At 36.7% G+C, this 136,145-nt stretch overlaps 1 protein-coding gene, 1 long non-coding RNA gene and 2 pseudogenes across 8 annotated transcripts; all 4 read right to left on the bottom strand.

Moving 5' to 3' along the window:
• Positions 1 to 3,800: 3,800 nt before the first annotated feature.
• Positions 3,801 to 34,748, bottom strand: LOC122051140. 7 transcript variants are annotated; one of them, XM_042612097.1, is made up of 16 exons: positions 32,951 to 33,543; positions 29,089 to 29,165; positions 28,808 to 29,004; positions 28,618 to 28,721; positions 28,303 to 28,424; positions 16,467 to 16,578; positions 16,287 to 16,384; positions 15,387 to 15,476; positions 15,182 to 15,244; positions 14,979 to 15,052; positions 14,560 to 14,625; positions 14,462 to 14,476; positions 8,625 to 8,744; positions 6,735 to 6,778; positions 6,623 to 6,659; positions 3,801 to 4,202 (listed from the first exon to the last, which is right to left on the bottom strand). In XM_042612097.1, the coding sequence occupies exons 10-16, from the start codon at positions 15,000 to 15,002 to the stop codon at positions 4,194 to 4,196; spliced, it is 315 nt and encodes a 104-aa protein (XP_042468031.1). In that variant the 5' UTR covers positions 15,003 to 15,052; positions 15,182 to 15,244; positions 15,387 to 15,476; positions 16,287 to 16,384; positions 16,467 to 16,578; positions 28,303 to 28,424; positions 28,618 to 28,721; positions 28,808 to 29,004; positions 29,089 to 29,165; positions 32,951 to 33,543; the 3' UTR covers positions 3,801 to 4,193. The 7 variants fall into 7 exon arrangements, 6 of the variants coding, with proteins under 6 accessions (XP_042468031.1, XP_042468030.1, XP_042468032.1 ...); XR_006131333.1 differs by lacking the exons at positions 15,182 to 15,244; positions 15,387 to 15,476 and having other exon boundaries at positions 3,801 to 3,985; positions 4,102 to 4,202; XM_042612096.1 differs by lacking the exons at positions 15,182 to 15,244; positions 15,387 to 15,476.
• A 9,122-nt stretch (positions 34,749 to 43,870) lies between these two features.
• On the bottom strand, positions 43,871 to 45,348 carry LOC122051139. The gene is made up of 2 exons (XR_006131332.1): positions 44,994 to 45,348; positions 43,871 to 44,240 (listed from the first exon to the last, which is right to left on the bottom strand). It is a non-coding gene; the product is annotated as an uncharacterized LOC122051139 (long non-coding RNA).
• A 10,285-nt stretch (positions 45,349 to 55,633) lies between these two features.
• On the bottom strand, positions 55,634 to 76,051 carry LOC122051138 (annotated as a pseudogene).
• Positions 76,052 to 89,671: 13,620 nt separating this feature from the next.
• LOC122050184 lies at positions 89,672 to 106,468 on the bottom strand (annotated as a pseudogene).
• Between the last annotated feature and the right edge of the window lie 29,677 nt (positions 106,469 to 136,145).

Here is a 136,145-nt window from a genome sequence, read left to right as displayed (position 1 = left end):
ATTTTGATGTAATCAAATGGGGAGAATGAGAGATGAAAACTTTAGTGTAGGGGAGGTTATATTTGAAATTATATGGTTTGTAAAATTCCATTATTAATTGTCATTTTATTAATTCTATGTTTTGTTTCCCTAACTCTAACTCAAGTTGATGCACATCAAATAAGGGAGAGATTGTAAGTATCCCGAGATAGTTTTGATATGGTCAATCGAGTTAAGGTAGGTCATGTATATGTTTGATGTCTTGTGTCTAAGTGTGCAGGAATTTAGGAGCACAAGAAGTCGAGCGAAAGATGCAACTAACGAGAAGGATGACACGAGAGAGAGTAGAGGAGCTCAGTGCATCCTAGGGACCAGGTGCTGCGAAGGAGTACGTTGTCGAACGAGAAGGAAGCGTGCGACGTTTCCGAGAGATAAGAAGCCGAAATGGAAGATTGCTCGAGGAAAAGACCGGAAAATAAGTTCGGGTGAGCCCTATTTCGGATGTCTGAAATCGCCTTATACTGTAAATTATATTTGTGAACCATATTTATTAATAAAATTATTATGAACATGTTAAATAAATAAATTTTAAAATGAATAAATAAATTTATATGATCAAGTTTAAAATGTACAAATTTTAAATAATCAAACAACATTGAATTGAGAGCTTGATAACATCTAACTAAATCAAGTTTACACTAAATTTGAACCAAGCTCATAAAAAAAAAATCAACTTAGTTTATTTTAATTTCAGTTTAACTTAGCTCGATTATTTTATCAAATAAACTTAAATATCATAAAGTTTGACTTACCTTGGTTCATTTATAACCCTAGAAGTAAAGATTGAAAAGATATTTGATATATTAATATTATCAAAATCTGATTAAAAATTAAATAAAATTTTACAATAAGATTATGTAAAGAAGAGAAACCTTGATGCAATAATAAAATTACTACTGTATGAGTTTATGATGGAATTCGAATTATGAAAATAACTTTTTAAAATATAAAATAAAACTATCTACAACAGATCCAATATTATCATATAGATAATGGTTGCTTAATTTTTCTATTCTTCTTTGAAACAAATACTAGTTGGTACACCTTCATACTACTTCCACATGTTATCAAAATATATATCAAATCAAAATTTTAACTTTCTCGTTCATATTGCATCGTGATATACTATTCAAGATTCATTGCAAAAGTAGGATCAAGGTGGAAAACAAAGAAAATGACTGCAGCAACACAGACAATGATTTTGTAGTGTAAGAAAAGAAGAAATATAGTAGACTTGTTAACAAAAGGAGAGCAATTAAATGTGAACAAGAGAAGTGAGCTAATTGAAGTATACGTGTATGAGATCAAACACAAAAGTTCTATGCAAATTGATGCTAAAGAAATTTATGTATCTACCAGAATAAATGTCTACCAAGAATCTATAAAAAAAAATTAAAAAAAAAGACTAGTTGTTCAGTGCAAGGAAATCAAAATCAATTTCTAAGTTTCCACTATTTTCCAAGATACAATAAAATTGTTCACAAGGCTACATGTCAAACAACTTAGAAGCTAAACTATAAAGATATAATTCCTGGAAAGGGAAAATTCATCAGGGATTCACGTTAACCTTGAAGCATGTGAGTACAAAAATTAATTCACATTATCAACTAGTGAATGCCACCAATGAATGGAATTCTAATTACCTATGATTTCCCTATGAGAAAATGGAGCTCTAAATTCAACTCTATCTATATAGAAACTATATCAGCTGTTTTTTGAAACTTAGCAATAAACAACGAGGATGGCATAAATAATATAGTGTCCTTACCAAAAAGAGATCCAAATTGCTGAGTGTAGTATTTTTATTGCTGTCTAATGTATTTTGATTTGAAGATTCTTTTCTTCCACCATTTCTGTGTTGGTTGGCTTTTGCCAAGTGCATTCACAAAGTAAAATAACAATCAAAATATTCTTTTAAAAAAAAAGTAGTAGCATAAATGTTCATCTAAAATGTTTTACTAATTTACAATTACATAGAATTACTTTTAAGAAAAGGTTAAAGCACAAATAACCACCGAAATATTAATTCTCAGAATATAACCTCATTGCAAGCTCTTACCCGAGAAATTGTCTTCTAAGGTTTCTCCTCATTCTCCCTCTGTCAGTGTGCTAATTTCGACTGAATAAATCAATGTCTGCATCTTTCAAAAGATTGATTAAACCAAATAAATTGATATACTAAGTCGGAGCTGCATCACAGTTCAGTTAATTTGGTTTTTTTTTTTTATGTTTTATCGATTTGATTTGATGATAATCTTTATGAATATTAGTATTAGACTCTTGTTTCTTACCTTTTGTTTGGCCCATGCGATTTCAGAGTTGTTTCACGTGATATTGGTTTTTTTTATGTAAGTTTATATATATATATATATATATATATATATATATATATATATATATATATATATATATATATATATATATATTAATTTCATACTTTTTATTGACTATATGAATAATTCTTAAATAAGTTAATCTAAAAAAAGGGGTAAGTTAACAATTTTTATAACTATTAATTTAATATTTTTGTTGACTATAATTATCAATTATTGAACAGTAAAACTGATTGTGATACACGAAATCTCTCTAGTGCTTCATGACTTATAAATATATTTATATTGTAATTAATTTTGTTCCGATGGTGAGGTGCCAATTATCGAAATTGGAAGAAGATTCATATTTTTATGTTGTCTTAATGAGATATGAGTACAGTTAATCAAATTAATTATCAGACTGACTGAATTTAAAAGTTTAATTTAATTATTTCAAAAATTCATTTTCTAAAATATTTAATTATTTCAGATAATTAGTTCGATTATGATTTTGAAACTCTTAATCTGGTTATTTATTTCAATTCAATTTTGAGTTTTTTAAAATTAAAATTTTGAATTAACAAGATTAAGTTTCTGAATTTGATTTAACACATTGTCCTTGATCCAGAGGCACAACACATTGTTAGGAAGAGTGCTCTGGAGAAGCACATTGTCCTTCATCCAGAATCCAGAGGTACAACACATTGCTAGGAAGAGTGGCACTGGAGAAACCGTCCCACCTACAGACGAAAAATGCGGATAGCAACAGCCTTACCTAATTATTTATATTTGCTGGAAAAAAATTGAACAAGTTGATAAATTTAGTTTGTATAAATTTTTTTATAAATATATTATAGTTAGTTTTGTTCTTATCATCTAGTGCCAACCATTGAGGGGGTTGAATCAGTCGGATGAGTCAGGTGTACCGAGCAAACTGGGCTGATAGGTTCAGGTTGGGTTAGTTCATCTAGGCATGCTAACAATCCAATCAAGCTGATTGATCTATTTTGGCACAAAAGAGATATTCAGTTATTCCTGTTATTATTCAAACTAACTCTGTTGTGCAACTTAGGTAGACTGAAATGAATGGTTGTGGCAACAAAAATCTAATTACAAGCACACAACAGAATGTAATAACAAATCCAGGACAAATCTTCTGAGCTTTCCACAAATTAATAATCAAAATTTTCTTTTTTAAAGAAAATAGAACATAACCAGATAGTATATGTAATGTATGAGCCATTAGATATCATATCGAGATCTAAAATAAAATATCAAAAATTTACAACAAAACATATTAATGAGCATGTAAGAAGTAACAAGCATATAAAATTAACATCTAGAATATTTATCATTTGGAATTTGTCATGTGTTATCATCATACAATTCCCTTTAGCTCCCACATATTAGTGTAGTTGGTACCTGCATGGGTATTTATTGCAATAGGGCTTGGGGTCAATACAAAAATATCTCATTAGGATGTCTAACCTCCCAATACAAAGAGCCGCTGCACTAGAACAAAATTTCCCCCGTAATTTATCCCCTTCCACAATGTATAGAGCCACTTTAGAAGGACCGTTAAAATGACAACTTCACCTTTTGCTGCAATCATACAGTTCCCTTTCTCAAACTAACTGTCCTAGGTTAAGGTGCAATATACCAAGTACAATGGTGGAGTCAGTAGGCTATCCTGAATTCATGCTACTTGTTAATTTTAACTACGTTAAACATCATTTCTCAGAAGTTATACCATCTCTGATGCTTGAAGATGACTTGGCAATCTAGGCAAAACAAATAAAAAGGCTCCTTAACTCCATCAGCATATCATGGTAATATGAGCGTTTACACTTCCTAGAATTAAGAAAGATGAGGATTAGTACTTGTATGATGATGAGGATTGCAAAATAGAAAATAATTAGATTTGAAATGATAACAATTTCTAAAGGAAATGACTAGCAATTAATACTTAGTTCATGTTATGGTGTTCTGGAATGTATATGGCTATGTGCAATTATGTTTCATGAGAATTTGCAAAAAAAGTCTTGCTGAGGTACCAGCTCATGCCAAAATCATAATGATTTGTTCCCAAAAGATAATATCTAAGTAATTGATTGCTAGAAAGTTTCAAGAATGCACAGGCAAAGATTAATCATTCTACAGCAATCGATGCAGGAGTTTAACCCTCACAAAGCCTAGGCATCTGCAACGACAACAATACTGTCGCAACACTGTCCCGAAAGGTTAGTCTAACTCTAAGAACAATTGATATATCTGTCTCCAATGGTCCAATTGTAATGCTAATTTCACTGTCACAACCATCATAAAAAAAAAAAAAAGAATAATTGGGACGATTTACCTCACCGTCACTATCTGTTGCTGCTCATGATGGTTTTGGAAATCATCGCAAAAACCCTCTTTTGTAGTGTGGAAAGAGAAAGAGAAAATTCATAACACACATAATCAGAAAAAGCTGGTGCATATGATGAGTAATGAAAGAAGCAGTAGCGTACAGTAGGAGAAGAGGCAAAAACTGCAGTAGCCTAATATTTGACCGGGAGATGAAGGAACCTTTAATAACTCAGGGGTGTTTGGTTATTTCCTAGGAATGAATAGGAATCGGAATAGGAATCATTGTATTGTGGAATGGGAATGGGTATGAATATCACTCTTAAAAACAATGTTTGGTTAGTTGCATATTTTCTATCGGAATAAATCAAAATTTCCTTTTTTTACCCTTAAAGGAAAATAAGAGAAAAAATTAGATGTGAGAGAAAGATGAATGTAAAAGAAAAATATGATGAAAGAGAATGATGAGAGAGAAAGTATGATGAGGGAGAGTGTGATGAGAAAGAATGAAGAGATAGAAAGTGTGATGAGAGAAAAATGAGAAAAAAGAGTATGATAGGAGAGAGCATGATGAGAGAAGATGAGAGAGAAAATACGATGTGAGAGAAAGTATGATGGAAAAGGATGAAGAGAGAGAAAATGAAATGAGAAAAAAAAGAGAGAGTGTGATGAGAGAGATTGAAGAGAGAGAAAATATGGTGAGAGAAAAAGCATGATGAGAGAGAAAATGTGATGAGAAAAAAATAGGACAGTGATGGGAGAGATTGAGGAGAGAGAAAGTGTGTTGAGGAAAAAAAAGTAGGGAGTGTGACAAGAGAGATTGAGGAGAGAGAAAGTGTGATGAGAGCGAAAATGTGATGAGAAAAAAAGAGAAAAGAGAATGCGATGGGAGAGATTGAGGAGAGAAAAAGTGTGATGAGAGCGAAAATGTGATGAGAAAAAAAAGAGAAAAGAAAGTGCGATGGGAGAGATTGAGGAGAGAGAAAGTGTGATGAGAGCGAAAATGTGATGAGAAAAAAAGAGAAAAAAAGGCGATGGGAGAGATTGAGGAGAGAGAAAGTGTAATGAGAAAAAAGGAGGAAAGAGAGTGTGATAGGAGAGATTAAGGAAAAAGAAAGTGTGTGATAAAATGATGAGAGAGAAACTATGATAAGAGAGAAACTATGATGAGAGAGAACAAGGAGAGAGAAGTGATATGAAAGAAAAATAAATAAATATATTTTGATATTTGATATTACAGGAAAAAATTTTAATTTTAGGTCAAGGGTATTTTTGGAATAAGGGAACATTTTGATTGATGAAAATAGGGTAATGACTCATTGAAGGGGAGGTACATGGGAATGAGTTATTACCCAATCTCAAGGATTCATTCCCTTATTTGTATTTCTATTCCTATAATCCAAACATTAACAATGGCAATCAATGATTTTCATTCTCATTCTCATTCCCATTCCCCACTCCTATTCCCCTAAACCAAACACCCCCTCAAATTTCTAGTTCATATAGTAATTTCAGGCAACAAAAAAAAAAGGATGGTTTAGTTCACCCTGTGGCCAGGTTTTTTCCTCTACTGTAGGTAGTCACACAATCTCAAATGGCAAGTCTCACATATTTGTCAGCTAAGTTAAATAAATATTAAATTATTTATGTACACTATCAATAGTAGGCATATGGATAAATGTGATAGAAATTTTGGTACCACTTTGTAAGCAGAAAAAGACCGGTTAAATTCTGGTAAAGATGACTTGCTGAAGACAGTATTTTCAGATATATATATATATATATATATATATATCAGGAGATGGCATTTAAAAGGATCAAAAACATCTTAATATGGATCGTCAATAATCCCAGACATGTTAGTCCCACGACCACAAGGAGGCACAAGAAACAAAAAAATGGTCCCAAGATGATAACCTACGTACCTCTGCTAACGCAGCATCAAAATGGCTGCTCAATCTCCTGAAGAAAAAGAATCATATCATAAAAGCAACTCAGACAAACATAATCAAGATAAACTCTGAGAGATGGACTCACCTTGGTTTATCAGTCTTTGCAAAATGTTTTGACATTATTGAAGCCTGTAATAGAATAATAAGAATTAAGCATTTGAAGAGCAAAGAGAGAGAGAAAAGTCAAATAGTTTAAGAAAAGTTTAATGAGAACGCTAAGTAATTTAAAAGAACATCATGTTCTTTTTGGTATCCAACAGATAAGGTTCGTCAATGCACCCCTTCACAGCCATTTTATCGATCCAGATGAGGCGATACATTTGAAAGCTGCTTTTCAGGGGAAAAAATTTGAATCATCAAGAAAACTAATATAACTTCTCAACAAAGTAATTTTCAGCATTAAATTACTGATCTTGTGGTAAGATAACAATCACAATATATTAGAACATATTATGATTGGCTTGATGATAAAACAAGAAGTTAACAAAATATTTAAAAGTGAAACTCATTAAGTTATCAGTAAAATAAAAAGATTACATTAAAATATTTTATATTACAGAAAACAAACAAGTGATATCCTGGCCTACAACTCAATAAAGAAATAAGATTCATATAACATACTCCTAATAATTGGGACAAATAGTCTTTGATGATAATTGGCTTGATGAAGACGATTATGATAATTGGTTATATCAAAATTGTTACTTTTAAATTTTATAATAATTTACTGAGATAATATATTTGCTAATGAAATGACAGTTAATACTGAAGTTATAGTATCTTGTAGATACATTGCAAAATATTAATAGAATAATACTATTTATATGTTAATTAAATTATTAAAATAGTATTTGAATGATAATGATTTTCTAAATAAACTAATATAAAAATGAAGGTTTCAAAAAAAATGTATAAAAGCAACATGCAGTCATTTTAACACATAACATGTTTGGTATGAGACTATGCTAACATACATCAAGCACACACCATATTCTATTAAATGTAAATTATATTGGCAATGACACACAAGATCATTTGTTGTAAGTTAACATCTCCCATATATCTGATTATCTTAGAAATTCAAGTAGGGAAAATTACATTTATTAAAGAACATGTCAAATTAGGTATTCTAAGAAACACAGCTCCATATAAATTATTTTGTGTATGAACCTCAGCAATTAATAACTTGAACTCAAGAAACTAGAATTTGTTTGGGTGGGTTATACCATATGCAGCCTCAAACAGAAGCAAGTATTGTCTCAAAGCATATGCCTATGTAACTACAAGCAATGTATGCAATCCGTTTCCAAAATAGCAATAAAACATTATAATATATAAAATAAATACTATATTTCATTAGTAAGATAATACTTGCATAAGCCTATATAACAATATATGCAATCACTTTCTGGAATAGTGATAAAATTTTACAATTTATAAAATAAACACTACTTTTGACTCATAAGGTAATATTTCCTCTAAATTGTGGTCCATTTTTTACAAACAAATGACAAATTAATGACATATAAGTTTCAGAATAATAATATAAAAACTTAAGGTGTGGATATATAAAGATAGCAACAAATGTTTTCTAAGTATAATTTTACCAAATACTACACCATACATCATACACATGATAAAGTTGTTTCATAAAGCAATTTCAAGATACAATTTACCAAATTTTGCAATGTATCTTAGCTTTAAGTTTTTTTTAAAAAAAAAATGTTGATGATTTGATGCAGTACCAGACCTATCATCTTATATGATGATGTATTCATAACCATGACATTAAAAGATAATATACTTTCTCAACATGTTAAAAAAATATAACTTATAAGTCCACAAGAAAAACTTTCTCCCATTACTTCGAGAATTATATCCATAGAGTCAAACTGCACCACAAAGTTTTAAAATTGCATATTCATCAATGCACTGGAACACCAAAAAAACAATATGATTGGAAGAAAATCTTGACCTGTTCTTGAATGATGCCTCTAGCTTCAACAAGCTGAGCTTCAAGTTCAAGTTCCTTTTCAGTTGCCTCACAAGTAACTTCTGCTTCCTTTTGTTCATCTTGCAGCTGTGTCATCCTTGCCTGTCTCAAGAACCACAAAGATAAAACAAAAAAGAACAACCAAGTTTTATCCCACTAAGTGGAGTCAACTATATGAATCCTAAACCAAAAAGATAAAAATAAATAAATAAATACATAAATGATGGGGAAAAAACTATGCAATGTGAAGCAACAAAGTAAAAGGGAAATACTTTAATGTGAAGCAACAAAGTAAAAGGGAAATACTTAACGAGTGCTTATGGAAGGACCAAGTAATCAGACTTTTATTGAAGACATCTTAGTCCACAAACTCTCTTCTATCTGATCTCTGGCCATATGGGAAGGTAGATCAAAGACATCCTGCTAAAAAATTCATTAGGGAAGTTATCTAATAGAAGAAAATTTCCCTAAACCCATCTTTCAACCTAATGGGGAATGAGGAGGTTTTGCATCCTGTTTTTCATTCATAGCACTAATTTGTTGTGATGGGTCATTTGGAGCATTTAGAAAGTCGCGCATATCCACTTGGAACTGGGTTTCTATCATTACCACCTGCTACAATCCTAGCCTTGTCCTCAAGGCTAAAATGAGGAAACTGAGTTCTAAGAGTGAAATCATCCTCCCACATTGTGTCAATCATGTCCTTGCCCTTCCATTTGACTAACCATTGACGAATCACTTCACCATTATGAACAATGTGTCTACTAGCAATCACATATTCGGGTTCCACTTCATCTTCAAGTGTCACCTCCAGTCCATTGGGTAGATCTACATGTACATTATATTCTCCAATAGCTTTCTTAAGTAATGATACATGAAAGGCAAAATGAACTCGAGAATGAGGGGGAAGTTTGAGCTTATATGCAACCTCCATATTTTGCCATAACTAGGAAAAATCCATAATATCTTGCTATCAATTTTTGATTAATCCTCCTAGAAACCGTGTGCTGCCTGTGGTACCTTAATTTAAGGAACACCATTCTCCTACTGCAAATTGTAGTGGCTCTCTTTTTATCAGCATATCTTTTCATATATTCTTGTGCCCTAGAAAGATTATATTTAAGTTGAAGGATAGCTTCATCCCTATCAAATAACTCCCTTGCCACTACCTCAACTTTAGTTTCATTTGTTACGAAACGAGTTAATGTAGGAGGTTTTCGACCATAAACTACTTCAAAAGGAGTTTTACCAATAGATATATGAAAAGAAGTATTATACCATAATTCTACCCATGGTATCCAATAAGCCAAATTTTCAGGCGGTTCAAAAGCAAAACAACATAAATATCCCTTCAAACATCTATTCAAGACTTCAGTTTGCCCATCTATTTTAGGATGGTAGGAAGAGCTCATCTTAAGCATTGTGCCCTGCAGCTGAAAAATTTCTTTCCAAAAGTGACTAACGAATAATGGAGCTTGGTCACTAATAATGGATTTAGGAACTCCATAGAGTCATACAATTTCTTGAGCAAACAATTCAGCTACAGTCTTGGTTGTACAAGGATGTTTCAACAAAATAAAATGTGCATATTTAGATAACCAATCCACCACATCAAAAATAACTTCATACCTGCTTGATTGAGGAAGCCTGGTGATAAAATCCATAGAGATGTCATCCCATATTAAATCTGGAATCCGCAAAGGTTGGAGCAACCCTCCAAGAACAGTTGCAGCATATTTGTGTCTTTGACACACATCACAAGATTACACAAACTCTTGTACACAACGCTTCATACCTCTCCAATAAAGATTACCTACTAACCTTCTATAAGTTCTCAAGAAACCGGAATGTCCTCCTAAAGGGGAAGAATGAAATTCCTTTAGAAGTAATTGTATCAAAGGAGATGAAGCAGATATAACAAGTCTATTGTTATAGTATAGAACTCCTTGTTGCATCTCAAAACTTGGATGAGAACCTGGATTATTGGTTAAATCAAGCCATAATTTTGTGCAATTGATGGTCTTGTTTAGCTTCTTCAATAAGATTTTCATCTTCCTCTCATGTAGAGTAAGACACTAAAGTGAGATATTCACCTTCTTCATATATTCTAGATAATGAATCAGCAGCAACCCTGATTTGTAAATAACTTCAAATTGGTAACCTAATAATTTGGCCATCCAACATTGTTGATCTATGGTTGTGATTCGCTGTTGTAGTAAATGTTTAAGGCTCTTCTAATCAGTATATACTATAAATGGTCTCCCAAGAAGATAGGAACGCCAATGTTGAACAGACAAAACCAAAGCCATCAATTCTTTTATATATGCAGATTTTGACAAATTCCCTTTTGATAAAGCTTTACTAAAATAAGCAATTTGTTTTCTATTTTGCATTAATAAAGTGCCAATTCCTCTTCCAGAGGCATTACACTCAATCTCAAAAGGCTTGGAAAAATCTAGAAATGCAAGAATTGGGAAACTAGTCAAGAGTCTTTTGAGTTCCAAGAAAGACTCTAAAGAAGTTGATCCCCGGTGAAAATTATCCTTCTTTGTCAATTCTGTCAAAGGCTTAGCTACCTTATCATAATTTTCTACAAATTAACCCGTTAGACCCAAAAAAAACCGCTTACTCCTTTGCCATTCTTTGGAATCGACCAATCCAAAATATATTGAATTTAGAAGGATCAACTGAAACACCTTGTCCGGAAATGATATAACCCAAATATTCCACTGTTGTGGTGCCAAAACTACACTTCTTAGAGTTAGCCACAAACTGATTCTAAAGAAGAACTTCCAACACCATAGAAAGATGAGACAAATGTGTGTGCCAATTGGAACTGTACACTAAAATATTATCAAAGAAAACCAATACAAACTTACGAAGGAACAGTTTAAATAAATCATTCATTGTTGCTTGAAAGGTTAAAGGGGCATTGGTGAGCCCAAAAGGCATAACTAAGAACTCTTAATGTCCATTGTGAGTGCGAAATGCGGTCTTATGAATGTCTTCCTCCTTTACCCTAATCTGATTATACTCCAATTTCAAGTCAATTTTTGGAAAAATCATTGCTCCAAATAACTTATCAAGTAGTTCATCTACCACAAGGATAGGGTATTTATCTAGAATTGTGACCTTATTCAATGCTCTATAATCAACACAGATTCTCCATGATGAATCCCTTTTTTTACCAATAAAACATGACTAGAGAAAGAACTTACACTAGGCCAAATAATGTCGATTGCAACATTTCTTGAACCTGTCTTTCGATTTCCTCTTATTGATGGTGCGGGTAACGGTATGGACGCACAGTAATAGGACTATGCCCTTCTTGCAACACTATAGCATGTTGTTGACTTCGCTTAGGTGGCAACCTATTTCCTTCTTTGAAAACTGTAGAAAATCTTTCCAATAACTGCGATAATTCCAGTTGTTGTGATGCATTCAATTCTAATTCTGATAGTAATATTGTGTGAGAAGGAACTCCTTCTGCTGCCCGTAAAAACCTATCAATAGTAAGAGAATGTCCTTGCAAAAGGCAATATAGGGAGTAGGCCCCCCTTTTTCCTGTTTGTTTACTCTTCTTCGCTGCCTCCAACTTACCTTGTAGAGTGACAAAAAGATCTTCATGATGGAACTACATAGTCATGTCCTTCCAATCCATTACAACTTTCCCCAATGTTTTCAATTAAGAAACTCCCAATTATAATACATATGCCTCCGTTTTCAACTCAAAAGTTCCCAAGTGAATGTATAACTCGGGGCACTTACCTTTAGTAAACACTTTATGCCCATCACCAAGTTTAATTCCCAATTTCCTTGTCTCTTGCACCTTCAATCTGAGAGTTAATTGAGGAGAAATAAAATTATGGTTGGCTCCACTATCTATAAGCACCACAATATCAATCCCCATTATTTTGCTTTCTAACTTCATGGTTCTACCTGAATTCATACCCAATAATCCCATAAATTTACACTCATAGCTCCTCATCTTCTGAAGTCTTTGCCTCAAGACTCACTATCTCTCCATCTAAATTTAATCTTTCATTTTCTTTTAACACTAATAACTTCAATCGTTTCTCTGCACATTGGTGAAGTGGGTGGAATTTTTCACCACATTTGAAGCATAATCTCTTGGCCCTTTGTTCCAATAATTCTAGATAAGAAATGGAATGAATTCCTCTGAATTTTTCCGTGAACCCACGCTTATCTCCTCCTTTTCGTGCTGTAGAGGCTTGGGAGAAAGCAGGATTTCTATTTGATGCAGAACCTGCATTACTAGCTTCCTTAGAGTCACGAATCTTTTTGGAACCCCATCTTGATGTTGTACTAGTTCTTCTCATTTGAAAAGACTGGCCCAATTTCTTTTGAATTGATTTTATTCCCAACAAATGGTCGAAAACTGCCTGGACCAGCACTGCCCTGGCCAAAATTGCTCCATAACTTCTCCTTCCCAACTGTCTTTTGTGAAATCCCCCCTTCCTCTAACAATTCCTCTTCAACATCCTTTATCACGCGCATTAATTGCCCTCTAGACAATGGATTTAGCGTTCGAACTCTTCTTCGAATATGAGGTTGTAATTCACTAATGAAATAGCCAATATACTACTATTTTGGTAGGCGTAGAACTTGTGAAGAAATCAACTCAAAGGCTTTAATAAATTCTTCCACATTTCTAATTTGTTTTATGTTGCCAATTCTTCAAAAGGATTTTAATGTCTACGCCTTCCATAACGAGCAATGAGAGTGTGTTTATTCAATCTCCTTAAGAAGATTAAACCAATGAATGATGGGCCTTCCATACTTACATGTGCCAACTTGACCTTAACTTCATCAAAAGTATTTTGGACTTTGAAATAAATTTCAGCCCTAGTAATACATGCCACTGGATCTCAACCATCAAACATTGGTAATTCTACTTTCTTAATAGACATCCTGTACTCCTCCAATTGATCACTTTGATGTTCTTGAGGCTCAGATTGAGATGGCTCATCAGCAGAAATTGATGCCCCCTTCAATGGTGTTGCTTCAACCCTTATTCCTAATTGCTTGCTGATCTCTCGTAAAAGAGAACCATGTTGTACTTCATACATTAATCGTTGCATAATACCTCTAATTTCCTCCATACTTCCTTCTTGTGTTGCCACCCTCTCTTCCAAAACATTAACCCACATCTTTGGCATTCCTTCTAAGCATACAACCCCTCTTACATCCGGCAGGTCGGACCAATGTTAGGGTTCCAAAACTCAGAATAAAGGTACACACAGAATTGTATTAGAGTTAACAAAAACAGTACAACAAGAACACTCAAATCTGATAGAGAAACTTTCTCCACCAGCCAAAGACCATACTCTCTTTTGATAATAATCCTTAGATCCCTTCCCCACTAACTTCCCACTAACTTATAATCATAGACAAACTCTAAACATGAAAACATAACTACCACAGAGATATAACTGACTCTACAATATAAACTGTCTACTGCCCTTTTTTGTGTTTTAGCCATCTTGGAATATACAATCCATGTTTTAGGCTTGTTTGCCTCATGATCCAGATAATCCAGCATATTTCCTCCATAAGACAGATTCACATATGGAATTGGGTTTCTATCACAAACACAATGGAAAAAATTAAAAGAAAGGGCATCCTACGGCCCCATTCTGCCATGATATTTGACATGTAATCATCATAGAGATATGGATAGACATTATCCTAAATTTTAACTACACAAGGAGTCTCAATAATCAAATAAGAATTAAATTTAAAATAATAAATTATTAATGCATAGAACGTAACAAAGCCATCAGATCTTGCTTCTTCACCTCATATGCATCAACCTGAAGATGGATTTAGAGAATTGAAATACCAGTAGCTAAAATCCCCAACAATTTTTGCTTAGGGATGTTGATATTTCTCTTACTATCATCTTATAAAAGTCACTGTCAGCCTTCTTTCCATTCCATGTCCCATGCTGACGTCCTTCTTTCTGGTAAAAGTGATAGTAAGTTTATTCAGATGGAGTAAATTCCAGATGGAGACATCTCTAATCATTGGAAACGGCAATGAAGTGCATTGAAATAAAAGGGATAAAAAAAAGAAGATAGAAAAGGCATTGCTGAAAAGATCAGCTGACCAGGGCCATACAAGTATGTCTAACAGGTAATGGGAATTTACAAAATGCAGGAATTATGAAATCGATATGCATGGATCACATGTATAAGCATAATGAGTGCTTGCACTAGGTTCATTATCTCCATGCCTGACCAAGATTGGAATTGACAAAATGCAGGAATTATGAAATCGATATGCATGGATCACATGTATAAGCACAATGAGTACCTGTAATAGGTTCATTATCTCCATGCCTGACCGAGATTCTTTTTTTCCTCAACTAACACTTCGTTTAGTCTCTTCTACAGGAAGCAAGTCAGCCTTCAGTTTGATAAAGCATTTTTTTATGTATTCAACATGAGCCATAACATTCATATGCAATAAAAAGAAAAGGTTGTGGAAATGAATGAATACAATGGAAATCATACGACCTACAGATTTATGCATTCCTTTTCCTTCTTCTTCATTTCATGTGTCTGTTCTGTACGCACTTGCTTATAAATGAAAAGGAGATACAAGATATGGTTGTGAAGAAAAAGAGAAAATAAACACAAATATTATACAACATCAAGGAGCACATTTAACTAAAATATGTGGTCAGAACTAAAGAAAAATATCCTAGAAACACAATTCCACCTGATTTCCAAGGATCATCTTTTGGAATTCATCTCACTCCTGCCACAACTTCTCAATTTGAGTTTTCAGATTTGCTTTATTTTTAGCCTCCTGTTTGAACATATTTTTAGTTATTTAAAACAAAAATGCAAATAAATAAATAAATCCAATTTGACAACCGTTCGGGTTAGAGTGGCTAGCTCCCTATCTTTTGTAGCTAATTGTGCCTCAAGTCTTTCAGCTTTTGCCTCTAATCTATAAATATCAAATTGCAATATGTAGAAAACATCTCAACAAAAAGATTGAATGGCTATTTAAGACTTCTGAGTTCTGACCAATTAATCATTATTTGGTTAACAAAGTTTTCTACGGTAAAAATTGAAAATTTGGCCTATGTAAGAACAAGAAGAATGTCAATTTATTTTACAAGTAGATGTGCAGGAGAAAATGAAAGGAAAAGGAAGGGAAGAAAATGACATCACTGGTGGAATTGAGGATTTTGAGCACACTGAATAGATGAACAGAAGTTGAGGCAATTGGCAAGGGTTCTTTCAATTCCTTACCGTGCTCAACTAAGAGGAAAGGTATATAGGTAAAAATCATCAGGCATTTCTGTGATTGTCGACTATAAGTTCAGACAATTAGTCATGGATCTTTTAATTGCTAACACTCAACTAAGAAAAAAGGAATGGACATGAAAATCATCAGACACTGATTCCTAGTTTGTCAAGTTTAAATCCATGGTTCCTTATAAATCTCATGAATATTGAGTCAAGAAATAAAAACCATAACTTGGAACGAGAACGACCAGAAAAATCCACTTCCAGTTACATGCCAACTCAGTAGTACTTTGCCAACGTTAACCGAAAACAATAGCATAACTAATTTAGTAATAAAAATTGCCAGAAATACCAGTTTCACCTTTGTTTATGGTCATTAGAGCCCTCTCTAAATTCAATGTCCCGCAGCTTTTGTTGAAGCAAAGAATGAATGCAGTTGCAAGTCCTCGCAATCGAGACCTGTATCCAACATTTCATTAAGAACCGAAAGCAAAAAAACTACAGGAAAAAAAAAACCCATGGCCACATGAGTTGAACGCACAGGATCCGTGGCAAAGAGATCAAGGGAGGTGGAGAATCCAAAGATCACTAGTGTCTGGTTTAGGTACTTGACGCAATGCTCCAGGTTGCAACCGTCCGCAAAGGCATGCTCCCTGCAAAACGGAATGAAAAGCACAAGGGTGCCACTATAAGCAAAGGCGTGCTCCCTGCAAAACGGAATGAGAGCACATATCAAGAGATCAAGGGAGAACAATGGCTACTCCAGAAGAGAAATCGGCTCATCGAGCCAAGAATGGAGGCGTGGAAGACACCTGGGGGAAAAAGTGAAATTGTCATCAAATGGAGATGGAGAAGAGAAGGGGAAAAGGGAATCCCACCTAGACGGTGTATAGTTCACCCTCAAAATGAAGTCGGAGTGAACCCCCGCCGCCATGGAAGAATCAATGAGGTTTTGGGACGAGACGGGGAGAGTTATTTTTGGATGCAATTCGACTCTCCACTTCGATGGAAGTGGATTCAAGGACGATGTATGGACCAATGTTTTTATTTCGAAATAGGGGAAGAGGGCGGCCCATGCGAAAAAGCGCCATTGACCTAAAAAATAATAAACAATAATAATTCTGTAATTCACTTTTTAATTAAAGCACCTACATATATATATATATATATATATATATATATATATATATATATATATATATATATTATCTTCCTCCATTCGCCTCCCTCCGCCCATGTCTCACCAGTGGCAACCAACCACTCAAATAAGAGCCACCGTGAAATTGTAAGCGCTTGATCGAGTAACCGCCTAACTGCAATTTTATTGCTAAACTCGGCCATTATTTTTCTGTCAAATTGACTGTGATTTTGAGATAGACACTTGTTTGATCAATGTCAATACATGATGGCAAAAAGGCAATTCGCTCGCCCCCAACGCCTCCGCCAACGGAGGAGGTAAATCACAAGTGACTACTAGCCCGAACAATGACTAGTGCATAGGGATGCCACCGTCTGCAAAGGCGTGCTCCCTGCAAAACGGAATGAGAAGCACATATCAGGAGATCAAGGGAGAACAATAGATGTGGTGAGAAGCTGTCACTCGCTCACATCAAATTAATCATTTATACTCAACCGAACCCCCTTAACCTACACTAAATAGTATAGTAGAGGACCGAGTCATCTCTCTCGTGGAACTAATGGCAGGAAGTTTGTTTCAAACAAGATCGAATGAAGAGGTTGTTTTGGGACTTTTGTTTCTCTAAACCTAATGCAATAAATGAAATTCTAACTAACCAGCAAAGATGAACTCACAGCATAGTGTCACTCTACACAAGGATCGTTTCAACAAAAGAAACATGCATAAAGAAATTAACCAAATATACCATCTAACCATTGAAGATTTCCCTATACCGCATTGTCACACTACAAAACAAGAACATCTATCAATACACATGATACGAAAACAAATGGCATTGTAAGACATAAACTAAATTATGCAAGTGAACTAAACAAACCTAAACATCAATTAACAAAAGCTAATTATGCATAAGAGCTAAACTTGCGTCACATTGTCACACTATGAGACAAGATAGCAAACATACATAATGAACTAAACAAAGTACCAAAACTAATTAACATGCATCATAAGTAAATAACAATAGATCAAACATGAAACTAAGCTAACAACTAAACACTAAACGACCAAACAAGCGTAAGAACTTAACTACAAAATTAAACAAGAACAACAAATAAATCCTAGTTAACCAATCTCCCTTTTCCACGATCAACTCCAATCGACTACCCTTCACCGTCACACAAAGAAACCCCCAGAGCCGGTGGACAGTAGCTAAGATGCTGGCGGTGCTTGCTTTGATTGACAATGAATGAATCTTCCACCAAATAACCTCTCCAATGGAAGTTGACTGGAAATGAAGATGGCTGGCTATATCAGTCGATCAGTGCCCCTGCAAACCACACTGGCCTAGCCCAATTGGGTGAATCCGGAAAATAGAGCAGCCACTGGAAACTCTCCGGCGACTGAAGGTGTCTGCTGGAACTCGCTGAGAACTCCCCTACCTTTGCAACCCGCTGGAAACAGAGCAGAGATCTGAAGGATGCCGGAAGGTGGAGGACACACCGGAGAACACCTCCAGTGAGGTGAAGATGATCGGATCTCGCTGCCACCGCCGTTTCTTGAAGCCCTAGCTTTTGCAACCCGCGCCGGCGAGAGAAACAAGGAAGCCACGGAAAGGGGACTCGCCGGATAACCCCTCCAGTGAGTTGAGCACGATCTGAGATATCCTTGCCGTCGCTCGCAGCCGCCGACACTCGCCGTGATAAGATCCTTTAATGGATCTTTTCAAATAAATCTATTAATTTTATTTCCTTTTTAAAATAAGTTTTAGACTTTTTCTTTTTTATTTTAGATAAGTTTTAATTTGAAATTTTCTCATGAAAATGTATTTTTATTTTATGTTTCTTTTACACCTTTTCTTTTGAAAAGGTAGTTTTATTTTATTTTTCTTTTAGACCTTTTCTTTTTGAAAAGGTAATTTAGATCTCTATTTAAAGAGACGTTATGTAACTTTGGAAGATAAGCAATTTCCCTTTTAATTAATCAATTTCGTTTGATTATTGGAGGCCGATCCCCTCGAAGCGATCACCCTATCCCCCTTTTCCCTTTCTCTTTCGATTTTTTCACGTGATAGGCCCCTGGGTTCCTATCAACTTGGTATCAGAGCAAGTTCATTTCATCTTCGTCCTATAGTATCTCGCAGCAACTTCAACAAGCGCATGGTCTTAACACGACTTCAAGAAAAGAAAATTCACTCTGTCATGGCGACCGGAGGATCTCATCCTGATGCCAAATGGGCTTTGGAATTTGAAGCTAAGCACGAGACAAGGATGGATAAACTCGAAAAAACTATGGCATCGTTGGTCACAATAGTGCAAGAATTGAAGGATCGTTTAGAAGCAGATTCCAGCTCAGGCATACTAATCAAAAAGGGAATAAATCAACAATCTCGACAACATTATGACCAAGGAGCAAACTCAAATGAAGATCGAGAGCACAACCACTACGTATGAAGGTGGAATTTCCTCGCTGGGAGAACAACGATCCGATTGGATGGATTTCAAGGGCTGAAAAATATTTTCGCTTCCACGGCACATCGGACAATGCAAAGGTAGAACTAGCATCTATAAATCTTGAAGGCGATGCCATCCAATGGTATGACTGGCTTGAAGCATGCCATGGGCCTCCAAAATGGGAAGAATTCAAGGAAGAACTCATTAATCGATTTGGTCCCTCCGGTTATGAGAATGTTGATAGAGAATTGGCCAAAATTCGACAGACTTCAACTGTACTAGAGTACCAAGGGCGATTCGAGCGACTCTCTAATCGAACTCGTGATTGGTCAGAAAAGCAACTACTGGGCACTTTTATTGAAGGACTTCGCCTTGATATACGACGAGAAGTAAAAATGAATCAACCCCGCACCATAAAGGCTGCCTTATCCTTTGCACGACTACAAGAAGAGAACTCTGAGGAAGAAGATGATTTCTATGAAGGTGAAACACAAGATAATATCAACGAAGTACAAGATGACTCTATGGCAATATCAGTACATGCCTTAGAAGGACTACAAACTCTGCAAACAATGAAGGTAAAAGGATTCATTAAAAAGCAACCAGTAATGATACTTATAGATTCAGGAAGCACCAACAATTTTCTAGACTCAACCTTAGCAAGAAGGCTTAAACAAAAAATAGAGCGAGCATCTACATTTGATGTTAAGATGGCGGATGGAAGATCACTTACAAGTCCAGGAAAATGCGAAGGTATTAAAATTATCTTACCAAATTATGAATTAATCACAGATCTTTTTCTTCTACCCCTGGATGGATGCGATGTTGTACTTGGAGCACAATGGTTGAGAACATTAGGAGACATAATATGGAATTTCTCTCAACTAACAATGCGCTTCCAAGATCAAGGAAAAGAAGTTTACATCAGAGGCAAGAGACAAGATACTATCACATCAATCAGTAGTTATCAGGCAGAGCGGCTATTAAAGAAAGATTGCTCCATTTTTCTTATGCAACTCTCCATCAAAAAGGATCATAAAGGTACCTCATATACCCCTCCAGAATTAGAGACACTTCTTTCTAAATTTTCTATGATATTTGCTGAGCCAAAGGGACTTCCTCCATCACGTTCACATGATCATCGTATACCTCTAATACCGGGGAGTGCACCAGCAAATGTTAGACCTTATCACTACCCTTACATACAGAAGGAGGTAATTGAGAAGATTGTACAAGAGAAGCTTCAAGCTGGTATTGTTCGCCCAAGTGTAAGCCCATACTCATCTCCAGTACTGCTTGTGCGAAAGAAAGATGGAAGTTAGCGAATGTGTATAGATTATCGGGCACTCAATAAAATTACGGTGAAAGATAAGTATCCCATCCCCATCATTGATGAATTACTTGATGAATTAGGAGGTTCCTCATTCTTCTCAAAATTGGATCTTCGCTCAGGCTTCCATCAGATAAGGATCTATCAACCGGACATTCCAAAAACAGCCTTTCGGACTCATGATGGTCATTATGAATTTTTAGTCATGCCTTTCGGTTTAACTAATGCACCTTCTACATTCCAAAGTTTGATGAACGATATTTTCAGGCCTTATCTCCGCAAGTTTGTTTTGATTTTCTTTGATGATATCCTTGTTTATAGTTCATCATTCGAAGATCATTTGCATCACCTTTATAAAGTACTCACTCTTTTACGTGAGCATTCTCTTTTTGTGAAAAGATCTAAGTGCAGCTTTGGGACAACTAAGGTGGAATACCTTGGTCATATTGTAAGTAAAAAAGGAGTAGCTACTGATCCCTCAAAGGTGCTAGTTATGAAGGAGTGGCCCACCCCAAAGAATATCAAGGCATTACGTGGTTTTCTGGGTCTCACAGGTTATTATCGTAAATTTGTAAAAAATTATGGAAAGATTAGCGCTCCACTAACGGCTTTGTTAAAGAAAGATGCATTTAGATGGTGTCCTGAAGCAGAAAACGCATTTCAAAATTTAAAGGAGGCTATGACGACAACACCAGTTCTTGCACTACCTAATTTCAATAAGCAATTTGTCATTGAAGCCGATGCATCTGGAGTTGGAATCGGAGCAGTACTTATGCAAGAAGGACAACCATTAGCTTTTACTAGCAAGGCACTATCTCCTCTACATCAACAGATGTCAATTTATGACAAGGAAATGTTGGCTATCATACATGCCGTTACAAAATGGAGACCCTATCTTCTTGGCCGACGCTTTCAAATACGAACTGATCATAAGAGTCTTAAGTTCATCTTGGATCAACGTATCTCAAATATGGATCAACAAAAATGGATCAAGAGACTTTTAGGATATGATTATGAAATCGTTTACAAGAAGGGAACGGAAAATACAGTAGCTGATGCTTTATCTCGCCTTCCTAACCAAATAGAGTTCACTGCTATATCCTTAGTAACTTGCAAAAACTTGGAGAACATAAAAAAAGAGCAAAAGGAAAATTCAGCGGCACAGGCTCTCATCCAAAACATATTACAAAATTCATCGCCAGAACCCCACTATTCTTGGGATGGAGAAATTTTACGATATAAAAATAGAATCTTCCTTCCAAAGAACTCAGTTGAAAAGGAAGTAATACTGGAGGAATTTCATTGTTCACCAATTGCAGGGCATTCTGGCTTCCTACGCACGTATAAACGGATTTCAAGAGCTTTCTATTGGAAGGGAATGAAGAAGGATACCAAAAACTTTGTTGCTGAATGTGATATATGTCAAAGAAACAAAGGAGAAAATGTAGCAAGACCAGGTCTTCTTCAACCCCTTCCTATACCTGAACAAATTTGGACAAACATTTCCATGGATTTCATAGATGGGTTACCCACTTCACAAGGACAAAGTACTATCATGGTGGTCGTTGATCGTCTGACAAAGTATGCCCATTTTTGTACATTATCGCATCCTTATACTGCTGCCCGTGTTGCTCAAGCATTTGTTGACAATATAATCAAACTACATGGTCTACCAAGATCTATTGTCACTGATAGAGATCCGGTTTTCACAAGTAAATTTTGGAGAGAATTATTCCAATTGCAAGGTACTAAACTTAATTTTAGCACATCTTACCACCCACAGTCTGATGGACAAACAGAGGTTGTTAATCGATGTTTAGAGAATTATTTACGTTGCTTAACTGGTGATAGACCCAAGGAGTGGGTTCGTTGGCTTCCATGGGCAGAATGGTGGTACAATACGACCTACCACTCAGCTACTAAGATTACCCCATTTGAGGCCGTTTATGGATGTATACCACCCTCAGTTAGCTCATACACACGTGGATCAACAAATGTGCATCAAGTCGACCAAAATCTACGCACAAGGGACCAAATATTGCAACTTTTGAAAAATAACTTATGCGATGCACAAGCAAGAATGAAGCAATTGGCCGACATGCATCGTTCGGAAAGAGAATTTGCAATAGGAGATTGGGTTTTTCTAAAACTACAACCATACAAACAAGTTTCAATTCGTCGTTCAAACTCTATGAAGTTGTCACCGAAATTTTATGGCCCTTATAAAGTGATGGAACGTATTGGACCTGTTGCTTATCGCTTGGAGCTTCCACAAGATTCTAAAATACACCCTGTATTTCACGTGTCTTGTTTAAAGAAGAAACTAGGCGATAAATTTACTCCTCAACAACATCTTCCTGAAGTGAATTCAGATGGTGAAGTTAAATTTCAACCTTATGCTATTTTAGAAAGGAGACTTGTGAAGAAGAACAATCAAGCAACGGTTGAGCTATTAATTCAATGGGACAATTTATCTATCGATGATGCAACATGGGAATTATATGATACCATTCAAGAAAAATTTCCAGAATTTATTGATAAACAACCTTGAGGACAAGGTTGTTTTGAAGGGCGGTGGAATGATAAGATCCTTTAATGGATCTTTTCAAATAAATCTATTAATTTTATTTCCTTTTTAAAATAAGTTTTAGACTTTTTCTTTTTTATTTTAGATAAGTTTTAATTTGACATTTTCTCATGAAAATGTATTTTTATTTTATGTTTCTTTTACACCTTTTCTTTTGAAAAGGTAGTTTTATTTTATTTTTCTTTTAGACCTTTTCTTTTTGAAAAGGTAATTTAGGTCTCTATTTAAAGAGACGTTATGTAACTTTGGAAGATAAGCAATTTCCCTTTTAATTAATCAATTTCGTTTGATTATTGGAGGCCGATCCCCTCGAAGCGATCACCCTATCCCCCTTTTCCCTTTCTCTTTCGATTTTTTCACGTGATAGGCCCTATCACGCCGCCGTCCGTCGCCGCTTGGAGAAGATCGCGGGGAAGAAGAGAAGGAGGCGTCGGGAGATAGGTAAGAAGACGCGTACACTAAACCAAACCAAAGCCCCCTTTCACTGGTCATCCGCGTGAGTATTAAAGGAAGGGTTTTCTCCCTTTTAATCTGGGTCGTTGATCTTTGTGAGGGAGATAGATGAAGATTTTCGGAATGGGAATGGGCATTATAGTATTATGGGATGGGAATGAGTATGAGCTTAGGTGTCATTTGATCTAGCTAATGAAGAGATGAGTGATCAAATTGTCTTCTTGCTTGGATCCAATGGTACATATCATTTTAGATATAGATCAAGGGCAGGATACTTAGATCTGGACGAAGGAATCATATCTCTCTTGATCTAGATCAACGGTTCACACTCATTCTACTTGATCTACCTCATTTGACATCCAAATAAAACCAAATTCAATCCAGTTTGATCATAATCCATGGCTCTTTTAATTCCTTACAAAACCAAATTCAAAATATAAGAAATAACATCATAATGGTAGAAAAATTATAATTAAGTCCAAAATAGATCCTTATTCGTAAATCATGATATAAACACAACATTAAGCATGCGAGAAGGTAAAAATGTCAAGTATAAGAGTTAGAATAATATATAAAAAATGTTAGTTATCACTACTCCAGAAGAGAAATCGGCTCACCGGGTCACGAATGGAGGCTTGGAAGACACCTGCATGGGGAAAAGTGAATCGTCATCAAATGGAGAGGGGGGGGTGGAATCCCACCGAGACAGTGTGTAGTTCACCCCGAGAATGAAGTCGGAGTGAGCCCCCCGTCGCCATGGAAGAATCAGGAATGTTTTAGGACGAGATGAGGAGAGCAATTTGGATGCGATTCGACTCTCCACTCTGATGGAAGTCGATTCGAGGACAATGTATGGATCAACATTTTTATTTCGAAATACGAGAAGAGGGTAGCCCATACGACAAAGCGCCATGGACCCAAAATATAATAAATAATATATATATGTCTCACCGATGGCAACCAACCACTCAAATAAGAGCTATTGTGAAATTGTAAATGACTTAATCAAGTAACCACCTGACTACAATTTTATTGCTAAACTCGGCCATTATTTTTTTTTGTCAAATTGACTGTGATTTTGAAATAGACACTTGTTGGATCAATGTCAATACATGATGGCAAAAACGTGATTCGCTCGCCTCCAGCGTCCCCGCCAATCCGTCTCTAGGCCAACACGGAGGAGGTAAATCACGGGTGGCTACTAGCCCGAATACTGACTAGTGCATAATGGTGCCCCGTCCACAAAGACGTGTTCCCTGTAAAACGGAATGAGAAGTACAAATCAGGAGATTGTAGAAGAACAACGGCTACTCCAGAAGAGAAATCAACTCATCGAGTCGCAATGGAGGCGTGGAAGACACCTGCAGCAGGGGGGAAAAAGTGAAATTATCGTCAAATGGAGATGGAGAAGGGAAGAGGGAATCCCACCGAGATGGTGTATAGTTCACCCTGAGAACGAAGTCGGAGTGAGACCCCGCCGCCATGGAAGAATCAGGGAGGTTTGGGACAAGACAGGGAGAGCAATTTGGATGTGATTCGACTCTCCACTCCGATGGAAGTCGATTTGATGACGATGTATGAACCAATGCTTTTATTTCGAAATAAGGAAGAGAGCGACCCATGCGAAAAAGCACAATTGACGCAATATATATATATATATATATATATATATATATATATATATATGCTCTTCCTCCATCCGCCTTCCTCTGCCCATGTCTCACCAGTGGCAACCAACCACTCAAATAAGAGTCACCATGAAATTGTAAGCGACTTGATCGAGTAACTATCAGACTGCAATTTTATTGCTAAACTCAGCAATTATTTTTCTATCAAATTGACTATGATTTTTGAGATAGGTACTTGTTTGATCAATGTTAATACATGATGGCAAAAAGACAATTCGCTCACCCCTACGCCCCCGCCAATCCATCCCTAGGCCAACACGAAAGAGGTAAATCACGCGTGGCTACTAACACGAACAGTGACTAGTGCATAGGGGTGTCATCGTCCGCAAAGACGTACTCCCTACAAAACAGAATGAGAAGCACATATCAAGAGATCCAAGGAGAACAATGGCTACTCCAGAAGAGAAATCGGCTCACCGAGCCAAGAATGGAAGCGCGGAAGATACCTGTATTAGGTAGGGGGGGGGGTGAAATTATCGTCAATGGAGATGGGAAGGGGGAAAGGGAATTCCACTGAGACGATGTATAGTTCACCCTGAGAACGAGGTCGAAGTGAGCCCCTGCCGCCATGGAAGAATCATGGAGGTTTTGGGACGAGATGGGGAGAGCAATTTGGATGTGATTAAACTCTCCACTCCGATGGAAGTCGATTCGAGGACGATGTATGGACCAACATTTTTATTTTGAAATAGGGGGAAGAGGGCAGCCCATGCGAAAAAGCGTCATTGACCCAAAAAATAATAAATAATAATAATTTTGCAATTCCCTTTTGAGCATCTTTAAAAATATATATTATCTTCCTTAGTCCATGTCTCACCGGTGGCAACCAACCACTCAAATAAGAACCACCATAAAGGGCAGCCCGGTGCACGAAGCTCCCGCCATGCGGGGTCCCGGGGAAGGATCCATTGTACGCAGCCTTACCCTGCTTTTTGCAAGAGGCTGTTTCCAGGATTCGAACCCGTGACCTTTTGGTCACATGGCAGCAACGTTACCGTTGCGCCAAGGATGAGTCCTCATACAATGACAAAATGCTCAGTGCAATGTTTCAAAAAAAAGGCAACCAATGCACGAAGCTCCCGCCATGCGGGGTCCTAGAGAAGGATCCATTGTATGCAGCTTTGCCCTGCTTTTGCAAGAGGTTGTTTCCAGGATTCGAACATGTGACCTTTTGGCAACAACTTTACCATTGCGCCAAGATACAGTGCAATGTTTTAATGTCATATTATTTTTGTCTGTTGTTACATCCATGTGCAGTGCAGCCATATATAGGTGCCACCACAACTCTAAGCAAGATGTGGAAATAGATGAAGCCTTAAAACTGGTTGAACTTGAATTGTGATGCTACGATAGATGGACCCGCTGACTCAGCCTATTGATGATACTCATTGTTCGATGACTCTAGACAGGGTTAGTGAACTTGATTCTATTTAGAGCTTTCAGGTGCACCATTCCTGATTGAACTGTCGTTTTGTGGACCTAACCTGGTCTGTCCTAATCTGCTTACTCTCAAAGGATTGACAACCTAGCATACTGGTCTCAATTGGCTTGAGCGAACCAACATAGATATGATCCAACTGACCAAAGGGACAGGAAACATTACACGAGCAATTCAGCCACTAAAATACCATATGAACCTTTTCACAGTGAAGAAGAAATCAATAACTCGCTTCAGAAGGGTTAACGGATTCGTTGTTACAAAATCCAAGGTCCTACACGTTAGCAACAATAACAAAAGGGAAGTTCTCTGCTTTCATGCATTTTTCTAATCGGCTATAAGATGTTGAATGACCATTACAAGCGAGAATCATGATTATTGCAACAAACACAACAAGATGAATTCAAATGTTAAATAAAAGGAATATAGCAAATCTGTACCAAAAATTCAGACCAATTCAGCATGTTTAATTATCCTGATCTACACTACTTTGATAACAGACTATTAATAAGTAGACTCAGATCAATCTAGAAATATCATTATCCATTATTTGGAATGTTAAAACAACAAGAAACCTAAAAAGGGTAAATATGACAAGGTCATTATCTGATTGAGTTAGCCAAGTTAATTTATTGAAGTTAAATCCCAATTATTTTATGAATGAGACCAACAAAATCACTAATCTTATGTCCAGTTTGGTTGTCAGCAATCTGGAAAAATAATTATAAATTGACACTATTAGATAATTTAATTTTGGTGATAGGAAACGTAGCATATATAATCATCATAAATCAAGTTTACAGCCCATGAGATTGAAAAAGAAAATCAATAAAAAAGAATCAGTCAGAATAGAGGTGTAGAATGTAGAAGCAAGTGTACAATCAATATTGAGGGGCAACCCGCCGAGGTAACGGTTTAACCTTTTCCTGCCAAGTGTACAATCAATATTTGTAAAGATATTATTTGCTAATCCTTGTCATAAAAGATTAAAAAAAAAACAATATGCATTGCTGGCCTAGTATTTATTGACATGACAAGAAATTAAATGTGTTTACAGAAAGTGAGTAATTTGAGGAGATTGGAGAGTAGAAAAGATAGACAATTATATTGAGGATCAGACACACAGATTCATTCATATACTACAGAAGGCTTTACTTTTGTTCCTAAAAAGAAAAAGATTAGAACATCGACATTTGAGGCTGTATATAGATATATAGATATATATATATTGATACAGATATAGAAACCAAAAAAAGCCAAAACGTGGAAATTGGTTGTTTGTTTAGATATGACCTCGTAATAAGTTCACTAGCAGAAACTTCAACAACATAATGTGGAAAGGAAAAGGGATGAAAGCCTTGTGCAGTTTGTAGATATAAGGTAATATCTCACAAATGCATCCTCTGTGTAACCACCTGAAAAGATAGCCAATATCATACAAACCTTAAGCAACAGATTGCATCATGATCAAATTTGCTAAACAAGCATAATCATACCGAATGAAGGATAACACGAATATTACCTAACAGAATAACATCATAGAAGTTATCCCCATTAGGAAGAAAACCATAAAACATAAGGAAGTGTGAACTTGGTAAGCTCCCATACCTAAGGTAGTGTTGGTTTCCTTTTTCACATGGTCATGATACCGGGAATTTCAGGGACTTGGTTACTGGGTCTACTCTACCACAATGAACTATCTGTGGGCACAGCTGTAACAAGAATATAATAACAAAGTATCAGCAAAGGGGTGAAATCATAACCAATATCACTGGCTCATTTAGAGTGGAAATCCTACTAAGTGGTTCAAGAACCCAGCAATAGGAACTACGCAAGTTCTTAGCTTTCCATCACCAAAAATCACCTTCATGCTATTTGAGTACCAAAGCTCACAAGCCTGCAGAAATTATCCCAACTATACAGCTTTTGTTCAAAAATATCAGGATAATTATCGCAGAGTTGTGGGCATGATGCATCAAATTGTTGGCGTAAGTGCTGAAATCAGGGACAAAATTGTTGCATTAAGAACAGTGGTTGTTTTTCATGCTGAAAAGAAAAAAAAACATGGAAATAAATTACCTCTTTAGATTGCGATAATTCTTCAAAAAGCAGGGTTCCTTCTAATGAAGCAAATGCATCAACTTGAAAACTCAACCCTGGTCAATAAAAAAATCACATTAGTCGTAACGAGTAAGGATAGAAGAGAACAGAGTTACAGAAGAATACAACAACAATAACAACAACAACCAAGCATTTTCCCACTAGGTGGGGTCGGCTGTATGAATCATTTTACGCCATTGAGCTCTATCTCCTATTATATCATCATCTATATTTAAATAAATTTTATCCGGTTTTATTATTGCTAACCAAGTCTTTTTTTGTCTTCCTCTTCCTCGTTTGATATGCATGTTTATCATAGTTTCACATCGCCTAACTGGAGCATTTATTGGTCGTCTAAGTACATGTCCGTACCATCTTAAACGTGTCTCTCGGAGTTTTCCCTCATTAGATGCAACTCCGACTTTCTCTCTAATGCTCTCATTTCTTATTTTGTCCATCCTCGTATTATCACACATCCACCTTAACATCCTCATCTCTGCAACTCTCATCTTCTGCTCATGTGCTCGAGTCATAGCCCAACATTCAGCTTCATATAACATAGCAGGTCTAACTGCGGCTTTATAGAACTTACCTTTAAGTTTAAAAGGTACTTTACGGTCACATAAAACACTCGACGCTCCCCTCCATTTCACCCATCCTGCTTGTATTCTATGTAAGACATCTCTCTCAATCCCTCCATCGTTTTGCAAAAAAGATCCTAAATATTTAAATTTCTCGGTTCTAGGCAACTCGTTCCCTCCTATCTTAACAATTGTTTCATTACTTCTAATATTGCTAAACTTAAATTCCATATATTCTATCTTTAATCTACTAAGCTTAAAACCTTTCTCTTCTAGTGTTTCCCTCCAAGATTCTAGTTTAGCATTTACTCCTTCACGTGTTTCATCTACCAAAATAATATCATCTGCAAACAACATGCACCATGGTACTGCATCTTGAATGTGCGCAGTGAGTTCGTTCATAATTAGTGTAAAAAGATAGGAACTTAGAGCTGATCCTTGATGTAACCCTATCTTTATTGGGAATGCTTCAGTTACTCCGTCTGAAGCCTTTACTTTAGTCGTTACATCCTCATACATATCCTTAATTAGTTCAATATATGTTATGCTAACACCTCTCTTTTCTAGAATTCTCCATATAATTTCTCTTGGGACTCTATCATAAGCTTTTTCTAAGTCAATGAATATCATGTGTAGATCTTGTTTTTGCTCCCGATATTTTTCAATTAATTGTCTAAGAAGATGTATAGCTTCTATTGTCGACCTGCCAGGCATGAACCCAAATTGATTTTCTGTCACTGTGGTCTCCTTCCTTAATCTTTTGTCTAAGAAGAGTTACAGAAGAATAAGCATATAATTTATACAAGATTTGACAAGGAATGATTTCTTTTCTTCTTATCAGATGTACTTATAGGAGCATTACATAAGAATTCAGTAATGCTTTCAACTCAACAGAACCAACAGGGTGATTCTATAAACAACTAACGGGGAAAAGAAAGCGATACTAAACTAAAATAAAAGGGGCAAATGCCCAAACAAGACCCTTCTTGTTCACAGACATCCAAACCAGACCTTGCTTTCACCCATCATTTTTAAAACTCCCTATAACTGCCAATGAAAAAATCATGCTAAATTTAGCTCCAAAACACTGTTTTAATCCACATACAACTGTTAAACCCTATTTCAGTAAACCAGGCCCATTAACCCACTACCAAAATTAACCCATAGCAGAAGCTTAACCAAAACCTAACTTTTCTACCTCCCTCTCACTATTGCTCGGAGCTCATACTGACCTCCTCCCCATCACGATTTGATATTGGATTGCAGACCTTTGCTATTTCTGATGGCCTTTGTGATCTTGTTTCCATTAGTCTCCAGTGAAATTTCAGTGAATTTCCTTTTAAGAGAGACTGGTGTTCCTCAACCTTCCTTTTTCAACAGCAGACAATTCACAATTGGGTGTCCATCTCTACCAGGTCAAAGATCATGCAGAAACTTGTACATCTTCCGTAGAAATTTTTTCCCTCTTAACATTAATGAGAGACACTTCTTTCCTCCATCTGCAAGTGTTTCTTGCAGCCCCTGTGCTTGTGGCTTTGATCCAATCACAAGCAAAGACCAAGAGTAGAAGAGCCTTCTCAAATCTCTAATCAACACCCTACGATCAAAAGCCACAATACAGAAGAAGAGATCATTTTTTGGCCTTGTTTATTTCTAATCAGCTTAAGTAGAATAACAATTTATTGGCTTCCTATTAACTTTCCTTTGTTCATACATGTTGTGATAGTTGGTGTGAATTACTAGTTAAATTGTTATTTCTTTAATGCATCTTGAAAATCACTAGCCTTTACTATTATTGAACTGTTACTACTAGTTGAGTCCTACATATGCTTTTGCAGATGTATACAATAGTTAGTTAATGAATGCCAAATGAACTATATCCTAAGATGAGATAACAATGAATGTAATAAAGAGATGCTAATGATATGATGACAAATTCAGACCTCGATTTAGCTCATTGGAAGATACACTAGCATTATGCTGGTAGCACATTCAATTGATCATCAATGAATGTGCATTACCCCCTATTAGTGTTAATAGGGGGTAATACGCTAGCATACCCACATTTAAGTGCATGTGGTGTACCACTCTGTGGTGTCAGAGTGCCAGGGAAATCCCATTTTTGGTCATGCATGTCGAACTCCATGAACATTTCAATCAATTCCTGTTTCTACTTAATATGTACTCAGATAATTCTATGCTTATTGTGTAAACTTGAATACATTATTCCTTCTGTGTTCTGAATTAGTGAATAAAAAGGAGGAATTGGATAGAAAGCAAACATTATTTAGCACTCCTACTTATTCCAATGAATGAAACAGTGAATGCTGGTGGGATTTTGGTGCAGCAATGTGAACTCAGTCCCTGCCAAAGCAAAGGATTGATTTGGGGCATGACAATGCCGTTGATAAGGTTAAACCATTGCTTGATAGTGAGTTATTCAAAATGGAGGCCTTGCCCTTTATCCTTTTGTGAAAAAAAGGTCTATATTTGAGCATTTTTATATGAACTCAAATTGCACACCTTTTTGACCTAAAAAAAATGGCACACCTTCATAACTCAGATAAAAAATAGAAAGCCCAAAGTATCTCAAAATTTGGAAAATGTGAATACAATTGAACAAAATACATTTTTTTCTACGGTTGCATAGGAAAACATATACAGTTGATCAGTGATGCACCCAGGCCCCCTGGTTAACCACACTTTTGATGGTGTTTATATTACACTAATCAAATTTACTTATCTTAAATGTTTCAGAGTAAAAAAATTATACTGAGGGATACTTGTATTGAATTCTGTATGTAATGTGTCAAAATAAATATTGAACTTCGAATTTGGATTAACATCTCTCCCTCGCGCTCCATAACAACAATCTCAGGAGTAATATCATCCAACTTCTTCAAGACATCAAACTGGCATTACAATAAGGAAATCAGAGAAAAATGAACAATGTAGTTTCAAAAGCTTAATGGAGCAGAAAAATGTCTTTCAGAGTGACTCCTTTTTTTTTCATTAGAACATACCTAAACAGAAGTAAGGAAACTGAAAAATTCAAACATTACTATGCAATGAAACATGTAAGACCTTCCTTTTATGAGTTTAGGCACATGTCAACATGTAGGCAATATGAAATTGCCACTATATCTTGAGTAAAGCAAACTGAAAGTCAATAAGGGTGTGTCGTTACAATTTTGACAAGATCTGATCAAGTACCCAAAATGACAAAGCAAAACAGAGTAGCAGGAATTGTAACAGCATACCATATCAGAATTATAAACAAGGTCCTCAGATATGATGAGTGGTTCTGGGATTTCTAAAGCAATATCCCCAATGCTCATATCTTCTAGTGCAACTGATCCTCTTCCAGCTTCCTCAAAATCTATAGCCAATAAGAATGTGAAGTTTCTCTTTACAAACTGAAAGAACATTCCAATACTACACAGAAGCTCTTTTTCCTTTATACCACTCACGTACATGTCTCAAAAAAAAAACAAATTTGTTGATGCAAGAAAACAAAAATTGACACAAAAATGCCCAATCATTATAATGAAATGCCAATAACATCTGCACATTATCTGCTTATATCAAACTTTCTTGTCAAAATTGACACCTGACTTAATTTATTTTATTTTTATAAAAGAAAGGGAGTAACTGAAAAAAAAAATCTACAGAAGCTAGTCTACTTCTGAAAATGAACCTTCAAATGCAAACTTACAAGTTATTGACAACATTGTTTTTAGACCATAATCTTGCCCCCACTTCAATACTAGCTCTTCAGAATCAGTACCAAACTTTTTAGCAGTCATTGTGTTAATGTTATTGTCCCCCACAGTTTTAATCATAGCAAATATTGTATTGTGTACAAGATGAAGCAAGTCAATGGACGAGTACTTAACATTTGAAATCAAAGAGCTCAGGTGTGCAAGTATAAAGTTAAGGGGTTCTAGCTCATTCCTAGGGCTGAATGGACCAATCTCATCATCTCCAGCAAAGTAGAGTTCTATCTGCCAATCAAAGAAACTAGATAATCCATCACTCAAGCATAACAAATGCATCAAGATGATGTATAAGACAGAATAAGCATTGTAACTCATTCATGTACAATATTCTTGCAGTTCGAACTAATTTATCCGCTATTTGAAGCACCTCATCAATGGATGAATGCAGTGGCAGAACAAACTTGAATTGCAGTTGTCTAACATCCAATAACCTCTGACAAGAGCCTAAATTGTATGAACAATTTTAAACAAGATAGCTCATAATGCCACATTTTAAAAAACCAACACTCAACATTCTAACAGCCAGCAGTCTTGAGGTATGTACCTGATATAATTTACTTTTAACCATAAATGAAGTAAACCAACACAATTTATTATGTAGAAAAAAAATAATGCATCTCTGAACACTCGTATAGGAAACATGACATTGTTACAATCTAAAAGCTCGAGCTTTGGTATAAGTGATGAATTGATCAAATTTAACATGGTACTACAGAAGGAGCTCTTGTGTTCAAAATCCATTTATGTCAGTAATGTATTCCTGTAAAATTCTTGTACTACAGAAGATCCAAACATGAAAGGAAATTACTAAAATTTAAATGCACAGGTTGATTTCTTAGGATAAGTGATGAGCCAATAAAATCAGCAATTGCTAGTAAAAACACAGTGGTCTCTCCTTACGGCAGTTCCACGAACAAGGTCGATACTTGAATTTGTCAAAAGATTTCTACCCCAGTCTAACAACGGATAGCCAAAAGCTCTTTTGTTCTTCGAACAATAGAGCAAAATGCATCATTTTTTTCCGCAGTGTAAAACAAAAAAAATAAGACGGCTCCTTGTTCAGTGAGGCTTTAGTAATACTCACCTGCTTCTCTGCGTGCAGCGGATCATCCTCCGATAGAGGTGGAAGGCAGAAGGCAATCAATCCGCTTTCCTGCACTTGCTCCAGGGCGAGTCCAACCATGATTTCTTTACTCAGCTAGAACAGCCAAAGAGATATCCAAACGTCTCGATCAACCTACGGGAGAAGGGTTTAGGGTTCTACCACATTGCTGTGAGGCTGTCTGAATAATATAAATTAAATTAGTAATTTATAACGACATTTAAAAAAAAAAGTCTTAAATATTGAAAAAACTAATTTTCTTAAAATATTAAACTTATTTTAAATTGACTTCTAAAATTCAATAAGATGCGCAAGGTGTTCTTTTATCGACCAGAGAAAACCCTGTCTTTTTTTTTTTATGGGATGAGTTAAACCTTATCTATTTAACAGATAGGGTATAATTCACCTCACTAATAAATTGGTAAGGTCCAGGATTGATCGAGAGTATAACCAACCCAAGGCCAAGCATGACTCGTTCCAACAGGTCAATCGTATGTGTCGGACACGGGCCATCGTTTGGTCGTCTTTGTTCGATATGATGGACTAGATCTCTACAAATGCAGTCCTACCTACGTTCGGTCGTGTGTGTGCGCTAGTGGAGGCCGGAAATGTTGATTTTGTCTTCTTTTGCTCAGTTGTAATCTGTACATGTAGATCATATATGTCATTAAATATACCGAACTCGTTAAGTCATGATTTTAAAATGGTTCGTGAAATAGTCTAGTATCCGTAACTTACTAATCATTCTTGTACTGAGTTAACTTACTAATTATTCTTGTACTGAGTTGGGGATGACGGCGGCAAATGAAAAGTAGTTCGTCCGGACTTCTATCATTGTCGACCTTCCGTTTTCAGACATGTTATTTTTTTATTTCTCGTAAATTTATGATTTTAATTTTTCAAACATATCATCTAAAACTTAAAAATATATTATTTAATTTTTATTTTTTTAAAGTAAAATAGAAATTCACTTAGATATTTAAATCACCGTCTTTCATAATTATTTTTTAATTATATTTTAAATTAAATCCAATTAGCATTTGTCTATTTTCATTTAGAATTTTAAAATGGATAAATTTATCCACCAAGATTTTTCTTTTTTATTTTAGTTCTATAAATTAAAAGGAAAATTAATTAGCGGTAAAATTATTATCACATTACTTTAAATGAGTTTGAATTGCTAAAATTAATCAACTCCGTGTAAAATAGTTTAATAATTTTCCTAATTTTGTTTCTCGTAACCTCAGTTTGTGCTGAGTCGAACAGGACTGAGGCCGATCATAAGCAGCCCTTCATTGCATCCTTTCGTCGCTGTCGACCCTCCTGTCATGTCAGACCTCCTCGGAATGCTGTCCTCGCAGAGTTGCAAGCCTCCTTGGCTCGTGAACTTCACTCGAGGAACACTCAGCTATTATGAACCTCCTTGGTTTAGTTGTTGTCTGGAGATTTATTATGAACCCCCTTTACTCGGCTGCTATGAACTTCTATGGCTCAGAGCATCCATAACTGTTGGATCTTTTGAAGAATTTCTTCATTGTCGGTACCATATTAAAAGTAAAAAATCTTATCTATCTTTTTATTATAAAAAAAACTCTCAATAATTTTTTCAGGGATCCCATATTTTTTAAACATCTATATTATATATATATATATATATATATATATATATATATATTTTGATCCCGTCCGGAAGTTGAGTCAGACGGACCGTCGGATGAGGTGAATGGAATGTTGACTGAATCGCGACGTCCCGAAAGGGGGTGTGCTGAGATGACCTCTGTGTTGATCAAGTCTTCTGGTCAACGTTACCTGCATCCTGAGACCGGGTTGACCCGGCCCCCGGTACCCCGATACTCGAGGCAAATCCAACGAATATATGAGTACACGACTAAGCTATAAAATAATAAAATATGCATAGAATATGAACGGAGAACGTACCCTGGCCAAGGGGGGCGCCCTCGGATGGGACGCGACTTGAGTTGTCGCAACCCGAAAGAGTAAACGACTCCGATCAGGCTGGAAAGCTGGATACGAGGAGCTGAATGCGGCACGGGTCCGAAAGACGAACTGCAGGTCGAGATAAAATCTCGGCACACAGACCGAGATGAGACACCGGCACGTAGATCGGGATAAAACACCGATACGCAGACTGGGCTGAGACATCTGTGCGCAGACCGGGATAAGACACTGGTACGTAGACCGGGACATAAATCGACACACAGGTCGAACAACAAGATCGGCATGCAGGCCAAGACACGAGATCGGTACGTAGGCCGAAAGATGTTAACGGCACGCAGGCCAGGATACAAGATCGGCACGCAGGCCGGGAAATGACATACAAACAGGCACAGCGCCTAGGTTGGAACACATGGCACAAGCCAGATCGGCACAAAATCAGAACACACTAATAGCACGAAAGCCGGGAACATAATAGTGGCACACAGGTCGGAGGCCTACAACGACGAGAAAGCTACGCCGTATAAGCGTCGGAATCTTAAAGGTGGCGACCCTTAGCCATAACACAGAGGGGGCAGCAACCGCGTCGCCGAGGCCCTGACTCTGAGGGTGAACAGTAGTGCCGGCAACGACTCCGACGAATACGAGAAGGAGAAAGGGCTGCCGGTGTTCACAGTGAGAGTCGTGATGCGCAAGGGGAGCAGAGAGGAAGTGGTGTCTGGAAGTTTCTTCCGGATAGAGAGGAGGGAGGTGGCTGGAAGTTGCTGCCGGCGGGAGAGAAAGGAGAGGGGAGCAGTGGCTAGACAGGCGGCGGCGGCGCGAGGAGGAGGAAGAGGAGAAGGTGCTGTCGCTGTCGCTGTGGGGAGGAAGAGGAGAGGCTGTCGTCGTGCTCGCGTGAGGGTAGCGCTGTGTCCGTCCGGTGGTGACGTCGCAAGGAAGAAGGAAGCTCTCCTCTCCTTCTGCTCATGGCGGCGGCGGCGGCTAGAAGAGAAGAAGGCCGGCTGCGGCGAGAGGAGGAGAAGGAAAAGAGAGGTGTCTCTGGCGAGAGGAGAGGAGAGAGAGGTGGTGGCCGGCGTCGACGCCGGCGAGGAGACACGGGAGGGAGGAAGACAGCTTCGCCTCCTCCGTTCCTGTTGGCGGCGGCAGCAGAAAACCCACACGAACCCAGCCCCCCGCTGGATACTTAAATATTTATATAATATCATAAGCATACTATCTTATATTATTAGGATAAGTAAAAGATTTATTAAATCAAATTAATCGATTAAAATTAAAAGTTGGATTCAATTAATTTAAAAGTTTGATTTTTTTAAATATCAATTATTTTGATTAAATTAGCGCAAAAGTTTTTTTTAAATATCAATTATTTTGATTAAATTAGATCGGTCTTTTTTAAAAAAATAAAATAAATTTTAATTTGAATTTGAATTAATTTGTTCGGCTATGTTCGAAAGAAATTAAGAATTTAATATTATTAATTTTGTAATTCAGAACTCTCTTATACCTCCCATTCCTTATAAATTATATTTGTAATTTATATAAAATGCAAATTTCAATTTATAATTTATCATACTGAGGTTTTAGTTTTTTTTCATTTGATTTTTAACTAGTATTCAAATCGAATATTGTAAAGACATGTTATTTTTTATTTTGAAAATATTTTTATTTCTCAAAAAAAAATTATTTTAATTTTGTAAATGCATGATCTAAAATTTTAAAAAATATCATTTAATTTTGATTTTTTAAAAGTAAATTCATAGTGGCAATTCACTTAAATACCTAAGTCACCGTTTTTGAGATTATTTTTAAATTATATTTTAAATCAAGTCGTATTAGCATGTGTCTAATTTCATTTAGAATTTTAAAATATTAAATGGATAAATTTATCCTTAGGATTTTTCTTTTTTATTTTAGTTCTACAAATTAAAAGGAAAATTAAGCTTAACTGTAAAATTATTATGTTAAAATGAGTTTGAATCACTAAAATAAAATAGTCAAACAATTTTCCCATAACTTTTTTCCCGTAACCTACGAATCAATTCTTAGAACACTTTGAGCTATAAGGTAAGGAATCACTTCAATCGCTTCATTGATAGTTTATTACATCGGAAAATTTAAAATAATCACTAATACTATAATTTACTTGATATTCATCTCTTCTAGCTGACGAATCCAAAGATCCAAAAATTACACACACTCCACTATGGAAATTACTCTTTTTCGAAAATAATTTAGAGATAAAGAAACCCTGTACAAGATTAAATACAAGAAATATAAACAAGAATCGTAACCTATATTACAAAGAAATTGAAAATGATTTACAGGATAAACATTTACTTAGCTTACTTTCTTTTTTATGTGGAATAATCTATTGGTGATGGAAAATACAGCAGCACTTATTCTCCCAAATACCCAAGAACCGGTGATGAATAGCAGAGAAGAAGAAGTTCATTTGAATCCCTGTGAACGCATTTATATGTACGGATTAGGGCTCTCAATCGATTGATCTTACCCTCAATTAATTGTCACATCAGATCCAAACAAATCTAGTCGTCCAACTCTCGTAACGGTTCTTTTCTGCTTCTCCCAATCGATTACAAGGCTTCAATCGATCACTAGATCTATTCAAAAATTCACTGTTCGTTAGCGAACTTCTCCCAATCGATTCATTGTTTGTCACGAACTTCTTCTCCCAATCGATTACTTAATCAATTGAGTGACTTTAATCAATTACCTAATCGATTCAGAAGCCACTATTTGTCACAAGAAATCTCCCAATCGATCAACCAATCGTTTGTACTGATCTTAATCGATTATCCAATCAATTAACACACCTTTTGTACTATATTTCGCGAACCAAACAATTACCTAATCGATTGATCCTCCACCCCAATCGATTACCTAATCGATTGGTAAGTAATAAAAGTGTAGAGCTCTAAACAATCTTCGTTTCACATTTGAAATCACCTTATTCCGATATCCGAGTCAAAAGTTATGACCTTCGAAAGTTTGCTATGTCGGAACTTCCTCGGTTCATACCAACTCCTTGTTGGAGTGTCCGGTTAACCTTTGACCCACTTAGATTTTGTCTTTGCAAACTTTTCGTTAGACTTCTGATCACCAAGTGCAGTACTCCTTGATTCACTTAGATTTTCTTCTTATTTAACCGTAGTTAGGGTTTTCCCTTTGCCAACGTATGAATAGCGGTTCACCCAACGTTTGCTTCCTACAATGGTTAGTATGCACAACGGAATACAAAAACAAATACTAATAAGAGCAAGCAAACCTAACACGTTGATTTAACGTGATTCGGAGATAAAGCTCCTACTCCACGGTTGTCCATAAGGTGAACGATCCCGATTCGTCGGTGGATGACTCCTCGAAAACCTTCGGCTAGCTCAAGCCTCCTTCTCGGTGGAGAACCTCACCATAATCTTGATCTAAACACTCTTATATCACAAGAAAAGCTTGGAGTCTTTGGAAGACTACTAATAGGAGTTAACCATCTCTATTTTGTCAACCATGGCTAAGCACCCCGAGCCCTCTTTAATAGAGCTTGGGAGGAAACACTTAGTTATGTTTCCCGCCACCAGTCAACTGGTACAACCACCAATCGACTGGTCCTAAGTGAAATTCGACCGTTACAAGCCAACAATTAGTTACCAGTCGACTGATGAAAATACCAATTGACTGCTACAGTAACACTATAGTGGCGCTACAGTACAACTACAGTAAAACCCTGATACTAGGATTTGACCCCCCCCCCCCGAGTACATTCACTCAACACTCATCTTCGCCCGACCAACCTAGACCTAACCTTCTAGTCTCCTCCATCAGCCTTGCGTCCCTCGAATGTCTCCCCATCCTTTACATCTTGCCTTTTGGAGATTTTATCGACCTTGTCATTGTTGTCGGGTTTTCCTTTGCCAAGAGGTCGTGCTTCCGGGACTTCATCCATTGTCAAGTTACACTTGGACTTACGTTGCCAACATGCCTGGACTTACACCGCCAAGAATACAACAATAAACCTAACTTAAATCTTTGCTCAAACATTAAAATCTAGGGTCACTAGATTACTCCAATAAATTGCACCAACAATCTCTTAACATCAATTTATGCTAAGGTGGGGAGGGCGGCGGCAAATGAAAAGCAACCCATCATTGTCATTGCATTTGCATCCTTCCATCATTGTCGACCCCCTCATCGTGGACCCTCTCGTCATGGCAGACACTCCTCTAGATGCTATGTAACGACCCAATTTTCCCTATTTTAAGTTCTAAAAGTCCAAAAAATATTTGGAAATACTTTTAAAATATTCTAGAGATTTTTAGGAATTTTTAGAGTATTTTTACGTAATTTTTGGAGGTCGTTTGGTAGGGTTACAAAAAGAAAAGAAGTTGTGACAAAAATCGTTGAATGTGAGACTCGAACCCAAGACCTCCGGCCGAACCCGACCTAATCGGACGCAGCCAACCAACTGGGCTACGTGTGGTTTGTTAATAAGTATGAAGCGGATATATATGAGTTATAGTAAAGGGCAAAGTTAAACCTAGGTTATAAAAGGGATAAGTTAAGGGGAGAAGGGGAGTATTCCCGTAACCTAATCTCGCGATCCCTTCCTCTCTCGCGGCGCCGACTTCCTCTCGGGCGAAATCGCAGCCGCCGCTCGGGCTTCGCCTCCGGCGGTCGGACAAGGTCACTGTCGTGAGCTCCTCTTGGACCCGAGCTTCTCTCGTCGAAGGGAGCACGCGGACATAAAGGAACGCCGAGACTTGAAGCTAGCCGAAACCCTAGAGACCTCTTCTCCGATTGTAAGTCCAAGAGAGCAAGTAAATACTACTCTCACCTGTGGTAGGAGTTGCTTCGTTTGGTATGGTTGCTTTCGAATTTTTGCTTGCCGTGTAGAATTGTAAGCTCGGTTTTGTTCCTTTCCATGCCCTGTTCATAGCCGAACAACGTCCTTTAACATTAGGGTTTGTAGATTTCGGTTTTAAGCCTAAGTCTAGCATGATTTGAGCTTGCGGGGTTGAAGTGGGTGGATTTTTGGTGTCATCCGAGTGCTGCCGAGACCTGCACAGGAAGCCTTGATACCTGCCGTGACCTGCACATGAAGTTTGGGTTTATGCCGTGACCTGCATAGGGAACTCCAAGTATCATCTGGGCTAATTGAGCAAGAAGAATGGTTTAGTGCTAATTAGAATTGTATGCATTTTATTCTTGAGCGTATGTTGTTCATGAACCTCTTTGCTTTAGGGTCATGTTGTACATACTTAAGTTTGATAAGTAAATATTTTGGACAGCATGCTTATAAAACCTGAGTCGCATTCCTTTGCTTCCATTATAGCATGATGAGAATTTCTAAGTAGCATCCTATACTTGTCTTTACAGCATACTTAGAAGGCCAAGAAATTAGTTTCCTTTACGCTTCGTTTATAGCATGTTTAAGAAGTTTAAAATAGCATGTTACCTTATTTTGTATAGCATGTTTAAAGGCCTTAAAGTAGTATTCTTTGTCATGTTTTAATAGCAGGTTTAGAAGCCCTTAAAGTAGCATTCCATGCTCTATTTCTACAGCATGATAGAAAGTGTAGAGTTACATATATTGCTTTTATTACAGCATACTTAGAAAGTCCAAAGTTAGCTTCCTTTTGCTTTATTTATAGCATGATTAGAATCATTCCATACTTGATTTTACAGCATGTTTAGAAGCACTAAAATAGCATCCTTTGCCATGTTTTCACCGTATGATTCAAAGGCTTTAAATTGCTTTCTTTAGTTTAGCTTATAGCATGATCAGTAAGTTTTAAGTTACTTGTTTTATTCTGTTATATAGCATGGTTAGTTGATTATACACCCATACTTGTTAAGTATATTTAAAGGACTCCCACAATCTTTAATAAAAGATAATAAGGAAGATAAAAGAATAAGAAAGATAACAAGTAAGTCAAGCAAGAGGCTAGTACCCGACATCCAAGAGCTTGTCGTTAAACAAATCCAGGTGACCATTTCCGAGGTCTTGGCCCTGGTAGACCGAGGTCTGCTCTTTTAGGATTGGTGGCTCGCAACCCCAACCTAATAGGGAACGCGCATGAGATGGTACTAAGCCTGGGCCCAAAGAAAAGAAAACCAAAAGAAAGAAAGAAAGAAAGAAGAAGAAAGTAAAAGATAGAAATTAAAAGATTAATTTCTATTACAAGGATATAAGAAAATATAATGAGTTTTATGCTTAGAATAAATAAAAAGTTAGTTTTTTTAATTCTAAACTTACAGTGTTCATTTCTTATTATCCTGTTAGATAGTGAGCATGTTTAGTATTCAGTTTCATTTTCTGTATACCATGAGCACATGCAGATTGGCTTTAGCATTTCAGTTTCAGTATTATTGCATTACATTTATGCATTTCGAGTTTTGTGAGATAAATTAGTACTTACTAAGCGTTTTCGCTTATAGATCTTTTCTTTTTCCTCCTACCGCAGAAAAAGGAAAAGCTAAGATATGAAGGGAGACGACAGGATGGTGGTGGTGGTGGTGATGAAGGTGTGTGATGACTGCGACTATGGAGAGATCCAGAGAGTATTATCAAACTTGCAGGACCTAGTTGATTAGAGTTTATGTTTTAGTTCTTTCCTTTAACACTATTATGAAGTTTGTGAGATTGTAGTTGAGTTTATTTCCGCATATGCATTTAGTCACTTTAATTATTTGTGGAGTGAAATAGTTGGTTGTCTTTACTGTTGTTTTATAACTGCGTGGTTGTCTTTACCGGCGGCGACGGTCGACGACCGGCGGCGGCGGTCGACGACCGGCGGCGGCGGTCGGCGGCGGCGGCGGCGGCGGCCGGTAGCTGCCGCAAGCTCCGGCAGAAGTGCGGCAACCGTCAGTAGAGGTCGTAGGACATTTTTGTCATTTTATAATAATATAAATTACATTCCTGATAAAAAATAATAGATATCAAACAAAAGAATGTAATCATCTTTGTAATCAAATATTACATACATTATATTTCCAAACGTAGTAATGTAATCAAGATTACATTACATTACATTACAAATTTGATTACATTACAAGCTAGATTACATTACACCCAACCAAACGTAGCCTAAATGTTACAAAAAAAATGTATACCTCATGTAATCTATAATACACTTTAGGAAGTAAAAAATATGTAAAACATGACATAACACATAACACATATATCAAAATGTTTCATGACATAATAAAAATATTGAAACCTAAGCTAAATTTGCATTTAGTAAGGAAGGAAAAAATATATAAAACATGACATAACACAAAGTACATGTATCAAATGTTCCATGACATAATAAAAGTATCGAAACATGACATAACATAAAGTATCAAGGTAAAATAAAAATATATAAATAATTACAACATGACATGCCAAAAAATCCTAACATAAAACTTAATAGGTAAAGACTTCCTCAAAGTAGAACTCAATAAAAGAGTATTAAAAAAAACTCAATAAAAAAAAAGTTCGTACTAATGTAATTTCAGAAGAAGCACCACCACTGCCATCATTATTATCATCATCATCATCACTGTTAACAGGAGGAAACTAATTCAAAGTAGAACTCAACTGAAGATGTTGCAAAATCCAGTCTTATTGTCGGCACATCTCTCATTTCACGATCTCTTTCTCTCATTTGTTCATCCCTTTCAGATAAAGTGCCCTTCAACTAGCAATTTAAACAGTTCCTGATACAAGTAAAGTTGCACTATCTATTCAAAGGAAGAAGTTTAAAACAACAACAACAAAAACTCTCTTTCACAGATACATATGTTCAAAATTTCAACAAGTAAACAAAGTAAATATTTCAAAATGCAAGAGATTACTATTAAAGATGCTGTAATTTTTTTTCCAAAAATCCAACTCGGCCTATCATGATTCCACCTCCAATATGGATCCTTTCTAATATGTTCTAGTAAACATTTCACCATAAGAATATCTATTTTCTGCATGCCTGCTCGATTTTATGTCATTGGGACAAGAATCATCATATCCACATTTTACTATCCAGATTGATGTCTGAACTCTATGCAATGAAGGTAAGATTACCAAAATGCAAGAGATGACTTGTGATGGGCTGCCGCTGGGAGCCAGAAGCACCCACTGGCGGGTCGGAAGCAGACGCTGCCGGCCTCCAGTAGCCCCCTACCCGGCACTGCCTCCCCCTTGCCGTCGGCGCCCAGACCGGTAGTGGCCAGGGGTAGCTGCGACCGGTCGGCACAGGCCTAGGGTGGCTGCGACCAGCCGGCAGCGGCCTAGGGTGGCCGCGACTGGCGAGCATCGACCTAGGATGGCCGCCACCGGCCGACAGTGGCCCAAGCGGGCTGTGACCGGCCGTAAGTAGCCGAACTCGGTGGGCCAACGGCCTGATCTGGCCAGGTCTAGCGGGATCTAGGAGGTGCGCCGGAGAGGAGAGAAGAGATGGGGAAGAGAAACCCTACCTGACGGAAATCGTCGCAGCGGAAGAGCTGCGCCGCCCTACTGCTGCCGGCCTCCAGCGGCCCCATGCCCGCCGCCGCCTCCCCATTGTCGCCGGCGCCTCGGCCAGACCGACAGCAGCAACCCTAGACCAGCGCCTCCCCTTGTCGCCGTCGTTGCAGAAGATGGAAGAGAATCGAGGAGCGTATTTAGGGCGAGAAGGAGCGTGTATTTAGGGCAAATTTTGGCACGAAATTAACTTATGTCCCAAATTTTGGGACGAATCCTATATTCGTCCCAGATTTTGGGGCGAATATAGAATTTTGGGACGAATCTTATATTCGTCCCAAATTCTAATAAAATTTAAAAAAAATAGAAAACTTAAATATTTATCTAGAGATATCGGAATTTTATGAAACAAGTTTCAATAAGTTCCTAATTTTATCGTGATCTTAAAAATATCTTCATCCATAATTCTAACATACTATATTGAGTGCGGTAAATTTTTTATTACGAATTAGGTCATATTCGTGTTAAAAAAATTACCACACTAAATATATGAGGTTAAAATTATAGATGAGGATATTTTAAAGATCATAAGAAAATTAGGAACCCATAGAAATTTATTTCATTAAACTCTGAGATCGTTAGGTCCATATTTAGGCATTCCGAATGATTTTTCATTTTTTTTTTTAAATTTGGGACGAATCCGGGATTCGTCCCAAATTTAAGAAAAATAAAAAAATAAATGAAAAATCATTCAGAAGGCCTAAATACGGACCTAAAGATCCCGAAATTTTATGAAACAAGTTTCAATGGGTTCCTAATTTTCTCAGATCTTAAAAAAATACTCATCCATTATTTTAATCTCATATATTTAGTGTGGAGATTTTTTAACCCGAATTTGACCTAATTCAGGTAAAAAAAAACACGAAACTCAATATATTATTTTAAAATTAAGAATGAGGATATATTTATGATTAAGGAAAATTAGAAACTTATAGACTCTTGTTTCATAAAATTCTGACATATGTAGATCTATATTTTAAGTTTTAAACACGTATTCGAACATGCGTTAAATGCTAACATACTTAATTAATACTAAACTATCTATGTTTCACTAAATATGGACCTAACGATCTTGGAATTTCATGAAACAAGTTTCTATGAGTTTCTAATTTTCTCGTGATCTTAAAAATATCTTCATCCATAATTTTAACATATTATATTGAGTGTGGTGAAATTTTTATTACGAATTAGGTTATATTCATGTTAAAAAATCACCACACTCAATTTATTAGGTTACAATTCAGATTTAGGATATTTTTATGATCATGAGAAAATTAAGAATCCATAGAAACTTATTTCATGAAATTCCGAGATCGTTAAGTCCATATTTAGCTCTTCTAAATGTTTTTTCTTTTATTTCTTTTTTTTTTAAATCTAGGACGAATTCCTGGATTCGTCCCAAATTTTGGGACGAATTCCTGGATTCGTCCCAGATTTTGGGACGAGCCAAGATTCGTCCCAGATTTTGGGACGAATCCAGGATTCGTCCCAAATTTAAGAAAAATAAAAAAGAAAAAGAAAAATCATTCGGAAGACCTAAATATGAACCTATCAATCTCGGAATTTCATGAAACAAGTTTCTATGGGTTTCTAATTTTCTTACGATCTTAAAAATATCCTCATCCTTAATTTTAATCTCATATATTTAGTGTGGTGATTTTTTAACCTGAATTTGACCTAATTCAGGTAAGAAAAACACGAAACTCAATATATTGTTTTAAAATTAAGGATGAGGATATATTTATGATTAAGGGAAAATTAGAAACTCATAGACTCTTATTTCATGAAATTCTGACATCTGTAGATCTATATTTTATGTTTTAAACACGTATTCGAACATGCGTTTAACGCTAACATACTTAATTAATACTAAACTATCTATGTTTCACTAAATATGGACCTAACGATCTCGGAATTTCATGAAACAAGTTTCTATGAGTTTTTAATTTTCTCGTGATCTTAAAAATATCTTCATCCATAATTTTAACATATTATATTGAGTGCGGTGAATTTTTTATTACAAATTAGGTTATATTCATGTTAAAAAATCACCACACTCAATTTATTAGGTTAAAATTCAGATTTAGGATATTTTTATGATCATGAGAAAATTAGGAATCCATAGAAACTTGTTTCATGAAAATCCGCATTCCGAATGATTTTTCTTTTATTTATTATTTTTTTAAAATCTGGGATGAATCCTGGATTCGTCCCAAATTTTGGGACTAATTCCTGGATTCGTCCCAAATTTTGGGACGAATCCAGGATTCGTCCCAAATTTAAGAAAAAAAAAAAAGAAAAATCATTTGGACGGCCTAAATATGGACCTAACGATCTTTGAATTTCATGAAACAAGTATCTATGGGTTCTTAATTTTCTTGCGATCTTAAAAATATTTTCATCCATAATTTTAACATATTATTAAGTGCGGTGAATTTTTTATTACAAATTATGATAAATTTGGGTTAAAAAATCACCACACTAAATATATGAGGTTAAAATTATGGATGATGATATTTTTAAGATCATAAGAAAATTAGAAACCCATAGAAATTTGTTTAATGAAATTCCGAGATCGTTAGATCCATATTTAGATCTTCTAAATATTTTTTTTAAAATATGGGACGAATCCTGGATTCGTCCCAAATTTTGGGGTGAATTCCTGGATTCGTCCCAAATCTTGGGACGAATTCCTGGATTCGTCCCAAATTTTGGGACGAATTCATGTATTCGTCCCAGATTTTGGGACGAATCCAAGATTTGTCCCAGATTTTGGGACGAATCCAGGATTCGTCCCAAATTTAAGAAAAATAAAAAAGAAAAGAAAAATCATTCGGAAGACATAAATATGAACCTAACGATCTCGGAATGTCATGAAACAAGTTTCTATGAGTTTCTAATTTTCTCATGATCTTAAAAATATCCTCATCCATAATTTTAATCTCATATATTTAGTGTAGTGATTTTTTAACCCGAATTTGACCAAATTCAAGTAAAAAAAACACGAAACTCAAAATATTATTTTAAAATTAAGGATAAGGATATATTTATAATTAAGGGAAAATTAGAAACTCATAAACTCTTATTTCATGAAATTCTGACATCTGTAGATCTATATTTTAAGTTTTAAACACGTATTCGAACATGCGTTAAACGCTAACATACTTAATACTAAACTATCTATGTTTCACTAAATATGGACCTAACGATCTCAGAATTTTATGAAACAAGTTTCTATGAGTTTTTAATTTTCTCGTGATCTTAAAAATATTTTCATCCATAATTTTAACATATTATATTGAGTGCGGTGAATTTTTTATTACGAATTAGGTTATATTCTTGTTAAAATTCACCACACTCAATTTATTAGGTTAAAATTCAGATTTATGATATTTTTATGATCATGAGAAAATTAGGAATCCATAGACACTTGTTTCATGAAATTCCGAGATCGTTAAGTTCATATTTAAGTCTTCCGAATGATTTATCCTTTATTTATTATTTTTTTTAAATCTAGGACGAATCCTGGATTCGTCCCAAATTTAAGAAAAAAAAAAAAAAAAAAAAATCATTTGAAAGACCTAAATATGGACCTAACGATCTCGGAATTTCATGAAACAAGTTTCTATGAGTTTCTAATTTTCTCGTGATCTTAAAAATATCTTAATCCATAATTTTAACATATTATTAAGTGCGGTGAATTTTTTATTACAAATTATGACAAATTTGGGTTAAAAAATCACCACACTAAATATATGAGGTTAAAATTATGGATGAGGATATTTTTAAGATCATAAAAAAATTAGAAACCCATAGAAACTTGTTTCATGAAATTTCGAGAACGTTAGGTTCATATTTAGGTCTTCTAAATGTTTTTTCTTTTATTTCTTATTTTTTAAAAATTTGGGACGAATCCTGGATTTGTCCCAAATTTTGGGACGAATCCAGGATTCGTCCCTGATTTTGGGACGAATTCAGGATTCGTCCCAAATTTAAGAAAAATAAAAAAGGAAAGAAAAATCATTCGGAAGACCTAAATATGAACTTAACGTTCTCGGAATTTCATGAAACAAGTTTCTATGGGTTTCTAATCTTCTCATGATTTTAAAAATATCCTCATCCATAATTTTAATCTCATATATTTAGTGTGGTGATTTTTTAACCCGAATTTGACCTAATTCAGGTAAAAGAAACACGAAACTCAATATATTATTTTAAAATTAAGGATGAGGATATATTTATGATTAAGGGAAAATTAGAAACCTATAGACTCTTATTTCATAAAATTCTGACACCTGTAGATCTATATTTTAAGTTTTAAACACGTATTCGAACATGCGTTAAACGCTAACATACTTAATTAATACTAAACTATCTATGTTTCACTAAATATGGACCTAACGATCTCGGAATTTTATGAAACAAATTTCTATGAGTTTTTAATTTTTCTCGTGATCTTAAAAATATTTTCATCCATAATTTTAACATATTATATTGAGTGCGGTGAATTTTTTATTATGAATTAGGTTATATTCATGTTAAAAAATCATGACACTCAATTTATTAAGTTAAAATTCAGATTTAGGATATTTTTATCATCATGAGAAAATTAGGAATCCATAGAAATTTATTTCATGAAATTCCGAGATCGTTAGGTCCATATTTAGGCATTCCAAATGATTTTTCTTTTATTTATTGTTTTTTTTTAAATCTGGGATGAATCCAGGAATTCGTCCCAAAATTTGGGACAAATCCAGGATTCGTCCCAGATTTTAAAAAATAATAATAAATAAAAGAAAAATCATTTGGAAGGCCTAAATATGGACTTAACGATCTCGGAATTTCATGAGACAAGTTTCTATGGGTTCCTAATTTTCTCATGATCTTAAAAATATCTTCATCCATAATTTTAACATATTATTAAGTGCGGTGAATTTTTTATTACAAATTATGACAAATTTGGGTTAAAAAATCACCACACTAAATATATGAGGTTAAAATTATGGATGAGGATATTTTTAAGATCATAAGAAAATTAGAAACCCATAAAAACTTGTTTCATGAAATTTCGAAATCGTTAGGTCCATATTTAGGTCTTCTAAATGTTTTTTCTTTTATTTCTTATTTTTTAAAAATTTGGGACGAATTCCTGGATTTGTCCTAAATTTTGGGCCGAAATCCTGGATTCTTCCTAGATTTTGGGACAAATCCAGGATTCGTCCCAAATTTAAGAAAAATAAAAAAGAAAAGAAAAATCATTCGGAAGACCTAAATATGAACCTAACGTTCTCGGAATTTCATGAAACAAATTTTTATGGGTTCCTAATTTTCTCATGATCTTAAAAATATCCTCATCCATAATTTTAATCTCATATATTTAGTGTGGTGATTTTTTAACCCGAATTTGATCTAATTCAGGTAAAAAAAACACGAAACTCAATATATTATTTTAAAATTAAGGATGAGGATATATTTATGATTAAGGGAAAATTAGAAACTCATAGACTCTTATTTCATGAAATTCTGACATCTGTAGATCTATATTTTAAGTTTTAAACACGTATTCGAACATGCGTTAAACGCTAACATACTTAATTAATACTAAACTATCTATGTTTCACTAAATATGGACCTAACGATCTCGAAATTTCATGAAACAAGTTTCTATGAGTTTTTAATTTTCTCGTGATCTTAAAAATATCTTCATCCATAATTTTAACATATTATATTGAGTGCGGTGAATTTTTTTATTACGAATTAGGTTATATTCATGTTAAAAAATCACGACACTCAATTTATTAGGTTAAAATTCAGGTTTAGGATATTTTTATGATCATGAGAAAATTAGGAATCCATAGAAACTTGTTTCATGAAATTGGGACGAATTCCTGGATTCGTTCCAGATTTAAAAAAAATAATAAATAAAAGAAAAATCATTCGGAATGCCTAAATATGGACCTAACGATCTCGGAATTTCATAAAATAAGTTTCTATGGGTTCCTAATTTTCTCATGATCTTAAAAATACCTTCATCCATAATTTTAACATACTATATTAAATGTGGTGAATTTTTTATTACGAATTAGGTCATATTCAGGTTAAAAAATCACCACACTAAATATATGAGGTTAAAATTATGGATGGAGATATTTTTAAGATAATGAGAAAATTAGGAACCAATAGAAACTTGTTTCATGAAATTCTGAGATGGTCTATATTTAGATTTTCCAAATGATTTATCTTTTCTTTTTTATTTTTCTTATATTTGGGACAAATTCCGGATTCTTATATTTGGGACAAATCCAGGATTCGTCCCAAATTTAAGAAAAATAAAAAAGAAAAGAAAAAACATTCGGAAGACCTAAATATGAACCTAACGTTCTCGGAATTTCATGAAACAAGTTTCTATGGGTTCCTAATTTTCTCATGATCTTAAAAATATCCTCATCCATAATTTTAATCTCATATATTTAGTGTGGTGATTTTTTAACCCGAATTTGATCTAATTCAGGTAAAAAAAACACGAAACTCAATATATTATTTTAAAATTAAGGATGAGGATATATTTATGATTAAGGGAAAATTAGAAACTCATAGACTCTTATTTCATGAAATGCTGACATATGTAGATCTATATTTTAAGTTTTAAACACATATTCGAACATGCGTTAAACGCTAACATACTTAATTAATATTAAACTATCTATGTTTCACTAAATATGGACCTAACGATCTCGAAATTTCATGAAACAAGTTTCTATGAGTTTTTAATTTTCTCGTGATATTAAAAATATCTTCATCCATAATTTTAACATATTATATTGAGTGCGGTGAATTTTTTTATTACGAATTAGGTTATATTCATGTTAAAAAATCACGACACTCAATTTATTAGGTTAAAATTCAGGTTTAGGATATTTTTATGATCATGAGAAAATTAGGAATCCATAGAAACTTGTTTCATGAAATTGGGACGAATTCCTGGATTCGTTCTAGATTTAAAAAAAATAATAAATAAAAGAAAAATCATTCGGAATGCCTAAATATGGACCTAACGATCTCGGAATTTCATAAAACAAGTTTCTATGGGTTCCTAATTTTCTCATGATCTTAAAAATATCTTCATCCATAATTTTAACATACTATATTAAATGTGGTGAATTTTTTTATTACGAATTATGTCATATTCAGGTTAAAAAATCACCACACTAAATATATGAGGTTAAAATTATGGATGGAGATATTTTTAAGATAATGAGAAAATTAGGAACCAATAGAAACTTGTTTCATGAAATTCTGAGATGGTCTATATTTAGATTTTCCAATTGATTTATCTTTTCTTTTTTATTTTTCTTATATTTGGGACAAATTCCGAATTCATCCCAAAATCTGGTACGAATTCCGGATTCGTTTCAAAATCTAGGACACATTTCGGATTTGTCCCAAAATCTGGGATGAATCCTGGATTCATCCCAAATTTTGGCCCGATTATTTTTTTTTCTTTTAAAAAAAAATGATTCTAGAACGAATCCAGGATTCGTCCCAGAATCTGGGACGAATTTTGCAACGAAAATAATGTTCGTTGGGAATTTACGATAAAAATATTTTGTTGCAGATTTCGTTTCTAATTTGGATCAAATTTTTTGTTCGTCGCCAAAATTTTTGCGATTTTGGGATGAAAATTTTTCATCCCAAACTTTCATCCCTAAATTATTATTTTTTTGTAGTGAACAAAAATCAAAGCTTCATAATCAAAGCCAAATGCGACAATGGATGGTAGAAAATTGATACCTGTCCATTTTATCTGCGTTACAAAGACCTTCCAACATCGGGACAAAAATAGATAAAATGGTTTGGAGTGCATTTCTCTCATCTTCCTTGTCTATCTGCATAAATATCTACTTCGGTCATTGAGGTTCTTATATTCAAAGTTAAATGTGTGAATGCAAGTCTACAACTCCAAAACTACAATGGGGTTCTGCATTGCATAAGATGGCATTATGAAATAATCCAGTCTTACATCAGATTTCAACACAGCGTGTAGATGAGCCAACAATTTTGGCGGCAATCCATATGCATGTGGCTTATCGGCATTGGACAACCACGTCCCTCGAACCATGTGGGTGTTTCTACCATTAGCAGCATCCAATGGCTAATTTCCATGGCCATCATTGTCAGGAGAATCAAAATCTACATGTATAAAATTATAAATAATTTACATCTGATGTAGCATGAATTGTCCGGCAAGAACATTACTACAATTCTTTCTTTTTCTCTGGCAAATTGCGTTTCTCATCCATAGAAACAGGAGATAGGATTGTGCTCATTTTTCTTTTTGCAGAAAAGAGTGCAAGCATCTTAAAGGTGTTATGAAAATATAATACATACGAAACACATAGGAGATAAACACAATATGATTTGCATGAAAATCTAGGAGAAAGACACAAGCGAGAAAGGATGTCACACTATGAGCAGGAGAAATCATACAATGATGAAATGCTCAGTGCAATTTTCCATGTTTCAATGTCACATTATTTTTCTCTGTTATATCCATGTGCAGACCAGCCATATATAGGTGCCATCGCAACTCTAAGAAAGATGCGGAAATAAATGACACCTTAAATCCGGATGAACTTGAATTGTGATGGTTCGATGGATGGGCCCACTGACTCAGCCTATTGTTGATACTCATTGTTTGACGACTCTAGGCAGGGTTAGTGAACTTGATTATATTTAGAGCTTTCTGTTGCACCGTTCCTGATGAAACTGTGTTGTTTTGTGAACCTAACCTTGTTTGTCCTAATCTGCTTAATCTCAAAGATGAAAGGATTGACAACCTTGCATACTAGTCTCAATTGTGTTGAGGGAACTAACATTGTTATGATCCACCGGACCTAAGGAACATGAAACATTCGCAAGCAATTCAGCTGCTAAAATACCATATGAGCCTTTTCACACTGAAGAAGAAATCAACAACTCGCTTTAGAAAGGTTGGCTGACTCACTGCTACAAAATCCAAGGTCTTACACATTAGCCAACTATAACAAACGGGAAGTTCTCTGGTTTCATGCATTTTTCTAATCAGCTAGAAGGTGTCGGATAAGCATTACAAGCATAAATCATGATTATTGCAACAAGCATAACAAGATGAATTCAAATGTTAAATAAAAGGAATATAGCAAATCAGTACCAAAACTTCAGAGAACAATTCATCTATAATTCCGAGTGGATCTAGTCATTTATGTGCAGGATTGACAAGTATATCTTGTACCTATTAGACAAATTAAACATGTTTAATTATCCTGATCTACACTACTTTGATAACAGACTATTTAAATGCACACTCAGATCAATCTAGAAATATCATTATCCATTATTTGGAATGCTAAAACAAGTAACCTATAAAGGACAAACATAACAAGGTCATTATCTGATTGAGTTGGCCAAGTTAATTTCTTTAAGTTAATCCCAATTATTTTATGTATATGAGGCCAGTTTGGTTGTGTCAGCAATCCGAAAAATAATTATAAATTGACACAGGAAGAATGAGTCAGAATAGACGCATACAGTGTAGAAACAAGTGTACAATCAATAGTTGCAATGATATTCTTTACTAATCCTTGTCATTAAAGATTAAAAAAAGGACAATTTGAATTGCTGGCCTGCTATTTATTGACATGAGGAGAAATGAAATGTGTTTATAGAAAGTGAAACAATTAGAGGAGATTGCAGAATAGAAAATAGACAATTATATTGAGGATCAGACAAGCAGATTCGTTCCGATAGAACAGAAGGGCTTAGATTAGCACATTAACGTTTCAGACTGTATATAGATATAGATATTTATACAGATATAGAAACCAAAAAAAGCCAAAACGTGGAAATTGATTGTTTGTTTAGATATGACCTCATAATAAGTTCACTAACAGAAACTTCAACATCATAATGTGGAAAGGAAAACGGATTAAAGCATTGTGCAGTTTGAAGATATAAGGTAATATCTCACAAAGGCATCCTCTGTGTAACCACTTGAATAGATAGCCAATATCATACAAACCTTAAGCAACATATTGCAGTTTAACAATAGAGCATATCATTTGAGTTAGTTATGTCATAATAGAATGATTCCTCGTGATCAAATTTGCTAAACAAGTATAATCATATTGCATGAAGGATAATAAGAATATTACCTAGCGGAATAACATCATAGAAGTTATCCCCTTTGGGAAGAAAACCATAAAACATAAGAAAGTGTGAACTTGGTAAGCTCCCATAACTAAGGTAGCATTGGTTTCCTTTTTCACATGGTCGTGATACTGGAAATTTCAGGGTCTTGGTTACTGGGTCTACTCTACCATAATGAAGTATGTGTGGGCACAGCTGTGACAAGAAGATAATAACAAAATATCAGCAAAGGGACGAAATCATAACCAATATCACTGGCTCATTTGGAGTGGATATCCTACTGAGTGGTTCAAGAACCAAGCAAGTTCTTAGCTTTCCATCAGCAAAAACCACCTTCATGCTATTTGAGTACCAAAGCTCACAAGCCCATAGAAATTTATCCCAACTATACAGCTTTGGTTCAAAAATATCAGATAATTATCGCATTGTTGTGGGCATAATGCATCAAATTGTTGGCGTAAGTGCTGAAATCAGGGATAAAATTGTTGCATTAAGAACAGTGGTTTTTCATGCTGAAAAGAAAAAAAAAACATGGAAATAAATTACCTCTTTAGATTGCAATAATTCTTCAAAGAGCAGGGTTCCTTCTAATGCAGCAAGTGCATCAACTCGAAAATTCAACCCTGTGAATTAAAAAATCACATTAACCATAACGTGTAAGGATAGAAGAGAACAGAGTTACAGAAGAATAAGCATATAATTTATACAAGATTTGACAAGGAACGATTTCTTTTCTTCTTATCATATATGCTTAAAGGAGCATTACATAAGAATTCAGTAATGCTTTCAGCTCTACAGAACTAACAGGGCAATTCTATAAACAACTGATGAGGAAAAGAAAGCAATACTAACTAAAATAAAAGGGGCATATGCCCAAACAAGACCCTTCTGGTTCACAGACATCCAAACCAGACCTCGGCTTTCACCCATCATTTTTAAAACTCCCTGTAACTGCTAATGAAAAAATAATGCTAAATTTAGCCCCAAAACAGTGTTTTAATCTACATACAAGTGTTAAATCCTATTTCAGTAAACCAGGCCCATTAACCCATTACCAAAATTAACCCATAGCTGAAGCTTAACCAAATCCTAACTTTTCTGCCTCCCTCTCACTATTGCTATGACCTCCTACTGACATACTCCACGTCACAATTTTGAAATTGGATCACATACCTTTGCTATCTCTGATGGCCCATGCGGGTCTCCAATGAAATTTAGTGGATTTCCTTTTAAGAGAGATCGGGGTTCCTTGACCTTCCTTTTCCAACAGCAGAGAACACGCAATTGGGTATCCATCTCTACCGGGGCAAAGATCATAGAGAACTTGTACAGCTTCCAAAGATATTTTTTTCCTCTTAACATTAATGAGAGACATTTCTTTCCTCCATCTGCAAGTGTTTCTTGCAGCCCCAGTGCTTGTGGCTTTGATCCAATCACAAGCAAAGACCAAGAGTAGAAGAGTCTTCTCAAATCTCTAATCAACTCACTACAATCAAAAGCCACAATCACAGAGGAAGATATCCTTATTTGACCTTGTTTATTTCTGATTTGCTTGAGCAGAATAACAATTTATTGGCTTCTTAATAACCTTCCTTTGTTCATGCATGTTGTGATAGTTGACATATTTATTTGTTAAATTATTTCTTTAATGCATCTTCAAAATCAGTAGGTTTTACTATTATTCAACTGTTACTAACAGTTGAGTCCTACATATGCTTTTACAAATGTTTACGATAGTTAGTTAATGAATGAGAACTGAACTGTATTCTAAGATGAAATAACAGTGAGTGTAATAAAAAGACGCTGATAATATGATAATGAATTTAGACCTCAATTTAGCTCATTGGCAGATAAGCTAGCATTATGCCTGTAGCACACTCAATTGATCGTCAACAAATGTGCATCACCCCCTACTAGTGCTATAATAGTCATACCCATCTTTGAATGCATGGGATGTACCACTTTGTAGTATCATAGTGCAAGGAAAATCCCACTTTTGACCATGCATTTAGAACTCAATGAACATTCCAATCAATTCCTGTTTCTACTTAACATGTACTCACAGAACTATTCTATGCTTATTGTTTAAGTTAGAATAAATTATTACTTTTATCATATTTCCTTTTGTGTTCTGAATTAGTGAATAAAAAGGAATAACTGGATAAAAGCAAACATTATTTAGCACTCCTACTTATTCCAATGAATGATACAGTGAATGTTGGTGGGATTTTGGCACAGCTTTGTGAACTTAGTCCCTGCCAAAGCAAAGGGTTGACTTGGGGCATGACAATGCCGTTGTTAAGGTTAAAACATTACTTGAGGTAATGTAAGTACCTTATTTCATCTGGGTGTTGATAGTGAGTTATTCAAAATGGGGACCTTGTCCTTTATTCTTTTGTGAAAAAAGAAGGTATATATTTGAGCATTTTTATATGAACTCAAATTACACACCATTTCGACCTAAAAAAAATGGCACACCTTCATAACTCAGATCAAAAATAGTAAACCCAAAGTAGTCTCAAAACTTGGAAAATGTGAATACAATTGCACAAAATACATTTTTTTCTACGGTTGCATAGGAAAACATATACAGTCGATCAACGATGCACCCAGGCCCCCTAGTTAATCATACTTTTGGTGGTGTTTATACTGCACTAATCAAATTTACTTATCTTGAAAGTTTCAGAATTCAGAGTAACAAAATTACACTGAGAGATACCTGTATTGAATTCTGTAGGTAATGTGTCAAAATAAATCTTGAACTTGGAATTTGGATTAAATCTCTCCCTCATGCTCCATAACAACAACATAGTCTCAGGAGTTATATCATCCAACTTCTTCAAGACATCAAACTGGCATTACAATAAGGAAATCAGAGAGAAATAAACAATGTAGTTTCAAGAGCTTAATGGAGCAGAAAAATGACTTTCAGATCGACTGTCCTTTTTTCCATTAGAACATACCTAAACTGAAGTAAGGAACTCTGAAAAAATTCAAACATTACTATGCAGTGAAAGTCTATACTGTTAGTAATAATGTCAAAAAACATAAAACCTCCCTTTTCGAGTTTCAACACAGGTCAACATGTAAGCAATATGAAATTGCCACTATATCTTTGAAAAAAGCAAACTGAAAGTCACTAAGTGTGCGTCGTTACAATTTTGACAAGATCTGATCAAGTACCTAAAATGACAAAAAAAAGAAAAAACAGAGTAGCAGGAATTGTAACAGCATACCATGTCAGAATTATAAACAAGGTCCTCAGATATGATGAGTGATTCTGGGATTTCTAAAGCAATGCCCCCAATGCTCATATCTTCTAGTGCAACTGCTCCTCTTCCAGCTTCCTCAAAATCTTTAGGCAATAAGAATGTAAAGTTTCTCTTTACAAGGTAAACTAAGAGGGCATTTCAATACTACATCAAGCAATTGCTTGAACAGAAGCTCTTTTTCCTTTATACCACTCACATACATGTTTCAAAAAAAAAAACAAATTTGTTGATGCAAGAAAACAAAATTGACACAAAAATGCTCGATCATTATAATGAAATGCCTGTTGGTTGCTACTCGGAAAACCTAATGGTTCCACTGTACAAAAATTTTGTACAAAGGTCTGAACCTTTTCCTAGCTACCATGTGTTCTTTTAAATTAAACTTGGATCGCCTGCGGAACTTAACACGTTTGATCCTAAGCTTAATTTATTTGTTCTTTTAGGTTTAGACTTGGATCTCCTGCGAAACTTAACACGTTTGATCCAAATCACCTAGGTTATTAATTTCATTAAATATTAGTTTCCAAAATTGTCTTCCAGTACTGACGTGGCGAGGCACGTGGCCTTCTTGGATATGGGAGCAACCACCACCGACTAGACAAAGCCTTTTAAGGAAAGTTAATATTTAATTTCCTTAAATAACTTTAGGTCAACCGAAAAGAACAATCAAATCACAAGGAAAAGAAAAACAAAAGAACATAATATTGAAAACAAATTCGAAACACTAAAATCGTATGCCTCTTGTATTTGGTATTATTTCCAAAAATAACTAGTATGATGCGGAAAGGAAAAATACTAATTATACCTTTTAGAAAGACCTCTTGATCTACTATCGTATTCCTCTTCTAACCTCGAACGTTGTGTGGGCAACGATCTTCCGAGATGAGAACCACGAAGCACCTTCTTCTTCCTTGTAAGTTTCGGCCATTAAAAACTTCTCCTAGGATGAAGAGGTTCGGCCACCACCACCATGCTTCAAGGGATGCTAAAGACGAGGCTTGCTTTCTCTCCTTCTTCTCCTTCCTTGATCCGGCCACAAACAAAAGCTCCACCAAGAGATAAGTTTCGGCCAACAAGAGGAGAGGAGAGAAATAGGGTCGGCCACCACCACCATGCTCCAAGGGATGAAAGCTTTCTCTCCTTCTTCTTCTTCTTCTCCAAGTAGTATCCGACCAACACAAAAGCTCCAAGCAAGGAAGGGTTTCGGCCACCACAAAGAGGAAGAGAGGGAGAGAGGATGGCCGGCCACAACACCAAGGAAAAAGAGGGAGAGAATAATAGAGGTTGTGTGTTATGAAGGCACCCCAACCCCCTCTTTTATATTCCTTAGCCTTGGTAAATTAGGAAATTTAATTACAATAAAATTTCCTTAATTTTCCTTGACAACAATTAATTAAGAAAAATTAAATAAAATTTCTTAATCAATTGTATCATGGCCGGCCACATCAACAAGAGCAAATAAGGAGATTTTTTCTCAAGAAAAATTAAAGTTTCCTAATTTGCTTCCGGAAAAATTTTAAAATAAAATTTTTCCATAATAATCTCTTCATGGTTGATCAAAAGAAATTTCCATAATTTGAATTTTTATCATGTGGATAATTTACAAAGAATAAAATTAAAACATCTTTCCAATCTACAAATAAGGAAAGAGATTTAATCTCTTTCCTTAATCTTTTGTAGAGACTTTTAAAAGATATTTTAATTTTTAATCTCTTTAATAAATTATATCTTCCACATAATAAAAAATTAAAATTAAAATTCCTTTTAATTGAATGGGGGCCGGCCACCTAAGCTTGGGTTCAAGCTAGGGCCGGCCACCCATGAATCAAGGATTGGTCGGCCCTAGCTTGAACCACAAGCTAGCTTGGCCGGCCCCCTTATCATGGGTATGAAGGTGGGTATAGGTAGGTATAGTACTCTATAATTAAGAGGCTACGATAGGGACCGAGAGGAGGAATTGGTTTTGGTCTCCCGATAAAATTAAGCATCCCGTGTTCGCCCCGAACACACAACTTAATTTTATCAATAATAATTCATTCCACTAAAGAATTATTATTGAACTACCGCACCAATCCCAAATTACATTTTTGGGCTCCTTATTATGAGTGTGTTAGTCTCCCTGTGTTTAAGATAACAAATGTCCACTAATTAAGTAAGTTACTGACAACTCACTTAATTAATATCTAGCTCCAAGAGTAGTACCACTCAACTTCATCGTCATGTCGGATGGTTTAACACGACAATCCTTACGAGCTCCTCTCGGGGACATTCTCAACCTAGATCACTGGGACAGCTTTTCTTATAATCAACAACACACACTATAAGTGATATCATTTCCAACTTATCGCTTATCGATTTATCGAACTAAATCTCACCCATCGATAAATTAAAGAAATAAATATCAATTATATGCTTGTTATTATATTAGATTAAGAGCACATTTCCATAATAACCGAGGTCTTGCTCCTTTATAAAGTCAAGATAAAAAGAACGACCTCAAATGGTCCTACTCAATACACTCTAAGTGTATTAGTGTAATTATATAGTTAAGATAAACTAATAACTAATTACACTACCGACCTTCCAATGGTTTGTTCCTTTCCATCTGTCGTGAGCCAACTCTTTATAATTTATAAGGAACCGATAACACGATCTTCTGTGTGTGACATCACACACCATGTTATCTACAATATAAATTAATTGAGCAATTACATTTATCATAAATATAGACATTTGACCAATGTGATTCTTATTTCTAGATAAATATTTATACCAAAAGCTAGGCTTTTAGTATACATCCTAACAATCTCCCACTTATACTAAAAGACTAAGCTATCATATTTGCTACCATACATTTGATTCCCAACCCTTCAACATGCTCATCAAAAGCTCTTGTCTTAAGGACCTTAGTGAAAGGATCTATAGGTCATCACCTGATGCAATCTAGGCGGCAACAACTTCTCGTCGTTTATACGATTTCTCGTATTGGGTGGTACTCATACCTATCAGGTTTACTTGCCTTATAGACTTATGGTTTCTTCGAGTTTGGTGCTGCACCAATATTATTACAATAAATTGTAATAATCTTTGGACAAACTAGAAATCATATCTAAGTCTATCTTGAGGTTATTGAGTCATTCAGCTTTTATGACTACCTCAGAGGCTTGCCATATACTAAACTTCTATGGTGTAGTCCAGAAAAATACCTATGTTTATCACTCTTCCATAGTTATGACTTTAACTCCTAAAGTAAACACAAAACCCCGAGGTTGACTTATTACTGTCCTTATCCGATTGGAAGTCAAAATCCATACAACCCACAGGGACCAAAATAGCTGCCTTGTAAACTAGCATATAATCTCTAGTGCCTCTAAGGTACTTCAATATATGCTTTACTACAGACTAATGTCCTTGTCTAGGGTTACTTTGATATCTGCTAACCATGCCAACGGTAAAACAGATATCCTGTCTCGTATACAGCATTGCATACATTAGGCTTCCCAGAGCTGAAGCATAAGGAACTGCCTTCATGTCCTTTATCTCCTTTAATGTCTTCGGAGACATCTCTTTAGATAAAGCTACTCCATGCCTAAAAGGTAAGAAACCTTTCTTAGAGTTCTGCATGCTTAAAACGAGCAAGGATTTTTCTGATATATGAAGCTTGAGATAAGTAAAAAATATTCTTTTCTTGCGATCCCTTATTACTTTGATCTCAAGAATATATACATTCTCCCAAATCCTTTATATCAAATTGTTTGGACAACCATACCCTTACTTTTGACAACATTTTGATATTGTTTCCAACTACCAAAAATGTTATCTACGTATAGTACAAGAAATACCACCACGTTTCCATCACACCTTTTGTATACACAAGAGTTATCCGGTTACTAAATAAATCCATAGGTCTGGATTACTTTGACAAACAGGATGTTCCAAGACCTTGAAGCTTTGTCTCAGTCCATAGACTGATTGAGCTTGCACACAAGATGCTCTTTGCCAACCCTTCCGGTTGCTTTATACGGATGCTTTCTTCAAGACTTCCATTAAGGAATCTTGTCTCGACATCTGCCAAATAGATCAAAGAACCGGATAGACTTAAGCATGGCTACCGGTGAAAAAGTTTCCTTTTCATCAAGCCTCGCTTTGAAAGTTTCTACCTTCCGCTCATCCTCTTTCCTATTATAGACCTTTTACATCCAAAGGCTTTTACACCATTGGTGGTTCTACAAGCTTCCATTTTATTGTAATACATATATTCTAATTCTATTATTCATTACTCTTTGCCAAGATATCTGCGATCTTTATCTTGAGTGCTTCATACGTCCGAGATCGTGTTCATGTCCTCCGGACCGAGTCCAAAACTCTCCCAAAACATGAATCTTTTACAACCCTCCCACTACGACGAGGCGTCTGTGATTGTGTATCATTTGTGATACGTGTTGCTGTTTCTTGTGGTATCTCTGTTGGTACTAGATTAGACATGTCCTTTATTATTTCCTTAAGAACAAATTTACTTATGGGCACGTGGTTTATTACATAATTCTTTTCTAAAAATCGATCATTGATGCTAACAATGACCTTCTGATTTTTAAGACTATAAACCTACTTTCATTTCTCTAGGATAACCCACAAACAAGTGAATTTCTGTCCAACTTATCATTATCTCTCTTCAGCATATGTGATGGACTACCTGAATCCGAATATGCTTCAAAATAGGCGTACGCCTATTCAACAATTCTATATGAGTAGAGAGTTCTGACTTTGGAAGGTACTATGTTCACTTTTGTTTCCAGAGTATACCCTTAAAATGAATTTGGTAATTTTCTAAATAACTCATCATCAATCTACTTATTTCCATAAGAGTCCTATACCTTCCTTTTTCTACACCATTCTGTTGGGGTGTACCTGACTTCTGATAAGTGACTCCTAAATTCTCCCAAGAGGTACTTGCCACTACGATCTTACCGTAGTGTCTTGATACTTTTACTTTGACATTTCTCCACATCAGCCTCGTACTCTTTGAACTAATCAAAGCACTTATACTTGCGGCACATCAAGTGAATGTATCCGTATCTCAAATAGTTGTCTATAAAATAGACGAAATATTTGAAGCAATCTCTTGCTTGGATAGTCAAAGGTCTTCACAAATCAGAATGAACCTATTCCTATATATCTTTGGCTCCAAACCCCTTAGATTTAAAAGCTTCTTGGTTATTTTTCCTTCCAAGTAAGACTCGTAGGTTGGAAAGATTTCCACTACTAATGAATCCAAAAGTTCATCAGCTACCAATGAATCCTACTTAAGTTAATATAACCTAGCCTTAGATGCCAAAGATATAACTGGTTCATTTCCAAAGGTTGCTTTCTCTTAAAGTTAGAAGATGTGTTACTAATTTTCATTTGTTTCATCGTGGGAGTTATTGAATTATAAATTGTCAACCAACATATCAGAATAGATAACTTCCCTATTTTTTTTTATAACAACTTTGTTATCAAAATAGACACAATATCTATTCTATAATAGTTTAGAAACTGAAATCAGGTTCTTTCTAAAGTATGTAAAGACAATTTCTAATAATCCTAACTTTATTCTATTAAAGAATAAACCTCTCTCACTGCAACAGCTGCTACTTTTGAGTTTGACGGATGGTGTTTTATTTTCATTTAGTTGTCGGGTTCTCGAACCCCTGCAGATAATTGATTAATGGCATCCAGATCTCACACTCTGTGTTACGTAGATAACACCACTAGACGCTTTCAACTAATAAATTAAATACACCTAAATTGTTCTTAGTCTTAAGAAGACAAATGTCCACGTCCTATTTCCAATCATTACAATCGAGACTACTAAGTCTTTTCTATAGTATAATGACAACTAGGGAATATTTTAAATCCTAAGAATCACAAAAATATTCGATCAAGATCAATTCCTTAAAATCCCTATGAATTTGTATGTCACGATAGTGTGGACGATACAAAATAAAAGATTTTATCCATTAATTTTATTACCTCGTCAACTTTACTTTATGATGAATAAAATTAATAGTTGATCTGTCTTTGATCAAATATTTGGTCAAAACCTTTTTGAATTTAAAATAACATTGATTCCTCAAACAATATTATTTAAATTCATCAACACCTTAAACACCGTGAATTTTGCATGCCACGATAGTGTGGACGTATACAAAATTAAACATTTGTAAGAGGAGGGGTTTACCCATTAATTATCTTGTCAATAAATCTTTATGACAAATAAAATTACCTCAAATACCGTGAATTTTGTATGCCACGATAGTGTGGACGTATACAAAATCAAACATTTGTAAGAGGAGTTTTTAATTTTATTATCTTGTCTACCTATTTATTTGACAAATTAATAGTTGGTTTTCTTCGGTCACACAAATAATAGCAGTGACTCCGATGGGGAGGATACTATTAGACGTGTCTAAGTGTATACCATTACTTGACACTAATTCCATTAATAAGATTGTGTCCCTTCCGATGGGGAAGATCACACGCTCTTATTGTTATGTTTATTTGCTGAAAATCAAAGATGAAGCTTTAGATAAATTTATGATTTTTAAATCTGAAGCTGAGAATCAAACAAATAAATCTGTTAAGAGGTTAAGGTCCGATAGGGGTGGAGAGTTTACCTCAAACCTGTTTCAAAAATTTTATCAAGATACAGGTATAATTCACGAGGTAACTGCTCCATATAGTCCTCAATCCAACGGTATAGCAGAACGAAAAAATCGAACCCTTGAAAATATGATTAATTCCATGTTAGGCAGTTCTGGGTTACCCAACTTCATGTGGGGGGAAGCTCTATACACTGCATGTCATGCGTTAAATGGAGTCCCCATGAGGTCTAGGGATAAAAGCCCATATGAGTTTTGGAAAGGCCGGAGGACAAGTTTGAAATATCTTAAAGTGTGGGGGTGCCTTGCAAAGGTACTAGTACCTGGACACAGAAGGAAAAAACTTGGTCCAAAGATCGTAGATGGTATCTTCGTTATTCTCAAAATAGTATTGCATATAGGTTTCTGATTATTAAATTTGAAATTTCTGGAATAGATGCAAATACTATTGTAGAACTTCGTGATGTTACATTTTTTGAGGATATATTTCCTAGGAAGACGAGAATACCTCAGTCTATATCTAGTATTCCTACTAGAGATAAGCCTGCTTCCGAAGAGGCCCCATTATCCGTAGAAGGTATACCTTCCTCAAGTCACTCTAGACTAGATGAATCTAGTGAGTGTACAGAACTAAGAAGAAGCAAGAGGCAACGTGTGTCTACAGATTTAGACCAGGACTTTATCACCTATAATATAGAAGGTGACCCTGTGACATATAGAGATGCTATGACTTCTCCTGAAACTAAGCACTGGAAAGAGGTCATTAAAAATGAAATGGACTCTATTATCTCTAATGTCACTTGGGAGTTGGTAGATTTACCTCCTGGGTGTAACACTATAGGATGTAAATGGGTGTTTAAAAGAAAACTAAAACCTGATGGGTCAGTAGATAAATTCAAAGCCCGTCTAGTTGCTAAGGGATTCAAACAGAAAGCAGGGATTGACTATTTTGACACTTATTCTCCTGTTACTAGAATTACTACAATCCGAGTGTTAATAGCATTGACATCCATATATCATCTTAAGGTCCATCAAATGGATATCAAAACGGCATTCCTTAATGGAGATCTTGAAGAAGAGATATATATGGATCAGCATGAGGGACATGTAGTTTCTGGAAGTGAGAATAAAATTTGTAGGTTAGTCAAATCTCTTTATGGTTTGAAGCAAGCCCCAAAGTAGTGGCACGAAAAATTTAATAGAGCTATGCTATCATTTGGCTTTGAAATGAATGACTCTAATAAATGTGTGTATGCTAAAATGAAAGGTAATAATTGTGTTATCTTATGTTTATATGTAGATGATATTCTACTGTTTGGTTATAACCTTTCTATTATTAATGAGACTAAGGCCCTTTTAAGTGGTAAGTTTGATATGAAGGATATGGGTTGTGCTGACATGATTTTAGGGCTAAGTTTGACTCGATCAACTGATGGAATAGCAATTTCTCAGTCACTCTATATTGAAAGAGTATTAGAGAAATATGGCTATAGCCAAGTTAAATCTGTAGTCACACCATATGATCCTTCAAAAACTCTCCACAAGAATAAGAGTGGTGTGATGATACTCACAAATAATAGGTAGTCTAATGTATTTAGCAAATTATTCTAGACTTGATATTTCTTTTGCTATATCGAAATTGAGTAGGTTTACCAGCTGTCTGGACAGAACACATTGGGATGCATTAGACAGAGTACTCAGATACCTAAAAGACACTATATCCTTGGGCTTGTGGTATGGGAGATTCCCTACAGTCCTGGAGGGATATAGTGATGCTAGTTGGATAGCGAAGACTGCTGAGTGTAAAAGCGTTACTAGTTATGTCTTTACACTTGGAGGCGGTGCAGTTGCTTGGAGGTATGTTAAACAGACGATTATAACCCGTTCTACATCTGAGGCAGAATTGTGTGTTTTGGATACCACAGTAACTGAAGCTGATTGGCTGAAGGGTCTTCTTTCTGAAATTCCCTTGATGATGAAGCCAATACCTTCTATTTCAGTACACTGTGATAATCAAACAACAATAGCTCAGATTAGAAGCTTTAAGTATAACCAAAAATAGAAGAGACATGTACGAATACGATTAAAGTCTATTCGTGAGTTAGTGTCTCTTGGAGTGGCGTCATTGGACTTTGTAAGTTCAAAGGACAATATTGCTGATCCACTTACTAAAGGGCTTGATTATGAGAAAATCAAGAGATCCAGTAAGGGAATGGGACTGAGGCCTGTCCTGTATTCATCTATAGCAGCAACCCAACCTATCTGATTGGAGATCCCAAGAAGTAGGTTCAATGTGGTATAAACAGGCTATAAGGATGAATCGTAAGCATCAAATTGATTGAGATGTAATCTCATAGTCTCTTCCCTGGATAGATGCTTGACTGCTAGTAAGGATGAGCTTAGCAGCTCTTAATGAGTTCAAGGTCTTAATGACAGGATGCTTGCAGTACATCCTTGGAGAACTCACCTATGTAAGTGTAACTGTGGGGCCGCAGTGTAGGGGGTCTAGGCAACTCTCCTTAGCACTTATTAAACAAGATTCGGTGGCATGGCCGTAATGCACCAACCTAGAAGGATTCAACCATCGCCAGTGATGAGTTGTTCTATGCATTTCTATAAAGACCAACTGCAAATCAATACTCGTAAAATGGATCCTTCCGCGACTCTTGCACTATCAAAGCTGAATGCAACTCCACATTCTTATTAGCACCTATAATGAATTTTCAAAAACATGTTGAGTTTTAGTTCACATTATTCCTTATGCTTTTAGTCTCACATTGCTAAGCCAAGAAGGTTGGAAGGCCTTATATATGGAGTCCTTCCATCCATGCTTAGCAATGTTAAGGGACTTACACGTATGCGCGGGCTGAGCCCAAATCGAGTGGTTTCGGGGGGTTCGAGCCGGAAATCCATAAACCGGGCGCGATGCACGCGCGCATGGGGGGGGGGGGGGGGGGGGGGGTGCAAATCCCCAGCTCGTGGGCCTCGCGCTTGCGGGCGGCCTGGTCTATTTTTGCCAGTTTGGTGACATGGTTTATTTTTTTTGGTCCGGTTTGGTTCTGTCCCTCGCACCTGGTGGTTCGGTTCTGTCCGCGCGAGGAAGCGAAGCAGCGCACCCGCGTGTGAGATGAGGAAGCAGAAGCAAAGCGTGCGTCGCTTCCTCTACACTGCTTCAAGTGTATAAATACACTTCCTCTGCTCCTTCTCAACTCACTCCGAAAAAAGAAAAGCATTCCTCTGCTCTCTGCTTTCTCCTTCTTCTTTTCTTTCCAAGTTCTGAGGCTTGGTTCTGCGATCTGAGGTTGAGTCCGAGTGCGGCGTTCGTCTTGGAGTGCACCTACGAACGACGCGAGCGGTTGTCGGATCTTGGGAGGATTTTACCGGAGAGCCTCTGCACCGTGAGCGGCAATAAATTCTCTAAAGACAGTCGGCAAGCCCGACGCTTCAACCGGAGATATACAAATTCTTAACCTTACTCTTATTACCATTTATTACATGCTTATCATTTATTGATACAATTATAAATTACTATGTTAGCGTAATCATATAACAACAGCTGTTGCAAGTTTCTCATCTTCCTTTTCCTTCCCTTTTCCTTTTTCTTTCCATCTTTCCTTTTTCTTTTTCATAAATCACAATTAACCATTTTTCAATTATTCTCCCTATTCTGTCCACCTCTGAGGTAAATACACCGTCAGAGAAGTGGCATGATTTAGCTACAATAATAAGCTAAAAGAAACATGGGACTGCTAGCATGGACAATGTGAAGCAAACATGACACGAACAGCACCAATTCATCTATTGCCACCAGAACTTCAACATAGAAACAGTTAATTAACATAACAATCCATATCGCTGATGACTTTGCAGCTACTAGTATTTATGAAGATAAGAAGAAATATCACAAGCAAAGCCACAGAGAGCGTGCCAAAAATTGTATTAAGTATCAAAACATGTTCTTGTCTGGACTGGAATGTGTCAAGCCATCTGTTGTAAACCAAACAATATGTAGCCGGAGATATATAGGGTTTTTAGCTGAATTTAAAATTACACCAAATTTAAATTCAATTTACAATTGAGAAGACCTGAGCGGATAATCTCAGGTTGCCAGCAAAGGCTGATTTTCTGACCTCGAAATGACAGACCGAGCAAGACGTCCGAGCAGCAAGTCGAGTCGGCAGCTCGGGTCGGCCGAACAGCAATGCGGGTCGGCAACTCAGGTCGGCCGAGCAGCTAGGCGGGTCGGCAGCTCGGGTCGACCGAGCAGCTAGGCGGGTCGGCAGGTCGACAGCTCGGGTCGGCCGAGCAGCTTGGTGGGTCGGCAGAGCAAGTAGGGTCGTCCGAATGGAGGTCAGATCGGCCGGTCGGGTCGGCCGGTCGGTCGGGTCGGCCGGTCGGTCGGGTCGGCCGAGTGGGCAGGTCAGCCGGTCGGGTCGGCCAAGTGGGCAGGTCGGGAGGATTGACCGAGGCCTGCGAGTCGCAGTTTCCTTGAAACAGATTCGCCCCCACCTCCGGCTGTGCTTCGAGGCTTAATCGGGTCATCTGTTTCCCAGGATACAACGGCTGACCATGAGTTCGACCAAGCACTGGTGGTCACGGCGAGCTGAGTGGTACCCGAATGTTATCACGGGCACTCTGCCGAGCAGGAGTTGCACGACAGAGGAGAGGAATGAGGAGGAGAGCTTCTGGTTTTTCTGCTGTATGTACTCTGGCTATGATCGCAGCCTCCTTATATATGAGCTTAGATCAACGGCAGCGTTAATGACCTTAATGGTCATTATTAGTCGAGTAGTGAAACGGTCGTTTCACTTGGCTGTTCCACTTGGGCAGATTTTTGCCCTGACCGGTCCGACATTCGTGTACGCAGGACGCGCTCGCACATGAGTCAACTTGGTTCAGTGCAATCCGGACCCTGGATTTGCACCCCCCCTGCACACCCACGCGTGAGAGAGAGCCTCACCCCATGCATTTGTTCACATGCTCAAAGTATGTGAATTAATATAAACCAACAAAAGTGTCATGAAACTCCCAATGTGGGATTAAAATCTCATTCACAATGGAGCTTCTTCTCTTCCTCCTCTTCTCCATTCACACTTAATCAACAATCCCCCACATGAATGGAGATAGGGAATGTGATAGCATTCAACAATTGAGTCAAGTATAGGATAAATAGGTTTTACTCTTTGAACCTTCCCTTGTGAGGATTTGGTTGCTTACTAGCTGATAGTATACGCGAAGTCCTTGAACTATACTGCCGTCTGTGTAAGCAGTGACTAATCTCACCCAAGACTCTCCCTGATACAACTCAGTTCTCATGAGTGTGTTCGTTCTTGGCCATGAACACGTCTGGTTCTGTGAGAAGCTTTAAGAATTGTACCTCCAATTCTCTTCGAAGCGGCCCCACTTCTTTCTCACATAGGTGATCCCTCAAGAGTTGCCATCTACTATTCTTGATCATTAAAAGTCCATTGGCTTATCCTAGTCTAGTCACTGTTTCATTGGGCTATTTCCCCACAGTGTGTCTAGTCAGTGCAGATTAGTTGTCCCTTTGAACCTAGTTCTTGGGATCTCCAGTCAGCATAGGTTGGGTGTTCTCTGCACTGATCGCTGACAACGGCATCAAGCCCATTCCCTGTGATGAGCTTGCAACTAACTCTCGATTTAACCCCTTGGTTAGCGGATCCGATAGGTTATCTTTTGACTTCACATAGTCAACAGTGATAACTCCAGTTGAGAGATTCCTAATTTAACTTCTAAAAAACATAGGGTATTTAAGGAAAGGCTCGATACTTGTACAAAAAAATTTTTTACAGTGGAACCGATACGTTTTCCTAAGATTAACCAACAGGAAATATATCCAAATTTTTTAGATAATTATAGAAAAATCGATATTTGAATAGGGATAATTGAAAGATGGAAAGTTAATTCCATTATTATGTCCTCCCATGGTGAAGGCTGCACTGCTTAGGTTCATAGAAGCACATCTAACAAGAATCATATGGATAATGTGAAACTAATAGTTTTATTCATCAAGTTTAATCAAAGTTGGAGCGAGACTCCCAACTCTTTGATCCTCTGGCTAATCATCTGTATTTGTGTTTGAAGGTTGAGATTAAAATACACATCTATGCTACTTCTACTCCCTCGACAGTAGTCTATCTGAGAAATACTTTCTCCTTGATTCTTTGAAAGATGTTAACTCGTATCTATCATTCATGTTAATGCAGTACCATCCTTGATGAATTTATCAAGAATCTTGTCCACGTAATATGAATGACAAAGAATAAGTCCTCCTACCGTTCTAAGAAATGTGATTCCTAGAATTATATCAACCATGTAGACTCATATCTTTCATATTAAATCTTGAGTTCAATATATCTTTAGTGATTATCTTATCTTATCATTACTACCAATGATAAACATGTCATCTACATATAGACACAAAATGACAAAGTCATTCTTTGTAGATTTCATGTACACACATTTATCACATTCATTAATTTTGAATTCACATTCCTCTATGTTCTGTCAAATTTCTCATGTCACTATTTTGGTGCTTGTTTCAAGTCATATAATAAGTTCACCAATGTACAAATCTTATTTTTCTGTCCTAGCACAAGAAACCCTTTATGTTGTTTCATATAGATTTCCTCTTCTAAATTCCCATTTAAAAAGATTATTTTTACATCGATCTGATGTATTTCGAGATTCCACAGAGCGATAATAGCCAACAATACCTAACGGAAGTTATTCTCGATACCGGAGAGTACGATCAAAATAATCAAGGCTTTCTTTGTCAGATCCTTTCGATTACCAATTTAGATTTGATCAATCGTGTCATCTGATTTCATTTTCTTCATGAAGATCCACTTCGCAACTTCCTTAAGGAAGATCCACGAGTTCCCAAATATGATTTTGCAAGATAAAATCTATCTCAGATGCAATTGTCTCATTCCAATGAGGTCCATCAGGATATCTTACCGCTTCCGAGCAATTCCGGCTCACGACCGACGTAAAATCCGAGAGGATTTTTCTACCCGCTCTTTTAACCTCGCCCAAGCTCAACCCTCCACCTCATCGTCATCATCGTCTTCTTCTTCCTCATCAGGTTTCATTCGCCCCTTTCTAGAGCATCCTCCTCCTCCTTGAAGAACGAGGTAGTTCTCGATCGATTATCAAGTTCTTGTGTATCTACGATATGTGTGACTCATACACACGTAATCTATACGCAGCGCTGTTTTGTGAATATCCAATAAATACGCAATCAATAGTCTTTCTTAATCCTTTTGGATCAGGTACCAACACTTGGCAAGACACCCCAATTCGTAAATACTTGTATAACGGTTGTCTTCCATTCCACAACTCATAAGGGCTCTTATCTATTTTCTTCGGGCACCTTATTTAAAGGTAATTAGTTGTTAACACAGGACTCCGAGCTCCAGTAGAAGAGCATTCATCATCTCCTTAAGAGTTCGATTCTTTTCGTCAAAGACTCCATTTCACGAGGAGTATAAGAGTGTTGTTTTGATCGATCCGTATGTTTCAAGACACAACTTAGTGAACGGTGACACATATTCACCGCCTCGGTCACTTGAACCACCTTTCTATTAAGCTGGTTTTCAACCTCATTCTTATAAAGAGCAAATTTCTCTATAGCTTCATCCTTACTTTTGAGAAGATACACATAATAGTATTTTGTGTTATCATCTACAAAAGTGATGAAGTATTTATTACCACAATGTGTTAGCGTACCTTTTAGGTCACACACATCAGTGTGGATTAGGTCAAGTGGTTCATTACTTCTTTCAATATGTTGAAAGGATGACCTTGTCATTTTCGCTTCAACACAAATCTCATACTTGTGTTTTGGGTCAAGGTAGAATGTAGGTATGCTTTGCATGTTTATTAATCTACGCAACACATCGTAGTTAACATGTCCTAGTCTACCATGCCACAAACACGAAGACTCAAGCATATAAGTGGAAGAGCTTTCATTTTTATTTATCTTAGGCCTAACCGCCATTACATTGAGCTTAAACAACCCATCAAATACATAACTTCTTCCTACAAACACTCCATTCTTGGACAATACAACTTTGTCCGACTCAAAATCAATGTGAAACCATGCTTGCTCAAAAGTGATCCGGACACTAGATTCTTCCGAATCTCCGGAACATACAGCACATTGTTCAGAGTAAGGTCCTTGCCCGAGGTCATCTTCAGCACCACCTTTCCTTGGCCCATGATGTCCGAGGTTACTGAGTTCCCCATGAATAGCTTGTCTCCAGTGACTTCTTCAAAGTTGTGGAGCAGCTCCTTATTGCAGCAGACATGTCTGGTGGCTCCAGTATCGATCCACCATTGCTACGGGTTTGAACCGACTAGATTCAATTCTGAGACCACAGCGCAGAGGTCGTCCATTTCTGGTCCCTCGTTCAGGTTGGCCTCTTGCTTCTTCTTCGGCTTTCTGCACTCCGGAGATTTATGATCCACTTTGTCATAGTTGAAGAACTTCCTAGAGAACTTCTTCTTGCTAATGCCTCTTTGGGTCCCATCTTGGAAGATTTGGGATTCTTCCGTTTCGAGCTTTGACCGTGCTCGACTACGTTGGCTTTCACTGTAGCCGGAGAGAACAACTTTCTTTCTGAACTCTTGTTGTCTTCTTCGATGCGAAGTCGAACAATTAGTTCCTCCACATTCATCTCCTTCCGCTTGTGCTTCAGGTAATTCTTGAAGTCCTTCCAGCCGGGAGGCAGCTTCTCGATGATAGCAGCCACTTGGAAGGTTTCACTCAGAACCATCCCTTCTGAGTGGATCTCGTGCAAGATCACCTGAAGCTCCTGGACTTGGCTGATCACCGTCTTGGAGTCAACCATCTTGTAGTCTAGGAAACGACCCACGATGAACTTCTTTACCCCTGCATCCTCCGTCTTGTATTTCTTGTCCAAGGACTCCCACAGCTCCTTAGCCGTACTCTTCATGCTATACACAGCGTACAGCGAGTCGGCAAGGCAGTTGAGGATGTAGTTTCGGCAAAGGAACTCAGAATGAGTCCATGCCTCCACTGTACTGATGGTTTGCGCATCAGCATCCTCAGCGTGCTTGGGAGGGTCCTCGGTCAAGAACCAAGCCAGATTGAGTGTGGTCAAGTAGAAGAGTATCTTCTGCTTCTCTGGCCTTTCCCCATGACTGATTGGCACAGTTCCAATCGGGGCGGAGGGGGCCTGCACGTGTTGAGTTCAGTTCCAATCGGGGCGGAGGGCGCCTGCACGTGTTGAGTTTGTTACACCTCAACAGGTCGTTCTGTGGCCATCTCAACATAATCGAATCTGTTTCAAGATTGTTGTAAACCAAACAATCTGTAGCCCTGAGCGGATAATCTCAGGCTGCCAGCAGGGGTTGGTTTTCTGACCTTGGAATGACAGACCAAGCAAGACGTTCGAGCAGCAAGTCGGGTCAGAGGAGGAGAGCTTCTGGTTTTTTTGCTGTGTGTACTCTGGCTATGGTCGCAGTCTCCTTATATAGGAGCTTAGATCAACGATAGCGTTAATGAACTTAATGGTCATTATTAGCCGAGTAGTGAAACGGCCGTTTCACCTGGCTGTTCCACTTGGGCAAATTTTTTCCCCGACCGATCCGGCATTCGTGTGCGCAGGATGCGCTCGCACATGAGTCAACTTGGTTCAGTGCAATCCGGACCCTGGATTTGCACCCCCCCGGGCATAATGAAAGGAGGTAAAATGCTTATAAATCATCGCAAATAGGTAACTATAGAAGATTGAATTATAGTCCCGAAAGCATAATGAAACATGATAAAAATAATACTGCAACAGAACAACAAATGATGGTTAATTGTCCACAACATTATCAGCGTACCACTTGTAGTTGTAGGTATCTGCCAGTCCTTCGCGGAGGGCAGCACCCCCACACATTCCAGCCAGCATAGAGCTGTCCATGAGTTTTCTCGGTGTCCCATCGGGCTTCGTCTTGTCCCACACAAGCTCACCCTGGAAGCCGACCACCTCCTTCACAAGCTCCGCGAGTTCCTTTATTGTCACCTCCTTACCACTCCTAACATTGGCGTGCTCTAAGCCGGAGTACCGGTCCATTAGGAAGACCACCGCGTCGGCAAGATCATCGACGTGGAGGAACTCGCGCAGTGGAGAACCGGTGCCCCAGACGACGACCTCATTGGCGCGAGAGATCTTCACGTTGTGGAAGCGTCGGATCAGTGCCGGGAGAACGTGGGAATTCTCCGGGTGGAAATTGTCCTGAGGGCCGTAGAGGTTGGTGGGCATGGCGGAGATTGCGTTGAGGCCGTGCTGGATCCGGTAGGCTTGGCACATCTTGATGCCAGCAATTTTCGCGACGGCATACCACTCGTTGGTAGGCTCGAGCGGGCCGGAGAGGAGGGCGGATTCCGGGATCGGCTGGGGGGCGTGCTTGGGGTAGATGCAGGAAGAGCCGAGAAAGAAGAGTTTGCTGACGGCTCCACCGGTGCAGCGGAGGGAGGCATCGATGATGTTGGTCTGGATCTGTAGGTTGACGGCGATGAAATCGGCGGGTAGGTGGAATTAGCGTGGATGCCACCGACCTTGGCAGCGGCGACGATGGCGTAGCGAGGGCGTTCGGTGGCGAAGAAAGCCTCGACGTCGGCCTGGCGAGTGAGATCGAGCTCGGCGTGGGTGCGAAGGAGGAGTTTAGTGAATCCGAGAGCGACGAGCTTGCGGTGGATGGCGGAGCCGACGAGGCCTCGGTGGCCGGCTACGAACATCTTTGCGTCGGTGTCGGAGAGGAACGAGGCGACCACCTCCGTCTGATCTTCCGGTGATGCTCCCATGGATTCCATTAAGGAGACGAACGAGACGATATCGCCGGAATCTGGCGACGGTGGAAAGGGGATTGCAATCTAATAAAGGGGAGACTGGTGCGGAGAAGGTCATGTGAGTGACACGTGATCCGAGATGGTTTAAGAATATTTTTTACAATTTAGAAATCATAAAAAAGATTAAAAAAATAAAATAAAATAAAATAAAAAAGAAAGAGAGCAGTGAGAAATGGGAGAAGAATCGGAAGGGGCGACGTGGCGGTGGTAATTTGTTTAAAATATAAAAATCTAAAACAATTAAATATTTTAAAAAGAAATTTATAAGAGATAAAATTATTTAAACTCTTTAAAAATTACTTCATATGATATAAAAATTATTATAATTTTCGAAATAATTATTTGTATATATTAAGTACTTGGGCCGATTTATTTATATTTTATAATTTATTAATTGCAAACTATTTTCTAAATAATAATCTCATTGAAAGTAATAATAACACTATTATAATTAAAGTCAATAAAAAAATAAATAAGAAACTACAATAGTTAACATATTAGTTTTTATATTATGAAAATTTTAAGGTATTTTAATGTTGTGTAAAGTTCAAATTAAAATTGATAATTTTATTTAGTATAAAATCAAAATTAAAACGGTAACCCAATTTAATTTATCGGATTTGGATTATTATAGTGCTCGGCTCACATTCCTTTTTTAACCTTAAAAGTACCTTAGAAAATCCCATTAAAAATTACCAGGTATAAAATTGTGCTCGATAATTTCTAATATCCCCATCTCCATCATTTCCGATGATGGATTTAAAGTTCGAGTGTCAAATTAGCACATTGTAAGATATTTTTCTTTCCGTGAGAAGTAGATATAAGAATATTAGCTAATTAGTTGAGTCTCCAAGAGTATTTTTCGATCACATTGATGTCTAATAATAAATTTTTATGAAACCGGATCGATGCCTTAAAAAAAATAATAAATAAATAAATGATGGAGGGACGGATAGATGCATGGATGTTCAAGATTTGAAGATATTTGGAAAAATATCTCTCTAAGTATCCCCTAATACCCATAGAGATACCCTTCTTGGTTGCTTCCTATGTATTCGGTAGTACATCGAAAATACAAAAATAACAAATATGAAAGATAATCTAAAACAAGAAGGAAGAAAACCAAACCCTAACGGCACGTTTGTTTATGTGGTTCGGAGATAATTTGCTCTTACTCCAAGGTGGACGATCTCAATCCGTTAGTAGATGATTCCCCTAAAAGCTCCGGCTATCTCAAGCTCCTTGTCGGTAGAAAAACCTTGCCACAAACATTTAAACACACACTCTTGATTACCAAGAGATATTTGGAGACTCTAATAGGAGTTAATCACTCATATTTCATCACCAAGTTCAGCCACCCAAGCTCTATTATATATAACTTGGGGGAAACTACCAATCTATTTTTCCCGTTACCAGTCGACGATGCTGGCCAACGGCTCTCTACAGAATCCTTGATTCTACTTTCACGACTCTTTACCAGTCGACTGGTACCCGGCAGTCGACTGGTACCCGGCAGTCGACTGACCTTCATTGTCGAAGGCACATAACCTTTATGTGCCTTGGACCAGTCGATTTGTAAATCATAATACTAGGGTTTTTACTCCGAGTACAATTCTCTCATGCACTCATCCTCGTCCGTATAACTTGACATTGCCTTCTAGCCTCCTCCATCAGCCTTGCGTCCCTTAGATGCTTCTTTATCCTCCATGCTTTGCCTTTAAGAGCTTCCATCGGCCTTGCCCTTGTTGTTGGGTCTTCAACCTTGCTAAGAGTTCCTTGCTCCAAGACTTCATGTTTATCAAGTCACACTTGAACTTATATTGCTAAGACTACATACTTGGACTTACACCACCATGACTCCCACTTGGACTTTCACCTTTGCTAAGATCACACTTGGACTTTCACCTTTGCTAAGATCACACTTGGACTTTTCCTTTTTTGTACCAGCATCCTGCATACTCATAACACATATCAAATACAACAATAACCTAACTTAAACTTTTCATCAAATATCGAAACTTAGGGTCATATAGATTGTTCCAACAAACAATTATAATTATTTTTATTTCTCTCCAATCTATATCAATATATAGATCTCCTAATGGATTTAAATAGTGAATCAAAACCTATTACCACTAATATAAAGTCCAAACCAATAGCCTTATGTTTGGTTCAAGATCAAATCATGTTGGTTCAAAACCAAACCTCTTTTAATTAAAACCAAACTAATTTTGTTTATAATTAAACCAAAGAAGGTTCATCTCGTCTTCAAAAGAAGTGGTTCATCCGTACTTTTGTTCTAACAAAATATCTTCTATATTTTTCCTTCGTATGGTCCAACTAAACTTAGTCTCTCTCGATCTGAGAATTCAATTCTCAAACTCATTTTAAGTCATTCAGATAAACTCGTAGTACGTGTGACCTAATAGGTTCCCGGTTATGTTGATCGTTCATAATTAACCATTAATTATGGATCGATTATGAGTGACATCTAATAATATATTATAATCCTCAATTGACCATAAAATCAATAGTTGACTCCAGAACCACTTTTAAAACCTTTCAGCATCTACAGTGAGTCATGCATCATTCTTTTCACTTATCTTATACCCACTTAGTTCAGAACATGGTCTATGTGTCAATCCCCACTAGGCTGACTATGTCACAACAAGCCCAAGTAATACTTCCTCATCCAGTAGATTCAAATTACTCTGACATGTGTTCAAGATTATTATACTCTTAACATGTGATGTTTTGCCCAAAGACTTCAAGTAATAATTTTGACAAGTGGTCATAAGGTATACGTCTCCTTGCAAGGAGCAGTGAATCATTTGTGGGCTATCCAAATATCTTCGGGTACTTTAACTAATACCCAATCATTCGAGGTCCACACCTCCTAAGAGATATTTTCTTAAGATGTTAAAGTATAAGTCTTCATAACTAAGATGACTTGAATACCTCAATTCGAAGGAAACCTGCACTTGAACTATAGTAAGAGTTTCATTGACATATCCATGTATGTAAAGAATCATATGAAGTCTTATAGCATGTCACTCCAATAAACTAGTTGCCAGAACTAGCATCCACGTTTAACTCTTGGCATCTCAATGTCTCCAGCTAGTAAGGAACAACTGCTCGATTAGACCAAGGACTATAACTAATTATAGTCTCACAGAATTGATGATGTCTGAATATATCAATTCGTCAACTAAGGAAGATTTCAATACATTCATAATTACACCTGTAGAGATGCTCACTAGTTATGATACAATTATAAGTTCTCTGATGCTATGATTCGTATTGTGGATATTTAGTAAGTGAGTTTAAGAACCAATCATATACATAAAATATTTACACTCAAATATTGAATCTTTATTTATCCAATAAATAGTGCGTACCATAATGCGATTGTCTTAAGACATCTCTCAGATATAACACCGATAATCAAGCCCACTTTGTTCCTTAATCACAATCAAGGTTTGACATCATATCTACATTCTATAAACTAAACTCTTCGTAGCGGTTATGATTTTTCAGAAATTCATATAGGCTAGGTCCAGTAGTGTGTTTCAAGTCTATAGAGTATGCTTAGAAATTTTAAATAGGCTTGCAAATTGAGTTTCAACTATAAGTTATGACTAACAAAATTGGGTATTGTTATGCTTGTAAATTTAAATTCTACAAGGTGTGTTGTCCATTGAAATCCATCAGTTGCATTGTTCTATGACAATTGACACGCCACAAGAACTTCATTGAAAGTAATTAGAACCAAAGTTCATGAAAATGGGAAAAAAACATATATTAAAATATAAATAATAATAATATAATCAAATAAATAATAAAAGATTAACCACATATAAATAAATAATAAAAACATATATTAAAATATTCATAGCAATAAAGGTCAATTACAAGAATAATATATAATTGATATAGGGTAAGCAAGTACTTGCTATCTAATCATTTTATATAATAATAAATAATCATGTACTAAGATCAAATAAATTATAGAGATCAAGGAAGAATTATCCATCTCAAATTGTAGAACGTCCTAGCCATTTTCAAATCGATGGATCTATCTTGAACTCAAACCATACAAATATGATATATGAAATAAATCTAAGTACTAGAACAATCCTAGTAATTAAGAGAATCTAACTAGGTTGCTCTTAATTTATTTCCCCCTTTTATTTACTAATCATCTTAATTTCTTAATTGTAGTATAACAATTTCTCTACTTATTTAGAATCAAATCTAGAGCATCTAACTAATTTTATTTATGTGAATTAATAATAGATTAACGATTATATTTAATCAATTAAACTTATTTTTTCTTAATCAGTCACTATCATTCAATGAAAATCGCTGGAGCGCCTAGATGATCTGGCACCTCACGAAAGGACTCCCACGGGCGGGTGACGAGGGTGATGACTGGAATGACGGGACGAAGCTCCTGCGCATACTAAGACGATCACACGGAATGTTAGAGACCAAGAACCAGGGAAAAAGTCCCCAGGTTAGACCCTCTAACCCTCAAGTCAGGTACTTTTCCCCAAAAAAAAACAGTGAAAAAGACGAAAGTAAGAGACTGGTGAGAAAAAACGAGTGAGCGTACCTGCGTAGGGACAAAACTTACCTTTTTATACTACTGTGGGTGTTTCTGGAGTCTGCCGAATGTCAGGGAATGTCGGGTGTCAGATTTTGTCCGGCGGTGATTGACACGTGGCTTCCTCCTATAGGTCAGAGAAGGAATCAAGGAGCAACGAGCCCTAAACCGTTAGAATATTCCTTGACATGTGATGATTATTCCCTGACAGACAGTTACAATTCCATAGCTCGCTTGTCGCTTAGTGTGTAATTGCCCTGCGTATGCAGCCCTATAAACCATAACCTGTATGTCTGACCCACCCTGCAACTGCCACTCTGCCTACCTAGTCTTGTACATTTTAACCTGCCGAATCCTGACCTGTGTTCCCCGACTTGTGTCTCCTTACTCGTATCCAGTCTTGTATGCCTCGATCGCCTGACCTGTGTATCCTGACCTGCATACCCAGTCTCGTATGCCCCGATCGCCTGACCTGTATCCTGCCCTGCATGCCTCAGTCTAATCCCTATTAATCATACCTATACTGTATGTCGCATCCTATGTATCCCGACCTGTAAATATCGACCTGCTTTTATACATAGTCGTTCTATCCTGTCACGTTTCCGCCCTGCCCTATCGTTCCCGACCTGTAAACCTTACCTCATCCTGCCTTTATCCGTATCCATCCTGTCCTATCTTTCCCGACCTGTAAGCCTTACCCTGCCCTGTCTTTTCCTGTAACTGTTCTATTTTGTCACGTATCCGTCCGTCCCTTTCATTCCCGACCTGTACGCCTTACCTTGTCTTGCTTCTATCCTTATCTGTCTTGCCCTGTCATTTTCGACCTGTATTCCTTACCTTGTCCTGCCTGTATCCGTATCTGTTCTGCCCTGTCACTCCCGACCTGTACGCCTTACCTCGTCCTGCCTTTATCCATATCCGCCTTGCCCTGTCGTTCCCGACCTGTACGTCTTACCTTGTCCTGCATGTATCCGTATCTATTCTGCCTTGTCACTCCCGACATGTACGCCTTACCTCATCCTGCCTGTATCCGTTCCGCCCTATCATTCCTGACCTGTAAATCTGGGCCTCTTGGCCTTCTTGCGTCCTAACATGTGAACCTTGGCCCTCGCTTGTGGGCCCATAACCTATAAATCCTGACCTGCAAATCTGGGCCTCCTGGCCTTCTTGTGTCCTGACCTGTGAACCTTGGCCCTCGCTTGTGGGCCTATAGCCTGTAAATCGCGACCTGTAAATCTGGGCCTCCTGGCCTTTTTGCGTCCTGACATATGAACCTTGGTCCTCGCTTGTGGGCCCATAACCTGTAAATCCTGACCTGTAAATCTCGGCCTCCTGACCTTCTTGCGTCCTGACCTATTAACCTTGGCTCTCGCTTGTGGGCCCATAACCTGTAAATCCCGACCTGTAAATCTGGGCCTCCTGCCTTCTTGCGTCCTGACATGTGAACCTTGGCCCTCGCTTGTGGGCTCATAACCTGTAAATCCCGACCTATAAATTTAGGCCTCCTGACCTTCTTGCGTCCTAACCTATGAACGTTGGCCCTCGCTTGTGGGCCCATAACCTGTAAATCTAGGCCTCCTGGTCTTCTTGTGTCCTGACCTATAAACCTTGGTCCTCGCTTGTGGGCCCATAACCTGTAAATCCCGACCTGTAAATCTAGGCCTCCTGGCCTTCTTGTGTCCTGACCTGTGAACCTTGGCCCTCGCTTGTGGGCCCATAACCTATAAATCCTGACCTATAAATCTGGGCATCCTGGCCTTCTTGCGTCCTGACCTATGAACCTTGGCCCTCGCTTCTGGGCACATAACCTGTAAATCCCGACCTGTAAATCTAGGCCTCCTGGCCTTCTTGCGTCCTGACCTATGAACCTTGGCCCTCGCTTGTGGGCCCATAACCTGTAAATCCCGAACTATAAATCTAGGCCTCCTGGCCTTCTTGCGTTCTGCCCTATGAACCTTGGCCCTCACTTGTGGGCTCATAACCTATAAATCTCGACCTGTAAATCTGGGCCTCCTGGCCTTCTTGCGTCCTGACCTATGAACCTTGGCCCTCTCTTGTGGGTCCATAACCTGTAAATCCCGACCTGTAAATCTAGGCCTCCTGGCCTTCTTGCGTCCTGCCCTATGAACCTTGGCCCTCGCTTGTGAGCTCATAACCTGTAAATTCTGACCTGTAAATCTGGGTCTCCTAGCCTTCTTGCGTCCTAACCTATGAACCTTGACCCTCACTTGTGGGCCCATAACCTGTAAATCCCGACCTGTAAATCTAGGCCTCTTGGCCTTCTTGCGTCCTGACCTATGAACCTTGGCCCTCGATTGTGGGAACATAACCTGTAAATCACGACCTGTAAATCTAGGCCTCCTGGCCTTCTTGCATCCTGACTTGTGAACCTTGGCCCTCGCTTATGGGTCCATAACCTGTAAATCCTGACCTGTAAATCTGGGCCTCCAGACCTCCTCGACTGACACGTCTCCATGACTTTTGACCACGAAGTCACCTTGACTTCTGACCGCCACGTCCCCTTGACTTCTGACCGCCACATCCCCTTGACATTTCTCCGCTCTTCCTCCCTGGGCCCCTTCATCATGCACTGTATCAATTATTTTCCTAGATAAATTCAATTAGAATAATCCCCTAGAATATGTATCGTGTATATATAAGAGTCTCCCCCCACCAATAAAAATTTGATTCTCAAATTTCCAAGTATTACACTAATTAAGGTATCCCCTAGAATATGTATTGATCAAGGAAACACTTCTATATTAAAATATAAAAGTGGTTACATAATTTTGCTAAAACTAAGGGTACTAACTCTATAGTTTGTTCATGTATTAATCCATTCTAGTATCTCATATATCTACGGTTAAAGTATAACCTTCAAAGTCCAAAGGTCAACCCCTGACTACTTGAGTGTTGTCAGTATCTCCCATGATGGTATCATTACAGTTAATCAACATGATCTCGGTGTCAGAATTCTCATAGTCATATACGTAACATTGATGAATGTGGACTGCCCATGTCTATCAATATAGTAGTAAGAATATAATAAACTGAACTAGCACCTCAAATGATAGAACCTTCGGCCCGTTGTATCTCCTCTTGTATTCTGGCATAGGCTCATCTGACTTCTACATTTGATTGTTGGATCTCCAGAGGCAAGATTGGTTGCTTCCACTCTTGCTGAGGTTGATTCGGAAGGATCGAAGTCAATGGATGAGATTGAGGTGGAGGCATCAAATATGACTGTTATGGAGGAGGTAAATAATGTTGCGGTGGGTATGCCCAAACGTATGGAGATGTCAATAGAGGGTGTTGTATAGGTGATGTGCGTAGATTATATACTCTTTTACGCATGTTTTTACGCACATTTACATACTTTGAGCATGCTTGATCTATGCATTTTTATACTTCCAGCTTTCCTTTTAGCATATTTACTCTTTTGGTTCGGAGATCTGCTTTTTGTGCATTTTCTATACACAGGAGTCGAAATTGGTGAAGATTATGCGTCCTCGTGCAAGCTTGGAAGTAATTGAAGGGAGAGATCATCAGGCCGTGTACCACACATGGCCGTGTAGTCTTAACAGGAAGGGAAGAGGACATGGCCATGTGAATCTCACACGGCCGTGTCTTGATTTGAAGAAATCAGAGCAGATGCCTTACATGGCCGTGTGCATCACATGACCGTGTGAAGTTTCCAGAGACCAAGTAGGTGGTGGCCGTGTGGATCTACACGGCCGTGTGAGGTTTCCAGAGACCAAGCAAGTGGTGGCCGTGTGGATCTACACGGCCGTGTGAGGTTTCCAGAGACCAAGCAGGTGGTGGCCGTGTGCACCACACGGCCGTGTAGCATTTCCAGAGAGCAAAAGGGTCTTCGTCGTGTGCACCACACGGCCGTGCAGCATTGGCAGAGAAGGAACTGGACATGGCCGTGTGAATCTCACACGGCCGTGTTGTGGGGTCGTGTGGCGCCCGATTTCCTCCTCTATTTTAACCTTTCTTCATGAATTGAAAGGGGATCTCTCCCCCTTTGGGAGAAGGCATGATTTGGTGGTTTCCTCCCATTCTTGGGAGGATTTCTGGGCGATTCTAAGGGAGATCTCGACGATTTCGACTCCGGAGCGAGGATTGGATCCGAAGACGAGGCTTCTTCGTAGATAAGTTTTCTCTTTCCACCTCTTCTTGATTTCTTGGATTGGGGATTTAAGAAATGCTTGTAATCTCTATTTCTTCGGGTTTTCTTCCTCGATTCATGGAGTAGATCTTGTATTCTAGGATTAAGGGAGTATTTGTATGGTGGATTGATGTAATCTCTTATGGATTTGCCATTTTCTTGTTTCAATGACATTGTCTTGCTTGTATCAATTAGATCTTGAATGATTAATGGTGATTTGTGCTTAATTCTCATTCTTGATTGATTGTTTGGATTTCTTGTGGACTTTGTAAAGATAAACTCTCACTCGATCATCCGAGGGATCCACGTGACAGGTGCAAGCCCGTGTAAGGACTTTTGAGAGATAATCTTGGAGAGGAAATGAGAATATTCAAGAGAGTAGGATGGATCTTGTGATTAGTTTCTTGTATCTTGATAGATTAATAAGTTGTGAGCTTCTATGTTGATATCCGAGGAAGGCATAGTAATAGGTGCGCTTCTGTGTAAGGACAACGTAGGTTCATGTCTAATTAATCCTATTTAGATACATTTCTCAGTCCTTAGCCGGTTGTCTATTGCAAGAGAGAACCGGCAATTTTCTACATGTTTGGCAATTGAGGGATAAGAATTGGTGAACCATTTACATTCAAGAAATCTTACAAAGAAACCGAAACTCTTAGAATCTCCCTTTATCATAACCCAAAACACTAAACTCTTGTTTATTGATCTTTAAGATTAGATTTGTTTACCTTTACTTTGAGATTAGATTTGTTTACCTTTACTTTGCTTTTGAAACGATTGGATAGTTGTTTAGCTAATTCGCATTGAGACATTTCTAGTGCTTATTCCAGTCCCTGTGGATACGATAATCTTTTATATTACTTGCGACATTTCCGTACACTTGCGGAGAGTAACAATAGGTGCAGACACCGTCGTATGCTCTTGGGATTGTACATGGTATAACTATGCTTGTAGAGGTAAGAAACGTTGTTGGCATGATGACTGGGTCATCCGGGGTCCTTTCTGTTAATGAGGTTGTGTTGATTGATATTTTTGAGGTTGGAAATTTGAGGGTTCCAGTTGAGCCTTCAATGTGCACTCTCTATTGATGTGTCCTGGAAGCTTACAGTACAAACATATAGGTTGATCTCACGAGCATTCCGACTTCTTATAGCTCCGTGAACCACACTGGTAACACTTAACCTCAGCAACCTAATTTGGCTGGGAAGGACGGAGAGATCTTGATGAAATTTGAGCCATCTTCTACGGTCGTGAAGATTCTTTCATGGTAACTCGTGACCCATTGAGTTAGGTTTTGTGTTTTCTGGTCACCCTTTAAACGGTTTTGATTGTCTCCTTCTCTCAAGATACCTGCTATTGGGTCATCTTGATTAATACTACTCGATCCAACGCATCTCGATAAGTGCTTACAGAGGATCCCAAATGTAAGTAGCAAAACCTTATGTGAACTAAAACATCCGATCATAGTCTTGAGCTACCAGGTGGGGGCTAAATTCAGCAAGTCGCCTAAATTTTGCATCATACTCCATCACATTGCAATCGCCTTGCTTGAGGTTCAAAAACACGTGACGACAAGCCATACAAAAAGCGACAGGGAAGTACTATCTCTCGAAGGCATTTCAAAATAATCTCCAAGTAATACTCTGCTCTCCGAAAATCGTTTGCGGCATCCTCCACCAAGTGGTGGCCTGGTCTCGTAAATGATACACTGCTAGCTCCACCTTTTCCGCATCGGTGCATGTCATATATCCGAATGTACTCTCCAAGTTATCCAACTAAGTACGAGCAGTTCATGGATTAGAATCTCCATGGAAAAGGGTGAATCTATTCTTAATTGAATGGATGAGCATTGGTATACGTGCTTTGTCCATTACCCAGTTGGTAGTGACACGAGCTGGTATTGTTCTTGGTGCTCCCTAAGAATATGGTCCTTGACCCCTAATAGGTTGTTGACAACCCCGAGCCCTACTTTCTAACTCGACATCATTCGGTTCCTTAAAAGAATTAATATTCTCTGCATCGAGGCCGGACCCCACAGTCTCTATGGGTCGCTTCTGTTGGGTTGCAATAGTTGCAAATAAAATCCCACATTGAAAACACATAGAAAGAATCATGGACTTATAATGGAAAGATATCTCCATTGATATGAGATATTTTAGGTAGAGCCCAAAAATAAAATCATGAGAGCTTAGACTTAAAGTGGATAATATCATATCATTATGCAGATATCTAAATTTCTTCAATCCCAACAATTGATTTCAGAGTCATGTTTACTCTGAATTAGTGCAACCGCCATTCAAACATGGGGATTATTATTTTTCTTTTGCTTCGTTCTTTTCCAGATTTTATATTTTCGACTTAATTCGAATTGGTGCAATCATCTCTTTAGATTTTTTTTTCAGTTTTGCTTGAAAGTGGTGGAACACCATTCGAGCTTTCATTTCATTTTTTCCTTCCACATTACTAATCCAAAACCTATTTTTGGCAAAGCTTCCCTTTTATTTTCTTGTGTGCAAGTGTTGAATTCAAATGGCCCAAAACAAAAAATACAACACTGCCACTCTCCACTCTTCACCGGGGATAATTTCCCGTACTAGAAGAAAAGAATGGAGGTCTACCTCAAAACTGACATCGACCAATGGTTCTCAATCCGACGAGGGTATCAGGCACCAGTAGATGGAGCAACCAAAGTATCGATTGATCCAGAGAACATGTACTGGAACCTTGGCATAAAGAAGAAGGCCCAAATCGACTCAAAAGCCTTGAACACTCTTCAGTGCAGACTGATCAAGAAGGAACTCAATCGGGTTGGTCCATTCAAAAATGCAAAGGAGCTATAGGGCAAGCTGATCGAGCTGCACGAAGGCACCAACGACGCAAAGATAACGAAACGAGACCTTTAGTTAAATTCCCTATTTAATATTAAAATGCGGGATGGAGAAACGACAATGCAACTTCACGCAATAATCAAAGGCATCCTCAACAACCTTCACCTGTTTGGACATCAACTCGAGAATCGTGGCGTTATATGATACGCTCTAAATTCATTTGCTCGAAATATATTGTGGGCATCGCTCGTAGATGTCTAGAAAGTTTTAAGAAATCTTTCAAAGTTAAAATTAGACGAACTGTTTTACGAAGTAGAACTACATGAATAAACTAACTTCCAAAAGACCAAGAAAGATACAACTTTCCTTATTAGTTCTATAAAAGAAAAGCCGTGATATTGACAACTCTTAAGTTGTCTTAACTTGTTGTAGTCTACCCCTTAAAATATAACCTTAACGTAATAGAAGCATTAGCCAACAATGCTATGGAAAAGAAATGAAGCACAAACTCATAGAATCTAGAAAACAGCATACAACTCTAAGTCTTCTTCAATAACCAAAATTTATTAGTTCATTGATCTCCTCCATATTGAACCGCCTAGATTTTTTGATAGTCTCAGTATTGTCTCCTCGGGACAGTGTGATAGTTAAGACATAAGATATTACTATATAAGGTCTTAGGATTGAAACTCAGTACGTCTGAGCATACCTTGACTACCTGTACTAATGGTTAGTAGTCATCTGTGATTTACTTCCTCCACATTGGACTAGGGATGAATTGACGAAGACACTCGGGTGAGCGAATCACCTTTTACCATATTGATAATCTCAGCATAAAAAAAAATAAAAGGTTAAATAAGAGACTAAGAAGATACGAAATAATTTGTGAAATCCCTTTCATTTTGTCCTCTCCCCTTACTTTAGGTCAAGAAAGTATTCAACAGCAACATAAATTAGTTTTCAAATGTTTGGAGGGTAAAATGAAGTGATTTTCAAAGTCTATGGGTCTAAAGAGGAATCATTTCCGAAAACTCTATGATACTGCACATGTTTTGTGCGTGACGGAGTTGCCGTCGCCCATTACAAGATGAAGTTAAGCAGAGAGGGAAAGTGAAATTGGTTTTCAAAAGTTGTAAGAGGTAAATCTAATTTATTAAATTTTAAACTAAGATAAGAGAATTTAGATAGAGTAAAATTTCCTCCAACAATAAATACAAGTACAGTTTTATCACTATAAATAAAAAGAAAGTGTGATCTTTCTAAGATGCACTATGAATCGAGGGGACAAAAAAGGAGTGATTGATTTGTTTCTTACGGTTGTTCTTGTTCGTGTAGAGCCTTACGTTTCGTCTCGGCTAAGGCTTCATACTCAAGCCTTTCGAACTTCTGGTACAGTTCAATTCCGTGGCATCGTCTTGGGCAAAGCCGATGGGAACAATGTCACCGCCACAATGCAATGTGTAGACCACCTTCTTCTTCCCTCCGTCACCACCATCTCCCTCGAACCTCTCATCCAGTTCTGAGTCTCCATTCTCCAGAGGGGCGCCATCCTCCAAGACCCTCACAGCCATCTCACTTTCCATTCACATAAATATTAGATGAATTAGGATACAAGTTCCGCCCAGTCCCAGCGTGATGTAGGCAAGGAAGAATAATAGTAAGACTAATGGCAAGCCGTCCGAATGCACACGGTGTAGAAGGTTGTCCACTCCTCTAGTCAGCTCAACGCTGGACACGCGAGAAAAAGTCGCAAGGAGATGGTTGAGATGCCAGATGATCGTCGCTGATAAACAAGAAGGATGAAGGGCAGGGGGTCGTGTAATGGATAAAGCATCAAATTCATAATGTGCTGAAAAAGAGTCGTATTTCAACATTCAAAAAGTCAGAAATTTCTAATATGATAGATGACATATTCCTACGCAAGTGGAGGGAGAGCGGCCAATTTGCAGTATGAAAAAAAAAACAGAGGCAATTTTGCCAAACCAAATAAAACAGGCAATTTTGACAAACAGAATAAAAGCCAAGCTAGCGGTATGAGGGTTATTCAACAGAGGCTCAAATAGAAGTTCGATGTCGATTTCAATAGAGCAACATCTTCGATGACCTCACCCAATTTACTAAGCAAAACTGCTTCTTTGTAGGAGCCCCAGACGTGAACACAAAACCGTCGACATTTTGAAGACTCTAGTCTCAAATATTTATTGTACCAATCTATAACTCCACTCTTTTCGATACTCTTCAGTTCTTCAGCTTCACGATATCACAACTGTTGCCACTAAGACTGCAAGTTGCACAAAATCTATGCCGAAATTGCATAGAACTTAACTCAGTATCATCAAGTTGTCTTTGACAAAATTAGTAACAAGAATCTTTTCTATCTATGGAACTCAATGTATGAAGGAATTTATGAGAAAACCTTTTATTCACAAATTCATCCCAATAATTTGCTGTCTCGTATAAAAGTGATGGAGCCTTATCCAACTTTTCTGCTATAAGTCCACTTCTATAGCTCTCAAAAGATTTGTTGCCAAGAGATTCCTGTTGCAAAGAAATCAATATATGGTCATACATGTATAAGCTCTGTGCGATAAAAGAATGCATGACAAACAATGTCAGCACTCTGATATTTTTCATTTGAACATTGTTAGCATTTATATTAGGCTTAGAATCCGTAGTCTTATTTAAGAAACTCGCAGGAGATTGGAAAATCAAATCAGGTATTGAAAACCAGTAAATCTCGAAGGCCATTGATGAAGTTGTCTATCCTGCCATGCAAGTGTATCGGACTATATTCCGAGGATTGAACATGAAAGCAATATCCCAAAACACAGTAGGTCGTCCTTGGGCCACAGTCATCGACGTAACCAAGCTGCACCTTTGTCCTATGACCAGCACAAGTAGTGAAGTAAATATATCCACGTTTTCACATACTGAGGTTTCGTTGCATGGGGCATTACATAAGCTGATGGAAGAATGGTTCTTCTATAATTTTGCTGAAAAGATTAATGATGACTTGTGGATTCAATCCCCGCATCTTGTTCAACTTGAAAATAAAGCTGCCAACTCAATTCAAATAGATGCGAACAGAATAAACACATAAAGCAATTCAAGGAAATGCAATAAAATTTAGAAAGGCAACGACAACTACGCATAGCTGCAAGCCTTATTTATCCTAGTGCTGATAAAGAACAGATGGAATGAATGCAAAGCACATTAAACAAATTGATCATACAAGTAAAATAAAATGAAGTACAAAATACCTCAGCCACAGAGTTCACTTCTTGGGCATTCTTCACAAGAGAACTTCTGATCATGCAACTATTAGCAGGAAGGCAAATGACACAATCTTTGTGCCTCAACTCTGCAGGTATAGGTTCAACAGAAAAGGCATCAATAAACATATTTGATATGTCAATCGCCTCCTTTTCAGATAAATTTCCATGGCAGAGGCCCTCAATATAGAATTGAAACAATATAATAGTTTTAGTTGTAAGAACAAACAGGTTTTAAAAAAGGCATATCAGAGTTCATCTTGTACTATTAGATAGTAAATTGAGAATTCTTCATTTAATCAGACTGCAGATGAAGAAGACTAGAAGAGGACAAAAATAAAAGACAGTAAGTTTCATACTACCCATCTGGTCTGGTTACCTGAGACATAAGCCTTCGAAAAAACTCAATTAAATCAGAAAAAGTAACAGTCGTGAGGCAGAAAAGTTTGTCCTCTACATCCCAGAAGAAAGGTGCCATATTGCAGCTTCTGAAAATTTTCTCCGTCTCCTCCTCAATAGCCTAAACAGTTCAAAGCAAAAGAAAAAAAACTCTTACAAGGAAAATAACAGACAAGTAGAACTAAAAAATAATCAACTCTAAAACCTGTCGAAAATTTAATTGAAACTTTGATGAAGTAAGCATAGAAGCATCAGACTTGTTCCCTTTATCAGCTAAAAGAAAAACACAAAAAAATGGTAGTGACTGAGACTCATTGCTAAAGTTCTTGGAGTGACTGAGACTCACTGCTTGTAGTAGAATTTTGTTTGTGTACCAGCCCTTAGAGAAAAGAATTTAAGAAAATATTCTTAAACAGAATGAAAATGAAATTTAAAAAAAAAAAGTATTTAAAAGGCAATGAAATTTAAACATCCTCAAAAGAAGGAATGGATAAGGCAAATTTCTGAAATCTGAAAATAAATGCACCCAGTATCCCACTGCATGTGCTGGTAATACTGGATCATGCAGTGAGTAGTAACATCCATTATAAAACAAAAAAATACAAAAAAAGAATTGTCTGTTGAGTGATCGTAGACATTTATTGGACTTCGACTTGTGTTTGAATCCAACCATATATTAACTTTAATGGTGCTTTAGAAGATACATTGATCCAAACAGCTCCATATACAGGTTCTGCAAGGGTTCAACAACTAATTCTATTGCTCTATTTATTCTTTTTTATATTTTTAGCAACAGAAACAACAATATATGAGGTGTACAACGAAAGAATGTAGTAGCCAACCCTGACCACTCTCCTATCTATATTTATAATTGCTCAAGAATTTCAGAACAAATGGCATATCTTAAATTGATCCATACTTGGCGTAAATGTTCTGGTCAAAAGTTCAATATCTTTGATAGCAAGATTGGTAGCTTGTCACTGAAACCATGCAGCCCCAATACAAGCTTATCACCACCAAATGATGACAAAGAAGTTTCCAGTTTAGCTAATCCAGCCTGCAGAATTAAAATTAGGGAATAAAACAAATAATGGATCAACTTATCCTTCTTTGACTTTGAAGTATATCTGATATACTATTTCATTTAGCTCATTAATGAGAAGATTTATGAATAGCTCTGTCAACACGCAATTTTTGACACTGCTGTATCCTTCCTTCAAAGTGATTGAAAAATACGCATTTGCACGGGACACATTGAATGTTGTGTCCATCTTATACCAGAGTTACAGTAATGGACTGTCAATAATACATTGAGGGCAACTAATATTTGATAGGCTTTTTGGCATATTAGAATTTCGAAGTGAAAAGTCATGAGGGATGAAGTCATTCTTCGAAAATAAATGCAAAGACGGGGTAATTTCAGATGGATTTTCCAAAGCTTGAGAAGAGATGGTGAAATATTTTCTTCAATGTATTGGGACCCCAACCATGGCTCATATTGGATGATTGAACTAATAAAAGGAGGTAGTATAAACATTTTCATTAATAATATATATTAAATAGAGAGAAGATTAAAGATTTGTGTGTCACATCATTAGTCAACATCTAAAAGGTAATGCAGGCGAAAAACCAAGAGGCAAACATAAGTACCTTACGATGGATTATCAAATGATTTTAACCGTATGACAACTCTCACACTGCTCAAAATGTCTAGTGCCAAATTAAGATCTCACTCCTCGAGTGATTGGAAGTCTGATGTACCTGATGAGTTGTACACGATCAAACTTGACCTATGCGGTAAGGAAACTAAGTAGATACACGAGTAATTTCAGTGTTGAACACTGGAAAGGGATAACAAGAGTACTGAGGTACTCGAGGTATACTAGTGAATATGAACTGCACTATACAAAATATCCTGCTGTGATCGAAGGATACAGCAATGCAAGTTGGATATTTGACATAAAAGACTCTAAGTCTACATATGGATATGTATTAATGGGAGGTGCAATCATTTCCTGAAAATCTTCTAAGAAAAAGGTAATAATCAGATCCACAATGGAATCTGAGTTTGTAGCTCTTAACAAATGCGATGAAGAGGCTGAATGGCTATGGCAATTCTTAAAAGATATTCCAAGATGGCCGAAACCGGTGCCGACAATTTGCATATATTGTAATAGTCTATTAGCAATTGGTCAGGCACAGAGTCATCTGTATAATGGTAAGTTTAAACATATATGTCATAGATATAATACCATTAGATAACTACTATCAATGGGAGTTATCAGTGTTAACTATGTGAAGTCAAAGGACAATATAGCAGATCCGTTAACCAAAGGATTAAACAGAGTTAGTTGCAAGCTCATCGCGAGGGATGAACTTGATGCCGATGGGAAATGTTGATGCAAAGAAAACCCAACCTATGCAGACTAGAGATCCCAAGAACTAGATTTAAAGGGACAACCTAATTGCACCGATAAAATTGTTCACTGTGGGGAACGACCCAATGGATTAGTGAAGGATAGAGGTTGAGCACACAACTTTTAATGATTCAAGAAGAGTAATGTGGAATACTCTTAAGAGATCACTGGAAAGAAATAGGACCGCTTCGAAGATAATTGGAGGCACAATTCCTTAGAACTTCTCACAAAACCAGGCGTGTTCATGGTAAAGAATGAACACACTCATGACAATGGAGAGTCTTGGGTGAGATATGTCAAAGGACATTGCGTCTATTGTCAGCCAGTAAGCCCTATACTGGATTCAACTGCTGAATGCTATCACATATTCTATTTCTATTCATGTAGAGGATTGTTGGATATATGTTGAAGAGGAAAGAAGCTACAATGTGAATGGGACTTTAGTTCCACATTGAGAATTTATGGCATATTGGTTGGTTTATATTGATTCACATACATTGATAATGTGAACAAATGTATGGGGAGAGGCTCTCTCTCACACGTGGGTGTGTAGGGGTGCAAATCCAGGGCTCGGATTGCATTGAACCAAGTTGACTCGTGTGCGAGCACGATCTGCGCACGTTGAATGTCAGACCAGTCGAGGCAAAATTTGCCCAAGTGGAATGAACCAATGTTTTGCCACATAAATCTTTTTGCTGCTTATTTAAATGTATAACAAATGCGTTAAATTAAAGATTAATACAGAATATAAACGGTCGAGTGAAACGTTAGCGTTTCACAGCTCGATGAGTAATGATCATTAACGTTGTTCATTGGTCTGAGCTCCTATATAAGGAGACTACAATCACAAGCAAAATACACACACAAAAAAAAAGAAGCTAAAGCTCTCCACCTAAGTTCCTCCTCCTCCTCCTCCGTCATGCATCTCTTGCTCGGCAGAGTACCCGTGATAACAGTTAGTGACCACCAATGTTTGGTGTGCATCACGGTTAACAGTTGTATCTTGGAAACAGACGACCCGTGAAAACCTCGAAGTACCACCGGAGATGGGGTGAATCTGTTTCAAGAAAATTACGTCCATCGCAGGCCTCAGTTCGCTTCGCCCGCTCGGCCACTCTACCCGATCGGGTCGCTCTGTCGCTTAGGTCACCCTGTCAGCCACTCAGCTTGCTCTGCCCGCTTGACCGTACTACCCGATTGGCCGATTTGCCCGATCGGTCACTCAGTCTAATCTGCGACTCGGCCGCCCTGCTCACTCGGCTGCTCTACGCCACTCGACCTGATCAGCCACTCTGTTGTACTGCCCGCTCGAAAGTTGTACCTGATCGGTGACTCTACTCCACTCATCCACTAAGACTCGGCGTTCAGCGGTCTCCACTACTCGACCTCTCAGTCGCCCGAATGTTGGGCCCGCTTAGCCGATCTCCCCGCTCGGTCGCTGCTCTGCCTCACGGCCCGCTCTGCCCGCTCGGCCGATCTGCCCACTCGGCCGATCGACCTGCTCGGACGATCTTCCGCTTGGACACTGTGTAGTCTACACTCAGAACTTGGCAGAAACTAGCCCTCGCTGACAGTATGAGATTATCAGCTCAGGTCATCTCGACAGATAAATTGAATTTAATTTGGTGTATTTAAATTCGGCTAATTTTCTAAAATCTCCAACAGATCTCAAAAAAATATCATAGAAAACCAAGTCATAGCAAAGATCATGGTATCTATTCAAGAAAGCACATTAGCAAATGAGTAAGATACAGTTGGAGATCATAGCAAAGTAAAAAACAAGGTCATGCTAATATATGTTGGTTGCTACTCGGAAAGCCTAGAGGTTCCACTGTACAAAAATTTTGTACAAAGGTCTGAACTTTTTCCTAGCTACCATGTGTTCTTTTAAATTAAATTTTGGATCGCCTGCGGAACTTAACACGTTTGATCCAAAACTTAATCTATTTGTTCTTTTAGGTTTTGACTTGGATCTCCTGCGGAACTTAACACGTTCGACCCAAATCACCTTAAGTTATTAATTCCATTAAATATTAATTTCCATAATTGATTCCCAGTACTGACGTGGCGAGGCACATGGCCTTCTTGGATATGGGAGCAACCACCACCGACTAGACAAAACCTTTTATAGAAATCTAATATTTAATTTCCTAAAATAACTTTAGGTTAACCGAAAAGAACAATCAAATCACAAGGAAAAATAAAACAAAAGAACACAACTTCGAAAAACATATTCGAAACACTAGAATCGTAAGCCTCTTATATTTGGTATTATTTCCATAAATAACTAGCATGATGCGGAAAGAAAAATTACTAGTTATACCTTCTAGAAAGACCTCTTGATCTTCTACCGTATTCCTCTTCTAACCTCGGACGTTGTGTGGGCAACGATCTTCCGAGATGAGAAACCACCAAGCACCTTCTTCTCCTAGCTAGGTTCGGCCAACACAAAAAAATTTCACCAAGGACGAAGAACAAAACACCAACCAAGCTCCAAGGGATACAAGTTTTCTCTCCTTCTTCTTCTTCTTCTCCGAGTAGTATCCGACCACCATTAGAGCTCCAAGCCAATAGAGAAGGTTCGGCCACCACCAAGAGGAAGAAAGGAAGAGAGGTTGGTCGGCCACAACACCAAGGAAAAGAGGGAGAGAAATAGAATAGAGTCCTTTTTTTTTTAAGCCTCCTCTACCCCCTCTTTTATAATCCTTGGTCTTGGCAAATAAGGAAAATTTAATAAAAAAACTTCCTTAATTCTTTTGCCATTGAAAAGGAAAATTTATTTAATTAAAACAATTTTTCTTTTCAATTTTCCAATGGCCGACCACACCATATAATCTCCAAGCAAATAAAATTTTAAACACTAATTAAAACTTCCTTATTTGCTTCCGGAAATTTATAAAAATTTCTCAATAATTTTTATCCCTTCATGATTGGTTTATAAAAAGGAAATTTAATAAATTAAAATCTTTCTTTTAAACATGTGGATAAAAAGAAAGTTATCTCTATAAATTAAAAACTTTTTTAATCTACAAATAAGGAAAGATATCAAATCTTTTCTTAATCTTTTGTAGAAACTTATAAAAGAGAATATTTAATTTTAAACTCTCTTTTAAATCATGAACATGATTAAAAAGGAAAGTTTTCTTAAAATTTAAAATCCTCCTTTAATCAACAAATAAGGAAAGATTTCAAATTTTAAACTCTCTTTTAAACATGTAGATGATTTACAAATAAGGAAAGTTTTTACCAAAAATTAAAACCATCATTTTAAACTACAAATAAGAAAAGAGATTAATCTCTTCTCTTAATCTTTTGTAGAAAGCTATAAAAGGAAATTTTTAATTTTTAAACTCTCTTTTAAAATCATGATATCCACATAAGAAATAATTTTAATAAAAATCCTTTTAATATTCTAGTGGCCGGCCACCTAAGCTTGGGACCCAAGCTTTGGCTGGCCACCTACATGACTCATCCACTTGGTCTTGGCCGGCCCTAGCTTGGGTTCCAAGCTAGCTTGGCCGGCCCCATTGGATGGGTAAGAAGGTGGGTATGCGGTGGGTATAAATCTCTATATACTAGAGGCTACGATAGGGACCGAGAGGAGGAATTGGTTTTGGTCTCCCGATGAAATTAAGCTTCCCGTGTTCGCCCCGAACACACAACTTAATTTCATCAATAATAATTCATTCCACTAAAGAACTATTATTGAACTACCACACCAATCCCAAATTACATTTTGGGCTCCTTCTTATTATGAGTGTGTTAGTCTACCTGTGTTTAAGATGTCGAATGCCCACTAATTAAATGAGTTACTGACAACTCACTTAATTAATATCTAGCTCCAAGAGTAGTACCACTCAACTTCATCGTCATGTCGGACTAAGTCCACCTGCAGGGTTTAACATGACAATCCTTACGAGCTCCTCTTGGGGACATTCTCAACCTAGATTATTAGGACACAGTTTCCTTCTATAATCAACAACACACACTATAAGTGATATCATTTCCCAACTTATCGGGCTTATTGATTCATCGAACTAAATCTCACCTATTGATAAATTAAAGAAATAAATATCAAATATATGTGCTTGTTATTATATTAGGATTAAGAGCACACACTTCCATAATAACTGAGGTCTTTGTTTTTTTATAAAGTCAGTATAAAAGAAACGACCTCTAATGGTCCTACTCAATACACTCTAAGTGTACTAGTGTAATTATATAGTTAAGATAAACTAATACATAATTACACTACGACCTTCCAATGGTTTGTTCTTTTCCATTATGGTCGTGAGCTACTGTTTATAATTTATAAGGTACTGATAACATGATCCTCTGTGTGTGACACCACACACCATGTTATCTACAATATAAATTAATTGAACAACTACATTTATCATAAATGTAAACATTTGACCAATGTGATTCTTATTTCTAGATAAATGTTTATACCAAAAGCTAGGCTTTTAGTATACACTCTAACAATATACCCACTGGAATAGCTGATGACGTTTCTCTTGAATAGCCAGTAAAGGTTCTTGTGATGAATAAATATAGAACTGAAAATATATGAAAAGTTGAACGTTCATTTACCTGCAAGATTTATTGCATAATCTACGTGCGGTTGCTCCTCAACAAATCTAAAGTTGATATTTCTTATATCCTGAAGTCATGTAAAAGTCCATTCTGGTGGAGGAAGTTGATGCAACAACTTAATATACTGATATACAAACCCGATTACCTCCACAAACTGAGGAAGCATAAGAGGCAAAGTTAAGCAATCCATCTTACATGCCAGTTTTGTGGAAGAGGAGCAAAATCAAGAAAGTTGTTTAAGAACTACAAAGCAAAGATCATTCCTAGAAAATGGAATATCTGAAGCTTTTATTAGCAATGGAATATAGAATGCATTCGCAGCAAAAATTTGCAAAATGATATTAGATAAAAGATAGACAAAAGGTTGTAACATGAAGAAATAGAAACTGTCTCCTAGAACTAGAGATTAATTTTTATTTTGATAGAAGAAGTACAAAGATAGTTGACCCTAAATAAGAACCAACTAAACAAGAAACAATGATAGTTTTAAGTCACACTAAGAAAAATCTTAAAAATTGCAGAACAAATACAATCTAATGAAATAAATATTTTAAAAAGTAAAAAAAATGAAATAAAATAAAATAAAATAAGCAGTGCATGTCACAATTTGATTAATCATATGGAAAAGAATGAAATCAGGTTAAGACTTGAGCACACCATATACAAAATAAAGTTTATTTTGTGAAAGTGATGCAAATACAAAAAAGTAAAATATTTTGCTAAAATAATAAATGATAAGCTAACTAAAAGAAATACGCTTGATAATAAATACATCAGCCCAGTGAAGTATAGCATATCTAGACAAATTGTTGGTAATGGTTATAAGACAATCAAAACTTGTCCTAAGAAAATTGTATATATGGTTATATTCCAAATTTTTTTGGGGGAAAAAACCAAATGCTCGTGACCTCGTGTCAAGAAGTACAATGCTCAGACATGACGAAAGATGAAATCAAACCTGGAATACAGCCTCTAGAATTTACAACTATTAAAAAATAAATTCTAAAGTTGCATCAGTACTGATGTAAATAAAGGTTCAAGAAATCGCAGTGCATATAAGATTTATGCCTCCCTAATCAGCAATCACTTCATTAGGCTTACCTTCTCCAAACCTGAATTAGTGAGGTAGATGGACATGACAAAAACATAAGCAATGGAGGACCTGCTCATTCCTTTAGAAACGCCAGCTGATAATGAACTTGACAATCCTTTAGATTTTAGAAAATAAAGCAAGCTTCCCCTACCCTCTGAATAATTTTTCTCATTTGTAAGAAGCATGCTCCAGGTATTGAGCATAAAAGATATCATCAATTAAAAATTATAGCAGCAATATTTTGGGAGTTTAACAAACTGCTAGATAGGGAATTATGAGTTGATAGACATTTAAAAAATGGATCGATAGAGAATAACAAGAGGGAAAAAGCCATGGAAATTCTAGGAACTCTAGATCAACTAACTAATGAATTGACCAATCACAGATAAAAATTGAAGAAGACCTTATAGGGTTTAAGTTTTTCCCCAAACCCTATGAAAATAAATAGATTGTTAATAATTGGCTCAAAATGGCTAAATAAAGTTAACTAAGTCCAATCATCTACGCTTAAAACTCCCTGGCCATATGAAACTAAATAGATTGTTAAAGTTCTCTTAAAGTTGGGTCTCCCATTATAGTGGCGACATTTTCCAAACATCTCACCACACTTGGGATTAGATACACCCTTTCCAAATATCTCATCACATGTAGGATTAGATCTAGTTAGATACCAATTTTAACAATAAACTTAACCTTGATGAGGAAATTGAACCATCAGTATTGAGTCCAGAATTACTCAAAATGCTTAAGCCATGTTAATATTAAACCACTAGCCTAGACTCAAATTCTTGTTATTAATCTATACTCTACGTAGGACTTAATTAGGCTATCACATTTGCTTATGCTTTAAATTCCATAAAGGAGTAGGTGAGTAGCCTTAGGAGTCTAATTAGGTTGTATGGTGTGACATAAGGGTCTAGCGTTTGGACTTTATAGATTCAAATTGTTCCTTGTATTGTTTGGAAGTAAGAGTACCTTCAATATCATTTCATGCTTCATGATTGAGTTAGATTTTTGAAAATATAATTATTAGTGGCTCCAAGCATGAGTTATATTTGTGCTCCTGTAAGAATTATAAGAATTTACTTTTGCTAGTTCAAATGATTTTCGCTTTCCTTCTCTAGGAAAAGGAGAAATTTTGAAAATATTACCTTTTTGACTTCTCTATAATAAAATTATTTTTGATACTAAGAATGACTAATCTTACCTAAAAATAAGAAAAACTATTGATTTAGTTTGATTAGCACTTATTTTTTGAGAAAATTACTTCCATACAATTTCACTTGGAAAAAGTAGATGAGCAAACAAACATGCAAAATTAAATACACCTAATAATTTTGGATAAACACACTTTTGTGGTTTGAGAGTAAATCACTAACAATCAAGATTCTCACTCTAAAATACAGTTGGTAGTTTTTTTTTTTTTGAAAGAGTAATCTATTATATAATAAATAAATAAATTACTTGATAATATCCTAATCCTAAAATACTGGGACTAAATGCAAAAGACATATATATATCTAATAATGTCAATTATCTTTAACACTCCCCTCCTTAAGATGAGTATAAATAAAATATTAAATTTATTACATTAACTTGTAAGTTAAACATAGATAAAAGGGTTAATCTATTGCATCAGAAATGGTAATTGCATGTATATAGACGACTCAATTAAAAATCCTAATACTAAAATACTAATGTGGGATTAAATCCACAGCACCTATTACCTAACACATCCAATTAATATTTTCTAATGTTACAAGAGACTGGATAAATCCCTTGTTATGAATTCAGAAGTAGATAAAAGAGAGACTATAGATAAAAGGGAGGCCGAAAGGGAAGTAAAAAAAATCTTGATTCTACTTATTGATTTTGGCGGTAATACATTTGACAAATAGGATTTTCCACATCAACAGAATTCCTGAAAAATGTCTATTTAGTTTTTTTTATTAAAATATGACCAAATAATAATTCCAAACTATTACTTTGACTTATGACATATTCTGTTTGGTCGATTTGCATTAAACAATTCGTAATATATAGGTTCCATGGTAGCCAAATAATAGAGTTGATGGGATATATTGTGGTTGCTTCCCAAGCTTGTGTTTATTGTATTATATTAGTATTAGAAGAATGATAGTTTTGTCTATGCAGTTGATGTATTGGTTGTTTTGTTTGGTTTTGAGAATTATTCTTCTCCTCCTCATACAGATCAACTGTAGTTCTTATCAATAAATTGTGTGTAATTTTTTTTAGTTTAGATAATTTACTTTTCACTTAATTACAAATTTTGATACATTCTGATGGCTTATAAGTCATTTACCTAACATGTATTGTGGTGTTTCTTAGTATGCCAACTATGTGACCAAGCATGAGGGCTCAGCAGATGCTCATATTATAAGTGAATATGTAGTTTATCACTTTGAAATTAGTCATGAATATTTGAAAGGCACCTTGAAAAGATAATAATGCAATGTTTTATCCATCTTAGAGGCAATGGCTTTTTCTTTCTCAAATTTATATGAATTTAGAGCATTTTTTAATGCCTCTTGTAGATTTAGTCAGTTCACTCTATCACCGTTGATGAAGATAGAGGCAATGGAATGTGAAATCTTGGCTGTTGATTCAGGTTGTTTAATGTTAGCTTTAATTTCACCACCAATATTTCAATATTGAATGCTTAACAACCTGAGGTCTAAGTTTTTACACAAAGTATACCCTAAGAGAATCTGTTGAAAGGATGATCAGGGGTAGATATATGACAACAAAACTGTTCTAAACGACAACCATCATGTCGTAGTACTTGCATAAACTACAAGTTGTTAGAAATTAATGACCTCAGGTTGTTCAGCATTCAATATTGAAATATTGATGGTGAAATTAAAGCTAACATTAAACAGCCTGAATCAACAGCCAAGAGTTCACGTTCCATTGCCTCTATCTTCATCAACGGTGATAGAATGAACTGACTAAATCTACAAGAGACATTAAAAAACGCTCTAAATTCATATAAGTTTGAGAAAGAAAAAGTCATTGCCTCTAAGATGCATAAGGCATTGCATTATTACCTTTTCAAGACGCCTTTCAAATATTCATAACTAATTTCAAAGTGATAAACTGCGTATTCACTTGTAGTATGAGCATCTGCTGAGCCCTCATGCTTGGTCACATAGTTGGCATACTAAGAAACACCACAATACATGTCAGGTAAATGACTTTTAAGCCATCAGAATGTATCAAAATTTGTAATTAAATATAAGTGAAAAGTAAATTATCTAAACTAAAAAAAATTACACATCATTTATTGATAAGAACTACAGTTGATCTGTATGAGGAGGAGAAGAATAATTCTCAAAACCAAACAAAACAACCAAACTGCATAGACAAAACTATCATTCTTCTAATACTAACACAATACAATAAACACAAGCTTGGGAAGCAACCACAATATATCCCATCAACTCTATTATTTGGCTACCATGGAACCTATATATTACGAATTGTTTGATGCAAACCTACCAAACAAAATATGTCATAAGCCAAAGCAATAGTTTGGAATTATTATTTAGTCATATTTTAATAAAAAAACTAAATAGACATTTTTCAGGAATTCTGTTAATGTGGAAAATCCTATTTGTCAAATGAATTACCGCCAAAATCAATAAGTAGATTCAAGATTTTTTTTACTTCCCTTTCAGTCTCCCTTTTATCTATAATCTCTCTCTTATCTACTTCTGAATTCATAACAAGGGATTTATCCAGTCTCTTGTAACATTAGAAAATATTAATTGGATGTGTTAGGTAATAGGTGTTGTGGATTTAATCCCACATTAGTATTTTAGAATTAGGATTTTTAATTGAGTCGTCTATATACATGCAATTACCATTTCTGATGCAATAGATTAACCCTTTTATCTATGTTTAATTTACAAGTTAATGTAATAAATTTAATATTTTATTTATGCTCATCTTAAGGAGGGGAGTGTTAAAGATAATTGGCGTTATTAGATATATATGTCTTTTGCATTTAGTCCGGTATTTTAGGATTAGGATATCATCATGTAATTTATTTATTTATGATATAATAGATTACTCTTTAAAAAAAAAAACTACCAACTGTATTTTAAAGTGAGAATCTTGATTGCTAGTGATTTATTCTCAAACCACAAAAGAGTGTTTATCCAAAATTATTAGGTGTATTTAATTTTGCATGTTTGTTTGCTCATCTACTTTTTCCAAGTGAAATTGTATGGAAGTAATTTTCTCAAAAAATAAGTGCTAATTAAACTAAATAAATAGTTTTTCTTATTTTTAGGTAAGATTAGTCATCCTTAGTATCAAAAATAATTTTATTATAGAGAAGTCAAAAAGGTAATGTCACATGTCTTCTTTTCCCCTTGTAATTTTCCAAATTTCTCCTTTTCCTAGAGAAGGAAAGCGAAAATCATTTGAACAAGCAAAAGTAAATTCTTATAATTCTTACAAGAGCACAAATATAACTCATGCTTGGAGCCACTAATAATTATATTTTCAAAAATCTAACTCAATCATGAAGCATGAAATGATATTGAAGGTACTCTTACTTCCAAACAATACAAGGAACAATTTGAATCTATAAAGTCTAAATGCTAGACCCTTATGTCGCACCATACAACCTAATTAGACTCCTAAGGCTACTCACCTACTCCTTTATATAATTTAAAGCATAAGCAAATATGATAGCCTAATTAAATCATGCATAGAGTGTATAGATTAATAACAAGAATTTGAGTTTAGGCTAGTGGTTTAATATTAACATGGCTTAAGCATTTTGAGTAATTCTGGACTCAATCACTGATGGTTCAATTTCCTCATCAAGGTTAAGTTGATAGTTAAAATTAGTATCTAACTAGATCAAATTGTACATATTATGAGATATTTGGAAAGGGCGTATCTAATCCCAAGTGTGGTGAGATATTTGGAAAATGTCGCCACTATAATGGGAGACCCAACCTTAAGAGAACTTTAACAATCTATTTAGTTTCATATGACCAGGGAGTTTTAAGCATAGATGATTGGACTTAGCTAACTTTATTTAGCCATTTTGAGCCAATTATTAGATTTGATATGGTGTGCATTTTTTCTTATTTAATTGGGTCCCCTAATTTAATTGATCAAGTAAATATAAAGATGTGTAGATTATACTTAAGTGGTGCAAAGGTCCATAGATATTGTTGGTCTACCAACCTTCAACCTGGGTTTAGGAGAACATAAAACAACAGCAGGTGTCATCATCTATTTGTCTCTTCTCTAGACCTTACAACTTTCCCAATCTAGTATCAAGTCAGCAACCTATCTTCTAGTATAAAATTCAGCAACGAGAATTTGTTAGATAAATATGAGTAACTCAAGTTTTTATGCCTCAATTAAAATCATATGTACCAGAAAGAAATTGTAAGGTTCATTAGTAATGTAACATGTACAGACCTCATTTTCATCTGGAAATTCTTTGCTTCCCAAAAAAAGCATGTGCTCTGCAAATCAAGAATCACTAGTGTTCCAATAATTTATAAGAATAAAAAAATTAACTTAGACATTCAATCTCACCTTCAATTTAAGAATAAACCACCAGTCTAGTGGATAATAGCCTTAGCATTGAACCAAGAGAGACTAAAAGCAGCCACAACAGCCACATTACCTCTAGAAGAGTATGTCATTGATGGGACTCACAATGGTTAGATCTATTTTCATCCAAGACAAATTTCCTTAGATTCCTAGAGGGTTCCTTTCATAAAGGATCTTCCAACTAGTTAAATTGTAGTTGTTGCAGATAAGAAACCTAGCATGATTATAAAGTACTAGCACAGTATTATTTCAGTTTAACTAAGCAAGAATAGACAAAATTATGTGAACAAGATAATCAGATCAACAAATGCTCTCGGAAATTAATATAAATAAACAACTAACCCAGATGATAATTATCAAGAGATCAAGATGAAAAGCTAACACAAAAAAGTAAGAAAAAAATAAAAAAGTTATCAGCAAATTTGAAATGAAAATGGGTAGGTATATCAAAGCAGAAGCTAGGTTAATTTCAGTATTCAACTATTCATTCTTAGGTATGCACCAGTTCGTTATAGTTTCAGATTCCCAACTGTAAAAGAAACAACATAAAACATAACAAACTAACAATGAACAACCATGCATGGAGCTTCTAATAGCTTTAGGAAGTCCAATGTGTTGTTGGAGTTGGCTTTAGTCATGTCAAGTCTCATACAGACAAATCCAACTAAGCAAGCTATATTTGCAATGCATATATGAACTGCCACCTTCAAACCTAGGTAAGTTATTTAATGGATGTAATTATATATCGTAAAACCAAGGTAAATTAAAATTTTGAAAAGCATTACTTTCCAATTTGAAAACATCATCGGTTGTCCTCCTAATCTAAAGATATTAGAATGGCAAACAATTAGTTTTTCATATCATACTCATTTCGACATGGTTATGGATAGGAGTTGTGACAAGTCAAGTAACAAAGAAAAGAAAACTATGCGTAACTCACAAGTAGATTGATAAGGCATGTTTTAACATTAAATCATTAAAAATTAAAACATAAAAATAAGTACCAAATAACATTTTTAAAACATAAAATAAGAAATTAGGTAATGGTCATTTAATCAACATTTCAATTTCCATAAAGTGAGGAAGGACGATGAAACCTAATAAATGGGCGAGCCCCAGAGCATTGTATGGGTCAGAAAAGCTACCCATTCCTACACGCTGCAGCCTGGAAGTAGCACAATTGATGATTAGCAAAGTTACCAAGAGAACAGTACATCCATGAAATTAAATATATCGTAAGCGACCGACTACAGCAAGTGTTATCAACGGCTCACCTTCTTGGAGAGGTGAAGAGTGTTCCCCTCCGAGTCTCTGTCGTCCTCCTCCTCCTCCGCAGAGGAGTCCGCATCAGGACCGACCTCTCTATCGTCGTCCTCCTCCTCCGCAGAGTCCTCGTCAGGACCGTCCTCTCTGTCGTCGTCCTCCCAATCGGGACCTTCCTCCGTCGTCGTCCTTCCCATCGGGACCGTCCTCTCTGTCGTCGTCCATGCCGGGATCGTGGATCCGGACGGCGTAAAGGCCGTTCGAACTTGCGGTCTTCGGGTGACTTGATGACCAACGATTCCGCCATCCTCTCTCTATCGCCGCGCCTCACTTTCTCTCTCTATCGCTGCAACCCGTGTAAAGCTCGCCCACCTCCTTACTTTGGATCGGGTGAGTGAAGATTCTTTCGAAGAAAAGGGAGGGGAATATAGGGAAAGAAAAGGGAAGTAAAGTAAACTTAATATGTGTTACGGTTTTTGGGAGGAAAGTGAAGGTAATGAAGGTTAAATATATAAAGTTATAAAATTATCCTTACTTTTATTAAAGACTTACTCATTCAAAAACTTAGTGTATCTTGTATACATTTGTTGGTTAAGACTTACGCATTCAAATAATTGTAGCTCATTTGTTATAGTCGGCATCAGCATCAGTATCGCAGTTGGCGTCAACGTCGACATTGAAGTCGGTGTTAGTGTCGAAGTTGGTGTCGACGTCAGCGTCAGCATCGACGTCGAAGTTGGCATCGACGTCGAAGTCGACTCGCCGTCAAAGTTGACTTGTCGTCGAAGTCGATGTCGGCGTCAGCATCGACGTTGATGTCAAAGTAGGCGTCGACGTTGAAGTCAGTGTTGGCGTCGAAGTCAGCGTTTGCGTAAAAGTCGGTGTCTGTGTCAAAGTCGGAGTCGGCGTCAAAATCGATGTCAATATTGACGGAGTGTGAGCTTGGGTGATGCCAGTTGGGCGATGCGAGTATTTTTCGTTATGATGCAAAGAATACTTAAAACAATAATTTTTAGAATTAATATAATTAATAAAATAGGGATAAAATTGAAATATAATTTTTTTAAATTCCCTTTACCCTTCCTTACATCCCAAATCAGGGTGTAAGAAATTCTTTCATTTTATAAGTAAGGAAGGTTAAAACTTACCCTTCCTTATCTTTCCTTTCCATAACTCACTTCTTCTAAAACAGCGTTTCAAATTTCTCTTCCCCTTCTTTACCCTTCCCACTCTTTCCCTCACTTCCTCCTAAACAGTGCATTAGTATTCGCCTATTGCCGCATCAGTGTCTCAATCGCCGCGCCTCACTTTATCACTCTCTATCGCCGCCTCACTTCACTCCATAGTGTTTGAGGGTTCAAGGTTGCTGTTCATCAGATGAGATCCTTTGATCAGTAAGATGGTCCATTGATATAGCTTATGATGGACTCCATGATCCATCCGTAGGATCCATGCTCATTATTTATACCGTATAGAGGGTTATTGTTTGATGGTTTCAAGGGTTGTACCGTAAAGAGAGACGTAATTAATTTTCAAAAAAAAAAAATCCCATTCTAAATACTAAAAAACATATAGAATGAATAAATTTAAAAATAATAATAATAATAAAATCTCCATAAAGAACCTGCTGCAATCGAGCACGGATCCTCTAGATAAATGGGATCTATCATAATCTATCAATCATACTCAATGGATCATCTTCTAGTCTCAAAATTATGAATCAGAAAATCCCATCTGGCTGCAATCACGCATTCCAGCCTCTTGGCTGGGTTGGCCTGGCCTGGCCTTTTCTGGCCATAAAGATCAATTGTAACGACCGACCATAGTTGTAAAATCTTTTACAAGCAAGATTAAAGCACATAAGTCGGTTAAAAAAAGTAAAATATAGTGTACCAAATTGCTAGAAAAATCTAAAAGGCATAATATCTTTTAGAAAGTGTAAGGAAGAAGGATTTGTGTATCTAATTGTTAAATGTAGTGTCTTAGAATACGGATTAATGTAAATTTTTTTAATAAATAACGGATTTAGATATTTGAACTAGAATATTTTATGTATTTATAAAGAGTATATTCGTATAAAATTATTATATACTTAGGATTAGAATTATATTTTCAATATATTAAACACACTTTGATTAAATAAAATAACAGGTTTTGATATGTCCATAAGCATTATGAATGTAACAACCTAAGTCCCTCTAGGATGGACAATTAGTTAGTACATAATAGTAAGGTTTGTGGGTCAAATCTCGACTAGTAGCAGGGTATCTATCCTCTCTTATACACTATTCAACTGTTCAAGGCGTAGGTCCTAGGTAGACCAGCTAAAGAAGATTGAATAGACTGCAATTATAGTTAGAATAATATATCTTATTTTTGCTTTAGCAAGGATGCAATATTAGTCAAGCCGAAATAATTAACATAGAGAAAAACAACTTAAAGAAATAAAGTAAGAGGATATAAGAATTACTTGGTTACAACATATATGGTTGTTAATCCAAGATAAGTGAAAACGTAATAAATATCTCCTTGAAGGCGGAGAAGCCTCTTATACTTTTTGAAAGCTCATAAAAAATAAGGAAAGTTAATACAGAAGTTGTTAATTAATTCCTACCTCCAGAATATTTTTTATAGCCTCCTGGGATCAGTTATCATTGGTGGGAGGTGCCTCCAAGGAAGTCCAGGTCACTGTAACAATTGTTTGTCAAATCTGGAGGCGCAAGGGCGCCTCCAGCTTGCTTGAGTCACCTTCCTTAGAGCTGCCTCCAAGCCTCCTTGAGGCGTCAGGGAGCCTCCAAGAGGGTCTTTCAACCCTTTTCTTTACTCTCCATGTGGGCGATGCTCCCGTTATTCGAAATTAATCTCATCCGAACTCAATTTTGATGTTCTCCTAAAGCAGGCTTTCTTCCTTACTTCTCGTCCCTCTGATACGTCGTGCGCGTCCTTCTTGTCTACTGGTGTACTTTTCCGCATCTTCTCGTCCATCCGATGTAACGAGCCCGTCGACTCCCTTCCCGTGTCATCCTTCTCATCCGCTACGTCTTCCGACTTCGTGTACTACTAAGTTCTTACACACTTTAACATAAGGATCAAACACAACATAACTTAACTTGACTAGGTTGATCACATCAAAATCAACCCGGGGTCCCTACAATCTCTTTTGTTTTTTATGTATAACAACTTGAGTTAAAGTTAGGATAAACAAAGACATGATATTTAATATTGTGAAATAAAATCACAATTAAAGCATGAATTTTTCAGTTAATTTTATACTTTAACAAAGATAATTTTAAAATTACTTTTAAGTCACGAAAAATATTAAAAATATTTGTCATAGTTAAAGAGAATTAGAAAGATTTGTATAAAAATTTTCATGAGAAAAAAATGATTTAATTTTTACCAAAAAAATATTTTTTTAGCAAAAATATTTATTTTTGAAATTAAATACTTAAAAATTGAATCTAATTTCTAAAAATTATGAAAATTTTTTGAATATATAAAAGTTAATATTTAAAAAAAATAAATTTTAAAAATAAATTCTTGATAATTTTTAAATATAGAAACATTATTTTCAATAAACAATTCAGAATAAATCATCATATAACACATATAACACACAGTCAAAAATTTTTTTTAAAAGCAAGATATTTTTTTTAAAAGCATGAATTTTGCTGAAAATTTTATTAAAAATAATATAATAGTAAAAAAATTCTAAAATTTTTATATTATTCGACCAAATCATCATATAACACAGAAAAAAATTTCAACTTAAAATATGAATGGTAAGTATACAAAACAATTAAATTTTGCAAACATTATTAAAGTTAAACTAATTTTAGCATACATAAAAATTAATTTAAACAGGGTATGATGTACCAAAATGAGTTCTTACCTACTAATTTATCAAATATTTTTTAGGAACATAATTTCTTACTATTTTTATAATTTGACCCCTATGATTCCTGATATATCAATTCAGTCATCTACAACTTAAAAAATTCAAATTTGAGCATGCAGAATTCTTTTTTAATAACTCTATTTGATCTTTTAATTTAGAATTTTCCATTTAAATTTTGTCGAAAAGTTCTAATGGCTATGCATTAGCTAATTTTTTTAATCAATATCTTCCTTTTTCAATTTATTATTTCTAAATTTGAGTTTGCACATTGATCTAGACATTAGTATTATGCCAGAATATAACTCATCAGGCGATAGAAAGTATACTTTATTGGTGCAATTTTCCCTGGGTCAAAGTTGACCAAGTTGACTAAGCTTAAGTTGGCTCAAGCTTGAGTTTTGATGTTTGATAATATATGGAGATTGCTGGTGTAATTGTCCATCTAGGAAATTGACGATCAAAGGTTGACCAGAAGAGTCAAGTAGGTCAATCTTGACCGGATACTTGACCAGGAAGTCCTAACTGTAGGTTAGGCAAGGGTAAGACCAATGGAAGTTAGGCAAATAGAAGTCCTTGTGAATGAAGCGGGTAGATGAAAGTCCTGGTGAGTGAAGCTAGATAGCTAGAAAGTTATAGTGAGTGAAGTTAGGCAGATGGTAGTCCTGGTGAGTGAAGCCAGGTAGGTGAAAAGTCTTAGTGAGAAAATCCTGCTGAGTGAAGCAGGTGGGAAAATCCTAGTGAGTGAAGCTAAGTGATGAAAAGTCCTAGTGAGTGAAGTCAGACAATAGAAATTCAGGTAGATCAAAGGATTGATCGGACATCTAGTGAGTGGAAGTCCAAGTGGGTCATGGAGGACCAGACACTTAACATGAGACGGTAAGTCCAAGTGGGTTAAGGTTGACTGGACACTTGGCATGAGAGGAATGTTGGGTGCTACTTGAAATTTCATTCTATTTGCCCTGTTCAAAAATTTGTACAAGCACAGAACTTTTCCTAGCAACCCATGTGCTCTTCAAAAGTTAAACTTGGATTGGAAATGAAACTTAACATTTTTACTCCAAGTTCAACCCATGTGTTCTTTAGAAGTTAAACTTGGATTGTAAACAAAACTTAACATTCTTAATCCAAGTTTAACTCATGTGTTCTTCAAAAATTAAACCAATTTACATAAGTTGATTAAATATCTATTTTAAAGATTGACTTTCAGGTTAAACATGGTGAGACACTCGGTCTTCTTGGGTATGAGATCATCCACCACTTCCTAGACAAAGTCTTTCAAAGAAATTGAATATTTAAACTCCTTACAGTAACCTTAGGTTTAACTACAGAGACCACAAACAAAGCATAAAATTGATATCCTTTTATGTTGGTATTTCAGGATCCATATAAAGAACACAAACTAATTATGCAGCAGAAACAAATAACTGTAGGACCATTGGGTCGGCTAGAAGGGGGGGTTGAATAGCCCTGTAAAAAAATAACCCTTCTCGAACTCTTAACTTAACACTTGTATAAAATTAGCTAAACAGAAATACAAGAAAGAAACGAGGCACCATGTTTGACTTGGTTACAACCAGGGAGGTTGTTAATCCAAGGAAAGTGATCGCACTAAAAAACTCCTTCGGGTGGAGAAGCCTCTTACACCGATGAAAGCACAAAAAACAGAAGCTAAATTAGAACAGTGAGCGCACAAGTGTTTGAAATGCTAATTACTGAGTTGATTGAAAAGCTTCTGGACCAAGGCTATATTTATAGCCTTGATCGGGGCGCCTGGAAGGGTTCCGGGCGCCCTGGGGGGATAAAACTTTATCCCCCAACGTCTAGAACGCGAAAGAAGCGTTCTGGTCAACTTGACTGCTCCGGGCACCCCGGGCTGTTCCGGGCGCCCCGGGCTGCTCCGAGCGCCCCGGACAGTTCCGGGCGGCCCGGAGCAAAAAGTCAACTCTGGTTGACTTTTGCGTCCGGGACCTCTGCTTCGTTTCAGTCCCGCCTCGGTCCGGGTCTTTCACTTCGGATCTGCTTACTTGGGTGATCTCTGCCTTCCGGAATAGGGCTCACCCGAACCCAAGTTCCGGTCTTCTCGAGCGTGCTTCCCTCCGGCTTTTCGTCCCTCGGAATTACCGCGTGTTTCCTTCTCGTCCGCCAGTATACTCATCCGCAGTCTTCGTCCCTCAGTCGTCGACCTTCTCGTTAGCTGCATCTCTTGCTCCCCGAGCAGTCTTCCGCTCCAGCTTTCGTCCCTCGGAACCACCGCACGCTTCCTTCTCGTCCGCCGGTGTACTCTTCCGCAGCGCCTCGTCCCTCGGACGCACAGCGTGCCGTCCTTCTCGCTAGCTGCGTCTTCCGCTCGACTACCTGTGTTCTTAAGCTCCTACACACTTAAACACAAGGTTAGAAACCAATAGGACCTAACTTAACTTGTTGATCACACCAAAACAACCTTGGGGTTCCAACAATCTCCCCCTTTTTGGTGTGAGCAACCCAAGTTAAGATAGGGAAAAAAATAGACATAAAATAACTTTAACTATGTTTGTAATTGAGTACAAAAATAGAATAAGTTAAATTATTTTGGGTCTACCTCCCCCTAGACTTATAATGATCCTTCTCCCCCTTTGATCACACAAAAAAAATGAGATTTTAAAAATCTAAGGGTTTTAAAGACTTAAAAAAATATTTCTAAAAAGGTTCTAAGTTTTAAAGAATTTTAGAAATTTTTTCTAAGTAATTTAAGCTGAGATTTCTAGTTTTAGGAACAAGCTTTTAATTTTAAAAAAAAATGATTTTTTTTTTGAGAATTTTTCTAAAAAAAAAATCCTAAGTGACAAATTTTTGAAATAAAATTAAAAAGACCTAAAAAATGTTTGAGCACATTTTTAAAAAATGACTTAGGCAATTTAAAAGAATTTATGTAACTTTCTAAATTTGAAATAAAATGTTTTGAATAACCTTTTTAAAGCACTAATTAATTTTTGTATTAATACTTTATTTGTAAGTTAATTAAACATTTATTTCAATATTTTGGCTTCCAGGTCGTGGCGAGGCACTAGGCCTTTTTGGTTATTGGAGCAACAACCACTTCCTTGACAAAGCCTCATAAAGAAATTTTTGTTTAATTTTCTCACTTAAAGCGCTAATTTCGAAATTTAGTTTAAACATGATTTAGGATCCCAATATAGGTTCCGACCTACTGGATTAACTAAGAAGGTTTTAGGGACATATTTTCTTGATATGTTCCTGATTTGTTCCGGGTGATATTTAAAGTATCAATTTAAATTATTAAATCTTCTAGAATTGGTTTTAGATAAACATGCATAATTTTTCAAGTTATCTACTTGAATTTTCAAATCATTATTTTCAAGTTTCAATTTTTTATTTTCCAAATTTGATTTATCTAATTTTTCTAGAGGGCAGGATTTAGCTAAAATTATTTTTAAATTTTTTATTCCTCTTTCTAATTTACAGCAATCTTTAGTTAATAAGTTAACAAATTTATAAAGTTTATCGGGAGGAAGAGAACGTACCTAACTTACCTTGTCGAGTTCATTGTCCGTGTCTCCCCCTGAACTGCTGCTTTCTTCTGACGAAGCTCCCCCTTCATCGTTGCTCTCGATGCTCATTTCGGAAGAGGTTGACTTGCAGTCGTCGTCTTGATGACTTGCCATTAGAGCAAGTCCGGAGAATGCCTCAACTTCCGACTCCGACGACGTATCGTCCCACGTCGCCTTTAGGGCTTTTCGCTTTTGGATAGGCTTCTTACCCTTATCCTTGTTCTTGTTCTTCAGCTTGGGGAAATTGTCCTTGACGTGCCCTTCTTCGTCGCAGTGGTAGCAGCGGATCGTTCTTTTCTTCTTTCCCTGCGGATGGTTAGTAGATCTGGATTTACAAAGTTTCTTGAATCTTCTTACCATCATTACCATTTCCTCGTTGTCGAGAGAAGATTCCGACTCAGGTTCGTCTCTCGAAGCTTTGAGGGCGACGTTGTTCTTGAGCTCCTTCATTCCTGCACATCTTGACTCATGCACTTCAAATGTTGAAAAAAATTCTTCTAATGAAATTTTTTCTAAGTCCTTCGAAATGTAAAAAGCATCTACTAGTGATGCCCATTTTGAATTCCTTGGAAATGAATTTAACGCATACCTGAGTGAATCTCGGTTACTTACCTTTTCTCCGAGATTCGTGAGTCCGGTGATGATTTCTTTTATTCTGGAGTGCAGATGTGCGACTATCTCGTCTTCCCCAAGTCGCAAGCTGGTGAGCTGATTGCGAAGCAGGTCTCGTCTAGTGAGTTTAGCTTCGGAGGTACCTTCGTGTAGCTCGAGGAACTTTTCCCAAAGTTCCTTTGCGGAGTTGTATTTACTGATCCTGTTGACTTCTTGAGGCGGAAGAACGCTTAGCAGATGGTACTCTGCTTTACCGTTCGCCACGAAGTCAGCCAGTTCCTTTTTTGTCCATTTATCTATTTCCTTGTCTTCCGGAGCTTCAAAACCAAATTTCATTGTTAAAAATAGTTCAATATTTGTTGTAAGAAATACCTGCATGTGCTTTTTCCAGGTGGTGAAATCCCCTTCGAATTTCGGCGGGTGAATGCTTAGTTCGGCCATCTTGTTGCTTCATTTGGCGGTTAGTCCTCCTGAAGCGCCTTGGTTCTGATACCACTTGTAGGACCGTTGGGCCAACTAAAAGGGGGGTTGAATAGCCCTGTAAAAAAACAACCCTTCTCGAACTCTTAACTTAACACTTGTATAAAATTAGCTAAACAGAAATACAAGAAAGAAACGAGGCACCGTGTTTGACTTGGTTACAACCGGGGAGGTTGTTAATCCAAGGAAAGTGATCGCACTAAAAAACTCCTTGGGCGGAGAAGCCTCTTACACCGATGAAAGCACAAAAAATAGAAGCTAAATTAGAACAGTGAGCGCATAAGTGTTTGGAATGTTAATTACTGAGTTGATTGAAAAGCTTCTTGACCAAGGCTATATTTATAGCCTTGGTCGGGGCGCCTAGAAGGGTTCCGGGCGCCCTGGGGGGATAAAACTTTATCCCCCAACGTCTAGAACGTGAAAAAAGCGTTCTGGTCAACTTGACTGTTCCGGGCGCCCCGGGCTGTTCCGGGCGCCCCGGGCTGCTCCGGGCGCCCCGGAGCAAAAAGTCAACTCTGGTTGACTTTTGCGTCCGGGACCTCTGCTCCGTTTCAGTCCCGCCTCGGTCCGGGTGTTTCACTTCGGATCTTTTTACTTGGGTGATCTCTGCCTTCCGGAATAGGGCTCACCCGAACCCAAGTTCCAGTCTTCTCGAGCGTGCTTCCCTCCGGCTTCTCGTCCCTCAGAATTGCCGCGTGTTTCCTTCTCATCCGCCAGCGTACTCATCCACAGTCTTCATCCCTCGGTCGTCGACCTTCTCGTTAGCTGCGTCTCTCGCTCCCCGAGCAGTCTTCCGCTCCAGCTTTGGTCCCTCGGAACCACCGCGCGCTTCCTTCTCGTTCGCCGGTGTACTCTTTCGCAGCGCCTCGTCCCTCGGACGCACAGCGTGCCGTCCTTCTTGTTGGGGTTGCAAGGTTGCAAACATAGTCCCATATTGAAAACACATGGAAAAGATCATGGATTTATAAGAGAAAGATATCTCCATTGGCATGAGGCCTTTTGAGGAGAGCCCAAGAGAAAAACCATGAGGGCTTAGGCCCAAAGTGGACAATATCATGCAATTGTGGAGATATCTAAATTCTTTTCGATCCTACAATTGGTATCAGAGCCTGGACTGCCAGAAGGTTTAACCATCGACTGTGCACAAGAGCTATGGTCTGATTGAACCATGTGAGTACAATATTGACCTCGAACAAAGAAAGTGGGGGCTCCTATGTTCAGATCAAGAGGACCAGACACCAGGCAGGAAGTCCTAGTAGGTCGGGTGGACTGAGGGGCAGGAAGTCCTAGTTGCGGCTAGGCAAGGAAGTCCTAGTAGGTCGGGTAGACCGAGGGGCAGGAAGTCCTAGTAGGTCGGGTAGACCGAGGGGCAGGAAGACCTGGTGGGTCGAGGATCGGACATGGGAAGCCCATGGTCCTTTGTTTGAGGGGGGGATTGTTGGGGTTGCAAGGTTGCAAACATAGTCCCATATTGAAAACACATGGAAAAGATCATGGGTTTATAAGAGAAAGATATCTCCATTGGCATGAGGCCTTTTGGGGAGAGCCCAAGAGAAAAACCATGAGGGCTTAGGCCCAAAGTGGACAATATCATGCAATTGTGGAGATATCTAAATTCTTTTCGATCCTACACTTCTCGCTAGCTGCGTCTTCCGCTCGACTACCTGTGTTCTTAAGCTCCTGCACACTTAAACACAAGGTTAGAAACCAACAGGACCTAACTTAACTTGTTGATCACACCAAAACACCCTTCTCTTGATCTTCTGTTGTATTCCTCTCCTCCTCTTAGACGTCGTGTGGGCGACGATCTACTAAGACAACACCACCCAAGCTCCTTCTTTGTTTATAAGTTTCGACCACCAAGGGATGCCAAAATAGGAAACCTCATTCTCTTCTTCTTCCCCTCTAAGCAACCAACCACCAAGGATTTTCCAACCCTTGATGTGCCGCTAGCCCTAAGGGAGCAAAAGAGGAAAGGGAGAAAAGGGAGAGAGCCAACCACCAAGGAGAATAGAAGAGAGAGGGCTTAGAGAGATGCGTTGTTTCATAAGGCACATATACTTCTCTTTTATAATCCTTGGCAATGGCTAAAAAGGAAATTTTAATAATAATTAAAATCTCTCTCTTTTAAATTTTCTATTGTGGATGGCTACAAAAGGAAAGTTTTAAAAATTAAAATCTCTCTCTTTTAAACATTATAGATGGCTACAAAATAGGAAAGATTTTAAAAATTAAAACTTCTCTTTTAAATCATGGTTATAAAAAATGAAAGTTTTATCAGAATTAAAATTTATCTTTTAAAACTATTATAGATGGTAATAAAAAAGGAAAGATTTTAAAATTTAAAATTCTCTTTTAAAACCATGTGGATGGCTTCAAAAAGGGAAAGATTTTATCAAAATTTTATTTTAAATAAAATCTTCCTTTTCTCTCTTATTATGGCAAGCCCCTTGCTTGGGCACCAAGCAAGGATGTGGTCGACCCCTAGCTTGGGTAAGAAGCTGGGGTTGGGTGGATAAAAAGGCTTTTAATAAAGAGGCTACAACAGGGACCTAGAGGAGAAATTGGTTTTGACCTCCTGATGAGCTTGAGTTTCCTATGTTCAACCTGAACACCCAACTCAAGTTCATCAATAATAACTCATACCACTAAAGAGTTATTATTGAATTACCGCACCAATCCCATATTACATTATGGGTTCCTTCTTATCATAAGTGCATTAATCTCCCTATGTTTAAGATATTGAATGTCCATTAATTAAATGAGTTACTGACAACACTTAATTAATATCTAGCTCCAAGAGTAGTATCATTCAACTTCATTGTCATATCGAACTAAGTCCACCTGCAGGGTTTATATGACAATCCTTATGAGCTCCTTAAGGGAACATCATCAACCTAGATAACTAGGACACAGTTTCTTTCTATAATCAACAACACACCATATAAATAATATTATTTCTCAACTTATCGGGCCTATTGATTTAACGAATAAATCTCATCCATTGATAAATTAAAGAAATAAATACTAAGTATATATGCTTGTTATTATATTGGGATTAAGAGTACGCACATCCATAATAACAGAGACTCTGTTCTTTTATGCAGTCAGTATAAAAGGAACAACCTCAAATGGTCCTGCTCAATACACACATAGTGTACTAGTATAATTTTATAGTCAAGATAAACTAATACCAAATTACACTACAACTATTCCAATGGTTTATCCCAATCTATCTTGGTTGTGAGCTACTATTTATAATTTATAAGGGACTGATAACATGATCTTCTATGTGACACCACACACCATGTTATCTACAATATAAATTAAATGGACAACTGCATTCAACTAAATGCAGACATTTGACCAATATGATTCTCATTTCAAAATAAATGTTCATACAAAAAGCTAGGCTTTTAATATACATCCTAACAGAGAAAAGTCAAAATGGATCAAATGATTGACCGAACACTTTGGTGAATAAGTCCCAGCAAGTCACGGTTGACCGGATGCTAAGTAATAAGAAATCCCAATAGATGACGATTGACCATATATTGGGAAAGGAACCCTATGACTCAATTTTAGGAGATAGGGTTGCCAAATCGATTAGGACAATAGATTTAGCTGAGCTTAAATGATTAAGGCAATTACTTAAGGCATGGTAAGCGATTAGGCTGATAACTTAAGAGTCGTTTGTCACGATCGAACAATAAGGTGCTGAATCGCTCAAGTTAAGTGATTCAGCAGACCTTAAGCGATTGGGGTAATCGCTTAAGGTTCAAAAACTAGTTGTTCTATGCAGGTTGCTGATGCGGTAATTGCTTAAGCCAAATCTTAAGTGATTAAGGTGCCCGAAGAAGGCCTAGGAAAGGGTTTTTGTGACCGTTGTGCTACATATCTTCTCTCCTCCTCTCTGCTTCTTCATGCACGATACACACTAGTTCTTGGAGACTTAGAGTGAAGTGTTGCTGCACTTCCAAGTTGATCAAGAGGTGTTCCTAAGTATGAATAGAGTAAGCTAAGGTTTCATTGTTGTAATCTTGTAAGAATTCATATATATTAACTTCTCATTCAAATCTTCTTGTATTTTCTTTGTGTGTAAGCTTGTACGAGGTTTATCCATCTTCGGAGTGTTAGGATGTATACTAAAAGCCTAGCTTTTTGTATAAACATTTAGTTTGAAATAAGAATTACATTGGTCAAAAGTCTGTATTTAGTTAAATGCAGTTGTTTATTTAATTTGTATTATAGATAATATGGTGTGTGGTGTCACACGGAAGATCATGTTATCAGTTCTTTATAAATTATAAATAGTAGCTCATAACCAAGATGGATTGGGACAAACCATTGGAATAGTTGTAGTGTAATTTGGTATTAGTTTATCTTGACTATAAAATTACACTAGTACACTATGTGTGTATTGAGCAGGACCATTTGAGGTTATTTTTTTTTACTGACAGCATAAAAGAACAGAACTTTAGTTATTATGGATGTGCGTACTCTTAATCCCGATATAATAACAAGCACATATACTTAATATTTATTTCTTTAATTTATCAATGAGTGAGATTTATTTCGTTAAATCAATAGGCTCGATAAGTTGATAAATAATATTATTTATATAGTGTGTTGTTGATTATAGAAGGAAACTGTGTCCTAGTAATCTAGGTTGATGATCTCCCATTGAGTAGCTCATAAGGATTGTCATGTAAACCCTGCAGGTGGACTTAATCCGACATGGCAATGAAGTTTAGTGGTACTATTCTTGGAGCTAGATGTTAATTAAGTGAGTTGTCAGTAACTCATTTAATTAATGGATATTCGATATCTTAAACAAGTTGAGTAACTCATGATAAGAAGGAGTCCATAATATAATATGGGATTGGTGCGGTAGTTCAATAATAATTCTTTAGTGGTATGAGTTATTATTGATGAACTTGAATTGGGTATTCGGGTTGAACACAAGAAGCTCAAGTCCATCAGGAGGCCAAAACCAATTCCTTCTCTCGGTCCCTGTTGTAGCCTCTGTATATAAGCCTCGTATCCACCCAAAGCCCAGCTTCTTACCCAAGCTAGGGGCCGGCCACATCCTTGCTTGGTGCCCAAGCAAGGGGCCGACCAAGCCCAGATTCAGATGATGCATTGACCCATGTCGCTTTGAGGTTCCTTTGTTTCTACTTACTTCATCCTTTGTCTTTCTCCTTCCTGTTGGACCGCTGGGCCGGCTGGAATAACTTGTAAAACTAAAAAAAATAACCCTTCTCGACTTCTTAAACTAACACTTGCATAAATTAGCTTAAATAGAAAATAACACAAAAAGAAGAGGCACCAGTTTTGACTTGGTTACAACCGGGGGAGGTTGTAAATCCAAGGAAGATGATCGCACTAAAAACTCCTTCAGGTAGAGAAGCCTCTTACAACGATGAAGCACATAAAACAGAAGCTATTCTATAAATAGAGCGTACAAGTGTTGGAAATGAATTACTTGGAATTTTGATTGTTGAAAAGCTTCTGGACCAAGGCTATATTTATAACTTTAGTTGGGGCGCCCTAAAGGGTTTCGGGCATCCTAGGGGGGATAAACTTTATCTCTCAACGTTTAGTTCGAGTCAAAACTCTATCTGGTCAAAAAGCCGGGTCCGGGCACCCCGAGCTATTCCGAGCGCCCAGACACCAAAAGTCAACCCCAGTTGACCTTTTTGTTTAGGACCTCTGCTCCGGTTCAGTTCTCCTCGGTCCGGGTCTTCAACTCCGGTTCTGCTAGCTTGGGTGATCTCGGCCTTCCGGGAAAGGGCTTACCCGAACTCAACTCGCGGCCTTCTCGAGCAGGCTTCCGCTCCGGCTCCTCGTCCCTTAGAATCACCGTGTGTTTCCTTCTCATCCACCAGCGTACTCATCCGCAGTCTTCATCCTTCGGTTGCACCCCGTGCCGACCTTCTCGCTAGCTGCGTCTCTTGCTCCACGAGCATTCTTCCGCTCCGACTTCTTGCCCCTCGGAACCACCGAACGCTTCCTTCTCGTTCGTCGATGTACTCTTCCGCAGTGCCTCGTCCCTTGGACGCACCACGTGCCGCCCTTCTCGCTAGCTGAGCCTTCTACTCGAGTACCTGTGCTCCTAAGCTCCTGCACACTTAAACACAAGGTTAAAAACACACAGAACCTAACTTAACTTGTTGATCACACTAAAACAACCTTGGAGTTCCAACACTTCCTCTTCAACTTTGGGCAATCATCCTTGATGTGTCTCTCTTCTTAACAGTTGTAGCATTTGATTTTCCTCTTTCTCAAAGGAAACTTCTTGGCTCATGACCTGTTAAATTTGTTAGATTAATTTAAAAACTTTAAAATCTTTCTTACCATGAAAGCTCTTTCGTCTTCGTCTAATGATGTGTCGAACTCTGATTCATCTTTTTTAGCCTTCAGTGTTAGATTTTGACTTGACTCCTTATCTTTCCTCATATCTATACCACTAGATTCATGATGTTCAAAAATTAAAAATAAAATTTCCAACATACCTTTGGAAATAAATAAATTTTCCATCATCCGAAGGTTTGTTAGTTGATTCTGGAGTAAATCCCGTTTCGTTAGCTTAACCTCCGAGGTTCCTTCATGCAACTCCAAGAACTTCTCCTAGAGTTCTTTACCTAACTGGTAGGCTCCGATTTGGTTGACTTCTTAAGGCGGTAAAACACTGAGTAGATGAAACTTTGTTTTACGGTTGGCCATGAAGTCTGGTTGCTCCTTCTTAGTCTAGTAATTTACTTCTTGTTTTGTTGTCGTTCTGACCATTAGGTGCTACAAAACCATACTTGATAGTTAATAAAATATCAAAGTCAATTTTAAAAAATACCTTCATTTTTTTCCAATTGGCAAAGTTCCCATCGAACTTTGGTGGATGAATGCTCACTCTGGCCATTTATGCTTTAGATGACAGTTAGTCCTTCTGAAATGTCCTCACTCGAATACCAATTGTAGGTCCTAGGTTAGCCGATTAGAGGGGATGAATAGTCTGCAATTAAAGTTAAAATAATATATTTTATTTTTGTTTTAGCACAGATGCAATATTAGTTAAGCAGAAATAATTAACATAGAGAAAACAACTTAAAGAAAAAAGTTAGAGGACACTAGAAATACTTGGTTACAACCTAGGTGATTGTTAATCCAAGGCAAGTAAAAGCGTAATAAAAATCTCTTTTTGTTGAAGGCGGAGAAGCCTCTTACACTCTTTAAAAACTCAGAAAAGACAAAGAAAGTTAATATAGAAGTTGTTGATTAATTTCTAGCTCCATAGGGTCTTTTATAGTCTCTTGGGATCAGTTACCATTGGTGGGAGGCGCGCCCAAAGAGATCCAGGGCACCTCCAAATGGATAAACATTTATCCAACCTCTAACGCCCGTACAACGGTCACTGTAACGGTCGTTTGTCCAATCTAGAGGCGTGATGGCACCGCTAGCATGCTTTAGGAGCCTGTTAGAGTGTATACTAAAAGTCTAGCTTTTATAAATATTTATTTTTGAATAAAGAATCACATTGGTCAAATGTCTGTGCTTATTTGTTAAATACAGTTGTTCATTTAATTTATATTATAGATAACATAGTGTGTGGTGTCACACAGAGAAGATAATGTTATCAGTTCCTTATAAATTATAAATAGTAGCTCATGGCTAACATGGAAAGGAACAAAACATTGGAATGTCGTAGTATAATTGGGTATTAGTTTATCTTGATTATATAATTACACTAATATACTTAGAGTGTATTGAGTATGACCATTTGAGGTAGTTTCTTTTTATACTGACTAAATAAAGAACTAGATCTCGGTTATTATAGAAGTGTGTGCTCTTAATTCTAATATAATAACAAGCATATATATTTAGTATATATTTCTTTTACTTATCAAATGATGAGATTTAGTTCGATAAATCAATATGTCCGATAAGTTGGGAAATAATATTGATTATAATGTGTGTTGTTGATTATAGAAGGAACTGTGTCCTAGTGATCTAGGTTGATAATGCCCTCAAGAGGAATTCATAAGGATTGTCATGTAAACCCTGCAGGTGGACTTAGTCCGACATGACGATAAGGTTGAGTGGTACTACTCTTGGAACTAAGATATTAATTAAATGAGTTGTCAGTAATTCATTTAATTAATGGACATTCGATATCTTAAACACAGGGAGACTAGCACACTCATGATAAGAAGGAGCCTTAAATATAATTTGGGATTGGTGCGGTAGTGCAATAATAACTCTCTAGTGGAATGAGTTATTATTGATGAACTTGAGTTGTGTGTTCGGGGCGAGCACAGGATACTCAAGCTCGTCGAGAGGCCAAAACCAATTTCTTCTCTAGGTGTCTGTCGTAGCCTCATTAATGCCTCATATTCACCCATGAATAGCTCATCTTAGTGCCCAAGAGGGGGTCAGCCCAAGGCTTGGTGACCAAGCAAAGGGCCGGCCACAACCTTCTCAAAGGGGGTCGGCCACAAGCAATAGCAAAGGGGTCGACCACATAATTAAAAGTATAAGGGGTGTTTTGAATTTTTAAAATCTTCTCTTTGTAGATATCTAAAAGTTTTAAAAGAGAGATTTTAAAATTATAAAACTTTCCTTATTTGAATTAGGCCACATGGTTTAAAAGAAAATTTAAAAAGTTTTAAAACTTTCCATTTTTAACCATCCTCATGGTTTTTTAAAAAAGAGAGTTTTAAATTTGAAACTTTCCTTTTTAGTAACCATGTTAAAAAAAAATTAGAAGAGATGTTTTAAATTTTAAAACTTGATTTTAATTTTTAAAACTTTCCTTTTTAAAACATTCACATTAGGAAATTAAAAGAGAGCTTGTAAAATTTTATAAGAGCTTTACTTCTTTGCTTATAAAATTTTTACAAAATATTTTTCTCCCTCTTTATAGGGGATGGCCACCCTTGCTTGGTGTCCAAGCAAGGGGCTGGCCATTAAGAGAATAAAAAAGGAGGAAAAGGAAAATAAAAGGAGGAAAGGAAATAAAGAGGAAGATTTTAATTTTTGTAAAAATCTTTCCTTATTTGTCTTGGGCAAGTATTATAAAAGAAGGGGAGGAGAGACCTCATGATGCAATATATTCTTTTCTCTCTTCTCTCTAGTCTTCTCCTAAGGGTCGACCCTTGCTTTTCTTCATGCTAGGGTTGGCCACCTCTTGTGGTTGCTTTTGTGTTGCCGGATACAAAGAGAAGGAGAAGAAGAGGAGAAGTAGACACCGAAGCAATTCTTATTCTCTTGCTTTTGCTCCCTCATGTGGCTGGCCCTCTCCCCTTTCCTTTCATCTTGCTCTCTTTTGTTCCTTGGTGGTGGTGGTGGCCGAATCTTAGAGAAGGAGGAGGAGCTTTTGGGTGGTGTTCATCTTGGAGGATCGTCGCCCACACGACGTCCAAGAGAAGGCGAGGAATACGGCAGAAGGTCTAAAGGTTGTTGCTTACAAAGAAAGGTATAACTAGTAATTATTTTTCGCATCATGCTAGTTCCTTATCTTTGTATGAATTCCAAACACAATAGGCTAGTGATTCTAGGAATCGATTTATGTTTCGATTTGTGTGTTCTTTTGTTTTCTTTTTCGATCTTGTGATTCGATTGTTCTTAGTGGTTAACCTAGGGTTACTATAGGAAGATTAAATATTGAATTTCGTTAAAAGACTTTGCCTAGTCGGTGGTGGATGCTCCCATACCCAAGAAGGCCTAGTGCCTCGCCATGCAGTACTGGAAGTTAATTTTAGAAATAAATATTTAATCAACTTTGTAACATGGGTGGGCTTGGATCAATAGTGTAAAGTTCTGCTTGCGATCCAAGTCTAAACTTCTAAGAACAGATAAGTTAATTTTGGAATCAATAATGTTAAGTTCCGTTTGCGATTCCAAGTTTAACTTCTAAAGAACACAATAGGTTGTTAGGAAAGGTTCGACACTTGTACAAAAAATTTTGTACAGTGGAGCCGGTACGATATTCTGAGTAGCAACCAACGATGCCTTCCTTGGAGGCACCTCCAAGAGGGCCTTTCAGCCCTCTCCTTTGTTCTCCATGTGGGTGATGTTCCGATTGTACTGAATTGGTGCGACACCAATTCAGTTTTAGATTCTTTTTAATTGAATCTCGCACTGCTAATCCAAGATCAAGTCTTGGGATCCCTCTCCTCGTTTTCTTGTGTGCAAGATCTATGGCCCTGAATGAAAGATATAGCATTGTCTGTCCCCCTCTTTTCAATGGTGACGATTTCCCTTACTGGAAGAAGAGAATGGAGGTTTATCTAAAGACCGACGTCGACCAGTGGTTTAGCATCACTAGAGGTTACAAGGCGCTGGTCGACAACTCCGAAAATTCACTAGACCTGGAACAGTGGAATCCAGACATGAAGAAGAAAGCCTCGACGGACTTCAAAGCCCTAAATACACTGCAATGCGGGCTAATGAGGGAAGAGCTAAACCGAGTGGGCCCACACCAAAATGCAAAGAAACTATGGGATAACCTCGTGGAACTACACGAAGGAATGAGCGACGTCAAGGTAACTAAGCGTGATCTTTTTCTAAATAGATTATTAAATATTAAAATGCAGGAAGGAGAAACGGCAAGTTAGCTCCACGCGAGGATCAAGGACATCCTCAACGGACTTCACGCGATAGGCCACCAAATGGAGAATCACGACTTAATCAGGTACGCTCTAAACGTATTTCCTCGAAATGCATTGTGGGCATCCATCGTGGATGCCTACAAGATTTCGAAGAATCTTTCTAAGTTAAAATTAGACGAGTTGTTTTGTGAACTTGAGTTACACGAGTAGACTAACGCTAGAACCGAGAAAGGTATCGCTTTGTTTGCAGGTTCCTCCAAGGAAAAGACAAAGACCAAGCTTGAACCCGAAGATAAGTCTGACCAAGATTCAGAAGATGAAGAGTACCTGGTAAATCTGGTAAGGAAGATGTTCACTAGGACGAAGAAGAACTTCAGCAGAAAAGACTTGCAGAAGACCAACTCCCCAACTGAACCAAGAAATGTAACCTGCTTCAGGTGCAATAAGAAAGACCACTACAAGAACGCGTGCCTAAAATTAAAGAACGACAAGTCAAAGATGACCAAGAAGAAGACACCCAAAGCAACGTGGGACGATTTATCTTTGGAAGAATCAGAAGCCGAGGAGCAGAAGCACCAAAGCCACCTCGCATTGATGGTCCGCGAGTCAGAATCAGAGGAAGAATCAGAAGACGGGTCCGAAGCCGAATCAAGCCACGAGTCCGTACTAATTTCCGAAGGTCCTAAAGAGGTATACCGTAGTTTAAATAAGAAATTTTTTAAAGTTATTTCATGTTTAGATAAAAAACTAACATCAACTAAAAATGAAAATAGAACACTTGAGGAGGAACAAACTGTAAAATCTAATCCAACTCAAGTCTTAACACTTGAGGAGGAAAATTTAACACTAAAGGATGAAATTAATAAATTAAAAAGATTATTAGAAAAATTTATAATTAGATCTAAAAATTTAAATCTTATTCTAAATAGTCAAAAGGTTGTTTACAATAAAACCGGACTTGACTATAAGTAAAGTTCAAATAAATCGTTTATATCACTAATAACCCAACATAAACAACAAACTAAAGCTTGGGTTCCTAAAGCGTATTTGACAACACAAGTAGAAATTAACCAATATTATATACCCAAAGATACAACATACTATGTAAAATCTAATAAACCAAATCAAAAGACAAAACACAAACCTAGACCAACTAAATAAAAATCAAACCATTTTAGAACCTACCTTAAATCAAACTATCATCAAGTTAAATACAATTATTAAAGTAATCGGCATAAATCCAAAACTAAAGCCTAAACCGGATCAATAATTCAGGGGAGGCTCTAGAATATCTGACACCTCCAAAACTAACCTATCCAGCAGGGTAATTAAGACTAGTTAAAAAAGGACAACAGTTTAACTTGACCTTCGGTACTAGTGAAGTTTTGGATGATAGTACGTTAAGGAAACTCTGTCTATGCATGTCTAGGAAGATATGACTTCGACCTAATGCATTTGGCTTAGTGAAACTAAACGAAGCTACCCCTTACGGATCCTAACCAGTTAGACAAAGATTTTGTATTAAGTTCAGTGGATAGAACTATTTGGAAAACCTCGAAGGTATGGTTACTCTAATGATGTCTAGGTGACTCACCATAGTCCAGAAGTTTATCAAAAAAATATCTGTTTGTTGAGTCCAAAGCTAAACCTGAATCTAACACAAAGTTAAATCAAACCCTAAAAATCGAACTTAACTCATCTAACAAAAGTATAGGTTTCCTTGATTAAAAACATAAATCGGGTGAGATTACTAAGAAAAATTAAATTAAATTAAATTCAAATTCAAATTATTTTAAAAAGTTTTTTTTTTAAAATATTTTAAAAAATATTTATTTTAACTTAAAAATTATTTTAAAATTAACTTTAAAATTCATTTTAAAATGATTTTAACTTAAAAATTATTTAAAAAATTTAACTTTAAAAATTATTTTAAAATCTGTTTAACTTAAACATTATTTTAAAAAATCTTTTAAAAATATTTTTAAAATAACTTTAAAAATTATTTTAAAAAATTAACTTTAAAAAATTAACTTTAAAATTATTTTAAAAATAGTTTAAAAATAACTTTAAAAAATTAACTTTAAAAATTCTTTTAAAAATTCGTTTAAAAATACTTTAAAAGTAACTTTAAAAATTCTTTTAAAAATAACTTTAAAAATTATTTTTAAAAATATTTTATAAAATAACTTTAAAAATTCTATTAAAAAATAAATTTAAAAAATATTTTAAAAAATATTTTAAAAAATATTTTAAAAATTCTATTAAAAATTATTTTTAAAATAACTTTAAAAATTATTTTAAAAAATATTTTAAAAATAACTTTAAAAATTCTTTTAAAAAATATTTAAGAAATAACTTTTAAAAATGACTTTTAAAAATAACTTTAAAATTCTTTTAAAAAATATTTTTAAAATAACTTTAAAAATTCTTTTAATTTTTTTTAAAAAATAACTTTAAAAATTCTTTTAAAAAATCTTTTAAAAATTATTTTCTTTTAAAAAATATCTTTATTTTTTTTAAAAAAAATCTTTTAAAAATTATTTTAAAAAAGGGAAACCATGGTAAAAAACCAGGGGCGGGTGCCCCTGGTATTACTTTTTGGGGTACCCGGAAGGCACTCCTGCCGCTCGAACTGCCCTATATAAGGGGCGGCAGGGGTGTCCCCTTTCCTTGCACCTCATCCTTCCACTCTTGCAAAGACTTTGACCGAGCTTTAACACGAGAGGGATTAGAATTTAAATATTTACTCTCTTCTTCGGTTATTACGCTGATGCGAGTCAACCGAGGTAATCATTTCTAGTATTTTTTTCAGGATGGCTCTGTAACTCTTTCTTTATTTTCTAAATTGTTTTATTTTAGTATTTTATACTTAGTATAGTTTTATTTAATAATTTAGGAAGCATTCTAGATTTGATGTTGGGCCCTCTACTGCTAATGTGAACCCTAGGTTTCCGACTGAGGAACTTAGGATTAGGTTTGCTAGTACCATCTACATGCCTATTTGGACTAGATGTTTAGATAGACATTTCTTTGCACATTCATGCATTTCGACTATAGAAATCATTGACTACTATATATTGCATCGTCTAGTTTATTATACGAGTCCAGTTAACATAGATTTATGTGTTGAACTTTACAATAATCTAATTAGAGTAGATGACCTTGTATATACCACTAGGGTAACTGGTAGGGATATCACATTATCCCCTATCGTCATCAGTACATTTTTAGAGTTACATCCTTCTGCATGCATGTTTCAGTGCTACCCCCCTAGGGATCCACCATTTGGTGATCTCTACTCACACATTACACTAGATACGATTTACTCGTATTTTTTTTTGGGAGGAGCGGGTACCCACTGTTACATGTTTAGATCTATCTCCCTTTGAGTCCAGGATTATGTCCTCTATAAGGTTTTGGTCTCATGCATTTTTGCCACTGACCACTCGTGACGTCGCGATGATGCATCCTTTCCACTCGTTTTTACTTTATGCTCTATGTCATAGATTAGACATAGACATTAGTCTACATATTTTCCATACCATCATTTATTCAGCTGGATTTATCATGAGCAGACGAGTTTATATGCCCTACCGCCACATCTTGACTTCATTCCTTACATCCCTAGAGATTGATGTCACTAGAGGTGATGTCAGAGCCCTGACCGAGTTTGACATGGTAGGGTCTAGAAACTTTTCTTTAGGAGGGATACATATAGATGATGAGGGTGTCATGTATTGGTCGAGGGGGGCCTAGCACCAGCCTGCTCTAGATGACGAGCCAAATACTGAGGGGGAGGAGGCAGAGGTAGATGAGTTTATAGATGCACTTTTCGGCGGCGATCACCCTGCTCCGACACCGCCTCCAGTACGAGTACCACGTCCCGCCCCTCGCACCCTAGCTGCCCGAGTTACCGGCCTTGAGACAACTATAACTGGTCTTCGACGGGAGGTTTCTGACATGCGACAGAAGATTCTCGATCTTGGACGAGACGTGCGGCAGGACGTCTCCGATCTTCGACGGAACATATCCAACTCCAGAGAGGATGACCGAACCCTTCACGCTGAGCTGATCGAAATGTTACACTCTTTGAGTTCCGGACCACCCTCCTCATCATCCCGATAGATTAGCTTATTACCATTTACATGTAGTTTACCTTGACTTTTGTACTTATATATTGACTTAGTTATATTTTTATCTCAGAATTTGACTTGTCCTATTATATTTAATAGACTAGAATTCTTAAAATTCAAAATTATTTTCAAAAAGTTTTTTAAATTCTAGGCTAAAATGTTCATGTTTTCAAAATTTCTATTTTTAGAATTTTAAAAATTTATTTTAGCCTTAGACTAGATCAATCCCTTAGAAAGCATGTTCCTATAGGGTTAATACTTGAGCATCTCACTAACACATTAGGCCTACCTTGTTTGTGAATTGTTGAACTTAGAAAGGGGTGAGATGCATAGGCAGATTACCTGGACTTCAGATGCTTATATCAGTGCATCGACATAAATCTAGGCGTTAAATACAAAACATATATTAATCAGGTTAAGTTATTCAACTTAGTCAAACACTAACTGATTACAATTAACTTAACATGACTAACCAAGTGAAAGCTGCTATCCTCTGATAGTTAGTAAGCAGCTCAGTGGTTAGACATTTGAAAGTTTTTATGTCAAATTCGGGGGGAGGATTAATAAAAATTATTTTCATACCAAGTTTTTTTTAACAAAATTATTTTTCTTGGAAATATTTTGTAAAATCATCGTTAAAAAAAAAGTGTTTGTCAAAAAGACTTCAAAATTGCTTTACTTTCACAAACTCTTTTTTTTAATTTTTTATATATAAACTTAGTTTTTAAAAGTTGGCTTTTTATAAACTTAGTTTTTATAATCTTATGTTCCTAAAGTTGGCTTTTGTATAAACTTGTGTTTAAAAGTTAGCTTTTATATAAACTTTGAAAATTAGATTTTAAAAATTTAGATCTTATAAACTTGGATTAATTTTGCAAAATGAGTCTTTGAAAATTACTCTGAATTTACAAACTCACTTTAAATTACAAAGTTAGTAAGTTATCTTTCTAAGTTAGCTATTTTTCAAAACTAAGCTATTTTGAAAACATTAAAAGATGAAGTTTAAAAGTAAAATTTTTAAAAATTTTCTATATTTTCTAATTTAAACTCCCCCAAGTCAATCTGACTTCAGTTTGCATTTTCTATTTGCAATTATACTTATCCATTCTATGTTCTTTTTTATCAATGTCAAAGGGGGAGGGTTCAGGTGGTAGTTTAAGTTAGTTAGCAACAAAATATCGAACATAAAACAAGACTAACCATCATGTTATTACTTATAATTGCTTGTTTTCTTTGCATATTTTTCACTAACTTAACACAAGTTAACATTACATTAAAAAGGGGAGATTGTTGGTGCGGTTAGCACTAACGGTCTAACTCAGGTTTTGATGAATGACAAAGTAGGTTAAGTTAGTTTAGTTGTGATCAAACACTTTGATCAAGTGTGCAGGAGAAGCCCAGCTAAGTCGACGGGCTGACCTGATAGCTAGTACGAAGTCTAGACGGGTCGACGGACTGACCTGATGTCTGGCACGAAGTCCAGCTAGGTCAACGAGCTGACCTGATAGCTGGTACAAAATCTAGACAGATCGACAAACTGACCTGATGTCTGGCATGAATCCCAACTAGGTCGACGGGCCGACCTAATAGCTAGCACGAAGTCCATATTAGGTCGACGGGCTGACCGGACGTTTGGTAAGTAAGTTAAGGTAAGTCACTGGAGAGGAGTGACTTGGTGAGGATGTGTTCCTGGTTAGGGAACTTAGGCGCCGATCCAACTTAGAATCATCTCAGAAATCTAAGTTGAGATCTCGACTAGATTTCGATCTCGGTGAGACAGAATCTAATTACTACTCTTTTATTATAACTGTGCTAACACTTTGTTTTACAGGGTAGTATAATTTGCATTTGTCTCAGACTAACGTTTTCTTGCAGGAAGTTAGAAAATGGAGGTCTGGGGGGCCCGGAAGGGGTCCGGGCGCCCGAAGTGCAAATCTTATCCCCTGTAGCCGTCTCAATGTGGAGCTCGCTGATTGGCTGGACTATATCAGAGTCTAGGCGCCCAGAGGGGATCTGGTCACCCGGAGCTTGCTATATAAGGAGAGTGAGCCCTGAAGCAAAATGCAACAACAACAACATCTTCCAACTTTTAGAGTGTATACTAAAAACCTAGCTTTTGGTATAAACATTTATCTAAAAATAAGAATCACATTGGTCAAATATCTACATTTATGATAAATGTAGTTGTTTAATTAATTTATATTGTAGATAACATGGTATGTGGTGTCACACATAGAAGATCATGTTATCAGTTCTTTATAAATTATAAACAGTTTCTCACGACTAAGATGGAAAGGAACAAACCATTGGAATAGTCGTAGTGTAATTATGTATTAGTTTATCTTGACTAATAAATTACATTAGTACACTCTAAGTGTATTGAGTAGGACCATTTTAGGTAAGTTCTTTTTATACTGACTTGATAAAAGAACTAGACCTTAGTTATTATGGAAGTGTGTACTCTTAATCCTAATATAATAACAAGCACATATATTTGATATTTATTTCTTTAATTTATCAATGGGTGAGATTTAGTTCGATAAATCAATAAGCCCGATAAGTTGGGAAATGATATCACTTATAGTGTGCGTTATTGATTATAGAAGGAATCTGTGTCCTAGTAATCTAGGTTGAGAATGACCCCAAGAGGAGCTCATAAGGATTGTCATGTTAAACCCTGCAGGTGGACTTAGTCCGACATGACAATAAGGTTGAGTGGTACTACTCTTGAACTAAGATATTAATTATGTGAGTTGTTAGTAACTCATTTAATTAGTGGACATTCATTATCTTAAACACAGGGAGACTAACACACTCATAATAAGAAGGAGCCCAAAATGTAATTTGGGATTGATGCGGTAGTTCAATAATAGTTCTTTAGTGGAATGAATTATTATTGATGAAATTAAGTTATATGTTCGGGGCGAACACGGGATGCTTAATTTCATCGGGAGATCAAAACCAATTCCTCCTCTCGGTCCCTATCGTAGCCTCTTGTATATAGAGATTTATACCCACCACATACCCACCTTCTTACCCAACCAATAGGGGCCGACCAAGCCAAGCTTGAAGCTCAAGCTTAGGGTCGGCCAAGCCTAAAGGTTGAGCCTTAAGGTGGTCGGCCAATAGCTTGGAGCCCAAGCTTAGGTGGCCAGCCACATCATATTAAAAAGGTTTTTTTGTTAAAATTATTTCTTATGTGGATATCATGGTTTTAAAATAAAGTTTAAAATTTAAATCTTTCCTTTTATAGCTTTCTACAAAAGATTAAGAAAAGATTTGAAATCTTTCCTTATTTGTAGATTGAAAGGTAGATTTTAATTTTGAGAAAACTTTCCTTTTTAACCATGATCATGATTTAAAAGAGAGTTTAAAAATTAAATATTCTCTTTTATAAGTTTCTACAAAAGATTAAGAAAAGATTTGATATTTTTCCTTATTTATAGATTAAAAGAGATTTTAATTTTTAGAGATAACTTTTTTTTTATCCACATGTTTAAAAGAAAGATTTTAATTTATAAAATTTTCTTTTTACAAACCACCATGAAGGGAAAAATTATTGGAGAAATTTTTATAAATTTCCGGAGACAAATTAGGAAGTTTTAATTTTTGTTTTAATTAAAACTCTCCTTGTTTTGGGGAAATAAGTGGTTGGCCATGTATATTGAGAAGAGAAAATTATTTTTAATTAAATAAATTTTCATTTTCATGGCAAAAGAATTAAGGAAGTTTTTTTATTTAAATTTCCTTATTTGCCAAGACCAAGGATTATAAAAGAAGGGGTAGAGGTGCCTTCATTGGAACGACTCTATTATTCTTCTCCTCTCTTTTCCTCCTTGGTGGCCGACCCTAGCTTCTCCCTCTTCTCTTCTTCTTGTGGCCGGTGGCAACCCCTCTTGGTGCTCTTGATGGTGGCCGGTTCTAGCTAGGAGAAGAAGGAGAGAAAGGAGGTTTTGTTTCTTACATCCTTTGGAGCTTGGTGGTGGTGGCCGGACCTCTACTTCTCTTGGAGAATTGTGGTGGACAAAACCTAGAAGGAAGAAGAAGGTGCTTGGTGGTTCTCATCTCGGAAGATCGTTACCCACACAACGTCCGAGGTTAGAAGAGGAATACGGTAGAAGATCAAGAGGTTATTTTTGCTTACAAAGAAAGGTATAACTAGTAATTATTTCCCGCATCATACTAATTTTCTTTGTATTGTTATTTTTGGAAATACCAAACACAAAAGGCATATGATTCTAGAGTTTTTGAAATAGTTTTTCAAGTTTGTGTTTTCTTCTTTTTCGAATTTGTGATTCGATTGTTCTTTTTGGTTAACCTAGAGTTATTTAAGGAAATAAATATTAGCTTTCCTTAAAAGGCTTTGCCTAAGCGGTGGTGGTTGCTCCCATATCCAAGAAGGCCATGTGCCTCGCCATGCAGTCCTGGAAGCCAATTTTGGAAATTAATATTTATGGAATTAATAACTTAGTTAGATTTGAATCAATAGTGTTAAGTTCCGCTTGCGATTCAAATCTAAATCATTAAGAATAGATAAGTTAAATTTGGAATCAATGATGTTAAGTTCCGTCTGCGATTCCTAATTTAACTTCTAAAGAACACAATAGGTTATTTAAGGAAAGGTTTGACACTTGTATAAAAATTTTTTGTACAGTGGAACTGGTACGATTTTCCTAGGACTAACCAACACCAACGACTGCTCTACTGCGCTATACTCCTGCGACATTACGAAGCTTCTTCGACAACTTGCTGCTAAAGTTTTCTCTCTTTTATTATTGTCGGTATTTCTTCTTTAAAGTTCTTGTACTTACATTTGTAACCTTTTTGCGAACTGCTAGTGAATTGCCCAACGAAAGCATTCGACGAGTGCGGACCTTAGAGTAGGAGTCGACGAAGGCTCCGAACCAAGTAAAATCAGTTCTTATTAGTGTTGTTCTTTTACTTTTCCACTGTGCACTTTACTACAAATTTTTTGATCATTATTCACCCCCTAGTGACTTCCATGATCCAACAGTTTCTCCACCCACAAGAAGGCTTGAGATAGCCGGAATTTATCGGGGGATAATTCACCGACGGATAGGGATCGTCAACCTTACGGACAGCCGTGGAGTAGGAGCCCTAATCTCTGAACCACATTATATCGACGTGTATTGGTTTGCTTATTCTTTCTTAGTCTTTAGCTTGTTTGTTTTGTATTATTCTACTGTGCAAATTAACAAGCGTAGGAAGCTATCGATTTGGGGGCACCAACTATTCAACCCCCTTCCAGCCGATCATACAAGATCTCCAATAAGTGGTATCAGACCCAAGGTCACACTTCACCGGACTAACCGCCGAGAATAGCAACGCTTAAGAAAATGACCGGCTTGATAGAACCGCCAAAGTATAAAGGAGGAAGTTTAGGGAACATCATATTTTGGATGATGAAGATGAAGGTCTTCTTCGACACGAATTGGTACACCATAATGGTGATCAAGGAGCCGTTCAAAGTCCCAAAAGATAAGAAAGGGAAGAGACTCTGACCAAGATATTTGACGGAAGAGCAAACTGTTGGAGTGTATACTAAAAGCCTAGCTTTTGTATATACATTTATAAGAATCACATTGGTCAAGTGTCTACATTTATATATACCAAATGTAGATGTTCAATTAATTTATATTATAGATAACATGGTGTGTGGTGTCACACACAGAGGATCATGTTATCAGTACCTTATAAATTATAAATAGTAGCTCACAACCAAGATGGAAAGGAACAAACCATTGGAAGATCGTAGTGTAATTAGGTATTAGTTTATCTTAACTATATAATTACACTAGTACACTTAGAGTGCATTGAGTAGGACCATTAGAGGTCGTTTCTTTTATACTGACTTTATTAAGGAACAAAGACCTCAGTTATTATGGAAGTGTGTGCTCTTAATCCTAATATAATAACAAGCACATATATTTGATATTTATTTCTTTAATTTATCAATGGGTGAGATTTAGTTTGATAAATCAATAAGCCCGATAAGTTGGGAAATGATATCACTTATAGTGTGTTATTGATTATAGAAGGAAACTGTGTCCTAGTAATCTAGGTTGATAATGTCCCCAAGAGGAGCTCATAAGGATTGTCATGTTAAACCCTGCAGGTGGACTTAGTCCGACATGACAATAAGGTTGAGTGGTACTACTCTTGGACTAAGATATTAATTAAGTGAGTTGTCAGTAACTCATTTAATTAGTGGACATTCGACATGTTAAACACAGGGAGACTAACACACTCATAATAAGAAGGAGCCCAAAATGTAATTTGGGATTGGTGCGGTAGTTCAATAATAGTTCTTTAGTGGAATGAAATATTATTGATGAAATTAAGTTATATGTTCGGGGCGAACACGAGATGCCTAATTTCATCGGGAGACCAAAACCAATTCCTCCTCTCGGTCCCTATCGTAGCCTTTTGTATATAGAGATTTATACCCACCATATACCCACCTTCTTACCCATCCTAATGAAGCCGACCAAGCTAGCTTGGAACCCAAGCTAGGGTCGGCCAAGACCAAGTGGATGAGCCTAGTTGGTGGCCGGCCAAAGCTTGGGTCCCAAGCTTAG

Source organism: Zingiber officinale, chromosome 3A (assembly GCF_018446385.1).
Source record: "Zingiber officinale cultivar Zhangliang chromosome 3A, Zo_v1.1, whole genome shotgun sequence".
Taxonomy (NCBI): Eukaryota; Viridiplantae; Streptophyta; class Magnoliopsida; order Zingiberales; family Zingiberaceae; genus Zingiber; species Zingiber officinale.
This window is presented reverse-complemented; position numbering and strand designations above follow the sequence as displayed.

Bases quoted from the DNA above. Each gene is read 5' to 3' on its own strand.
- LOC122051140 (XM_042612093.1), bottom strand. From the start codon at position 34,652: ATGGTTGGACTCGCCCTGGAGCAAGTGCAGGAAAGCGGATTGATTGCC. The intron at 33,070-33,405 runs GTAAGTTTGCAT...TATTGGCTATAG, and splicing joins AACAATGTTGTCAATAACTT to ATTTTGAGGAAGCTGGAAGA. The intron at 32,850-32,950 runs GTATGCTGTTAC...ATTGACTTTCAG, and splicing joins TTGTTTATAATTCTGATATG to TTTGCTTTACTCAAGATATA.